Source organism: Pseudorca crassidens, chromosome 1 (genome assembly GCF_039906515.1).
Source record: "Pseudorca crassidens isolate mPseCra1 chromosome 1, mPseCra1.hap1, whole genome shotgun sequence".
NCBI classification, from domain to species: Eukaryota; Metazoa; Chordata; class Mammalia; order Artiodactyla; family Delphinidae; genus Pseudorca; species Pseudorca crassidens.
The window spans coordinates 197,561,825-197,706,003 of NC_090296.1; the positions used below are offsets into that span (position 1 = coordinate 197,561,825).

At 42.4% G+C, this 144,179-nt stretch overlaps 1 protein-coding gene and 1 long non-coding RNA gene across 7 annotated transcripts; both read right to left on the reverse strand.

The window, feature by feature from the left end:
- Nucleotides 1-11,155: 11,155 nt before the first annotated feature.
- Nucleotides 11,156-95,316, reverse strand: WAC (WW domain containing adaptor with coiled-coil). 6 transcript variants are annotated; one of them, XM_067705651.1, is made up of 14 exons: nt 95,183-95,316; nt 94,346-94,382; nt 92,616-92,811; nt 47,222-47,328; nt 41,105-41,220; nt 40,342-40,454; nt 36,050-36,358; nt 23,134-23,379; nt 21,625-21,747; nt 20,608-20,756; nt 17,433-17,551; nt 15,787-15,988; nt 14,173-14,300; nt 11,156-12,598 (listed from the first exon to the last, which is right to left on the reverse strand). In XM_067705651.1, the coding sequence occupies exons 3-14, from the start codon at nt 92,752-92,754 to the stop codon at nt 12,529-12,531; spliced, it is 1,821 nt and encodes a 606-aa protein (XP_067561752.1). In that variant the 5' UTR covers nt 92,755-92,811; nt 94,346-94,382; nt 95,183-95,316; the 3' UTR covers nt 11,156-12,528. The 6 variants fall into 6 exon arrangements, with proteins under 6 accessions (XP_067561752.1, XP_067561743.1, XP_067561733.1 ...); XM_067705642.1 differs by lacking the exon at nt 95,183-95,316 and adding an exon at nt 94,632-94,738 and having other exon boundaries at nt 15,787-15,970; XM_067705632.1 differs by lacking the exon at nt 95,183-95,316 and adding an exon at nt 94,632-94,738 and having other exon boundaries at nt 15,787-15,973.
- On the reverse strand, nt 19,877-20,595 carry LOC137206689 (uncharacterized). Its single transcript, XR_010934801.1, has 2 exons — nt 20,367-20,595; nt 19,877-20,330 (listed from the first exon to the last, which is right to left on the reverse strand). It is a non-coding gene; the product is annotated as an uncharacterized lncRNA (long non-coding RNA).
- Nucleotides 95,317-144,179: the final 48,863 nt, after the last annotated feature.

A 144,179-nucleotide genomic window follows, 5' to 3' on the forward strand; every position in this document is an offset into this window, starting at 1 on the left:
TGCCTCCAGGGCCCCACGTGATCTGGACCCTCCACCCATCCAAGCTCATCTCCTGCCGGTGCCCCTGCCGATCGCTCCGCCCGCCCCACGCCAGGCCTGCTCTAGCCGGTGGGCCTTTGCCCCAAGTCTTGGCTCCGTGTCACCGCTCGACCATGCTGAACCCCCAACACGCTATTTAAAGTGGCAACGTGGGGCTCCCCAGCAGTCCAGTGGTTAGCACTCTGCGCTCCCACTGCTGGGGGCACGGGTTCGATCCCTGGTCGGGGAGCTCGGATCCCGCGTGCCGTGGGGTGCAGCCAAAAAAATCAAAAGACAAAATAATTTAAAAAGTGAAATAAAACGGGTCTGTTCCCGCACCACTCACGCGTCTGGATTTTCTCACCCTGCGCTTCTTGTGCTGTATTCATATCACCTATCACCTTCTAACTCACCACGTAATTTACTTAAGTGTGATGTTCACCATTTGCTGTCTGTTTTCCCGTGGAAGCGTGCGCGTTCCAGCGGGCAGGGGGGTTGCTGTTCAGTGATGTGGCCCAAGCACTGGGGAAATTTCCTGGCGCACGAGAAGGCGCTCAATTAATGTTTGCCGCGTGAATGGGCAAAAAGAATGTCACCCTTTACCAACAGACGTTGCAGCTCGTACTGGGCCCTGAAGCTGCCCTGCCAGTGCTGCCGGGACCCCCGGAGCCCATGGTGCGAACCCCGCTTCCTGCTAGCTCATAGGTGTGTCTGCGCCTCGGCGGTGACTGCACAACTGGGATTAAACCGGCATCACCGGTTTAAGCCAGATACGGAAGAAAATACAGTAAGTCCCCTACATCCTAGCGAGTTCCATTCCAAGAGCGCATTTGTAAGTCTGATTTGTTTGTAAGTCCAACAAAGTTAGCCTAGGTATCCAACTAACACAGTCGGCTATATACCACTGCTTTCACGCTCGCTTCCGGACATCCTGGGCTTGAAATAAAGATGCTGCACTACTGTGGTCTACACAGTCCTGTAAAGTACACAAAAGCACGACCACTTGCAGAGGATGCACGCACGTGACAACGTACGCCAGACACGTGAACTAACTCACATGACTGGGCACACGAACGCACGTTCGCATCTTTGAGAGCTCGCGACTTGAAGGTTCGTATGCAGGGTCCGTACTGCACGAGAAAGGGCAGGAGAGCCCCCCCGCCGTGCAGCTCCCTGTCAGAGAAGCAGAGGGTGGGGAGGTGGCTTGGTCCGGTTCACAGACCTGGCCTAACTCCCAGCCACTCCACCGCTACCTGGGCGGGTAGAGGACAAGCGCCCCGCAGGGTCGTTACAGCGGCTACGGAGATGATCTTGTGCGACAACCCAATCTGTAGTAGGGACTTGATCGATGACTGAACGCAGTGGCTGCCTTTGTAGCCCAAGCAGCGTGGCTGCGTTTGCCTCGCACATCGGTCCGGTATCTCTGAGGCTCATCACTGCTGTCCGGGCACCACCGGCTCGGCTGGTAGCTACCCCACAAAAGTAACAAACATCCTGGCTTCGTACATGCACTGGCCTGGGATGGAAAGCTGAAAGATCAGAGAAGTGCAGTGCATGGAGCAGTCACTACACAAAAGCAACCAAGTAGTTCAATTTGCTAAAAATCCCCTTCATGGCTTCTCACCACAGGGCAGTATAACTGAAGGCCCGATGGAGGGTGAAGCAAATACACACGTTCCTGGTTAAAATGAAACATCCACAGGTGGTAACTGCTACATCAAAGTTATATTCTCTTCTCCTTCGGGAAGATTTTTCCACTTCCTTCCTCTTCAGGTAGAGAAAGTCCCAAGCTCTGTTTCTAGAGCCACCACGGTACTGCTCACAGGTCCGCAGATACTGGACCCCGTCCCTCCCTGGCCTCTCTCTTTGGGAAAGAGAGGAATCTGTTTCATTCTGTAGGTTTGGCTTCTCCTGGCTGGGTTCTGCTTCCTTCTGTTCCCCCTGGGATCTGAGCAGAAAAGCAAAGATCAGATCGAAGCCGGTCTAACCCATCACCCGCCTACTGAGGTAACTTCCCCCCCTTTTACTTTTTTATTTCCCCCCCTTTTAAATTCTTGCCAACTCCTAAGAGATACAAAGCCCACTAACAATAATGCCTGCTTTCCCCCAAATTAGATAGACAATAAGTACCATCGATTCAGCACCTTCCGTTACATCCATCGTCTCTCATTTAATTGTCACAATCACCCTTCAAAGCAGGTCACACAATCCCCGTGTTACCCGCGAGGAAGATCACACTTCCCAGAGCTGGTTTTCACAAGGTCTTGGAGCTAGAAATCCGCAGGGTTGAGATGTGAACTCAGGTCTATCTGAATTCCTTTGCACTGACTGTCCTGGCTGACCATTCGGTGTTCCCAGCGGAGATTAATCGCATCTCACCCTGGGCTGTAAACCTAGCAGGTAAGGAAAGCCAGGTACCCAGGTGCCAGCTGACTCTCAGCTTGTCCCTGATATCATCCCCTGGCTGGACTCCTGACCCGCCCCATCCACCTGCCGGCGCTCTCATCAAATGGCCCACTTCCCTGTCTCCTGTTTCCAACTAGCCCGGTTTGTTCCTCCTCCAGTCCAGTGGCCAGCACGGCGGTCCTGGCACATCTGGCACTCAAGCCCACTCGCGTGATGAGAGTGGGTGGTGAGTAGAACCCCGCCAGCCAAAGCCTTTGGATTTTTCAGGGTGGATAGAAGAGGGTAGGCAGATGGCTTCCTGCAACAGCCCAGCACGTCCTTCCTGCAGGTTCTGTGTTGCTCAGATGACTTCCTCCTGGGTTCCTTCCCTCTGTCCCAGGCACTGCCCTAGACTGCTCACCTCCACATGGACAACTAAGTGTCTTGTCCATAGGGACATCAGAATACTGCCCTCGAGGATGTTTTCCAGCTCGAAAACTCCATGATTTAAACACCAAACAGTAAACCTACAGCCAAAGAAACAGCCAAAAACAACCAAGGAACTGCTGTGCCCAAGGCAGGCATCTCATCGGATGCAAACCTGAGCTACTCTCGTGGGCACTGCTTACCATCCCGACAGCTCCAGAACCAACAGGTCCGACGCGACGGTGAGAGTTCGGATGAAGGGGGAGAGAACTTAGCAGAGGGTGTGAATGCCTCCAGGTAAGGGGTAGGGGGTTTACTCATTCAACAGACCTTTATTAAGCACTTACGTGCCAGGCCCTATTCTATTCTAGGCGCTGGGGACGCTGCCGGAAACAAACGAGACACATACAGGCCCTGCCTTTGTGGGGTTTGCTCCTCAAGTGGCGGGAGAGAAGCCACAAATCTATAACGACTAAACCTCATGAGGATGTGCAGTCCTGCTCGGAACACGAGGCTGCTGTCCACCTCCCTAACCTGAAGCGGAGTCCACTGTCCGCCCGACACACAGGGAGCTCTGGAAAACAGGTGGGCTAGAGCAGAGGCAGCGAGGTTTTCAGGAGGATAAAACCAACAGGGACTCGATGTTGGGGGGCAATGAATGACCACGGCCGCAGGGCGCGGCTCGGGCTTTGTGTCGGGCACGCGCTAAGGACTTTCCCAGCATCGCCACGTTTGTCCCGCGCAGCAGGTCCTACACACGCTCAGCAACAGAGAGCCTCCTTGAGTCTATGGCAGAGCCTGGACTTGACTTCAGTAGGTCAGACTCGGAGACGGTGCTGACTCAATATCCCCGCAAAAGAAGCGTGTTCATTAAAATAAGTTCTCCGTCATTTCCCCCTTCCTGTCTCTTCAGGGTCTGCTTGCAGTTCTAGCAGCTTCTCTGAAAGCGTCCCCGTCCTCCTCTCCCGCCCCAGCCCTAAAGAGTCGGGGGGACCTTCCTTCCTGAAAGCAGCCCAACACCGCCACCTAGTGTCACCAGCGGGATGGCCCAGCCCGCCCCGTGCTGAGATCTGCGGGTCCTGATGCCGCTTCAAACCCTTTGTTTTTCTCCTGACTGCAAAAGAAGATGCTTATTGTAAAACTTTCAGGTATGCTTGTAGAGAACGACTCTACAAGCCAAGTTACACAGTGGAAAGCCAAAGCAGCCCTGATTTGACCTCCATATGGGTGTTTCTCTAATTTTCCTTAACTCCCAAACCCCACCAAATGGTATCTGTTCTTGTGATAGTGTTATTGGTTATGTGAGGTGCTATCCTTACCTGTGGGAGAGTCACGCTGGAGTGTGGAGGGTAAGTGCTACAATGTCTACAACTGACTTCCAGATGGTCTGGGGGGAAGGGAGGGAACGGGGCTATGACAATGTGACCGATTCCGGATGGTAGCACACAGGTGTCCGTTGGCCAGTTCTCTTCACGCCTCATATGTCTGACATTTTGCAAAATAAAAAGTCACAAGCGTCACTGGGACAGGCGAGGAGAGAGGCCAAGCATGTTCCCAATGTCAGTATCCAGATTCGGGAATGGGGACCGTGTGTGCCCTTGCGTGGGGCTCCTCGGGGCCTGTGTGCTGCTTATGGGCAAATCGGACCCTGGCGGACTGGATTCCAGCCAACAGCCTCAAGGGCAGCCTCGCACCTTCTTAGAGATCAGTGGCTTTGCCTGCTTGATAAGCTCGGTGGAGCCAACCAAACAAAACATGGTCAACCCTGCACGGCATTAGACAGAAGATGATGGACATGACTGACTGACTGGAAGCAGAGAGGTTGCAGGGAGAGGGTCTCCCGCTGGCCTGCAGCACAGGCGCTGGCTTGAGTTGGCTCGTCTTTTTTTTTAAGATTTATTATTTATTTATATTTGGCTGCGCTGGGTCTCAGTTGCAGCGCTCAGGGTCTTCGTGGAGGCACACGGGCTTCTCTCCAGCTGTGGCGTGCCAGTTTTCTCTCCTCTAGTTGTGGCGCGTGGGCTCTGTAGTTTGCCGCACGCAGGCTCTCTAGTTGAGGCGCGTGAGCTCAGTAGTTGAGGCGCGTGAGCTCAGTAGTTGTGGCATGCGGGCTTAGTTGACCCGCGGCATGTGGGATCCTAGTTCCCTGACCGGGGACTGAACCCGCTTCCCCCGCACTGGAAGGCGGATTCTTTACCACTGGGCCACCAGGGAGGTCTCAGACTTGACTATCGCTTGAGCTCAGTTTCTCTCTCTCCCGGTTGGTACACAGGCGCCACTCCATCCCCTCTCAATCCTGGACAGTTTTCCTTGTAGATGCTCACTTTCCGTTCTTGATCAGCTGACATTCCTTTTCTATTTCTACACCAAAGCAGGAGAGGAGTCAGAAACAAAATGGCAAGTGACAATAGTTGAAGGGACTCGGGGAAGGGCCCCGAAGGGTAGGCTGGCCCTTCTCCGGTGGGGTTTGGGGCAGAGGACACAGCGTGTGTGGGAGAGGAGAACCCTGCAGGCTCCCGACGGGACCACGTGAGCCAGAGGTAAGTTAACCGCACCCGTCACCCAAACACTCTTGCTGTGGACAAACCCCGAGCTGAAGTAAAGCGTTAAAAAAGTGTGCCACTTCTTCATATAATTGGAAGCACCGTCGAGGGGGGACACAGGCAGGGAGAAGGCCCTTTGCAAGCGAGCTTCATGCCCGGATCCCCATCCTTTCCCTCCAGGCCTGCGGCGCACGGTTCCCTAACTGAGGTCATGGACGGAGCCCGTGAAAGTGCTAACTGACAGGGCGCAGGGGGCCGGTCCTGGCCGAGAGAGGGTCTGGCCCAGCGGCCTGCCCACTGCCTTTCCTTCTAGTCGCGCCCGGGGCAGGGGAGACTGGTCTGGGGACTTGTCCACGTTTTTATTAACTAGAGATTTGGTAGGGCGATAATGCTAGTCAGATATGCAGAAGTGTGCTGGTGAATACTTAACAACAGGCCCGGGGGGTGGGGTAAAGCCTGGTTTGAGGGTTAGTCCATTTCCATGGTGTCCATATTACCACCGTGGCCAATTTCGAGCTGCCAACGTGCAGTCATTAAACACAGAATTGGGAATTACACGCGCACAGTTGCACAGCCAGCGCCCTTGAGCTTGGCTTCCTCGCACCACTGAAAACCACAGTAGTGTTTCCCGAAGAGTATTGGAAGTAACAGAGGTGATAAGAGCGTGTATCTGTTCACGCGGTTGTCCGGGACAGCTTCCCGTGCCGCGCCGCTGAGCCCCACGTGACGTGGAGCTTGACATGCTGCCTCTGCTCCCTCCTCGGGGCTCAGCCCCAAGGTCACGTCTTAGGCGAGGCCTTTCCAGGCTCCCTCCCTTGTGGGTCTCTAATTTATTGCCGTGTTTTGTTTTCTCCACAGCAGCTATTTCTGTATTAGGCATTTTGTATTGAATGCTGAACTTTTTGTGCATTTATGTTTTCAGATTATGATTGTTTTGCCCTGGCTGGAGCAAGCGCTTGACCTGCCCATACAGAGATCTTTCTATTGATCAGCTCCTGTCTTCTCCCTGCTGAGAAGCCAATGACTGCACCTGAATCTCCTCCCATTTCCTTATCCCAACGTTGCCGCGCTTTCCTACATCACGAGCCTCGAGCCCCGTCTTCCGGGGTTGCAGGGCTAGGTTGCTTCCACGTCGCCAATGGTGCTTCACTACCTTCTCCCTTCATCTCTTGGTTAGATTTTGTCAGTTTTGCTTTCTTCAAGGTCTCTGACCCTTTTATGTTTGGGAGTGTCTGCTGTCTTTATATTTGAACAACTTCCTAACTGTAACATCTGGGTCACAATACAGTTTCTCAGACATCTGTTAGAACTTCGCAGACGGTGCTGCATCACGTCCTGCCAGGAAGCGTTGCTGAAACCGGCACTTTCTCTCGTCCCTTGTTCTGCTCGAGCCGGTTATCTGCTTGCTCGCTCAGGTCCGTTTTCCTCCCGTTTCTTCCCGTCTCAGGGCTGCAGAGCACGTGCCGGGCTCTCTTGCCGTCCTGCTTCTGGGTAAGCTCTGCCGAAGTGGGCCGAAGCAGAGGTGGGGAGGTGGGCCTTCGCCCTCTCTGCGCAGCTGGCATCTTCCTCAGTGGGCTCGCCTTTGCCTTGGACCCGGCTCCCCGGGCGGGGCTGCCCCTCTGTCTGCCCTCCAGGTCGCTCGCTGCCCCGCTGTTCCCTCCAGTCAGGCCTGCCTTGGTTTACCCTCCGCCAGCTTCAATTTCCCTCCTTTGGAAATACCCAGGGTGACTTCTACCTTCTGGCTGGGCCCTAAGTCAGGGGTGACTGGATGTGCTAAACTCCACCAAAATTTTCTATCCGCTTTTCTCTAACCAGCTGCCACCTTTCACAGATTATAGGACAGGTTTGTACTTTTTTCATTGTGTTGAGGTTTGTGGAGGAATATTCTGGCTCTTCAAATGCTATTGTTTTGTTAAGCGTTGGGGGATATTTCATCAGCTATCTTATGCTGTAATTCCATCATCAGTATTTTACATAATATCTTTGCAACCCTTGTGCTTGTCAAACAGGTAAAGAGAGATGGAGCCTGAGATTCTGCATTGGCATTTTAAAAATCAGAGTTTCTCCAACCATGGAACTATCTTCTGCTTATCACTTTTAACAGTTTTAGCTCAAAAAGATGATAAAATGTCAAGGTATCAGAATGGAAAAAAAAAAGTGAAATTTAAAGAAGTGGCCTGTTGATATTTCACAATGACTCCGTTCAAGCTCTCCTCTTTAATCATGAATTTTAATAAAAATGTTTGAATGTATTACATTTAAATATTAAATACAAATTTGACCAATCCTACAAAGCACATAGCTAAAATGTTTACTTCACTCATTCATGCAAAAATACCTGAGCATGCACTAGGTGCTGACTTTTCTAGGTGATGGGAATACACAATACAGTAAAGAAACAAACATCATTGTCCTTGCAGTCTGCCTTTTTCATCCGAGGGAATAACCCTGGGACTACCTCAACAGGATGAGAAAACGTGAGGCCACAACACACCCGCACAAGCTGGTCAAACTGGGCAATTAAACAGTAGGCACACACAAAAAAGAAAGAGACACCTGTTGATGCAGTGCACCCAGTCGCAAAAGCAGGGAATTCTCCCACCCCAGCTGTTCTCCTCTAGGGTGGATGTGTGTAATAAAGACGCCCCTCCACCAGTGACACGTCTCAGAGCGCAGTGTGTGCTTTCTGCCTAGAACACCCGTCCTGAAAGCAGCATCTGGTTGGATGTCAAGGCATCATCTGAACCGAAGACATGGGCCTAGCAAACCTTCCCTCCCTGTGATGCTGGACCCAGTCTCCAACCCCCCTCACCCGGCCATGCCCAGGCTTCTCCCATCAGAAGTAGCACCTTGCTTCTCAGTGGCTTATTGAATCTTAAAATGTGTTCAAGCTGACTAACCTTGCCTGAGAGAGAGAGAGAGGGCACATTTCACAATGCTAGCAATTAAAATGGGTTTGGAGTTCGGTTTTGGTAACCAACTGTCATTTCTTAAAAGGAAAACATACAAAACTAGCTGCTGTTCCGTTCCTATCTCCCAAGGTGAGAGGACCAAAATTACAACTTGAAGAAAAAGCTCCGTAATCTTTGTCAATCAATCCTCTTAAATTGATTCTGTCCGTAGCCCTTTAACACTCATCATTCATTCAGTAACTATCTTCTGAAGAATACCAGCATGCAGGTGTAGAGAGCGGTGCTCTGATCTGGATGGGAGGTCGGGGAAGGCCTCTGGGAAGAGACTGAATGGGCGGCCAGCTATAGCTGTGCAGGCCTCTGGGAACAGGGCTTTCCACGCAAGAGAACGGAGGACCCTGGGGGCTCACTGCAGCAAGCAAGGGAGGAACCAGACATGAGACAGCGCTGACGTTCGGGCCTTGAACACAAAAGCCACGGGGGAGCTCTGGGTTTTGTTCTGAGTGTGACAACACGGAGAGCAGGCTGTGCACGTGCGTGGGCGCGGACAGGAAGGCAGGAGGCCTTCAAGAGGACCGAGGACTGGGCTGGAGGGGCAAACGTGGGCAGGGGCTCTCAGGCCCAAAGCACATTGTGAAGGCAGAGCACGTGTGAGAACAAAAACGTCTGGGTCTTGAGCAACTGGGGGAACCGCGGTGTCGGCCCCTGAAGACGGGGAACAGGGGAGGATAAAAGTCTTAAGCGCAAGAGCTCCTCTTTTTCTTAAGAGAATTTGCCATGCGTGGTAAGGCAAGTGTTAAACTAACTTGTGGGGAGCTCAAGGAAGAGACCAGGGCTGCAGATAACCTGGGTGAAACCGACCTAAGAGTGGGATTCTTAAAGCCAAGGGCCTGGACGCGCTCACCTCGGCAGGATGCACTTTTGGGCACTCCCACGGCTCGGCATCGGGGGCAAAGGGTACAGCAGGTCATAACGGCATCTAAAGAATCCCAACGCCAAGCTTTTCACTCAAACAGTGCAGTTAAGACATTATATGAAACATGACTGGAACACCACTCTTCAAAAATTCTGTAGTAACCTGCTATCTTAAGTTTTCTTCTTCAAACGCATAAAATTATGCACTCTTTCAAAACAGACTTCTGAAATAACTGCACAATGTAGTCAAAACGTATTTATTACTTTCCAGTGTCATTTTGTACACTCCAGTACAAATACAAGAATATAGCCATATTTACAGGTATTGAAAAGAAATCCGTATATTCAAACCCCACATCTAAACACAGTAGCTTTAAGTCCTGAACTACAACAGTTCTGGTTTGCAGTGAATTACTTCACGCCCTGCCCCCTCCCCCCGTTGAAATAATCCCTCGAAGTTAAGGTTGTGTTTAAAGACAACAATAGATTGTTTCTGAAATGGGTTCACAATTAATTCTTTGAAAACTTTTAAGCACCTCCTTTCCAAGATTTTACAACTGTGAAGCAGATACATAAAGTCTGGAAGATAAAACCACTCATTTGGGCTATTAAAAGCAGCACAATGTCTTTAAAAAGGGCTGACAGAGTTTTCAGTGTGCTTAAAATCTGGAGATATAGCCCAAGTTTTAAAATGAAAAGTTAGTCAAACTAGTTAAACAGAAAACAAAGGGGAAAAGGTAGGGAGGCTGGCTCCTCGGGGATAAGACTCTAACAGACCCACCTTCACAAAATACATTTTACTACAAGATCAGTTTTTAAGGTTTGAATGTACCGCCACTCAGGTCCCTTTTAAAACAGAAAAATAAAAACCCTGAGGTTTCCCAGGGGCTATTTGTATTTCTATTCGCAAACTATCTGAACCAAGGTGTCCACCAAAATGAGATACATGCTCAAAGCCATGGCAACAGGACAACTAGATAGAGAATATTCTGGGATACTATGCCTATTTTAATATATATTCCCTGGTTACCTCAAGAAGGTTAGTAGCTGGACACCATGTGTGTATTAAAGTGCAGTATTTGAAGTAATTCACTACAGAATAAGTGAATCAAATATTATAAAAATATTTCCACAAAATTTTTAATTGTTTAAAAATTCACCGGGAAAATTTCAAATTAGGCATCACATATGTGTATGTGAGCAGTTCCTTTAGGGATATAAACATTTTTAAAAGTCAAAACAATAAGGTGACATAGATCAATAGACAACTGGCAAATCAAGTTCAAAGTTAGCTTAAATCACAAGTTGCCATCTGACTGGGAAACATCTGCCTACTACATCATCTCTCCAGAAAAGGTACAGGCCTACATCAGTAAGGGTTCTAACTTAACACAGTTCTCCCGAGTTTCATTTACATGCACTAATCAAGTCCAGCAAATCAACAATCTCACAGGTATTAACACTTTATGGCGATATAATTTATAACATTTGTTTTTTCTTACATTTTAAAAGTATCCTCAAGTTACAATAAAAAAAAAATCAGTTTCCAGTATGACTTTAATTCTTAATTACACTGGAACGTTTTTGCATTTTAGAAAGTATCATCCATACTATTGCTTAGAGTTTACCGCTCTGAAATTTACTGAGAACGCCGAGCACTACCTTCCATGCTTTAAATATGCTTAAAGCGCAGGAGCAACGTGGAATTGCGGCATCCCAGAATGCAGTGACAATGGCTAACATCACAAAAGAAGCCCTTGGTGCTGGCGGTTCTGAGAGCACGTGAACACATCTGCCCAAGAGGAAAAAAAGGCCTCTAAATTGGGTAAGTTAAGATTTTGAAATTAGGAGGATTTTCAGCATAAAGAAACCCTTGTGATCTGATTTAATACTGGCAGTGTCTTGCTAAGGCCATGTGACCAATATTTTAGCAAAGAAAAAAAAAAGCCAAGGTAATTTTATAGTAGCAATAGTTTCTTTTTTTATTTTAATATACTTTAGGAAACAATATACAAAGCTGAGCCTTCCCGCCATTCCCAGGTAACAGCAGGAAGCTCTGATTACACAAATGTAGCGTGTTGTGATGCTGAGAACAGCAGTCAGCACCAGACCGGAACAGTGAGCTACAGCACAGACACCCTCCAAATGAAACGGCATCAACAGCAAGACAGGTAAACCAGGGGTTAACAAATGACAACCGCTTGGGAAGTGACTTCATCATTCTTGTTGAATTTCATATTTCATTAAATATTCTTATACACAATTTCCTGTTAATCGCTTTAAACAAAACCTCCCTTAAGGAATTACTTCAATTAAGTATAAATGTTCAACAAGAATAGTTCTGACAAAGAATCCCCAGGTAGTTCAAATTCTAATATGCATTGACCGAAGGTAAAGAAAAATAACAATTTGTGTTTGTTTTAACATGTTTATTATAACAGATACAATTCACATCTGACTAGCTGTTTCCTCTTCCCCCACGACCATGTTCATTGGGCCATTTCCTTATATTTGAGCCATCAGTGTACTTTCAGCACACATGCCCAGCAGTACTTTTAAGTCCATTCTTACAGGGTGCAAATGGATTTAATAATTTACACAAACAAGTGGGTTATGCTCAATCACTGCAGTTTTACGCTACTGTACACAGGAATGCAAAGGGTACAGAAAAGTGCCATGGCAACAGTGCCTTAAGAAAGGAGAGGAAGAGGAGCCTTAAAAAGTGGATAAAATCAGGTGAAGGATTCCAGAGGGAGATGGAGCACACGGGAAATGAAAACATTTCTCTGCAAAACAAACGGCGAAGCACTGCTCTTGATCAGGGGCAAGTGTGGAAACCGCTGCTTCATGGTATTTTGTACTCTGCCCATATGGTTCAAAATTGTATCCTCAGACACAGATCGCCTGGCGCTTGCACTGAATCTTTTGAAAATGCAAGATTTCTGAATGATAAATTAACCCCCCAAATTTTTCTTTAAAAAAGCTAATTTTGCAGACAGGTTTACATGTAAAAGGCTAGGTATTCAGCCACCTCAGCACTGATTAGTTTTGGATGTCTAAGCTCTGTTACACATGGCTTCCCATGGCTTCACTCTACAAAACATATTTACAACGTGAAGAATACATCTACAAGAAATCTACATTTCAAGGGTTTTACAAATCCATCTTGTATCTTTCCCCTGAATTGAATCTCACAGACCCCCACCCCTTGTCATCTCCTTTGCCCAGCTTAACGGTCCAAAGTCTACTTAAATGCAGCTCAAAAGTGTTAAGACTGGGTAACAGATTTACAGTCCTGTTCTCAACACCACGTGCAATTATTCACATCTTCACACCATGAAGGAATTCTGATTTTTTAGCTTTTCGAGTTCCTTAATTTGTTGTCTCAAAAATAGTATCCTGAAAAATAAGAGAGGGCGTTAGAACCCACGTGGTCACTATAAACGCTACAGAAAAACCAGGCTTTCAACTATAAAGATAGCTTTACAAAGAAAATGAGTAACTACTAGTTAAGATGAAGTAATTTAAAACTGGTTAGTCTAGTTAGGACAAAATCACCATTTGAAAACATTACATATATTAAAGTATCAGGATGACAAAAGTTAGAAGGTTTCCTAGTTTTCTAAAACCCGTTCTCAATAATTAGTTTGAATATAATGACTGACTTAAAAGGTAACTGTTCACTGTATCATCACCAGACACAAAAGGCAGCAGATAACATGAGATAAACTTACACTGCATGTTTTCTGGACCACAATATAGTAAGCCTAGAATTAACGAGCGGCAAGAGGCTAATTGTTTCTGAAGAACAATTCTCAACATAAATGTAGGTTCATAAAAATGGAGCAAAGTCCAACTGACATGCATATCTAAAACAAAAACTAAAACACAAATTCCACAGCTGACTCGATTTCCATGAACTTTGTTAACACTGTTCCTCTCTGACCCCTTTCTTCTGTGAACTATGACGGTTACTGCTTTGATATAGCATGGTATCTGTGTACAGTCAAACATGATACATGACACGTGACTGATACGATACCTGACTGCTTCAGTAAGCTGCTCTAACGAGTATCGCCTGCCTAGCAAGCCAAAATAAAGTTAAGTTTTATGTACGTCAGAACTACTTTCAGAGCAATCCTAGAGTAGAAAATTCCCAACTGATATTCAACAAGTACCTCCAGACATTTCAGTAGTTGAAAGGTTAGATAAAAACTCACTTTTCCAAGTTTACTATAAATCCCAACTTGGCATTTATTAAATTTTTGTGATTTCATGACAAGATTAACTCTACTTATTGACCCAGTCACTCAATATAGACAGGAAGTGAAGCCAATGAAAGTTAAGTCCTCGATTTTGTAATAGGCATTAAAAAAAATATCTATACTATTTAACACGATATAGAAATCCTACTTGAGTAAGATACTAGATTAAGAAATATGAGACAGAGTTTAAGTGAAAACAATTAAAGAAAGCAGATATATATCATTAAACTTCCTGGACAACTAAATTCTTAATGTAATTGCCAAGGGATCTATCGATGCTGCGAGGACAATGTCAACAGCGATTTGAATTTCAACTGAAGTATGTACCCTCAGCAAGAGAGCGCTGCCCTCAGTCGAACAGGGGGCTCCTGGTAACTCGCTGCTGTCAACACCCCGCTTTTCAAATGAAACATTACTGGTACCGTATACTGTCATAACGCAAGAGAAAAAGTCCAATAATGAAGCATTTACCATGGATGAAGAGAAATAAAATCTAGATGCCACTACCATTCGCCAGGAATACTATTAAATTATGAAAACACAGTTTACAGTATCATGGAATGTGATGTATCAAAGAACTTTAAATTTCAGAAATGAAATTCGACTTACGTTCTTTAGTCCAATTTAAGATCTAATTATTTTAAGATATATAATTTTTAGCATTACCTAAAAAAAACAGAAAAAAATTCATTTCAGTGAAAGGCTTACCTTTGCTCTCGCAAAGTTGCTTGAATTTCACATACTCGGACTAAAGATCTTAAATTTTTTAATTCAGTACAGATTTCCGACATATGAACGCTTCCCATGTTATGGGCTTCCTCTCGCAATCTCGATGCCTATAATTAAAGAAATGAAAATCTCATGAAATATAAGTCATATTCACATACAAAAAATAAAACATTAAATTTGAGTTTAACTTTATACCAAGATTACAAAATAAATCTTTTCCTTTAAATCCACAAAAATGCTCATGAATCTAAGGGGGAAAACGATTCTGTTTTAAAGAACTGTCTCTAATGGTGGAAGGTGTTCATTTTAAGATTTCCCCTTCAGGTTTCCTTGGGAGGATAGTATTTCCCATCTCACAGTAGTTCAGTGCTGGGACAGAAGGACTCATGATTTGTGGTTAAATAAAGATGCTGGATCAGCCAAAGTGAAGTTCAGGTATTAACACTGATAAAAGGGCCTACTGTATCCCTGTATCAAGAGATACACAATGCATTTCCGTGAACTTACAGAACATTTCAGATGGTTAGTCATGTGATAAAAGGGAAAAGCCAACGGCAGTGACTGCAATGTCCTAAGGTCCCTCATCCCAAAGCAGAAGTGTTTCCTAACTCCAGTAGCTAGTCTGGAGGGACAGACAGCTGAACCTTGAGCAACAGATCTGAACTGTGCAGGTCCACTTACACGTGGACTTTCTTCAATAAACACCACGGTACTACACGATCCACGCTTGTCTGAACCTGCGGATGACGGACTCCGGATATGGAGGGCTGACTATAAACCATACTCGGATTTTCGACTACGTGGAGGGCTGGCCTCCCAGCCCCTGAGTTGTTCAAGGGTCAACTGCACTAACAGGTTCTAAAACTATCAGAGTAGCCGGCTGAGTAGAAAAAGCACAACGGCTCTGAGTCATAACACTGCAGTAACTGCGTGACCCTAGTATAAATCTACTTGGTCTTAAAGGCCTCATTAGTAAAATGGAAAACTCATTATCTGCACTGCTTAGTAGTTTTAGAAAGTGGAGAAAACAAACATAAAGCACTTAGCACAGAGCTAAATGCTGAGCACTTGATAATGGGGGCTATACTGATAATTAAAATATTTTATGTGAAAGCACAAAAAGTTACCTCACAAACATCCACATCAAATATTTTATAGAGGGACCACAGACCATCTAACTGGAACATTTTTTTTTTTTTTTTTTTTTGCAGTACACAGGCCTCTCACTGTTGTGGCCTCTCCCGTTGCGGAGTACAGGCTCCGGACGCGCAGGCCCAGCGGCCATGACTCAGGGGCCCAGCCGCTCCGCGGCATGTGGGATCTTCCCGGACCGGGGCACAAACCCGTGTCCCCTGCATCGGCAGGCGGACTCTCAACCACTGCGCCACCAGGGAAGCCCTAACTGGAACATTTTATAGAGGGACCACAGACCAGCTAACTGGAACATTTTATAGAGGGACCACAGACCATCTAACTGGAAATTCGTTGCTTTAAATACAGCTTGAATCCACTGGTCCAGATTGGATTTTCTCCAGGTAGAATTAAGCTGCCAGTCACCCGCAGGTGAAACACCTGCTGGATCACGTGACATACCTGCTTCTCAGCATGATCTGCAGGCCATCCTTGAACATGTTTGATGAGACTTTCATTGAAGTGTGCTGCTAGCGTAGGTGTTAATGAACACGCAGGACGGGCAGATGAATTCTGTGGTACAGCTGTTGCATTTGATGCGTTACTACTAGAAGTATGATTTGGACCAGGTGACGGACTTCTCTGGCTACTAGAAGAGAAAACACTGTTGAATGTGTAGTATGTTTACAAGTGGTCTCTGGGTATCCTAGACACTGTCTGTCAATACCTTTCATTAATTTAAAGGTACACAAATTCCTAACAAAAATTTATTATTTTAACATCAAATAAATAGAACTTAAAATCCGACGTATACTTATATCGTGTATTCCTAATACACTTTTGGGGGGTTAAAAGAGCCCCTTTAACATTAACGTCAGAGTTATCAGTACTCTCCCAAATTTGACAGCAGAACCTGTTGACTTTGTATACTACAAACACTAACGAGAATGTAACTAAGCAATGGTCACATCTGAACAGTTGTAGATATAAGGCACATTATTCTATCTTAAGTACATGAAGATATGGAGGGGGAAAAAGTACACTGCCTCTGACTGTTTAATATCAGAATAAAGTGCTGAATCAGAGGGTGAAATAATGTGAAACAAAAAACTTTTAATTGCAAAACAATGAATGAGTTTAGTGGCAAAATAAGACCAAAAAAAGCAACACTCTGAGGTTGCTTATCTTCTTCTGAAACTATATGGCTTGGGCTAGGATTCGGGGATATAAATAATCACCCAAGTTGATTTCCTACCTGCTTCACATCAGTTATTTCCAAAAACTAAGTCTCCCAAAGGATGAAGCGTTTTCACCACTGAGGATATTTACAATTATACTGCAGCCTCTAATGCCAATTTAAAAAAAGAATTTCCCCCAAATGTTCTGAGCAATGGCAACACTGCTGCAGTAGATAGCTTCCCAAAGTGATCATTTTGAAGGGAACAACTCTCATGTGGATGTATATGCTCTGAAATGCTTGTTTAGAAAACAACAATAAAAACAACAGTTGAATTATGTTGCCACCTCATAACAAGAAATAAAAATAGGAAAATCAATCAAATTAAAATCATTTAAAGTTAATTAACAAAGAAAACCGACAACACAATACAGCTCTGTATCTGACAAGCAATCCGTACAGGGTCAGAGTTGAGGCTATTATTAGGAAAGACACACACACCAGTTGTAAAATACTGGCCCAACTTTTAGATGTGAGATATTTGGCTTTATCAATACATTCAAATCTAAAACTGCTATCAGGAGGTTAAAAATGGTATCATTTCCAACTAATGAAGTAGTATAAAATCACGTGCCCTCTGCAAGTATCACATATTACTACCCCCCCATCACAGTTCACCAAGTAAAATTCTAAAGAAAGAGCCACTTTCTTCAAATTAACCCAGGATTCATTACTAGAGACAATCTACTTATTGTAGTAAGATTTGCCTTTGTAAATTTTGTAATCCACAAAACTATGGTTAAGCTATTCACGGATTCTTCCAAGATCAAGTTCTACTACATATATATATATAAAATAATATCCAAACAGTATGGCAATGTGCCACATTAAGGAAAAAACAACGTGGCCTCAACACGCCGCAGCAACTTACTGTGAGCGCTGAAGACTTCGAGGAGAGGCAGGTTCATGACCCTGCTGCTTGTCAGCAGGCACAGGCTGCTGCGTGGCTGATTGGGAAACTGGTCCTTGCTTAACTACCGGCGTACTAACCTGAAACATCAAACTCTGGTGAGACAAGGCTTTGCCACAGAGACAAAAAGCATGAAAACTAGATAAGAACGAAAAGTTCTACCAATGAAATTATTTCTATTATTATTCTATTATCTTCCCAATTATTTCTATTCAGTGATTTTTAAGGTAACAAGAGTAGTCCTAACTGTCCTTACCTAATAAGATTAGTATTAGAAGTCCTTACCTAATAAGATCAGTATAAGTGATACAGCCACATTCAATTGTGTTAAACTATTGTCATTTAGGGCCGAAATCCACATACTCCTCTAAGTCTAGTTAGTAATCTTAAACACTTTATATAATCTAGAGGTTTAAAGAAGTAGAATCAAATGAGTTTCCAAAGGTCATGTAGTTAGAAGAAAGTCAAGTTCTGAGACTTAGATCTAATTTCATAAAACAGCCCTGGGCCAAAAAATTACTTAGCAAACCAGCATAAGAAACTAGTTCTCCTGATTTTGAGCCCAGTTTTCTTTCCAGTACACTATAATACCTCTTTTGATTTACTGTTATTCCTGTATCAATAAAAATAAATATGTTACCACATCATACAAATACAGCTGCTCAAATTTCAACCACATACGAAGAGAATGTACACACCGGTCTATCAGAGAATGAGCTACGGCCCATACACAATTCAACTGGAGTGGGCTTCAAAGAGATGTCACCCTATACAGGCAGACCAAGAGGTCCATGACTACAGTGGGGACACATATATTAGGGTGGCCAAAAAGTTCATTTGGGTTTTTCTGTAAGATGTTATGAAAAACCCGAACGAACCCTTTGGCCAACCTAGTATGATTCACATTCAGATACGACAGGGAGAAAACAAGGAGTCAAAAATGGAAGCCCGAAATTAAGGCACGAAGGCAGACGGAGGCACCTGTGATTAAGTCACACCGTTCAGCAGCAGAGGCTGTTATGGGGGGGGATAATTAATATCGCCCCAAACAACTCTGGTTAGCACTGCTACTTCTGAATATAGAAGAGTATGTTCTTTTATAAAGAATTTTTTTGTGAGATCAAATGTCCACTTACTTTTAAAAACAACTTGTAAGTTTTTAATGCAAAAACTCAGAGCCACCTGCTTAAAAGGATTTGAAGTGACAATGTTAGGACCGACGGTAAACCCAACACTGCCACTCATGTCACGTACTCCTAGAACACCACCGCAAGATGAGCTGTAAGCTCTAAGAATAAGGTCTCTTTTGCTAAAACTCACCTTTTAATTCTTCTCCCATCAAAATACAGGCAAACAAGAACTGCACAAAAAACTAACAACTGTAACTCAAAATTTAAAAACTTAATCTAGACTGACTCCAAAACACACACAGACAAATGGCTGATGTAGGGAATGTAGGGAAGATGAGCCAATAGAATAGAAGACCTGAGAGCCGGCCCACCATCGATTTCAAGCTGTTTCAGTACATTTTTATTTTCAAGCTTCTGCTTATGATTTTATTTTTTTGCGGTACGCGGGCCTCTCACTGTTGTGGCCTCTCCCACTGCGGAGCACAGGCTCCGGACGCGCAGGCTCAGCGGCCATGGCTCATGGGCCCAGCCGCTCCGCGGCATGTGGGATCTTCCCAGACCGGGCACAAAGCCGTGTCGCCTGCATCGGCAGGCGGACTCTCAACCACTGCACTGCCAGGGAAGCCCTTATGATTTTATTTGAATAAAGAGTTCTTTGGCATGCAAGTTTCAAACAGCCCACTGTTTTACAACTAAAAAGAATTTCCTCCTATAGTTACCAGTAAGAGTTAATAAAAAAAAAAAATTAAACCTGTACATTCCAACTTCCAAACAGCTCAAGTTTTACTGGTGGTATGCTACAAAGCAAAGAATGAGTGTGACTGGGAACCGCTTATGAATTTGTGCGTAAGACTCAAAGGATGTAATATAAAATTGGCAGTAGCATGGTAAGGTCCTGTTCACAGTCCAGTAAGAATAGAAACCAGCAACTTTCTAACCGTGCTCTGAGGAGCCAGCCATACGCGATTTCGCTGGGAAAACCAGGCAGTGTAGCTTAGTATTAATGAAATGGGTTCTGTGCTCAGAAAGGCCTAGGTCTCAAAATCTGACTTGACCACAAACATCAGACTTAACGGAAGATTTCATTTTCTATTAAATGAAGCAAATAGTAGCTGATGTGAAAATTAATAAAATATATATAAAGCTCTCAGCACAGAAACTGACTCATTTCTATAATTTGTAGACAGATGGATGCACCTAGAGTCTGTCATACAGAGTGAAGTCAGTCAGAAAGAGAAAGACAAATACCATATGCTAATGCATATATACGTAATCTAAAAAAAAAAAAAATGGTTCTCAAAAACCTAGGGGCAGGACAGGAATAAAGACACAGACGTAGAGAATGGACTTGAGGACACGGCGAGGGGGAAGGGTAAGCTGGGATGAAGTGAGAGTGGCATGGACGTATATACACTACCAAATGTAAAATAGATAGCTAGTGGGAAGCAGCTGCATAGCACAGGGAGATCAGCTCGGTGCTTTGTGACCCCCTAGAGGGGTGGGATAGGGAGGGTGGGAGGGAGACGCAAGAGGGAGGGGATATGGGGATATATGTGTACATAAAGCTGATTCACTTTGTTATAAAGTAGAAACTAACACACCACTGTGAAGCAATTACACTCCCATAAAGATGTTAAAAAAAAAAAAAAGTATGGAGAAAATCACTGGAAAACATGTTCTGATATCTCAGTCTAAAACTTCTACAAGTATTAAGACTCAATTAGTATACCTTCTTTGGTATAATATTAAGACTCAATTAGGATACCTTCTTTATCCACAAAGCCAATGAAGAGAAGAGAACCAGTGTATATAAGTGGCCCGATGCAATTCCCTCCTCCAAGCCATCAACTGAGAGTCTAACCTGAACCTATTCTCACTCACCTGTCATTCATCCCACCACTACCTCATTCCCAAAAGAGAGCTTTTTCTCCAATATTCTAAAACATTATGAAACTTGCTTTAACCAGAAGCGGTGTCTTTCCCAGTTTCCCTCAAGGGCGACATACCTTGGGCTGTGATGAAACAGGAGGAGTACTAGCCAAAGGCTTGACAGGGACTGCGTTCGTCTGAGGTGTGCTTATTCTCGGAGACACATAGGATCTCGGGGATGACGCGTCAGACGTCAAAGACATCGGAGACTGATTAGACGGCTGGGCTGTGAAGGGTGAAGTAAACCAAAAGCCGCTGTAGTGCATGTGCAGGAGATCTGCACGTCTCTCCACGCGCCCCACAGCCCCAGAGAGAACAGCTATCTGAAGAAGTCAGCATCTAAGCACTCGCTGGGGTCACACTGACCAAATGAGCTGCTGAGCGAGACCGGCACACCCAGTGCGGCCCCCACTGCGTCTGAGAACGCACTCACCAGAAGGCCTCACCTCGCCCTCGCTGCCTCCTCCTCACCCTACGAGGAGGCCTGGCCGTCCCCTCAGGCCCCCGCCCCTCGAGGCCGCCCAAGGGCTGGTGGCCCTCATGCGCTGCGCCAGTAGGCCAGACACTCCTGCTGCTTCGGCGGCTTTCGGCACCGGGGCTGGGGGCAAGCCAGGCAACCCTTCCATTCCCCACGTGCTCCTTCGTGCCCCGTCCCCGCTGGGCTCCTGCACGGGGAAGAGGGCTGGCTAACTCAAGGCAGGGCTTGCGCGTTTCTGCATCCTCTGGTCAAAACCCATCTAACACCAACTTGAAGCAAACTTCAACTCTTAAAACAGATCCAGCGATTCGCAAAGATTGAGGCTATATCATAGTTTACTTTAGCTTTGGAGTAAAATATCTCACTAACGACTTAAATGCTGAATTAAATATAGATTATATTGCAGATATGATGGCAACAGTGCAAGATATATGTCAAAAGCTTGTTTCATCTAGAAAGGTAAAGAAAAATACTACTTGTATACAGCAGTGTTAAAAAATCAAAATAAAATCAATATCATAGCTACGCTCTCTTCAAAGACTAAAGAAAAATCTGCTACGAATCCCACCTGCCCCCACCAAGACACAATTCTAGAGGCATCTAAGAGTATAAGTACCTTGTGTAGAGAGCTGAGCAGCTTGAGAGATCAGAGAAGTCATGTTGAAAGCAGATGGTCCAGCAGTGAGAAACTTATGAATGATAGACTGCAATGAGGCTTGGGTCACAGCTGCTGTAAGAACTATAAACATATTACATCTTAAATTCAAATAAAAACACAGTGGCATACGTGGTATTAGTTACAACTTGAAAACTCAAAAGGAACCCAGAAAAAATCTGGAGTGTTTCCATACTAGAATTCCCAAAATAAAAGTCTAGAAGATAGGAGTAATACAATGAGCCTAGAGATGTGAAATGATCTGAGGCAAAGGCAAAGAAGTTTAGTGGGTTTACATAATAAAACAGTAGAGTTTCCTTTACAGTAAAGTTTAGGTGTCCAGTTAAAGGAAACTCCTCTACGAGACTTTTAAAACAGCAAAGAGTATTCACCGGAACTTCTGATTATACCAGAAACCTATCCGTACACAGGCAACGTACTTAGTACATTACTTGGAATTAACTAGGTAAACAGCAGTTATTTCATCCGAATGCATCCTTACACCAGCTGAGCACTCAAACCCTACATCAACACCCACCCACAACAAGCTTTCAAAATGGATATTAAAAGCTGGGTACTTTGGAATACCATGTATTTCTGAAGCATAAGATCTTTTATTATTGACATTTGCTTAGGCTATCATTTCTTCAAAATGTTTAAAAGCCCCACTTTGCCCAGTAAAATGTTTACCTATCAAACAACAAATACAGAAATGCTGAAGAGAATAAGAATGGAAGATTAATGACCAACTAGCCTAAGATAGCTCCACTTTTAGGGTAAAGGAAGAACTTAACCACTTATGTGGAAGTGTACACACACAGAAAATTTTATAATGTCCATAAGGCTTAATGTTTCAATCTGAATGGTTTACGGATTAAAAACTACATCCACTTTTATTCAGACTTCTTTGAGGTGGCTGCCCAAATACTTTAGTGGTACACTGAAAAGCCAAGTTGGAATTAACAATGCAATTAACTAGGAAAAATAGCATAATGTTATCCATTACTTCCCTTCTCAAAAGTGTGTAAGTAGTTTAAGAACTACCTGAATTCCTATTCTTAGTAATTAGCATATTTTAAATATTCCAAATAATCATTTACCGATGTACATGAGATTGCTTGAACTATGTTAGAAACCAGGTGTTTCCATATCAGTTTTAGCAAATATTCTTTTTTCTGTTTTCACTTAAAAAGAAAAAAAACATTCGCCATATATATTAAGCTGATGGAACAGTTATCTCCAGTAACTACCAGGTACGCAGCAAGTCTTGAAAAATACACAGAAAATCCAAGTATTGCTAATTCAATTATAGTAACAAATTAAGCTATGGGGGATATAAACTCCAAAGCATGAAGTTCAAATGTGAATTTCAAAACAAAACAAGACCATTCCTATACTGGGGATTTTACTAATTACATAATTTTGCACAACGCAGCGAACTTTGTAGAAATTATCACAATGAGAATTTACCTTCATTTATCTTGGATATGTCCACATTAGAATTATTGAGTTGCAGCGTGGCTTGCAAAGCAGGAAGCAACTGTCTGAGCAGATTTGGGTCCTGCAGTAATGGAGGTATTGGTGACTGTGGGACAGGAGAGACAGGCATTGCTGAAGCAGAGGCTGGAGGGGCAGGCGTGGGGTTCAGTCCAGAGGCAGAAGACGTGGAAGGAGTTGTGCAAGAGTGTGACACCGATTTGTCTCCTGATGTAGATTCTAAATAAAAAGGAGATAATAAAGCTGAAAAACATTACTTCAATAGAGGAAACTGGAACCAACATCAAACAAGCAACACCCACGTGGCAGGCACCTAACTCAAGTAAGCTCATTTAGTATTTACAAGGTAGCACAGAGGGGGCTCAGTAAATATCTAGCTGACTAGATATGAGGCAGACATTTCATAGATGAGAAAACTGAAAAAGATTACATAACTTGCTTGAAGTCACAAAACCTGGCAAGGCAGTGACCCTACCATACCCATGTCTGAGTCTCACAGTACCACACTCTATTAGTAACGCTGTCTCAAACACATGCACAAGCACACCTTCTTGTACTGCATTCTGCCTTTATTGCATTTTGCAGTTGCTGCCTTTTTCTTCCCCCCCCACCCCCGCCCCGGCCAACAAATTGAAGGTGCTGCAGCAACCCTGTATTGGGCAAGTCTCTCCGTGCCATTTTTCCAACAGCATTCTTTTTAAATTAAGGTATACTTTGTTTTTTAGATATAATGCTATGGCACACTTAACAGACTACAGTATAGTGTAAATACAACTTTTATATTACACTGGGAAACCAAAAAAATTGTTTGACTTGTTTTATTGTGAGACCTGCTTCACTGTGGTGGTCTGGAACTGAACCCACAATATCTCCATGGTATTGTCCTGTATTAACTACACTTTCAAATAAGCTTCCATTAGGATATAAAGGGACAATACAATTCTCCAAGACTTAATTTCTATGCATCATAAAATAAGGTGAAAATGCTTATGGGCACAAAAACAGTCTACTTAAACGTGACAACAGCCTTAATATCAATCAGGATAGTCACGGTGGTGAGCAACCCCAGAATGGACTAAGGATGTGATGCCTAAGAGGAGACTCCTACTTTGAACTTTCGTCCTTACAACTGAGTTTTAGAATTACGTACTTTTAAATCTTTCGGATTTAAAAATATAAAGTAATGAACTACCTCTATTTGTATCACTTAATGATTATTAGCACTAAAAAAGATACTTTTAAAAGCAAGAAACTCCCACAAGACCCCCTCAGTGTTTAAAAAGTATTAAACATGCATAAAAAATTATCCTTCGAAAGCCATCCTTGCAAATTACTTACATAGATTCAACGTAACTGAAATTAAAAGCCCAACAGCATTTTGGTAGCATTTGACAAGCCAATTCTATAACGTATTTTGAAGACGTATGGGCTAGTAAGAGCCACAAAATTCTTTAAAGAAAGAACACAGCAGGCTTCCCTGGTGGCGCACTGGTTGAGAGTCCGCCTGCCAATGAGGGGACGTGGGTTCGTGCCCCGGTCCGGGAGGATCCCACATGCCGCGGAGCGGCTGGGCCCGTGAGCCATGGCCGCTGAGCCTGCGCGTCTGGAGCCTGTGCTCCGCAACGGGAGAGGCCACAGCAGTGAGAGGCCCGCATACCGCAAAAAAAAAAAAGAACACAGCTACTAACATGCCTTGCCAGACATAAAAACTTTAACATTTAAAACAAAACCAATTTAAGGCAGGTTAGACTTCTGTATATATATTTAAGTCTTTAGAACTAGTAGATGAAAACACAGGAAAATAACTTTGATGTGAGGATGCAGAAAATAACAAAGAGCAAAACAATTACACCCAAAGTACTGGTGACCAAACTACTTTAAGGAACTCCTATAAATCAAAGCAGACAGACTAAACAACAGAAAGGTGAACAGAAGACAAGGAGACAATTCACAGAAGAATCGTGAATGGCTTAAAAAAGACAAAGGATGCTCAACTTCATTGATAATCAGAAAAACGCAAATTAAAAAGCAACAGAATATTCTTTTACGTTCATCAGACTGACAAAAATGTCCAAAGTCTAACAATACCGAATGTTCTCAAGTAGTAATGGAAACACCTAACATCTCAGGTGGAGACTAAACTCATGTAACCACACTGGAAAACAACCTGACATTATCTAGAAAAACTGGAGCTACATGCACTTCACGACCCAGTAATTCCCCTTAGGTATACACCCTTAGAGAAACTCTAACGTACATCAACTTGGAGAAATATTCAACAATTCTCATAACAGTGTTATGCTTCTCTTTTTATTTTAGCACAAAACTAGAAACAAAACACATGTCCACCAACAGGAAGAAGAACATAAACTGGTATTTTTATACCGTGAAATTTTACTAATACAGTCACTGTAATGGAGGAAACAATTAGAAACCAAGGTCCCATAGGTAACGACATTAAGACTGGAGTATTCAAGATATTCATACAGTCTCTTAAAATCTTGGCTGAAAGGCTCTTGAATTTCCCATATATACCCATTTCTTGGAGATTTTCAAGCTCATATATACATTATATAACTGAATTAAGACTGCTACTATGATGTATAGAAGTTTCAGGAACACTACATTTGAATATTACATTGCTACCTAACAAGTATAAATCTTCACTCCCAATTTAGGAACTAAACATTAATTAATCATCATGGCCCCAAAGAAGCCAGGAATTACTACTGAATAGCAAGTTTACTGCCAAAAAAAAAAGAAAAAGAAAAAAAAAACCTCCTCTACGGCCTTTTTACACTACTGTAATGGTCAAAACACCCATAGGGACAATAGCTGCTTTCAGTAGATTTCACAGATGTGTTGATCTCGCATGATCCACTCAGAAGGTCTAAGACATATTCATTTTTGTAAGGCAGATATTTTCATTTTAAAAGGCACACATTTTAAAGGAGGTAGTCTCTAAGTCTAGCAGATTGCCTACCGTGTTCAGCTTTGCTGTTTTGGAATCATAAACAAGTATAAAGAAACTTGAAGGTAGGCATCCCTGGTGGTGCAGTGGTTGAGAGTCCGCCTGCCGATGCAGGGGACACAGGTTCGTACCCCGGTCCGGGAAGATCCCACATGCCACGGAGCGGCTGGGCCCGTGAGCCATGGCCGCTGAGCCTGCGTGTCCGGAGACTGTGCTCCGCAGTGGGAGAGGCCACACCAGTGAGAGGCCCGGGTACCACCAAAAAAAAAAAAAAGAAAGAAAGAAAGAAAGAAAGAAAAAAAAAAGAAACGAAGGAAATAAGATCTTCCTTGTGAAAAGTTTATTACTTCCTTGTGTCAGTTACTACATTTTATGAGGCAATTATAGACTATAGCAGCAGTTCTCTCCAGATCATATACCTTAAGGTTCAGCTTAAGGAATAAACAGTTTAGGGGCATCTTAATGATGTTTAGAATGAAACAAGTTCTCTGTTTTTACTTCCTGCATGAACAATTAAATTAGTACTTATATCCCTCTGAAATGACCCTTTTGTTACGTTTACTATGGTTTTCCTCTGCCTTTAATGATAGGAGTTGGAGAAGGTGTAAGTTGTTTCCAAATTTGTTTCAATGCTGCTAAATCTACCCACAGATTTGAAAAATTAACAAAGGCTTGAAAATTCTTCCGTGTTGCCATTCAGTCCAGGAAAAGGAAAACACTCCAAAACAGAAGATACATATCACTACAAAGAAATAAGGCAACAATGTAAATACGTATATGTATCCTGAGGAGGAATTTCGTTTGCAGTTTTGTGAGAGATTATTAATGAACAGTATGGAAACCAGTTACTACTACTCAATACTTACGGGAACCTTGAGCAAGCAACATCTCTGAAGGCCAGAATTTCTCTTTTTAGAAGGTCTGACTTTGATAGGACTTATCCAAGTTTAAAAACAAAAAACAGACACCAGGGCTCCACCCCAGCTCTAACGAACGGGGCGGGGCTGAGGTGTCCGAGCATATGGTGAACTTCCAGTTCCATGGGTGATTCTGGCACACCTTGTTGGTTATGAAAAAAGAGAGAACTTCCCAGATTCCTTTTAACTTTAAAAAACAAAAGGAAACAAAACCAAAACAAAATTTTTAAAAATCTAGCACAAACACAGAGAACTAGTGGAGAAAGGGCAAGATCAAAGACAGCAAAGCGAAACTGCTTTTCCAGGTAGGTCTTCACCATGCTATTTGCACACCAGTTATTTATTTTTAAAAGCAGCTCCACTCACCCCCTCTTCCTAAAGGACACCCACAAATGCCTCCGGAAGTGTCACACCTTAAACATTTTTAATACTACTTGCCTCCATCTAGAAGTATAATTGAGAAAAATAATTGTGATAAAAATATAAAATGCCACCCTGAAAGGCAGTCTTGGTTTCATCATGAAAATATAAACGAAAGGCGTTTCCCTGGTGGCGCAGTGCTTGCGAGTCCGCCTGCCGATGCAGGGGACACGGGTTCGTGCCCTGGTCCGGCAGGATCCCACATGCCGCGGAGCGGCTGGGCCCGTGAGCCATGGCCGCTGAGCCTGCGCGTCCGGAGCCTGTGCTCCGCAACGGGAGAGGCCACAGCAGTGAGAGGCCCGCGTACCGCAAAAAAAAAAAAAAAAAATATATATATATATATACACACATATATAAACGAAAGCTATTGGTTGGGTGCCACTCCTCTGTGTTCAGAGCGCCCTACCACAGACATTACCCAGCATCTCCTATTATACAGCTTATGATCTCTCTCTCTTGTATCAGAAAATGAACTCTTTCAGGAGAAGAATTTTGTTGTATTTATCTCTGTAGCTCTGGTGCAAAATGGGGTCTGGCACCAAGATGGCCTCAGCACGTACTTGTTAACTGGACGCCTGATTAGGCAAGAAAGGCTCAGGTGCCTGTGTCTGTGCTGTTCTTCTTAAGCTCTACGTTCAAAACTTATAATGGGGAGGAAAAGCCTAAGGTCTCCAAAAATAATTCATTGAGCAGGCAATGAACAGCTCACTTTATGCTATTTTTTCAGAAAGCTAAGTAATACTACATAGTCTTAGAGACAAACAACTTATTTAGATTTATTTTAATAATCATAAAATCCTCAACCCCCTTCTTCTTTTTTTAAACACTCAAAGGCAACAAGCAACTATTCAGAACAAATACACAGTCACTAAGTGTGCTTTTTCTACACAGATATTTAATTTTAATTAACATTTCTATTTGTCTTTTTAATCCGGAATCTGTTACAATGTTAGGTTAACATACTTCATGTTTAAACAGTTTTGTATCAAACTAAAATTAAAAATCTGGATCTTTGAAAATAAAGACAAATAATGAACTTAAGAAAATTAATGTAGTGTTTTACATTACAAAGCCATTTCAAAAGGCTCTTCTGCTTTTTAACATCAGCCTCTAGTCTCATTCTTTAAATGCAAACTTTTCCAAGTATTAAAGAAACTTAGGTTGCTTTAAGCCTATTTTTTCAGCTTTTGGCAAAACAACGGTATCCAATTTTAGCTCTACCATGTTTATTTTTTTATTTTGTGTGTGTGCGTGTGTATGTGTGTGTGTGTGTGTGTGCACGCGTGTGCCTATGATTTTTTTAAGGATATGTGGTGATGTTGTCCTATGGTATTTTAAACTTAAAATGAGCTTTAAGGTCACTTTCCTACCTGATGTTTTTCTATCATTTGTAGATCTCTAACCAATTCTTATCGTAAGCCATGAAATAAATGTTACTCTTTGATTTTAATTTAAATTGTGTATATAAACTTTGATAAAACCTTTTTCTCTCCCTTTATGCTTGTAATTACGAATTATTCATTTATACTTCCAATTTTTACCAGTAGGGGGAGTAACCTACCAAAGACTAGACTTCACAGAGAAATGTACTATAACCTAACTTTTTAAGGCTTAAGGTAATAACCACTCACCTCTTCTAATTATAGGCACCCTTTCAAAATACCCAAGACAACACAGACCAAAGTCAAAATTTTCTGACCTACATTTTTCTGGTACGCTAAATAGCTCCTCCTCAATCTGCAGTAAGGTCTAAGGAGATACTGCACGTAAAGAGTAAAAGGTACTGACTGCACTTCTAAACATTAATTTCCCACAATGCTCTGACAGTTGCCGTCATAATACTAAACAGGATACGGCTGTAAAGCTCAAACTACTGATGCAACAGGGCAGCCTGCTTGTTCCATTGTGTAGTAATGGTGTTACAACATGGAGGAATCATAAGGGAAAACAAAGTATACAAGTGTAGCAGAAAAAACCGCAAAATAACTAGGTGACAACACCGGGTATATAATCTGTGACTTTCATTTTAATTTATTTTTTACTCTATAATTCATAATTTTAAATGTGTCTGTCCAGAACTTTTCTATGCATTTAAAATGTACATAAAAATAAGTATGGCATTAATTGATGTTTTATAACAATTATGTTTTTGCAACTTGCTTTTATTCAACCGAGAAAATCTTTATGCTAATACATACAAAGGATAAGCCTATTTTAAAACTTTTAACAGATTTTACTTAAGTGACCTCCATAATAACCACCTTCTACACTCCTACCAGTTTTGTTTCCCTACATTCAACTGTTAATTGTCACCAACTTTAAGAGTGAAAAATCTCATTTTAATTTCCAATATTGTATTGGTAATCTTTCTCTTGAATTCTTTTATGCTGGTAAAATATACAACATACAATTTACCATTTTAACCATTTCTGGTTTACAATTCATTAGCATTAAGTACATTCACACTGTCATGCAACCATCACCACAATTCACCTCCAGAACTTTTTCATCTTTCCAAACAGAAACTTTCTACCCAATTAAACCACAGCTCCCCATCTCACAAGACCAAAGTTGAGCACTATTCTAGTTTGTCTCTCTATGAATTTGCCCATTCGAGGTACCCCAGAAGTGGAATCACACAATACTTGTCCTTTTGTGTCACGTAGCATAAGGTTTTCACAGTTCATCCATGTTGCAGCGTTTATCGTAATTTCACTCCTTTCTAAGGCTAATACTGCATGTGTGTATATATATATGTGTGTGTGTGTGTCTATACACACACACACACACACACATATATATATCACATTTTGTTTATCCTTTATCTGCTGGTGGACACTAGGGTTGCTTCCACCATTTGGCTGCTGTGAATAGTGCTCCTGCGAACACTCACGTATAAATACCCGTTTGATTCCTTGGTTTTCAATTCTTTTGGTTACATACGTAGGCATGGAATCACTGGATCCTATGGTAATTTTATGTTTCACTTTTTGAGGAACCGCCAAACTGTATTCCACAGCAGCTGTGTTATTTTACGTTCCAACCAGCAATACACAAGGGTTTCAATCTCCACGGCCTCAAAAACACTTGTTGTCTTCTACTGTTTTTTTAATATATATACAGTAGTCATCCTAATGGGTGTGAAGTGATATTTCACTGTGGTTTGATTTTCTGTCCCTGTTGACCAATGATGCCGAACACCTTTTTATGTGCTTACTGGCCATTAGACTATGTTCTTTGGAAAAATGTCGCATCAACTCCGCTGCCCATTTTTGGACTGAGCTGTTTCATTTTACTGTTGAGTTCCAGGACTTTGTATTCATATATTCTGGCTATTAATCCCTTATCAGACATGACTTATAAATATTTCCTCCCATTCCATGGGTTCAGTCTTTTCACTCTAGAGTGTCCTTTGATGCACAAAAGTTTTTCATTTTGATGAGGTCCAATGTATCTATTTTTTTCTTCTGTTGCCAACGCTTTTGGTGTCATATCCAAGAAATCACTACCCAATCCTGTGTCATAAAGGTTTTCCCTCGCTTTCTTACAGTTTTATAGTTTTTAGCTCCTAAGTTAAGGTCCTTGTTCCGTTTTGAGCTAATTTTTCTAACTGTTGTAGAGCAAGACTGGCCATTTAAACTTCCTCTCCTGTAACTGCCTGTTCAGATACTTTGCTCATCTTTCCATTGGATTGTTGGTTTTCATACTGCTTTGATGAATTCTTAATGTAGCCTTAATGTACCGTTATTCATATTTGTTGCAAATATTGTCTCCCAATTTTGTATTTTTTTTCAACCTTTGTTTATTGTATCTCTGTCACAGAGAAGTTTTAAATGTCTTATGTAGCCAAATTTACCAACTTTTTAAGGCAAATGTGTTTTGGGTCCTCATTTAAAAGGTCTTCCTTGCCCCTCAAGTTAAAAACAGTATTTTCTAACATTCTTTCATCACAGGTATTCCCCTGCCCCACTGCTCAAAATGCCATCTTTATTACATAATGTAACTTTAGTGAAACTTACTGACTAAATCAGACTAACACCAATCCCCCCCCACCCCCCGCCCCTGGTTAACGTCCTCAGTTATTCAACAAATACTTAAGTACTTCTATGGCCAATTGGTCTAATTTTACATGAACATTTAGTAATCCTAAAAGTAGTCTGAAAAGTAGTTTAAAGCAAAGCAAGGAAGAGCTAAATGTGTCCCACTTTCAGCCAGCTATGACCTCCTATGTGGGCTATAAAAGATTACTGCTGTTAACACACTGGGAAAAGTCTTCAGGTTCATTTTAACTTCACCCAGTCTACAAATATCATCAAAACACAAAAAGGAAGTTTATTCCAAGTGACTAACTCACATCTCACATTAAAGAACGACTAATCCCCTTCCATTAGATTCCGACTACAGAACAGCATGTAACTACGTGACTCTTTGGACAGGCTGATTTTCTGAGAGCTGCCTTGAGGTCACTGAATAGGTCTGCTTCTGTGGCTGCTCTGTTTACTTTTCAAACTTATCTCTGTTAATAAACTGTAACTCTAAATTATTAAATAAGAAACTTAAAAGTCATTAAACTCTTCTGACCCTGGCACTTATTTGGCGAAATCAAAAAACAAGGACCCACGTCTCCTGCCTATTTTGTCATTTCACAAATCTGCAAGAGGCTGCGGTCAGGACCAGTTTAGAATGGTCAATGGGTTGCAAGCCTATAAAATTCGGTTTTAGACTTTTTTTTTTTTTAAGCACATCAGAGTTTCTCTGTACTTTGTTATATGGCTGTCCAATAAAGGAGTCTTGCCAAGAGATGTTCAAATGTTACCATAAGAAACAGATATAAATCTAAAAGGAGGTACCTGATGCCCTTGTCTTACCCTACCTAACACTAGGATTATTCTCTGCAGAACTGAAGAGCTTCACAGCTCCTCCACACTTCTGTCCCTCAAGCAAGCACAGACTGATTTATCTAAGATTCTTTTTATCGAAAGACACACCGGCATTAAACAGATCTAAATCTATTTCTTTAATTAGACGCACAACACATATAACATTCTTCTTTTTCTCCAAATACATTTTTTAAACCATGACCAATGTAGGTGCTTCCCCAACTCTCAACACATGCATTACCATTCTTTCAGTTATTTATCCATATACCACAAATACTGAACTGACTGCCTATTACCTGTCAAGTACTAAGGATACAGCAGTGGTTAGGACAAAGTTCCTGCTCTTCTGTTATTTATTAGAGCATTCTATTGCTGTCATCCTTAAATACAGTTTAGCTATACTAGTAGCACTTAAGACCAAGAGACCTATCTTATTTGAACCATCAACCTCTTAATATAAATTATTTGTTAAGGAAAATCCAAACAAGGAAATCACTATGTTGATGACAACAGTCAATAGGAAGCTTAACTTAAATAACATGGATGTCTCCACTGAGGAAAAAAATATACCGCAAATTAATGGACCTTTCACAAACTTAGACTAACTGGAAAACAATCTGAAAAGATCCAAATTGTTATACAATTTATTTAAGGAAACAGTACTGTCTTCAATTCACATGCAAGGGGAAATACTTGGTAAGACGGTACTATCTTCCCTATACACCACACCTAGGCAATTCCAAGATAATCAAGTTTCTTCCTGTAATTTTAAAATAAGTTCGTGATCAGCAAACACACTTTGTAGAATTTAAACATGAATCACCTAAGATTTGTGAGGAGTTTTGAATTACTGGAGTCCAAACTAATATAGACTGGTGATGTCTTTCATTACGCACAGTTTTATGGAAAGAACGTGGACTTTGGAGAAGCACCTCTTACACCGTATGTTTCAACTTCAGCAATGTGCAGGCTCTTCATATCTAAGAAGACAATTCTTTCCCTCACAATGTTGTTTTAAGGAATAACCTAAAATATGTACAAAACATTTAGCACCAAACCTGGTACACAGTTAATCTTTAATTACGTTAAGTTTGTCAGGAATGGTGCTTGAAGCTTCGAGGGAGAGGTTAGGGGGTGAAAAAAGTACAAAATGCAATAAATCATAACGTCTGACCCTACACAGGACAGTCTAATTGAAGGAACTATAAAATCGTAAAGTGGTGACTGCAGTAATAGACAGAAAAACAAAGTGTTTGAGAGGTTAACTGACACTGAGAACCCAAGGACACCACCGCTGGCCCTTAGAGAAGGAACTGAGTCCAACAGAACAGAAATGGAGGCAAGAATACGTCCTTTTCAGCAAAGGATCAAAACATGAAAGAGCATAACACGATCTAAAAAACTGTACACGTTTGCAGCAGATGAATTATACAGGGAATGTTTAAGAGTGAAATACTGGAGATCAAGCTAGTAAGACAGGCTGCAACCAGACTGTCAAGGACTTGCTATCATCTTACTGAGAAGTATGGACTTCTCCTTTGGATAAAACCATTAGAAAATTTTAAGCAAGGAAATAACACAATCCAATCTAAATTTTATAATGATGTCACTGTAAGTGGATAGAGTGGGTAGAAGGAAGCACAGCAGTTATCAGAAGGTTACTTCAAGAGCAATGACCTGAGGCTCAATAATGGCAGTGGCAATAACAAGAGAGAGAAACAATACACACCAGTAAGACACAGGAGGAAGAATCCAAGATTTGCTGATGGATGAATGGGCAAGAATGTTGAAGAACATGGAATGGCTGGGAGGATAGTGTTGTCACTGAGAACCTAGAAACTGTGGGAAAAGGGAGGAATTTAGGACACACTATATTCTGGGGAGATGTTAACAAATACCAACTGCTTGGAGAAGGAAGCAGACGTGTGTGAGTTAGAAATAAAGATTTGGGAGTCACTTATGTAGACAAGGTAGTCACGAGAATTGCTACCCAGCAAAAGAGGACATGTTGGGCAGGAAAAAAGAACAAGGGCTTCCCTGGTGGCGCAGTGGCTGGGACTCCGCCTGCCGATGCAGGGGACGCGGGTTTGTGCCCAGGTCCGGGAAGATCCCACATGCTGTGGAGCGGCTGGGCCCGTGAGCCATGGCTGCTGAGCCTGCGCTCCGCAACGGGAGAGGCCACAGCAGTGAGAGGTCTGCGTACCGCAAAAAAAAAAAAAAAAAAAAAAAGAACAAACCACAGTGAAGACTGGGCTCTGATGCTATTTCAGGAGCAAGAAGAGGAGAGGGCAGGAAGCTGAGGAGCGCAGCGTCCCAGAAGTCAGGGAAGAAAAACTCTCCAAAGAGGAGGTGACAGCTAACAACAGGTAAAGTGGGAGAAAGACCAAAGACCTTTCTGAAGGCCAAAGGTCGTTTTTTCAAACTGAGAAATGTTTTTTAAATAAACTTTTTCTGTAACCAAACTAAAAGCGGCAAAACTGAAAAACCCAAACACCCTTTAGAAAGTATTACCACACTAACAATTAATGCGTTAATTCAGACTTTCTCTCTCAGGAATTCTCTCTTGTAAATTTAATTCTGCATCAGGGCAAATATGATTTGTACATATGAATTTTGGTACAAGCCATCTTTGGGGAATCTGACAACATTTGGAATAACCTGTTTATGTATGATGCACTCCATGATGAAAGTATGTTTCGTAATGTGTAACAACTGCTACAGGGGAAATTCAAACTACATACATAAAAGGAGAGCAAACTAGAAGCAAAAGAAACCCAATTACTTAAATCCTTTGTCAACACATCAAATCAGTGTGAAATAATGAGTCTGACAATAGAGTAAAAGCTTAAAGACTCATTAGGTCCACACAGCATCTTCTAAACCCAAAGGACATAAAAATTCCTCAACGTTTACTGATGCTAATCTGCTAATTCATCTGCTACGGGGTCTACCCAAGGTGATTTATTTACTTAATGCTTTTCAAATTTCCTTAGTTCCTTAAACCTGGGTTAAGTCTGGGACTGTGGCTGGTCTACGAAATAGGCTTATCCCATCACCCTGCTTCTTCCGTTATGCATCACCCCCCAAGTGGTGGTTGCCACAGTTTTTCTGAACCTTCTATGGTTACTAGCACCGAGTCAGATAAACACAATTTGGGTTGTAAAGTTCAACTTCTACTCTTCAGACTTAACTCATAATTCAGACATTAAGACTCCTTATCTTATGGCCCACAACTCAGTTTTCTAATTCACAAACTGAAACCAATAGTTGCATGTATGTGGAAATGACAAGTTTTTAAATGTCTCTCTTCATATTAAATTTTAATAGAAAATTGAGACAATTTCTAAACTATATCATGAAGACAATTATCACAAAAACCAAAAATTACTTTATACAAGTATGATGGGACAGTCATTTTAGCTGTGAAAAGTTATTTTATCCATTACTAACTGTTATAAATTAAGCACTTGACTTCAAAGTGTCAGAGGCAAAAAACAGTTCTGAGGCTTCATAATTAAAAAGAAAAAGAAAAAAGCTAAATATGGCTAACTCTAGATCTAAATCTATGCAGTAACATTCTAGAAGACTTTTTAAAAGAATTCATAACTAAGCGTCTTATTTAGCTAACGGAAATAATGTAATATAATCAGAAACTCCAGAAACTCCAGTTCAACGTGCAGCATCTAGTAGTAACGGCATACCTTTTCTCTCTGCTTTCTGTGCAGGGACAGAAGATGTGGGTGTAGGCAGTTTTGATAAAGTGGATGCTCCATTAGCATCAAATGATTTCTTTGGCTGGTGATCGGACTGTAGCGTAAATGGACTAGAAGGAACAGTGCTTGGGGCAGCAGTTGGATGAACCACTGGTTTGATGGGGTGCTGTACTGGCGTAGAACTACTGTGAGTCTCTGCTCTTGGCAGTCTGTAGTCTCTGTCATTGTGTCTGCTTGTCTGAGACAAAATATTCTGTGGGAGCAAACTACTGGCATCACTGGAATGCTTGTCTTCCACTTTAGTTCAGAGTTCGGAAAAAGAGATGTTGGAAATGACAGAAGGGGAAGAAAAAAGATTACGTTAGAATCCTGTCTTTAACATCAGCTAATTTAGCAACATACCTGTATTTAACATCTTTCTATAAAACTGCGAGCCCAGTTAGCGTTTGCAGTTTTACCACTAGCATATAGATATTCAAATGCTGGAAGAGGAATTTTAGCTCAACTGTAAGTGCTTCATCTACGCTGAGATTTCAAGCGGCTGCTAGTTTGGGGACTCTTTAGAGCCACACCATAAGCTCAAACAAAACATGAGCTGTTTTGTTTAAAACATCAAAACATTGATGTTTTAAAAGATCAAAATGTATGGAGAGGTATAACATTTTTTACTCAAATAAAAAAAATATTTTTAAAATAGAAAAGGTAAACGGTCCATTCTTTTAAAATACGGACCTTGGTTCTAATAACTGACTGACTTATCCACAGGGGTTCAACTACAGAGGAATACTACTTTGCTGTTAGCCTGATTTTTCTCAATACTGACGCGGCTGATTAGTGGGCTCTAAAGCAGCTGGTACTAGGGCTTAGACGACCTCATTTTGGGATGGCTGAATTTTATAAAGAACTCTGCATTCGGTAAGTAAATCAATTCATATTTTTAATGATGCTAACAAATACCAGAGTTAGTTATAAAATCAAGTTACAGATAATGCTATCTGACAACAGGAGCCCTACATCTGCAGCAAAGTCAGAAAAATATACTTGGTATTATCCGTCATGTTAAGAACAGATCCTCTTCCAATTTAAAGCCACAAAAATATTTTAAACTCAAAAGTACTTCTGCTTCCGCAAAAAGAGTACAAAAGAAGGAAAATTTCAACAATCACGGCAACAAAATTTGTATTTGTCAAAAAAAACCTCCAGCCTAAATTACAAGTCTCATCAGTAACTGAAGGATTAAAGCAACTTCCAAGGAGAAAAACACCTTAAGACTCAAGCACATGATATGTAATGATACTACCAAAGGATGCCCTCCCTGTTGAATACTGTATCGTTTTTTCCAGTTCATGGTTCCTCCAAGTCTAGAGAGCATGACAGCACAAAGAAGGAAGTAGGCTTAAACCGCAAAGCAGTTTTCAAGTTGTCAACGCACACCTGCAGCAGAGACACTGCAGAGCATTACAGCACACGTGGGCGCTATGGCGCCAACAGCTTTCTCCTGCTCACGGCTCGAGACGTGACGCCGTTCAGCAGAGACTCCATCCATCCGCACAGCCCCACGACAGGAACACTCAGCAAACATCTGCAGACACTTCTGGGTGCCACCACTGGGCGAGGAGAGGTGTGCTACTGGGGCTGGCACGGAGAGGCCAGGTGTAACGCTCTACATCCTACAACACAGGACAGAATCCATACGCATTCCCTGACCCCAAGCGCCATCCGTGCCACTGCTGAAGAACCCAAGTTAAAGTTTCTCTAACCACAGAGCCATCAGTCTGTGAGGCACCGATTAAAGGTAATAAAAATAATCAACAATACAACTACACCAGTACAATTACAGCAGCAGTAATACCAAATTTAAAATTCTACCCCTACAACTTCACTGTCAAACTGTGGGTATTATTTGCTACATTGCCAAAACTCCCGAAACACAAAAACACTCTTGAAGCATCTTTTTTCCTACCTTTACCTCTTTACGTGGGAAACGTTCCCAACCCCCCCTGTCCCCTCCACCACACGCACACCTCTTTAGCTGGCTGTTGGGGACAACAGCGCTTTAGGCCCTACCCTACATGAACACCAACGTACCAGACATATGGGACACTCTGCCAGCATTTTTTGGATAGACAAAGTTAAGCACTTCAGTGCCTAGGAACCATTATTACCATCACGCCAAGTACAGTCAGTTGACCAATTAAAAAAAAAGTAGCAGCAATACAGCTGCAGCCCTTTCTCAAACATTACTTAAAACTCAAGAAGTGTGATAAAGGAGTCCATTTCAGCACACAGACCCACCGACTCCTCATCTGCACTTCTAGGAATTTAGCTAAGGAAGTAATCAGGGAAGTGGGCAGAAATACGAACAACAGCATTGTTTACTGCAGGAAGAAGCTGAAAACCACGCGGGTATCCACGGAGAGAGGATTATTTATGAATGGGGGCACGTCCAAAACCGGAACACCATGCAGTTAACATACGTTGAACTATAAAATGACAAAAGGAAACAAATCCTTGGAAAACATTTTTTTCTTAATTTTTTTTTGGCCGCGCCGCGCGGCACGCGGGATCTTAGTTCCTCAACCAGGGATCGAACCCGCGCTCCGTGCAGTAGAAGCACAAGAGTCTTAACCACTGGATCGCCAGGGAAGTTCCATATCCTTGAAACATTATTGAACAGAAGAAACAGGTTAAGAACAGTAACATACAGTCCTATTTTTGGTGTAAAATACATGCATATGTAGTTTTTATATACTTTCACATGCAGCGAGAAAAAAGTGTATGTCTCCAAGCGTTCCTGAGTCGTGAGATTAAAATACTTTCCCTCTCTCTACTTTTAATAACAAACATGCCTAACTTCTGAAATCTTAAAGTAGAAAAAACTGATTTCCCTTTTGAAAGAAAAAGATGCACACAGATAATTTGAAACCACAATTCTGATTTTATTTCCTTAAAGATTTTTATCAAGCAGCCAAAAGTACTATTTTCACTTCCACCAACTTTTCTGTCAGACCTCTAATTACCCCAAGAGAGGACGAGTGACTAGGTAATTTTGGAAAGAACAAACATACTAGGCTGTGATCTTTTCTTCTCTGGGAACCAGCAGCCACTACGTGGAGAAGCCTGGCCCAGTAACTAAAAAACGTTATTTTTACACTCATCTAGCGAGTCTTCCTGGACGCCCACAATTTGTTCAGGAGGACCACAAGCTGGGCACTATATTTTTTTTAGCCTGGAAAAAAGGAAAACCTCTCATTTTTAGTTATTTGCCGGAAAGTCACAGTTACTTAAGATATTAAGTGAAATGGGATTACAACCCAGGTCTTCTGTCTCAATATACAATATTCTTAAATTCCCTAACTTCAGTGCTTTAAACCATTGTTATTTTCTAAGAATTAAGTACAATTTCACTAATATAAAAAGTTAAATGTTCCAGGGAACATACTTTAAACATCAGCCCTACAGAACTGTATTATTTGTTTCATCTTAAGTAATTTCTCCCATCAAAAATTCAATATCCCCCACTGGGACCAAATATAACCCTACTTTTTGTCTTGAGTTACAGAAGGAGAATGCAAACGCTTAAGTCTAAGAATTCCCAAAACACATCTAAAAATTCTCAGAACTTCAAAATTCGATGAAGAGCCTAAGAATTCTATGTGGCATTTAAATTTTATTCTGGGCAAGACCAGCCACTGGGAATAGAATATATTTAGTGAAATCTTCAAATTCAAATTTTACTTGAACTTAAAAATAAATGTATGTTACCCATACTGGCCAACTCGGACAAAATCTGACCTCAAAAGAACCTGAAGGTGCCCATAGTATGGAGACGGCACACAGATCTACAATCGTGGTGAAACCCATTTCCATATACAAGGATGAACAAGCGTCTCGCTGATAACACAGACGAAGACAGTCACTTCACGTCACTCTCTGTGTGCAGCTATCGTTCAGTTACTGGACTGAAACCCAGCGGCTCTCTCAGTGACCAGTGTAAACGGGGGTGGGGTCTCTTGTCAATCCACAGCATGAAAGCTTACTTCTTCACCAACTCAACGGCATTAGAGCCATCACGGGTAGTGATGGACACCTCCACGTGCACCGTTTCAAGAACAAAATGATGCCCGTTACGAGGACAGACCCAACACAGAAAACCTTTTATGTATCTGTTTCTTTTAGTTTACCTATATAAACGGCTATGCACATAAATCTGTAAAGTAAACAAACTACAGGAATGAATCAAACATTCTATTGGTTCCAAGAAAGAACTTAATACTTACTTCCACCGGCAAACCCACTAGTGGCTGTTGCTTGCATCACCTCTCTTCTGTAATCCCTATCTTTTGGGAAGCTATTAACTGCCATCTTGTTTGCTTCCTTTTGTCTCTGTTCTCTAAAAATAAAAGACACACCCACAAAATTACAAGACATACAATGAATCTACATTTCACACTTCTGGTCAAATGCTCAACGAAACTGTACGTGGAACGTAAAAGAACAAGGCAGTAATATCATTCAACTGGTGTGGGACATGGGATATAGCAAACAACATTAATGTTTCTCACTGATGGCAATATTATACCAATTATTCACATGCCATTAACCCTACAACCAAAACTCTGTAATGATAACTCTCCATATATGAAGGAAACATATTATTGTCCTACAAGAATGATAAAGTTTTCTAATACAAATTACAGGGAAGATGTATGATAGATAACAGATTAATATAAATTTTTAAATTACATAAATACACTGACTGTTCACAAGGCCCTTGTGGACAGCTGCTCATCTGTCCTAGTTTTTTTGGTTTTGCTTTTTAAGGTAAGGAGAAATTATGGAAAACACAGACGATGCGCCAACCACTGCAGTTAAGGAGTGACGAGCATCACACTAAGAAACCTAAGCTCAGAACGATTAGCACCTAAGACGTTCGCCGGCAGGATCAGCAGTGAGAAATACTGTTCAGAACGATTAGCACCCTAAGACGTTAGCCGGTAGGATCAACAATGAGAGATACTGTTCACTTAAATGAGCAAATACCTTTCAAGCCACTCCTTTGGTTTCTCCCACTGTGAAACTTCTGTTCGACAGTTGTAGTAGTATTTTTTCCCAGAGGAGCTAATATGCTCAGACCAGTCATCGGCAGAATCATAAGGCTTAAAAACACATTTTAGAAAATTAGCACACGTTAATACAATTTAATCACTTGGTATGAAATATCAAGAATGTCAATGGTTTTCAAGGCATACATATGGAAAAAGACTTGAGATAAAAGTCCCCTGCTCTAAGACGTCTAAGATGTAATTATCTGCATATATATCTTAGGAGACCCTAGACTATGAAAACCTTCAAGGGGAACAATGGAAAACTCTATAAAATATCAAATTAAACAGATCAGCAGGTTCATCAGGCACAGGAAGAATGACACGAAACTAACATCATAGTGACTTCAGAAAAGCATTACAAAGCCCCCCATTACCACAGTTTTAATTGCTGAAATCTAGTCACATGGAGAAGCCACTCTCAACTGACTGATCTGATGGCATGAGAGTACATCGGTTCTACACACTCTAAGGCACGAAGTAATCACAGCCTGCCTGTATTCACTGTTACTCAGTGGGAAGAAAGCACACACACACACTTCAATGTGAACACAGAGCTAATTAAAAGCTATGGATTTGTTTCAACTTCAAAACCCATGAGATGGGTCAAGTATTAACTAAACCTTGTCTCACACAGTATACAGGGTCGGCGGCGTTGCTCATTTTCCCATAACTAAAACTGGTCTGTCTTCCGAAAGTTCTCAGATACAGTCTCTTGCTAGTAATTTCACAGGCACTGTAAAATTATAATGACGTTAGAAATATCTGAAAGGCCCAGTTCTCATGGAATGAATCTCAACAAAAGTAATGTTTAAGTGCCTGCAGCAGCTCCAGGAAATCTGGTAGAACCCCAAGTACACTTGTACGTGAATTTAACTGTTTTCAAAGGAGCTTTGAGGCTAAAATGAAATAAGGTTATACTCTGGCAGCCCATCCTTCTTCTGGGCTCACCACAGTGCAGAGGAACACAATTTTAAAGCTTAAGGAAAGGGACTCTTATGTACTGCCTACCCAGCTTTCTTTAATCTACCACACAGGAACAAGCTGAAAGAACTTACAAGTTGTCCACAGGTCACAAAAGTAATCAGTGGCAGAAGAAAGGATCAAAACTCAGGTTTCTGGACATCTATTATTTCCACTAAGTCAATACCAATTTTGGAAATGTCGTAAGAATTCTGAGGACAGTTGAAGAAACGATGCAGATTATGCTCTCAGGCTGGTGTTCAAAATCATGAAGCTGCTGGAAATCAGCCCTGTGCTTCCAAACCTCTAAAGACCAGTGGAGAGTGAACTCTCAAGCCCCCTAGCTCCCAGGAGGCTTTGCCAGGCTGCAGGAAACCCAACCACAGAAGGCGGAATTCAAAAGGCTCTTTTCCACCACCTACCACTCCCTACACCTACATTAGTATATGCCAGCTGAGCCCCTCTACGGAGGTATCTGCAAGATTTGGTTTGCTGGGCAAGTGGCCACGTGGGGTTACTAGTTTGGTCTGGAGAGGCAGAAGGAGATTTGAGGCAGGGGAACAGAGGCCACCAGAGTGGAGCAGAGGGTCTAAGCCCACGCCCCTCACAGCGGTGCCTGTGCCGGCTGTGGCCTGTCTGGAGAGAAGAGGAGCCCGCGGCACAGCGCACGCTGACACACTGCTTCCCGAGCCAAAGGCCCACTTCCGGGACAGACGCTGCCACCGCTCAACTAGGCAGTGCGTTTGACGGCAGTCAATCTGCACTCTGGCACAGCCTCCAGGACGGTTCAAAGTTCACAGACCAGAACCTTGAAGAGCATGGGTTCACCAAACCCTAGGCTGGTACGAGTTAATGTCTTACTTAACAGAACGTGCTCCAGGTACAGCACTGCAATCACATACTAGTAACTTAAGCTCATCTTCTCCACCCTACTTCTATCCTCAAAAAAAGGTTAAGGAAAAAACCTTTAAGTAACAGGGTTTCTAATGTTTTTAAATGCTGATATGCAACAGGAGGTGTTAAATTCCCCACCCCCCTCGTTGTATTTTTTTCAGCCTTACTAAGGTATAACTGACAAATAAAATTGTAAGACATTTAAAGCTCACACAGTAACGACTGGACGCCCACGTTCACTGGGAAGGGTTTGCTCGTCTAGTTAACTACCACGTCTGTCTCGTCATCTCACTCACAGGTGCTTCTTCTGGTTAGAACACTGACGCTCTACTCTCTTAGCAAATTTCCATGACACAATACAGCATCACCAACTATAGTCATCACGTTATATATTAGATTCTCAAGTTCCTTGATTAAAAAAAGGTATCTAAAATTAAGAATTAAACAAAAGTTTTGCAAACATTTCAAGTTTTCTAAATTAGGCTTGCTGTAGTTGCCAAGTGCTGCCCAGGAACCCTTGAGGAACCCTGAGATCATTCACAAAATCACAACTATTTTCATAAATAATACTCAGATAATTTTGTCTTTTTCCTCCTCATTCTATCACAAGAACACAGGGGAGTTTTCTCAGAGGCTTTATGGGAGATCTGATATCACAAAAGACTGAAGGTAGAACAACTATGAAATTCTATGTTTCTTCTCCCTACTCAGGCATTTAAAGAGATGCTCAATGTCTATTTTTCAAAAAACTAGAAAGTTATTTTTCAAAAAAATATATTAAATGTGTTGACATGTAATAGCTTTACAATTTTTAAATTATCTTTCAAATTTATCAATTTTAATTTTTAATATGGTTACTCACGACGGAGTCCACATAAACAGAAGCTCTCAATTTTCATGAATATAGAGGCCCTGAGACTATGAAGCATGAATGGCTGCTCTCTAAGAATGGCACTCAATAGTTCCTGTAGCACCCGTCTACTCTTCAGTTCAAAATGACTTTTAGAACTTATATCAACGCTGCTTTTCTCTTCTTAAATAAAAAAGCATCTCCCTATTTACTCTCTCCAAAATAGAGTTCCACCACTTCTCCTCAAAGTTAAACTATGGAAAATAAAGTGTTAATCTCAGAATTTAATTATGCACTGTTAATAAAGAACAGTTCATTAAATAACATCAAAGATGGCACTCACTGTAACAAAGAATTTCATGGAGTCCTAAGAGTTCTATGGTTAAGTAGAATATCTTCAGTCAAGACTGGTTACAGAGAATACATGTGAAGAAGAACCTCCAACTTAAAACCTCCAGAAGATATTTAATTGATAACAGAAGATATTTAATTCATAACAAGGGGAGCTGGAGTATAAATGCAAAGTAACCTAGGACTGAATTTAAAGCACTTCCAGCAAATCAAAATTGGTAAACGATACTTAAGGGAAGATTCCAATTATAATGTCTTTAAAGGGAAATAAATTTCTCTTCCTAAATAAACAGATTTTCTGAATAAAGAGATCTCTTTAAAAAAATCAGGAATATGCATAACATAATCTAAGGCAGCCTACATGATGTCTGTAAATCCTACCATGATTTACATTAGGAAGCAGGAGGCGTTCAACAGGCTACATATTTAAATTCAACGAGGCCTACCTGTGAATATCTTCATACTAAAAAACAAGGTAACTGCAACTCGACTTCCAACAGTTAACTTGATAAATATAAATCACCCATACAAACACGTATCTGCGTGCATAACTCCAAATAATACTGCTACTGATTTTCAAAGACATATTTAAAGCTCAGAAAGCACAAAATAAAAACCCACTTTAAAAAAAAGCTATTCCGTATTTTAACCTGGGTTAAAATAATGTGTTGACCTGGGTTACCTGATACTCTTCTGTTCATCTCTTCTTTCATTATGAAAGTATTAATGAAAGGCGACCTTATGTTTTACTTTACTACTCAAAAACCTTCCACTGGAAGTGATTTTAGGACAAAGTCAGTTTACAAGTAACCTTCAGAGATGTTCAAAACCCAGGCTCTCAGGTAACATTAAATTATAGTTTGCAAAAATGTCATCCCCCCGGGTACATTATGGTGAAAAGACCACTACTTGAGGTTAATTATATACCCAGAGTTGAAATCTACAGAAAGGGGAACCCTGACTCTGAAAACACATGACATTTAATCTGTCTTCAGTTTCCATTCACACAGCGCAGTCCCCTGACACCCTTTAGAATTTGGATCTTTCAAACTTATCTGATGCCCATTATTTATTCTTTCTGATTTCATTATGTCAATCCATTTCTCGAAAATCAAAATAATCAGAAACTGTTTTCCCTGAATAAGGAATTTTTTCCACCAAAACGATGTCCACATGGCCCGCCTCTGTCCTAATAGCAAATACCAAATCTAAACTGTCAGTAATAAAGGAAACATTAGGTTAGTGCTAGCCTGTTAATTTAACGGGGCCATTTTTCACAAAAATAGAGACACGCATTGCAAAATGCTGAGTATATGTCTTAGTGAAAGTGATTCAGCACAAGCAGTGTGATGACAACACCTGTGAAGGTTCATCAAGCTGTCGTCTCAGTCTCGATACCACCCTTTCTCTATTCTGTGATGCTAAGGCTGGGATAACGCCAATTACATTCCGTTTAGCCAGCTGGCTTCCTCTTAGATTCTGCCAACACCAGGCATTAGAGGAGGGATGAAAGGCAGGAGGAAGAAGCCTTGCAGTGCAGCGGGTTCCATTTTCCAGCTCTCAACCCAGAATCAGAACCAGCTTCGTCGTACCTCGCAGAGGTACCATCACCAACTGTGCAAGGCTCTTCCTCTGAGCAACTGGGTTCTGATAACCCCAACCTCTTCCTTTTGCTCCCAGCCGTCAGGGGTAATCACTATATGTTCCTTTTCCTTTCCTGTATTTGAAATTCTCTATGCTAAAATAACCGGTATGAGTCCTGTTTTCCTAATTGGACCCTAAAAACTACTCTAAAATTTTTATGAAAATCGCTGATGTCTCAATTTTCTATGGAAATGTACTATCTACACTGATTCAACAAGAGACAAATAATAATAAACCCCAAGGGTTTTCAGTACCGATTCAGGTATGATGATCACCTGAGTAACAAAGGCAATGTCTGCCGGATTCAGCCTACACTTCTACAGCCTTCTAGTTGTTCTTCCTTCCTATAATGTATTTTCCTATCATGTTTTTAAAATTGCAAACATGGTACTTCACTGATTATACCCTTTAGTAGCTCTCCACTGCCTTTACATATAGTTCATATTCCCTGGAAAGGCAGAGAATGCTTTGTAATCCGGCCCCATTTCTCTCTGTAACCTGAGCCCCTGCCATTCCTCCACACCATCGAAATCCGTGTTCTGCAAACATGTGGTGTTATTTCATACTTCTACGTCTTTGTAGGTGCTGTTCCTTTTCATGCTACACAAATTCCAACCTCTTCCACTGCGTGGGTTACAGTCAGTCTGTTGGCCAGCACACCTTCCTCTTCCAGGCTGCAGCCCCCCTCTTGAGGGCTCCCCAGCAACATTAACATGCATCATTTTAATGGTTTACTTTTCAGTCTCCACCATAGGTCCAAAAGTTCCTTTAAGATGGGCTACATTTTCTCAGTTCTATACATCAACAACCTAGCATATGCCTGGGAAATTGAAACCTTATTTTTGAATGAATGTATTAAAACTTTTGTTTGAACCTTGACTCTAAAAAGTTCAACCTGAGTAATAGTTAACTTCATTAACAATTACTTCATTTTTAGAAATACCTACAATTCCTCACTGGGTTTCATGCCTTTCAGGAGAGGGACCTCTATGTCACTAGTGTCTTGTAGAGTATGTAATACAAGTAGACACTCAATAAATTTATAGAATTTTTTTTTAACAGAAGTTTATAGATTATGAAAAGAAGCAGCTCAAGTTAAGCCACAAGTTTCACAATCTAGAGTTCTGTGTATCTCAAGTATCACAATGGTAAATTCTGCTCCACAGAGGAAGGCAAACAATATTATTTCTTGGTGAAACAGTACCAAGACGGCATATTTGGACCACGCTCAGTTCGAATAATAAGGCCAGCTCATTAGTTCAAGTGCGTTAAGAAAAGATCAACTTTGATTTAAAAACAATTTTTTTGCAATGAATTCCAAGAACACAAAACTGGGCATGTTTATATACTTACTGCATCTGAAGTTTTGCTTGGATTACTGCTTGGATTAGAAGAATGTGAATTTGAACTATGAAGAGCACTGTGGTTGTGTGAATTTTCTTGGGGAGAGTAACTGGTCCCTTAAAAAATAAAAAGCAAAGTGAATTATAAGTCATATTTGATGTTTGCACTGGTTTCTATCATACTACAGATCACTGTATATCACTAACTCATCATTGCAAAACCTCATTTTTATCATTTCTAGCAACTTGTAGCTTTTTATAAAATAAAAGTTCTAATAAAGACACAGCGTACATAGAGAAAAGGCAAAAAAGTTCAACTGACAGAGAACTAGAAGTCACAATTATCCAGTACGTTTTTGCAATTATTTTTCAACTTCTTAAACAGTTTCCACACTTGCTCTTTTAAGTTTTGCCAAATTTCAACTAAAACAGTATGAAGTTTTCAAAAAGTTAAGTTTCAGGAAAGGTGCCTGCTTTCAAGATGATGAAGATGGCATCATATCTCCTCACTACAGGACCAACTCTTCCTAAAAACTGCTTAAAAGTAATTCATGAGTTTTATGAATAATCTACACATCTCAGAGACCATCAGGGATGATGGTTTCTATTGTCTTAAGAAAAACCAAGATATAAATACCCACACTTGATTCATGATACAAAAAGGTCCACTACAAAAATCTAACTGTTAGTACTTCAATTTCATTCCATGTCTTTATTTTTCAGCATCAAGGTAACATAATTCAACTCCCCACACCCAAAAATGAGCTAGCAAGTGGTATGGAGGCTACAAGACAATGAACAAAAAACTGCAAGTGGGAAGAGCAATTTAGATGGTCCAGTGGTCCTGGAAATTAATTAGCAGTCAGAACCAGAGCTGTTATGAGAAGAAATGAGTAAGAATTAACCATTTCAATCAACAGGAACAACTACAGGCCTACCTCTGTTTTACTGGGCTTTGCTTTATTGCGCTTCAGTTACTGGGTTTCTTACAAATCGAAGGTCTGCGGCAATCTTACATCTATCAGCGCCATTTTTCCAACAGCACTGGCTCACCCCGCGTCTCTGTGTCGCAGTTTGGTAATTCTCGCGGTATTCCCAACTTGTTCGTGTTACTCTATTTGTTATAGCGATCCGTGGTGAGTGACCTTTGAGTTGCTACTGTAACTGTTCTGAAGCACCACCAACCACCTCCACTGCCCCGCCTCGGGCCACGCTCTTCCCTGAGACACAGCAATGCTGAAATGAGGCCAGTTAATAACCCTGCAATGGCCTCTCAGTGCTCAGTGACACAAAGAGTCACACGTCTCTCACTCCGAGTGAAAAGCCAGACATGGTGAAGCTCAGTGAGGAAGGCTGGTCGAAAGCCAAGACGGGAAGCAAGCTGGGCCTCTTGCACCAAACAGTTAGCCAAGCTGTGAATGCGAGAGAAAAGTTCTAGAAGGAGAATCTGAAGTGCTGCTCCAGTGAACACAAGGAAGAAAGAGCAACAGCCTTAACTGCTCCTGTGGAGAAAGTTTTACTGAGCTGGACAGAAGATCAAACCAGCCACAACATTCCCCTAGGCCAAAGCCTAGTCCAGAGCAAGGCCCCAACTCTCTTCAATTCTACGAAGGCTGAGAGAGGTGAGGAAGCTAGCAGAGGTTGGCTCATGAGGCTGAAGGAAAGAAACGGTCTCCGTAACATCGAAGTGCAAGGTGAAGCCACAAGTGCTGATGTAGAAGCTGCAGCAAGTCACCCAGGAGATCTAGCTAAGATCATTCATGAAGGTACCTACACTCAACAGATCTCCAATGTGGATGAAAGAGCCTTCTGTTTCATAGAGAGAAGTCAATGGCTGGCATCAAAGCTTCAAAGGACAGGCTGACTCTCTCAGGGGCTAAGGCAGCTGGTGACTTGAAGTTGAAGCCAATGCTCATCTACCATCTGAAAATCCCAGGGCCCTTAAGAACTCTGTGCTAAATCTATCTACTCTGCCTGTGCTCTGTAAAAGGAACAGCAAAGCCTGGATGACAGCCCATCAGTTTATAACATGGTTTACTGAATATGTTCAGCCCACTGCTGAGACCTACTGCTAAGAAAAAAAGATTCCTCCCAAAATATTACAGCTCACTGACAAGGCATCTGGTCACCCAAGAACTCTGATGGAGATGGACAAGATTCGTGTTGTTTCCAGGCCTGTTAACACAACATCTATTCTGCAGCCCATGGATCAAGGCTCACTTCAACTTCCTGTTCTTTTTTGAGAAATACATTTCATAAGGCTATAGTTGCCACAGACAGTGAGTCTTCTGACTGATCTAGGTAAAGTGAATTGAAAACCCTCTGGGAAGGATTCACCATTGTAGATGCCGTTAAGAACATTCATGATTCACGGTAAGAGGTCAAAATATCAACATTCACAGAAGTTTGGAAGAAGCTGATTCCAACCCTCACGGATGACTTTGAGGGGTTCAAGACTTCGGTGGAGGAAGGAACTGCAGACATGGTGGAAACAGCAAGAGAACTAGAAGTGGAGCTGAAGATGTGACTGAATTACTGCAATCTCATGATAAAACCTGAATGGATGAGGAACTGCTTCTCATGGATAAGCGAAAAAAGTGGTTTCTTGAGATGGAATCTACTCCTCGTGAAGATGCTGTGAAGACTGTTTGAAATGACAACAAAGGATTTAGAATACTCAGTAAACTTAGTTGATAAAGCAGCAGCAGGGTTTGAGATCATGGATTCCAATTTTCAGAAACAGGGTTTTTTTTTTTTTGTTTTAACATCTTTATGGGAGTATAATTGCTCTACAATGGTGTGTTAGTTTCTGCTTTATAACAAAGTGAATCAGTTATACATATACATATGTTCCCATATCTCTTCCCTCTTGTGTCTCCCTCCCACCCTCCCTATCCCACCCCTCTAGGTGGTCACAAAGCACCGAGCTGATCTCGCTGTGCTATGTAGCTGCTTCCCACTAGCTATCTATTTTACATTTGGTAGTGTATGTATGTCCATGCCACTCTCTCACTTCGTCCCAGCTTACCCTTCCCGCTCCCTGTGTCCTCAAGTCCATTCTCTACGTCTGCATCTTTATTCCTGTCCTGCCCCTAGGTCCTTCAGAACTATGTTTTTTTTTTTTTTTTTTAAGATTCCATATATATGTGTTAGCATACAGAATTTTTCTCTTTCTTACTTCACTCTGTATGACAGACTCTAGGTCCACCCACCTCACTACAAACAACTCAGTTTCATTTCTTTTCATGGCTGAGTAATAGTCCACTGTATATATGTGCCACATCTTCCTTATCCATTCATCTGTCGATGGACACTTAGGTTGCTTCCATGTCCTGGCTATTGTAAATAGTGCTGCAGTGAACACTGTGGTACATCACTCTTTTGGAATTACGGTTTTCTCAGGGTATATGCCCAGTAGTGGGATTGCTGGGTCGTAGGGTAGTTCTATTTTTAGTTTTTTAAGGAACCTCCCTACTGTTCTCCATAGTGGCTGTACCAATTTACATTCCCACCAGCAGTGCAGGAGGGTTCCCTTTTCTCCACACCCTCTCCAGCATTTATTGTTTGCAGATTTTTTGATGATGGCCATTCTGACAGGTGTGAGGGGATACCTCACTGTAGTTTTGACTTGCATTTCTCTAATGATTAGTGATGTTGAGCATCCTTTCATGTGTTTGTGGGCAGTCTGTATATCTTCTTTGGAGAAATGTCTATTTAGGTCTTCTGCCAGGGGCTTTTTGAATAGGGACTAGATTTCACATTCTATGAAACAGATTTATCTAGAACACTTAGCAAAACTAACAACTGTAACTTAAAAAAAAAGAAATGAGGAGGAAAAGGAATTTAGAAGTGGATCAAGAAGTCTCTTCCATTAAAAAGATGGGGACTTCCCTGGTGGAGCCGTGGTTAAGAATCCGCCTGCCAATGCAGGGGACACGGGTTCGATCCCTGCTCCGGGAGGATCCCACATGCTGCGGAGCAACTAAGCCCATGTGCCACAACTACTGAGCCCGCGTGCCGCAGCTACCGAAGCCTATGCACCTAGAGCCCGTGCTCCGCAATGAGAAGCCCACGCACGGCAACAAAGAGTAGGCCCTGCTCTCCGCCAACTAGAGAAAGCCTGCGCGCAGTGACAAGGATCCAACACAGCCAAAAATAAATAAATTAAATTTTTTTAAAAAGATGAAAGTTAGGGGACGCACATAGAATATAATGAACAAGCACTATGAGCTCAGAATGAAGTAACGGCATGGCGAGAGAAAAGGCAATGACCAAGATTTAATCCTGGATAGGACCCAAGTTACTGGGGAAACTAGAAGCAGCTTCAGATCCAAAAAAGCGAGTGATATGACTAAAGACAAAAGGGGGTTAAGTGCCCAGCAAAATGTAGCTGATACAAGAGAGGAAATTTCCCAGCAAGACCGCTGCTTGAGATGCCCGACAGTTTCTTCATCATCTACTTACTTTTAAATTTGTCTTGCTGGATGGTATGTATTTATGTAAAACACCCTAAACTTTTTTTTAATACAGTAGTCAATGAATTCTTCAATAAACACTGTAAGAATGAACACGACTGAAAGAAGAAATCAGTCAAGAATAAGCTCACGCATACAGGAAGGTTAGCACGGAAACTGAGACTGCGGTCCTCAGAAAAGCCTGCTTGCAGAGTTGGTCCCTGGCTGGCACAGTGACTCTTCAGGAGGAAGAGCTGCCACAACAGTAACTGCCAAGAGTGGCTGACTGTGGCTAAGCTGTTGTGCAGACGATATGGTTTATGCTGAACACCTGCTTTCCTACTGAGAATCCAGACTTCTGGTGAAAACTATGCAGAGATGCCTACCTAAGAACCCAAATCCAATAGAAACCTTGGGTACTAAATCTCTAATAAGCTTTCCTGGTGGACAACATTTCACCAGTGTTGTCACAATTCGTTGCTGGAGGAATGAAGCGTCTGCTTGTGTGACTCCACTGGGGCAAGATTCTTAGAAGCTTTTTGCACCTGGTGTCTTCCAGGTTTTGCCCCAGATGCCTTTTCCCTTTGCCGACTACATTTTGTATTCTTTCATGGTTCGTAAGTCATAGCCATGTTATCAAGGTCCTATGACTCCTCTTAAGAGGATCATCAAACCTGGGGGGTGGTATGAGGACCCCATCACATTCAAAGAAAACTCAATACTCCAAATTAGACTTTAAAGAAAATCTCTGCTCTATGGCAAAATTTGCACTTTTCAGCTGTAACTGATGAATTTCTTTTTTTTTAAAATCAAGCTTTACAGCTGCATGCAAATAAAAAAGAAACAGTAACATGGACTACTACAACACCATACTTATATACACGACGAGTTGAGATTTCCACGGAAATTTCCATAAATATGTTGGCAATGTTGAAGAAAAGGCCGGTGTTACTGACTGAAATGATCCCCAGAGTAGTTCACCGAGAAGCCTGAGTTAGATGCCCTGACATTTATTTGCATACGTTCTTGAGCAAGATGTAAGTCTATGAGATTAAAGTGCCACACAAAAGGTTTCTTAGAAGACATGATAGGGATAGTACTCTATAAGCCTAAGATTGATTAGAAATGAAATCTATTGCTCTCTCATGAGGTTAAGATACAGGAATTCACTTTAGTGTTAGTCTTCATATCCATGGAAATTCAAAAAATTGACAAGCACCCAATTAAGCTCTTAACCTCTGAAGAAGTGACCTGTCTTCCACCAGCCTGACAGACGTTATGGGACAGTTCTCAGGTCTACTCTCAGTGCTTTCAGAGGGCATGACGTAACAAGTAGAAACCATAAGCACCAAGGCACACCAGCATAAGACTTCATAATCGAGAGAAAAACGGCATCAGCTGTTGAGAGGAAAGTCATTTGCAGAAACAGGAGCTTTCTGAATGGGGACTAGACTCCACATTCTACGAAACAGATTTATCTAGAACACTTCGCAGAACTAACAACTGTTAACTTAAGAAAGAAGTGAGGAGGACTTCCTTCCCTGGCGGTCCAGTCGTTAGGACTCGGTGCCTTCACTGCTGAAGGCGCGGGTTCTATCCCTGGTCGGGGAACTGAGATCCCAGAAGCCACGAGGTGTGGCCAAAACAAAAGGAAAAGAAAAAAGAAGAAAGAAGTGAGGGGCAAGAGTGAGATACAGATATTTTACTGCAAGACTAGGGATAAACTCACATTCCTAAGGAACCAAACTAAGTGAAAGGTGTTACAGGAAGCATGATAGAGCCGGCAACAGAGCTGTGGATCAGCGCCAGAAGCAGGCACTTAGAACTGATGGCAGGGCAGCTCTGCCTCTGAGGATCAGGACCAGGATAAGCTGAACAAAGGTAACTCTCCATTTAAAAAGCTACAGTTGATATTATCTTCCAAAGCACTGGGGGGGAAGGGAGGCATTAAAAGCACTGAGGCTTTTAATTTCTCCATGTAGTTCTTCCCAACATGAAGTAACATGCAAGCAGGAAAACAAGGTCAGAGCAATGATTACGGTTATGGTTTCCTACAGCCGTACCTTAAAGTGCTACAGAACAGTGTTTCTTTGAAAACTCCTATTTTATCTTAAAAACTCACACAAACTGTTATATCCTATCCCATGATGGATGGATTTGTATGTTTCAGGATAAGAACAGAAGGGTTTTTTTTAAGTAGTAGTAGTAGTAGTAGTCGTAGTAGAATGTAGAGTCTAAAGCCGAGAGAAAGAATAAGTGACTTGAGGACGGTAACACACCCAAAGAAAAGCAGAGCCACGCATAAAACCTGAGCTCAGATTTTCAATGCTAAATCCAGAGACTTACATACATGCATGCTGGTGAGAGATCATTTCATAGATGCTGTTTGGCCCAACAAAGTAATGGAAGCAAAAACTGTATGTCTGGTGCCCTAAAAAAAATTATGCTTTCTTTACATTACCAAGAAAAAGGCTTGCTACTTGAAAGAAACAGAAATTATCTCCTTGAGAAAAGTAGAAGTTGTGGCTAAGTGGGATAAAATTGGTTTTAAGCAATACACATTTAAACCAACCTTAAAAAATTAAAGTTAAGACTGATAAAGCAAGTATTCAAGACTTCTAAGAAAGGGATACTACTGAGAATTACTTGGGGTCTTGCTTTTGGGAGGGGGCAAAAGGCGGGGCGGGGGGGCGTTTTATGTTTATCCTTGCAACTTGATCGACCTACAGGAGTGGGCAAAGTTCTCCTGTCCCGAGCTCCAACCCAAGGCAGACATGAAAAGGAGAGGTGGCAACATGACTGGATGCTGGTATCACACGAGAACACAAGGATCCAACCTGCTGGGTGTGTGGTGCAGCCACAGCCACTTAAGTACTGTCTACGGCTACTTTTGCTCTTTTCACTGTGGCAATGACTATGTGGACTGGAAGACTAGAATTTTTACTATCCAGCCCTTTAAGAAAGAGTTTGCTCACGTGAAAGAACGCTCACTTCACTAATCATCAGAGAAATGCAAATCAAAACTACAATGAGATATCATCTCACACCAGTCAGAATAGCCATCATCAAAAAATCTAGAAACAATAAATGCTGGAGAGGGTGTGGAGAAAAGGGAACCCTCTTGCACTGCTGGTGGGAATGTGAATTGGTACAGCCACTATGGAGAACAGTAGGGAGGTTCCTTAAAAAACTACAAATAGAACTACCATGTGACCCAGCAATCCCACTACTGGGCATATACCCTGAGAAAACCATAATTCAAAAAGAGTCATGTACCAAAATGTTCATTGCAGCTCTATTTACAATAGCCTGGAGATGGAAACAACCTAAGTGTCCATCATCGGATGAATGGATAAAGAAGATGTGGCACATATATACAATGGAATATTACTCAGCCATAAAAGGAAACGAAATTGAGCTATTTGTAATGAGGTGGATAGACCTAGAGTCTGTCATACAGAGTGAAGTAGGTCAGAAAGAGAAAGACAAATACCGTATGCTAACACATATATATGGAATTTAAGAAAAAAAACGTCATGAAGAACATAGGGGTAAGACAGGAATAAAGACACAGACCTACTAGAGAATGGATTTGAGGATATGGGGAGGCCGAAGGGTAAGCTGGGACAAAGTGAGAGAGTGGCATGGACATATATACACTACCAAACGTAAGGTAGATAGCTAGTGGGAAGCAGCCGCATAGCACAGGGAGATCAGCTCGGTGCTTTGTGACCACCTGGAGGGGTGGGATAGGGAGGGTGGGATAGGGAGGGTGGGAGGGAGGGAGACGCAAGAGGGAAGAGATATGGGAACATATGTATATGTATAACTGATTCACTTTGTTATAAAGCAGAAACTAACAAAAAATAAATAAATAAATAAAAATAAAAAAAGTTTGCTGACTCCTGGACTGGACAATATTCATCTAAGACAGATAGTTAACATAACAATGTAAGATGCTGACTTCTTCCCTGACAGAATTTTCACTATTTAAAAGGCAGAATAATCCCTCCTACTTGTCACTCTCTAAACTTCAGAAGGTAGATCTTAAGGGTGAGAAGGATATAACCTACAGTCTGAGAAAGATGGAGCCCTAAGAGAGTACTATGGGAAATGGACCCCAAAAATGTAGCAGAACTCACCTAACTCAGCAAGAAATGGGTGTTAAGCAATTAGACTGCCCTCGCATTTAGAAAAAGGGCAGTTGGATATTAGGTGGCAAGTGGGAAGTATACACAATTCTATATAAACAAACAAGGCTGGGAAATGCAAGCAGCTTTTTTAAAGGTGAAACTAGTTTCCACTCTACTCAGGGGCAAAACACTATGGCATTTGTGTCCTTATTCAGAACAAGACAACCACTGGAATTCCCTACTACATCCTCAGACTTAGAAATTAAGTCTTAATGCCTTCTCCAAGAAACTGGAAAGAACACGTAAGGTACACCTATAATGATAATGGAAGATTTCAAGTACATCCACCACCCCGAACTGCTATTCAAACTAACACAAGCAGGTAGCAGGCATGACTAAGGTTCAGTAGTGGACCTCGAACTTCAGTCTATTAAAAAATGTCGAATTCAAAGTTGAATTTCACAGAGATTGTGATTCACACTATAAGAGACGGGACCTCAAGACCTGAATTATTAATAGGCACTCCCTCTGTCAAAATGGTTTTGGTGGTCCGTATGCAGACTGCACTTTATTCCAAGTGTCCTCCTCTCATCACTTCAAACCAGAGACCATATTTAAAATAAAGGGATTTCACAAAGGATGTCATGTATCTGTAATGGGTATTTCTGCCATAACATAATAAATGTTTTCCTGAAAAACCTTAAACTCTGCAAAATTGCACACTAAAAGTTTTACGGGAAAAATAGGGTAGAAGCAAATCACTCGAAACTATGCAACTTTACCGCAACCAGAGCACTAACAAAAACCTGAACAGCACAGGCAAGCAGCTCAGCATGGTTGCAGGCTGCTTCAGGGGATATTAAATTGCTGGGGTTGAGAACATGGAAATGAAATTCTGAGCATTGAGGCTACAATCCAAATAGAGAAGAAAAGTGCAACTTGCCACAGAGAGGGAGCCATGCAAGACGAGGGGAGCAGACTTGAAATGTTCTTTAGGGGTCCTGCCTGTACAGCTAGTTGAGGGCTTTTTCTTTCTATTTGAAGGTTATAACCTTAACTCCTACTATTTTGATTTGCACTGCCTAGAAAAAACAAAATTTCATGTATGAACCAACACACAACTTCAGTTTACACTGATGCCATTCACCAACTGCATATGAGCTAACTGGTGGTGAAAAGCAGAAGTTGTAGCTAACCAGACTTTCTCCTGGGGAGAGGGGAAACAGGTAAGATGACGTGTCAACCATGGGCTGGCAACCTGACAGTCCCCGGTAGGTGAGTTACTCCCCACAGACCTGCACCATCCAAATGACAGCCACTGGCCGACACACAGCTAGTGAGCACATGACGTGCAGCTCCTCTAAACTGAGATTTGCCGTTATGTGTAAATACACAATGGATTCAGAGACTTAGTACCAAAAAAGTGCAAAATAGCACATTAATACTTTTATATTACGTAATATATTGGGTTAAATAGTGTATTAGTGAAATTAATTCCAGACATTGGCTACTAGAAAATTTAAAATTGCATGCGTGGCTTGCTGGACAGCACTGCTCTAGACGAAGATGCCCACTGACACTTAGTGAGAGGCGGCCAGGGATGACTACCGTGCACAGGACATTTCTCAAAGAACTGTTGCATATCTGAAAAATCAGTTTCTAATCAGCTGAGCCCAGAGCCTGATTCTGCTTAATACAACCTGCTGAATTTTGTAGGAATGTAACTGTTGCACAAATTGTATTATACTTAGTTTTGTTTTGAACTTTTACCAAAATGTTCACCACTCAGAAAAATTTCATCACCAATAATGCCATACAATACACCTGCACTTGTACTTATTACAAAGAAATGGTATCAAGAAGACACCCTTGTTAAGAGCGTTAGGACCAAAAATAATTAAACTAGTAGAGATAAATGAAAGATAACAGCTCTCAATGACTTTCATTAATAAAGACTATGTTAAAAATAGTACTGCTGGGCTTCCCTGGTGGCGCAGTGGTTAAGAATCCACCTGCCAACGCAGGGGACACGGGTTCGAGCCGTGGTCCAGGAAGATCCCACATGCCGTGGAGCAACTAAGCCCGTGCGCCACAACTACTGAGCCCACCTGCCTAGAGCCCGTGCTCCACAACAAGAGAAGCCGCCTCAATGAGAAGCCCACGCACTGCAACGAGGAGTAGCCCCCGCTCACCGCAGCTAGAGAAAGCCCGCGCGCAGCAACGAAGACCCAACGCAGCCAAAGATAAATAAAATAAATAAATTTATTTAAAAAAACAGTACTGCTATCCTGTATGTTTATCCCAAATGAACATGCTAAATATATCCTGTATGTTCATCCCAAATGAACATGCTAAATATATCCTGTATGTTCATCCCAAATGAACATGCTAAATATTTTCAGCAAGGTGATACAAACTACTTTGTGAAAATCACATTTAACATTATCTCCTTTGAAGCTGCCCATATCTTTCCTGTTCTTACATGTGCAGGTAGCACGTATTATTCATGCTTGTCTACAGGCTAGAAACGGGACATTTACAAAATACTTGAGAAGGTGCACATGCAACAAAGAACACTGAGTTGGCTCCCTTCCTCACATCATACACAAATATTCAAAATGAATCACAGAAATTAATGTAAGAGCAAAAACTGTAAAACTCTTAAAATACAGGTGTAAAATACTGCCAAAAAAACAAGCGAAAAGAAAAACAAATTAGACTTTGTCAAAATTAACAACTCTGTGCTTCAAACTCTGTGTCAATAAGAAGACAATCCACAGAATGGGAGAACACACTTGCAAATCTTATGCAAAGGGCTTTTATCTGGTTCTACCAGTAGGAACTCTCACAACTCAATAAAAAAGAAAAACCAGACTTCAGAAGAGTGAAACAGGCTTTCTTGGTGGTCCAGTGGGTAAGACCTCGCGCTTCCACACGCAGGTGGCGCAGGTTCAATCCCTGGTCAGGGGAGTTCCACATGCCACGTGGTGCAGCCAAAAAAAAAAGAGTGAAACATCCCAACTTTCCCCAAAGACGCACAAATGGCCAAAAGGCACATGAAAAAATGCTCAACAACATTAGCCGTTGGGGAAATGCAAATTAAACCTGCAATGAGATACAACTTCACATCCATCAGGATAGCGACCATCAAAAAGACAGACTTGGGCTTCCCTGGTGACGCAGTGGTTGAGAGTCCGCCTGCCGATGCAGGGGACGCGGGTTCATGCCCTGGTCCGGGAGAATCCCACGTGCCGCGGATAGGCTGGGCCCGTGAGCCGTGGCCGCTGAGCCTGAGCGTCCAGAGCCTGTGCTCCGCAATGGGAGAGGCCGCAGCAGTGAGAGGCCCGCATCCCCAAAAAAAAAAAAAAAAAAAAAAAAAAACAGAAACAGACAGGCTTAACAAGTGTTGATGAGGATGTAGAGAAACTGGAACCCTCCTACACACTGCTGCTGTGAATCTAAGCACTCAGCTGCTTTGGAAAACAGTCTGGCAGTTCCTGAAAAGGTTATACATAGAGTTATCATATAACCCAGCAATTCTACCTCTAGGTACATGTCTAACAGAAATGAAAGCATGTGTCCACAAATGTTCATTGCACGCTATTCGAAACAGCCAAGACACGGAAACAAACCAGATGTCCCACAAATGATTAACAAATGAATAAAACATGGTATATCTATACTATGGAGTATTATTCAACAAAAAGGAACAAGTACTGCTGCATGTTATAACATGATGAACCTTGAAAATAGTATGCTAAGTGAAATAAGCCAGTAACAAGACTACAACAAGACGCCTGAGCGTCCAGAGCCTGTGCTCCGCAACGGGAGAGGCCACAACAGTGAGAGGCCCGCATACCGCCAAAAAAAAAAAAAATAGGCCAACTACAGAGACAGAAGGGAGATGAATGGTTGCCTAGGGCCGCGGGCACGTGGGAGACGGGAACAGTAAGAGCCACAGGGTTTCTGTTTGGATGACAAAAACATTCTAAAACTGGCTGTGGTGGTGGCTGCACAACTGAACTCCCGTACAGTTCACTGTAAATGGGCCAACTGTACGGGACGTGAATTACACACCAATAAAAATGTTACCCAAAAAAAAAGTCTGCCATATCTTACATGTGACTTCTACTTGTCTAGCTTATACAGAAGTCCGTCATCATTTCTCAAATTCTAATCCTATGAGATGTTTTCAATAAACAATCTTGCATGGTCACGCGAACCTGGAAAAAGCTGTATATGGTACTGTTTTACGGAAAACTAAAATGTGCTTTAAAGGCTCTGAGAATTACCGTTAGTGAATAAACTTTAACCTGGGGGAGGGGGGAGGGAATTAAGTACATGATACAACGTGAACAAACCTCAAAAACACCATGCTAGGCGAAAAAAGCCAATCACAGAAGACCGCACAGAATCCATTTCTATGAAATGTCCATAACAGGACAATCTATCAAGACAGAAAGTAGACGAGTGGTCTGGGCGCGGGCAGGGAGGGGAAGAAAATGGAGAATGGCCACTAACAGGTACAGGAGGTTTTTTCTGGGGGGGAGGAGTGGCAGGGATTAACTGCATGGCATGTGAATTGTATTTAATTTTTAAAACTAGCGTTTAACATATTTTGCTCTTTTACAGGATGGGGGTTGGGTCTAGCCAAGTTGAGAACCACTCACCTCGTGAGGGCACTCAATCAGGCCGCCATCAGGCAGCCTGGGCTTCAGTCGGGGTTTTGCCTCTACTTTACTAAAAACTGAAGAGGTCATCGAACCTCTACAGCTACCTCCACTTGTCCAATAAGGTCCTGGTTTACAGTGTGCAGGGCTGCAAAAAAGTCACAGCTAAATCTGAAATGCCATACTTAGCAACGTTAGCAACCTCTTTTGACCTCTGCCATCTGACTTCTCACTATGGGATTAATGAAGATTTTAGAGTAAGATTTTTATCCTCCTTTCTGTTAGCTCTTCAGGAGGGCTGTATTAACAAAGTAACAATAAAAGTCTACAGCCTTCCAACTGCCTATGCCCTTAAGATTCAGCGCCTTATACTTCTACTTGCCTAAAAAAATTATCAACTCTCAACTCTTCAGCGATCTCAGGCACTTGGTTTGCTAACACACACAGCACACAGGCAGTGAGCACCACAGGGCTATGCAGACTTAATCCTGGACTAGCGATCTCCTCCTCTTTACTGACTCCAGCAGAAAGTCGCTGGGCTCACCATAATATTCTAACTGCTCTCCCACTATCATTCTTATCTCCATTTCAAAACACTCTCTACAGAATAGTCAAAGTAATCTTTTAAACATGTGCCTCAGATCATGACATGTGTTGTGAATTTTAATGAGTACAGAAGGAAGCCATTCGCTACACTTTGGCTACACTGGCCTCTTTCAGTTCTCTGAATATATGCCCAGTTCTTTCCTACCCTAGATCCTTCATACATTCTACCCCCTCACCGCTTACCTCCCACTCCGCCTGCCTATTTCTTCAGGTCATCCTTAGGTTTCATCTTAAATGCCAAATCCTTAGAAAAGCCCTCCCTGATCCCTCAATCTAAAAACAAGCCCCCATCACAGCACACACTGTCCTTAACAGCTATTCTTATGCAGTGTAATCAAGACTACATCTCACATTGCTCCCTATGTTTTCTCATTTTTTAATTAGCTGACTGGCTAGCCTAAGGACAGAATGCATTCCTTTGAGAGAAAAACATAAGTTAGTATGGAAAACAACGAGCACTTTTAGTTAATTTATGAAATTATCCTAAGATTCTAAAAGGGAGAGTAGGAAACTGCAACTGAAAAACTAAGCATCCTCCCAAGCTGATGCCTTTACAGACAGAAAGAGGCGCAGGTGCTGGCATGCCTCAAGGTCTCTCTCCAAGTATTTTCACCTCCTGACTAATCAACTGAGCAAGAAGTGGCAGAGTTCAACCTTGGAAACCTCATGGTCATGGTAACCCCTCACTCCATCTATGAAAGGATGAAAAATGACCAAAGGAATCTTCAAGTATGTGCCATGTCCTAAATGTTTCATACACTTAAAACTCTCAGTTACACTAAGATAGTGAGAAACTACACAGCTCTAAGAGATTTAACTGGGTACAATGAAATGGAGAATAAACTTCAGTCACGGAAAACAATAGGAGCAACTGGCATAAAAAGAGGTAAACACAGAATGGCAAGGGTTCAGAGGGCAATGAGTAAAACTAGTTTGACAGGAACATGCGGTTCCCAAATGAGATAAAAGGGAATAAAGCTAACTTAAGCTAAAGACATTAAGGGCCTTGGAAATCAAACTAAGGGAAAAAAAAAAAGAAAACAAACAGATTTTTATCTTCTGGACAAAGGACTGTCAAAATAAATAATTAAAAACCTATTTTTTGCTTTTGAGGTTCTTTTTTTTTTGGGTGCTTTTGAACAGTACTGGGTGCATCATGAAAAAAGCAGATTAAAAGTAGGCATCTCTAAGGGTAACATAAAAGACTAAAAAAGAGGTTTAAGAGGATTCTTTCTAGAGAAATGGTTACCTAATATTCTCCCCCCAACTTCAAGCCACAAAATTTCTTGCTTACATGGCTGGCTGCTCATCCTTCAGGTGTCAATTCACAAGCTGCCCCTAAAAAAGCCCTTCCCTGACCACCTCCTACACCTGCCTCCCTCTCTCCTGACATTACCATTTTCAAATCGTAATTCATTTCCTTTACAGCACACATCTCAGTATGAGATCATCCTGTTCATCTACCTTAGATCATGTCTCTTCCCCTAGGAGGGAAGCTCCCTGAGCACAGGGAACCTTGCCTGTCATGCCACGCTATAAACCCTGCATGTAGTTACAACGGTGCTTGAGTTTCTCAACAGACTCTAAAATAGACACATGAATGGAAGCCCAATACCACAACAGGAGCTGCTCTTCCTGCAATGGTGGTAGTGGGGGATTAAGGACAATAATTAGCCCAGTCACATTCTTGGAACCTCTGGGCTCCATACAGTATCATTTAAAAAGAAATAACAGGGCTTCCCTGGTGGCGCAGGGGTTGAGAGTCCGCCTGCTGATGCAGGGGACACGGGTTCGTGCCCCGGTCTGGGAAGATCCCACATGCCGCGGAGCAGCTAAGCCCGTGTGCCACAGCTACTGAGCCTGCGCTCTAGAGCCCACGAGCCACAACTACTGAGCCCGTGAGCCACAACTACTGAAGCCCACGTGCCTAGAGCCCATGTTCCGCAACAAGAGGAGCCACCGCAACGAGAAGCCCGCGCCCCGCAACGAGGAGTAGCCCCCGCTCACCACAACTAGAGAAAGCACAGCAACGAAGACTCAATGCAGCCAAAAAAATAAACTAAGATCACTGAAACAGAGCCTTAGGCTTAAAAAAAAAAAAAAAAACTTACCCTCCATTCTATTACCTGTACAACATAATATAAACTGGAAAAGCGCTTTTCCCAAAATTTTAAGGTATATGAAAGAAAAAAGGCAGCATATTCCAGCAGAGTTACCTCAAGGAAAACAGTAAGTTTCCTCTTACAGATAAGACACTTTGAATACTGCTCTTGTGTGTCCCTTAACAGAGACATATGCAAACAAACAGCATTTACTCCATCTGTTTTTGCTGGGTAGTCATCCTGCTTTGGATCAAGACAGGCCTGCAGTTTGGGATAAGGTACTGGTGAACGAACACTGGACACTGTGTACCTAGGTGTGCTCCAACTGTGAAATGGTGTCTGTTAAAGGGGAGAGTCAACACTGCCATACCACCTAAACCAGTTTTATAAACATTTAAGTGACATATGCAAAACACTATGAAGTATTTTAAAAATAAAAACAGAAGCTCAGAATAAGGGGGAAGAGAAGCTGCAACAGATAGATGACATTTGCTGATAATGTTTAACCTACATACTGATTTGATGACAACACGCTTTGCACAAAGAATATTATTTCATTATCTCTTCGCTCTCCCTTCAGTCCCAATCTTCCGGTTCCTCACCCCCCTCCCTGTCCAATCACAGCTCTAGCCAGACTTAGATTATATAGATTTATTGAGGAGCTGTTTCAAACTTTCAAGGAAAAAGTATATAATCTGTTCCAGAATCAGACTCAATCATAAAATTAACCAACTGGAAAATCCTGGCAAACATTAACAAGAATTGCAGAGCAATAGCAGAGCAACAGTTGAATATTCAAAGTCTTGCATGAATATACACATTGAATGTTAACTTCTTAAAATATGCTGTCAACAGATAATGAAGAGCATTTGATAAATTTCAAAGCATTAAACAACTAACTGTAGAAATAGCTGGATGTCTCCTTAATATGAAAAAGTGTCTAATGAGGAATGATCTTTACATAATGATCATCTTATCACCAGGCAATACCTTTTTAATACCAAGAACCACACCCGCGATTGAGTCTTTTACTGTTTTTTAATTGCAATAACTATTATTTGATTTTCTAAAATAAAGAACAGGTATTAATATTATAATTGAAAGCTACAGAAAAACATGAGGAAGGATAACTGTATCCTCACAGGCTTTTTTTCTGCACATACATCTAATACCCAAAGACAGAATCACACTACTTTACATGTGTATTTTTCTACTTAAATGGCAGACAGAAGAGGGGGGAGAGAGGGTCACTCGGCCCAACTGAGTAGAGAACTACCTGAATCAGAGGAGAGCCCTGCCACTCTAAAACCCTGCCTGGATCCACAGACGTTGACTCTTGGAAAGAGAATTAAAGACAGTGGAAGTTCAGGGCTTCCCTGGTGGCGCAGTGGTTAAGAATCCACTGAGCCCTGGTCCGGGAAGATCCCAAGGCCGCAGAGCAACTAAGCCCATGCGCTACAACTACCGAGCCTGCACTCTAGAGCTCGCATGCCACAACTACTGAGCCCATGTGCCACAACTACTGAGCCCACGTGCCACAACTACTGAGCCCGCGTGCCACAACTACTGAAGCCCACATGCCTAGAGCCTGTGCTCCACAACAAGAGAAGCCACCACAATGAGAAGCCCGCACACCGTAACGAAGAGTAGCCCCCGCTCGCCGCAACTAGAGAAAGCCCACGCACAGCAACGAAGACCCAACACAGCCAAAAATCAAATCCATCAACCAATAAAATTATTTATTTATTTTTAAAAAAAGGCAGAAGTTCGGAGAAAACAGTATGAACTGCTACTTTCCCACATGATCACTCTCCTCCTAAAAGACACCTCCCTCACCTTCTTCCCTTTATCTGGACTCATTTTAGGAACCACCAACTTCTAAGGCTACAATTAAGACAGTGTCCAGAAGAGTAAGAAACAAAGAGAATCTAATCACACTTTACCTATATATATTTAAAACCCAACAGAATGACTTCACTCAAGTACACAGAAACCATTCCACACAGAGCCTGTGCAGAGACCAAAGTGGCAGTATATAATAACCTAAACAGAAGAATACTTCAAAAGAAATCTCAGGAAACCAGTAACTTCTTAAAACAAATTCTCTTTTATCTCAAGAAATAAAGAGAACATGAATTCTACGAAACAAAGCAAGAGATAAAAGGATACAAAGGAGGGGGGTGGAATAAATAAGAGGAGGAACTCAGTGAAAAGATGAAATCCAAGAAACAAAAACCACCTTAGAAGTAATGAAAGAATCAATACTGCTGCAAGCAATGTCAACCACAAGGAACACAGACCTGAGAAATATCACAAAATACATGGGACAGAAGGACAGAGATGACAGCATTTAGAGGTAAGATGCCAGATGTGAAGGATGAAGCCAACATATCTAGAACTGGAGGTCCTGAAAAGGAGGAGAGAAAACAGGGAGGGCACCCAAGAGAAAAGAAAGCTTCCCTGAAATAAAGGAAGATCTCCATCTGGAGACTGAAGGGGCTCACCATGTAGCAGGGAAAAGTAACAGAGAACCAATAAAAACTGACACATATCCTCACATTCTGGTGAAGCTGCTGAATTGTAAGCATAAAGACAGAATTCTTAAAGCATCCAGGCAGCAGAAGCATGTCACTTATGAAACAAAGAAGGGTTCACCGCAGACCTCTCCACAGAAAACACTAAATGCCAAAAGACAATGAAGTAATGTCTTCTGCTAAGAGAAAAAAAATGGATGTGACCCAGAGAATTATTTTTCCAACTAGGATGTCATTCATGAGTAACAACAGAAAGAGGACATTCTCAAATATTCAAGAACTCAAAACTTAAAGTACTCATATTTTGGGAGGTGATGGGGTTAGTAGATAATCCTAAGAAAAATCAAACCAGCCATTCGCCAGTGGAGAAGCTGTGCTTTCAGGACAGGCAGCATGCACTGAATGAAGCTAAACGCATCTCCTTAACAGCTGGGTTCAACAGCCACGCACTATTACCAAGCATGTATTCTGATACCTGCCTTGTGCCAAACGACTGACATTATACAGCAAATCATTGTCAAAATATACTCTTTAAACTTTTCCTTTGTTACAATTTTATAAAAGCCGTCAATGACATTACACACACACACACACACACACACACACAGAGCACTCATTTAACAAATGTTTCATTTTCTGAATATTTTACTATATGCCAAAGACAATGCAAGACACTAAGAGAAAAGGACCGAAGCCATTCCTCCCTGAAGCTTAGCATAGCTTCCCAAACTTAACTACGTATTGAAAGAAACTGAGGTGCTTTTTAAACAGTTAAAATTCCTCGTCCCCTTCACCACTTTTCATAATTTGAGGATTTTTAGGTTTGTTTGAACTTCTTGGGTGACTCTGATAGCCAGGTTGAGGAGCTACAGGTCTGCCACAGTTACAACATATACAGTTGACCCTTGAACAAGGCGGGTTTGAACTGCACAGGTCCACTTATGCTCAGGTATTTTTCAGTAGTCAATACTACGGTCCTACAGGGTCTGTGTTCGGTTGAGTCCAAGGACTTGGAGGAACCGAGGCTACGGAGGGACACCTCTAAGTCACACTTAACCCCCGTGCTGTTCAAGGATCAAATGTACTGCGACCTCTCCAGGTCTCCTGAATCTTCAAAGGCAGATTAAATAACATCCAGTAATCTTACTGTTGACAGTATTTTATTCTAAGTTTTTTGACAACAGCAGTACAGTCATGATATACTTTGCTATAAATGTCAGAGTCTAGATTGTGTCACTGCTTCTTGAACAGTTTTTAAATGTCTTAAAAACAGTGACAGCAAAACTGACTTCTGTGAAAATATGTAACAGCTCAAGAGTTTGATAAGTTAAAAATAAATTACCTTAAATACATACTGAAGTATAAATAAACACAATATAAACAAATTAAATGTGAACAAAGTATATTTGTTTCACAGAACACACTGACCAAATATCAAAGTACAGGTTATCCAGAAGAGTTGCCTATAGTATGACCTGAGCAAAATGAAAAGCAAATCTGGTACACTTACTATCACTCCGTGTTAGATACAAATATTAAACATTAATTAGCACCTTTCCTTTAAAAAAAATCAGCTATTTGTGTAATGACTTACAGAAGAATGTGATTAGAGAGACGACAACAGATGAAGATTAAATTCTGGCAACAGTAACAGTTTGATAATTGATGACAATGAGTGAAGATTTTCCTACTTGCAACTGTGACTAAACAGTTAAGCAGCAATTATACTCCGGCATTCGTAACAGAGAGATGAAAAGTTACTTCACACAAAAATCTGTACGTGAGGGCTTCCCTGGTGGCGCAGTGGTTGAGAATCCGCCTGCTAATGCAGGGGACACGGGTTCGAGCCCTGGTCCGGGAAGATCCCACATGCCGCGGAGCAACTAGGCCCGTGAGCCACAACTACTGAGCCTGCGTGTCTGGAGCCTGTGCTCCACAACAAGAGAGGCTGCGATAGTGAGAGGCCCGCGCACCGCGATGAAGAGTGGCCCCTGCTTGCCACAACTAGAGAAAGCCCTCGCACAGAAATGAAGACGCAACACAGCAAAAATAAATTAATTCATTAATAAACTCCTACCCACAAAAAAAAAAAAAAAAAATCTGTACGTGAATGCACAGCTATATCGGTAATAGCCAAAAACTGGCAACAACCTAAATGTCCTTCAACAGTGAGTGGTTAAACAAACTGAAGTACATTATACCACAGAACACTACTCAGTAATAAAAGAGAAACACGCCATTGACACACAGTCCCTTGGTTCTCAAAGGGAATCATGCCGAGTGAAAAAGAACTCAATCCCAAGAGTTACCTACTGTGATTCCATTTATATAACATTCTTGAAATGACAAAACTATACAGATTGAGAACAGATTAGTGGTTGCTGGGGCTTAGGGAAGCATGGAAGCAAGGAGGTAACTGTGGCTACAAAAAGAATAGCACAAGAAACGGTGCTGAACTGTTCTATAATCCAGACCTGGGCGGGAGTCACGTTAATCTACTCATGTGATACAACTGCATGAAATATGCACACACATGCATGCGCGCGCGCACACACACACACACACACACACAGCGCGTGTAAAACTGGTAAAATCTCAACAGTTAGTGACGGTGTCCACATCAGTTTCCTGGCTATGACAGTATACGACAGTTATGCAAAGTTTTGTGTTTTTTTAGTAGCCACAGCCAAAGCCAAACAGCTGGGGTGCGAACCCAAGTGTGAAGGCTCCTATTCTCCTGCCTGCTAACAAGTACAGGTGCTGTGGTTCTGCTCTCATCGCCCGGAATAAGAGTCATTCTTGTTTTGTTTGTTTTTTTAAATTTATTTTTTGTTTTTGCAGTACGCAGGCCTCTCACTGTTGCGGTCTCTCCCGTTGCGGAGCACAAGCTCCAGACGCGCAGGCCTAGCGGCCATGGCTCACAGGCCCAGCCGCTCCACAGCATGTGGGATCTTCCCGGACCGGGGCACGAACCCGCTTCCCCTGCATCGGCAGGCGGACTCTCAACCACTGCGCCACCAGGGAAGCCCAAGAGTCATTCTTGCTGGAGGTGCCCTTCCATCACTGCTCTGCACTCTCCCCACTGGACTCCCTAACCTCCACCAACACGTGTTTAATCACTCCCGTTCGCTCATCTAACCTCCATGGCTTTTCTCTCATTTCACTGCCATGGAATCCATGCACATCAAAACATCCTCCGGATACATCACTCGCCTTCTAGAGAAGCCCCAGTTTCAGCCAATCATGTCAATGAACTCCACACAACACTTTCCCACTGTTCTTGTTCCTTAATTTTTCTGTCAAGTTTTCTCTTTTTAAACACTTCTAGATTTGATGCCATTTCAGAAAGAAAATCTCTATTCAAATAATGTTTTACTATAATTCTCCTTAAAAATACAAGTCTTGGGCTTCCCTGGTGGCGCAGTGATTGAGAGTCCGCCTGCTGATGCAGAGGACACGGGTTCGTGCCCCGGTCCGGGAAGATCCCACATGCCGCGGAGAGGCTGGGCCCGTGAGCCATGGCCACTAAGCCTGCGCGTCCGGAGCCTGTGCTCTGCAGCAGGAGACGCCACAACAGCGAGAGGCCCACATACCGCAAAACAAAATAAAACAAGTCTTGTGTTGCTATCATTAAATTGCCATAGGTCTGAAAAATTCCCAAACCTGTTTAGTGCTATAAAATACAGCACTTTAAGAAACACTTTCAATAAAAGAAGAAGTGTCACCCTTCGCCCTTCCTTCAACTCCAAAATCTCACTTGTCCTATCTCCTAGAGCACAATCACTATGGTTTGGCTATAAGCCAAAATGAAGGAACGTCAGAAATATTAGGCATTACTAAACATCCTACATAGGGCAGAAGAATCGGATTACTTGAAAAGAGTAATGCTGAAAGAATATGGTTCTTTGTGCCTAAACAGTATCATAAAACAGAAAAACAAAAAACAAAGTAACATTTTTTGATTACCATTTTTTGTAGGAATTGTTACAGATTTCAAGCATATTATTCTATTTAATCCTCAAGCAAATCTTTGAGAGGATAGTAAAAATGCCTGTGTTACAATTCAAAAAAGAGAGAAGTTTTAAACAATGAGCCCCAGGCTACAGAGTTACTGCATGGAAGACAAACAGACCCCTGGCCCTGATGCTCCTTTTACAGTATTTTCTTCGCAGTGCCGCCCATGCTCCACTATCTACAGAAGTGACAGCTGGTACAGGAGAGCCGATACTAAATTAGTTTAACCACTTCAAATAAGGGATAGAATGAAATGCCCAAATGCTGTTAATTTTATTAATTTTTCTCACCTTTCTGATCTCCTAAAAGTATATTCTTAAATTATATTCAAATTCAGAAACAACTATTAACCATAACTATCTGCTCATTAAATCACCAATATCATTCAGCAACTACTGTGTTCAAGGAGAACATGTAACAGACCAAAAAGCACGCTGGAAATGGTCAGATCACTCTATTTGCATCAGATTTTCAATTAATGTCACTGCCCTTAAGGAATTGGGGGAAAAAACATTTAGAAAACCTATGAGAAAACAGAATTCATCTGAAATGTCTGCAGCGTATCATGTATCGCAGTCAGTTCCCAGCTCCCGGTTTTCTGCCCTCCTACCCTCTCACCCCTAACGCCCACCCTTACTCCACTGAAACCATAATATCTCACCCACCATCCCGCCTAATGAAAAACCTTTAAAAGTTCTGTGATCCCTGTTCCCCCCCTTAGGGTCAAAGCCCATTAAAACACACACACGTCCACATACCCTAATGTAAACTGTTTTAAACTATTCTTTTTAAAAACACCAGTTAAAAGTGAACTTCTCTGGTAGTTTCTGTCAAAGGAAAATCTACAAAGGTGACTTTAAGAACTACCATATGACCCAGCAATCCCACTCCTGGGCATATACCCAGAGAAAACCATAGTTCAAAAAAACACATGCACCCCAATGTTCATTGCAGCTCTATTTACAACAGCCAGGACATGGAAGCAACTTAAATGTCCATCCACAGAGGAATGGATACAGAAGATGTAGCACATATCTACAATGGAATATCAGCCATAAAAGGAACAAAACTGGGTCATTTGTACAGACATGGATGGACCTAAAGACTGTCATACAGAGTGAAGTCAGTCAGAAAGAGAAAAGCAAATATCGTATATTAACGCATATATGTGGAATCTAGAAAAATGGTACAGATGAACTGGTTTACAAGGCAGAAACAGAGACAAAGATGTAGAGAACAAACGTATGGACACCAGCGGGGGGAAAGCAGGGTGCAGGGGGGTGTGGTGGGGGATGATGAATTGGGCAATTGGGATTGACATGTAGACACTAATATGTATAAAATAGATCACTAATAAGAACCTGCTGTATAAAAATAAATAAAAATTCAAAAAAATTAAATTTTATTTATTCAAATAAAAATTAAATTAAAATCAAAGCAAAACAGTCAAATTCATGGGAATAACAAACATCAAAATGAGGACAATTATATGAAACTAATCCTTCCCATGTTTAACTTAAAAAATGGTACCGCAGTGCTCTCTCCAGCTATAATTAAGTAACTGGTAAATAATAATCTGTATACATTAGAGTAGTATGTATACATACACCCCTACTCACTACCAATGGACTGTTAATGCCCAACCTAAGGCCACCCTCTACTTTGCACTCCAAGTGATCCCGCTTCTCTTATTCGCATGGACTACGCGACTCCACGTCCTCCAATGGCTCTTCACCTTATTCAGGGCACAAGCCGACATGCCCCCTCCATTCCCATCTCCTGCCACCTCCCACTCTCATCCGCTGGCAGTTCTCGTTTTTCCAACACATCAAACGTGCTCTCACCACAAGGCCTTGACACTTACCCTTCTAGAATGTACTTCCTTCATCCTATATTCATATGCCCGCCGCCCCTACTTCCAACATTTCCATCGAGCAGCCCCACCTTCCCAAGATTATTTTATTTCCTCTTATCCGGCTCTATTTCTCTGCACGGCAGCGCTTTTCTCTAACTCATATACTACCAGTTTATTCTCTCTCTCTCCCAAGAGAGCGTGAGCTTCATGAGGGCAGACTTAGCTACCTGCAATATGCACAGTGCCTGGCACACAGGAGGCGCTCATATAATTTCCGTGTACTCTACCAGTGTCTCAGGGAAATACCATGCTCCCCCAACCGTTTTCTACCTTACACATTCCACCTGTTATATCAATAAATTCACCTTGGTGGATTTGTACTACTATACATTCTTCACTCTACAGTTTTCTGCTATCTTCTCACCTTTCACTTGTAATCAACCTTTGACTTCTAGGTGCCTGCCTATTATATCCACTAAAAAGCCTACAGTGTATGAAAATTACGTTCTACTCTTTGAAGAGTGTCTTTATTCCCCAGGACAGCCCCACCGTGGGATTCCCTGAACTCCCTGAGTGCACCAGACTTTACTGATTCTGAAGCAAGCTCATTTACTTGCCTTCACTAATTATCAGCAACTGCAGTCCTTGACACAGTAAAGTGCAGTAACATGAGCCAAGAAAAATGAAAAACTGTGAACTTACCTAGGCTGGTTCACTTACATAAAACTTCTTACAATTTATATTTATAGGGACTTCCCTGGTGGTCCAGTGGCTAAGGCTCTGCACTCCCAATGCAGGGGGCCCGGGTTTGAACCCTGGTCAGGGAACTAGATCCCACACGCATGCTGCAACTAAGAGTCTGCATGCCACAACTAAAGACCCCGTGTGCAGCAATGAAGATCCCACGTGCCGCAACTAAGATCCGACACAGCCAAATAAATAAATATTTATCAAGGTAGTTTGTTGTGCGTAACACTGGAGAACAAAGTAAGTGGCAGCAGGAAAAATAATTTCACAGAAGTAAAGTTTCATCTCTAAAAACCTGAGCTTGCTAAATCTCATATCCTTAATACAGGTAATGATAATGACAACATTAATACAGTTTTATAATACTGTTGTTACACTGCCTCAATATGTGATGTTTACTGGCACTGAAAATGCATTAAATTATGCCTCAGAGCGGGGTCCCCAACCCCCAGGCCATGGGCCGGTACCGGTCTGTGGGCTGCTGCTAGGAACCGGGCCGCACAGCAGGAGGTGGGCGGCTGGTGAGGGAGCACAGCCTCATCTGCCCTCCCCATCACCCCACTCCCCTGCCCCGTGGAAAAACTGTCTTCCGTGAAACCAGTCCCTGTGCCACAAAGGTTGAGGACCGCTACCCAACAGTTTATTAACTGATAACACAGGTACTCAAGTTAATTTCTGAACACCTCAGGGTATAGATAACCACCTGTTTTTATTAGAAATAGACTGTTTCAAGTTAAATAATCTTGACTTATGCAATTACCAGTCTCACATGTTTAGGACAATCTCCATCTTACAACTGTTACACATTTAATGACAAAAATGCAAAGTTTTCATTCAAGGAATCTACTGCTGGCATGCAGGAAACACAGTCTTCTACAATCCGAAATAACCCACTCACATGCAGGCCGAAGCTGAGTGCTAGTGTCAAACAGCCCACAAGTACTGCAACAAATACCTGAAGTTTTCTGATGCAACGAAAGCACTAAGATAGGAGACGTTTGCCTAGAAAGCAGAGGTTTATAAAAATCTTTACACACTGTACGTATGACTCAAACACACTGTTTGAATCACAGGTTATTCCAAAGTTCTCTAGTGTGAGCACTAGAGACAAAATGTCATTAAGAATTAGAAGGCGTGTGAGTGCTGACGACTCCAACGGGATCCTATTCAGCCCCAAAGTTTGTCACACTTGCTTCCAGGAGAAAATGAAAGATACTTCCGCAGACTTAAAGGGCTCATGTTCGCTTAGTATCAGAGTTTCAACTTATAGTTCTTTAAAGTTTTAAATATATTTAAATTAAAACATTTTTAAGTACTCAAAGATTTCACGTTAAGGCTTCTCCCAGACTTCTGCCACTAGCATGCCGTGGGATTCACCATCGGGCTTCATCATTCACACAGCACAGAGCAGTGGCTGTCCAACTTTTATGTGCACCAACCTGCAGGTTAAATTTGCTGACATTCAGGTCTCAGCACCCAGAGGTTCTGACTCAGGTGGAACTGAGTGGCATTTTAAACACCCCAAGTGATTCTGGGGCAAATGGTCCCTGGACCACACTCTGAAAAACAATGGTACATGTTTCTGACCATGGAAGAAAAAAAAGAAAAAACAAAAACGCTTCTCTAAAATATGATAAACATAAATTTCTCTGAAACATACTGAAGTATATTCTGAAGAACACAGAAAAACTGACAAGACTTAAAATTACTGGCAGTATATTTCATAGTATATGTTCACTTTTTGTTCAAAAAATCCTCTGTACACCTAAATAAATGCACTGGATTTAGTCTAAGATTAGATATTTAGTCCTCTGAGGGGAGAAGATTCCTGAGAAATCAAGCATTTGAACAGTCTGTTGCTGCCCTGGGTGAGAACCACAGATGTCACTGTCATCCTTTCGACTATCCCATTTCAATTCACTCAATGTTATTACTCCTTAGCAATTATTCTGAACGGCACATTTTTAGATATCATTTTCAAACTAGCTAAGTGGTTGAGTGAAGCTATCCGAGACACCCAGTAGGAAGGCAGACAGACCGTGAGGCAGGAAGGTACCTAACATGCTCGAGGAGAGTCAAGGAAGTCAGTGCTGTAAGCTCAGCAAGTCGAGAGGAGGATCTAGAGACAGAATGTCAGAGAGGTTAACAATGCTGCAGTCACAAATCACACACGGGACCTGCGGGCCATTGTCAAGGACATTCGAGAGGGTCTGCTGCCCTGAGAATAAACTGGAGTCAGAAGGTAGGAAAGCAGAAAAACCGGTTCGGAGGCTCAAGATTATTGGTCTGAGCAACTGAGAGGCTATAGTTTCTGCTTATCAAAATGCGGACGACTGGGGAAAGCAGGTTTGAGGGGGGAAAATGAGCAGCTCAGTGTTGGACACTAATAAATAAAGTGCTTCCTGGGGTAACAGACGTGCTAACTAACCTAGACTGGAGATTGGGAGGTTAGAGAAGCGACCTCTAAATTGAAGCCTGAAAAACAGGAAGGAATTAATGAGGCAAAGGGGAGTGGAGGAGAGACAGTATTCTAGAAAGAAACAGCACGTGTAAGTTACCCATGTGTGACAGAGCTCAATTAGCTTCAGAGAACTACAAGAGGGCTAGACACAGAGAGATGCAGCAAGGTGTTCACTGAAACATCTGTGCTTTACCTGGAGGGCACTGGGGAGACAAAAGATTTTTTCATAAAGAATGAGCAAATGTGCTTTTCTTAGAAGGCGATTCTGGCTGCAGTGTGGATAATAAACTGGGGAGAGGAGGGGACAGTAGACCACTGCTCTGATTTAGGCAAGAGGGGATCACGACCCCAGCTAGAAAAAAATGAGTAAGAAAGGGAGGATAACAGCATTAAGAAAGTCAAGAGCGAAGCAAAGGAAAGGAAACCAAGATGCAGCTAAATGGACAAGCAGGATATTGCACCCACACCTCAATGCTTATTGCATTACACAGTTAACCTAACACAGCATTACAAAAACATACTTACCCGTGCTAGATTATTTTCCTTTTGAAAAATTCATTTTCACCAAACACAAATCGCCAAATTTAGGTATTAACATGTACACTCTACCTACATACTTTAAACTTAAAAGACCAGTAATGACTCTTCCCTTAACCTTAAATGGCCCTCTATATAATTTCATGACACCTTTGTTTTATAACTTTGTAAGTATCTCATCTGTTAAGTAAAAACCAGAAAAGGCTGTATGTTCAAAAGAACCTACACTAGAATACATAGAACAAAAAATACAAAGAATAAAGAATACACAAGAATTTCTGAAATATGAAATTAGGATTTCTTCCCTTTTTAAAAGTAAATCCACCAGAAAATGGTATTTGACCAACAGAGTAAGTTTAAAATATTTAATACTCGGCATCTTGAGTCAAAATGATTACTTCCCGACAAAGCAAAAAAAATGAATACTGTATTTAGTGGGCAACTTAAGACTTAAATTGGAAGCTGTATTGACACGGTCACAAACTAAATCACTTTTTTACATAAACAAAAATGATTTTTGAAGTATATACCATACAGCGAAAACTTCAGGGCTTCTGTTTATAAGAGTCTTGAAAAGTCTCAGCCTTATTTCTCAACTTAAACTTAATGAAGGCAGAGGAAACTACCATGCTGTTCTATCCTTCTCTATATACAGTGATGAAAATACTACATGAACACTGGAGAGAAATATTCCAAAGGTCCCCACACAAACAAAAGAAGCCATACATACTACACTTCTGGCAGGGACAGAGTTTTGGTTACCATGCAATGGTAGACAGACACCCAGCAAATATCTGAAAGCACCAAGCTAACAATGCTCTCTCTCTTAACAGCATGCCATCCTAAAAGATACGTATATCCAAACACAAAAAAGGAACTTCTTACAACTAGAATCCAGTCAATATTCAGAGAGCTCTGGCTTCTATGATTCAACATTTTCTTTTTTTTAGGTTTCAAATTTTACTTGGTAGTAGTTCTTTAACACGATGCTTTGACATGTGGATTAAAAACCCAAATGCCACCCAATAAGCGTCTTCTGAAATAACACTGCAGAACACAACACAGAAGGTCCCCATATGCTTCCTGGCCTTCCTCCACTGACAGCGGTCTTAGTGATACTGAAAGGTTACAGAGAGGGAATATCTAGTATGTCCAAGAAGAGACGGCTAACAAACCCAACTTAGGCACCACTCTGACCAACAAGCCTGATTTTCTCCACCTGACAGAGGAGAAAGCATGATGATACACTATTCCAACATCACAAAAATAAATTAGTGCTTTTAAGCCAGAAGACAGCTTTTTAAAAACCACACATATCCTTAAGAATAAACATTGAGAGAAAAATTGGAAAGGTGATAAATTATGTGATGATCTTTAAAAAGATAACATTAGAATACACACATACAGAAAAGTAGATAGGAATCTTTAAAGCATTCACCTTAAGGAGTCTCCAATGATGAAAACTCTTACACACACTTAAGTACTCCTCCATTGAGAGTCTAGAGTATATTCACTCAAATATCTGAGGCCAATTCTTTAATCACTGAAGATGTGTTTGACTATTAAAAATAACTAATAATTCAGTGAAAATACTGGTAACTGAGGTAGGAGAAAAGTTGGCTAATATTGTTTGGTTAATATTGTTTCAGATCAAAAACAAAATGGGACTTAAGAGAAATTAAGATCGATCTGTTACTATGGCTCTTGATTTTCAACAAGATGTGAATTCAACCCCAGAAGATTTCAACTGAGCCACTGCTGGACTGAAATAGTCTATGTTCTTTAAATGAGTTTACTTTTTTTTTTTTTTTTTTGCGGTACACGGGCCTCTCACTGCTGTGGCCTCTTCCGTTGCGGAGCACAGGCTCCGGACATGCAGGTTCAGCGGCCATGACTCACGGGCCCAGCTGCTCCGCGGCATGTGGGGTCTTCCCAGACCAGGGCACGAACCCGTGTCCCCTGCATCGGCAGGCGGACTCTCAACCACTGCGCCACCAGGGAAGCCCTAAGTAGCTCTTTTTTTTTTTAAAAATGAATTTACTTTTAAAAGTCATAATTTTACTGTCAAAATTTTACTGTCAAGAGCCAAAGTATGCCACGTTATAGTTGTATTCTTTTTTTTGCTGATGAAAAATGATCTTCAGTTAACATTTTAGTCACTTTTAGGAATAAAATCACAACACAATGAATCACTAATTAAAAATAATTAGAGCAGTAATTCTCAAGGGTGAAAGAAATGGAGCACCACATGTGAGAATTTCTGGGAAATTCTTAATTTCAGTAAGCTTGAAAAACCTTATTGAATATTCAAATATAAGGAAATTTGGGGAAAAAAAGACCAACAACCAAAAAAAAAAGCCCTACAAAACAACAAAAACTCACCTTATTGTCCTGCCTAAATATATCATAGAAAGTACAACTGTAAGATCTCCTTAAATAGTGGGTGGTGCATGAATTTAAAAGGATTTGAGAAACAATTTACAAAAGGAACAGTAAAAAAATTAGTAAAGAGTCTGAAGTTTTAAATGTCATTATTCAAATTAAATATAGTATATTATAGTTTATCATATGGCAACTGATAGCAGTCTAACTATCAAGGTGACTTAAAAGAACTGGTAGGGCTTCCCTGGTGGTGCAGTGGTTGAGAGTCTGCCTGCCAATGCAGGGGATGCAGGTTCGTGCCCCGGTCCAGGAAGATCCCACATGCCACGGAGCGGCTGGGCCCGTTGAGCCATGGCCACTGAGCCGGCGCATCCAGAGCCTGTGCTCTGTAACGGGAGAGGCCACAACAGTGAGAGGCCCACGTACCGCAAAAAAAAAAAGAACTGGTAATAATGTGTTGGAATTAACATACCAATTACTATACACAATTTTTTTAAAAAGTTTATTTAGATAGTTTCCTGAAAATGTGAATAACTGCTTGCTTCCTTCACAAACAGTAAAAAAGCAACTTCAATCCAACCTAAGAATTCTAGAATAGTAAATGCACATGAAAACAAACTCTCTGAGGTTCACTACCACTCACCCGTTTCTCACATGTACTAGATATGTAAAGTGGCATTAAGTTTAACAGTACTGAGCACCTACATTTATATGCCAGGCCCTGATACAATTAAAATTAAAACACAGCCTCTGCCTTCTAGGAGCTTAGAGTAAGCAAACCACATATGTGAACAATTACAATTCACTGGACAGGAACTGTAAGAGAAATAGGTTCAAGGAAGGCTTCATACAATAAAAGAACTGGGATCCTGAAGGATTAAGAGGTTTGCCAAGAAAAACAAGGTGGGGTACGGGTAGTGAGAAGACAGTTTTGGTTGTGAAAAACACATACAAGGGGGACAAAAGTATCTAATGTTCTAGGACCGGGCAAGTAGTTTCTACGTGACTGTGTAGAGAGAAAAGAGGGGGGAGCTGAGAAAAGTTTGGACTCTTGGCCACGGTGACTCAGAAGATTTTCAATTCTTCAAATTTTCTAGCTTTGGTGTTTTTTTTGGTTTGTTTTTGCGGTACGCGGGCCTCTCACTGCTGTGGCCTCTCCCGTTGCAGAGCACAGGCTCCGGACGCGCAGGCTCAGCGGCCATGGCTCACGGGCCCAGCCGCTCCGCGGCATGTGGGATCCTCCCGGACTGGGGCACGAACCCACGTCCCCCGCATCGGCAGGCGGTCTCTCAACCACTGCACCACCAGGGAAGCCTTCTAGCTATGTTCTGAGATGCCAACTTTCCACCGTGAACATAACAGCAGTTTCTTTTCACCTCAGTGTCCCCTACGTATACCAGGCAGGAAGACCACCCAGGTAGGCATATGAGGAAGCAGGGAGGAAAACTCCCACATCTGCACAGTCATGTTGCTCGTATGTGATGTGCTTAGATTTAGAGCCTCCACAAGGTCTAGGATTCCTCCTAAACACAGGAGGAAAGGAAAGGAAAAGGAATCAAGGATAACTGCCCAAGTATTAACCAAGACAGAGAATACTCAAGTTAGGAACGTCACATGAAACATGCCTAATGAGCAAAAAGGTATGCAAACCTAGAAATCCAAGGAGAGGGTGCACAGCAAGGACAGAACGACGCAGAAAACACTAACATGTCAGTACAGATAAATGAGACTCAGAGCTCAGGAAGAGTTTGTAACAGCAGCATGGAAAGGAAAGACAGCATAATGAAAAAATCAAAAAACTACCAATAAGGAAGGAGAAATCACTTCAAAGGACTCAAGTAAAAGAATGACTGGAAGGTTTTCAGTGGACTTGGCAACCAAGAGATTATTAGCAACCGCGAAAACAGAAATCTCAATATTACAGAAAGAAGACGCCATAACAGCAATGGGCTAAATTTAAGTTTTTAGTTTTTTGTGTTTTTTTTTGCGGTACGTGGGCCTCTCACTGCTGTGGCCTCTCCCGTTGCGGAGCACAGGCTCCGGACGCGCAGGCTCAGCAGCCATGGCTCACGGGCCCAGCCGCTCCGCGGCATGTGGGATCTTCCCGGACCGGGGCACGAACCCACATCCCCTGCCTCGGAAGGCGGACTCTCAACCACTGAGCCACCAGGGAAGCCCTAAATTTAAATTTTAAAACACTAAAACTTCTTAGTTGCATTAGCCACATTTCAAGTATTCAATAGGCACATGTGGCTAGTGGCTACCATACTGGAGAGCTCAGATACTGAACCTTTTCAACTACACAAACGTTCTTTTGGACAGTGGCTAACTAACCTACTCTCTTTCCCAAATATGAACGGACAACTTCAAACAGCAAACGTATGAGGAAACCAGTAACATGGAAGAGATAAACCAAATCCAGACAGAAAACTTTCTGAGGACACATATTTGACACAGGAAAAACTAGAATATAAAATCTCAAGTGTATTTCTACTGAATCAGTCATCAAATTACAATAAGTTATTTAAAAATTAAATCATCCAAAATAAAACTTTCAACAGGTGGACAAAATGAACACAGCTTTCACTATAATTCTGGCACCAGGAGAACCTGCCATGGGATTCCTCTCCCCAGAGTACAATGTACACACATTCAAAAAGTATCCAAACACCTTTTTACTAAGCAAGAGATACGAACAGAACCAAAACACATCTAACACAAACCCCAAAAGGAGAAGAGTCAGAAACAATTTTTAAAAAAGAGGGGGAGGGCTTCCCTGGTGGCGCAGTGGTTGAGAGTCTGCCTGCCGATGCAGGGGACACGGGTTCGTGCCCCGGTCCGGGAAGATCCCACATGCCGCGGAGCGGCTGGGCCCGCGAGCCATGGTCGCTAAGCCTGCGCATCCAGAGCCGCAATGGGAGAGGCCACAACAGTGAGAGGCCCGCGTACCGCCAAAAAAAAAAAAAAGGGGGGGGGGAGGGTGGCAGGAGGAGGAGAGAGCGAATGACCCTTTCTAAGGGTTATCCTCCGGCTAAAACAGCCCTAAGCAGAAGTACAAAAAAAAAAAAGGACCACACTTAAGGAGAGACTGGTGAAGGAGAAATCCTAAAGACTCTCAAGCTGGGGGTGGGAGAGTAGAGGAAAGTGAGACCTACGCATCGTAGTGGGTTAAGCTACCTACAAAAAAGAATTAGGTTTGACGTGGACTTCTCATTTGCAACTACAAATAGTAATCAATTTAGAAGTAGCTTCAAAAAAATTAAATAAAATTTTAAAAGATTCAAGGAAAAATGATTTTAATCTAGCCAAAAGATCATTCTCCATGTACAGAAACAAAATGAAGACATGTTTGGGCATAGCAAAGCCTCAGATTACCACCCATTAAAAAATAATAGTTATGAATCTTTATGTAAACATAAAAGTAGAACACATAAAAGAAAAAATGCTTTTAAAAAATAAGAAGTGAAATCAACTATCATACTGGAAAACTTTCTCACCTGTCAGAAAACAGATCAAGTAAACATTAAGAATAAAAGGATTTCTATTACACAGTAATGTACGACAGAATTAAAGAACTTGATCTAAACAGTTCTTTGTATCGAAGAGAAAAATACATTATTTTCAAACACCTCAAAAATATCTGCTGTAATTAAAGTATTCTGAGATAACGAGAAAAAAATCTTAATTCCAAAAGGCCAATAAAATGAGAATAACTAAAAGCCAAATAATAATTTTTAAAATACCTATTTACAACATTCATTTAGAAATTTGAAGGCACACTTCTAAATACTCCTGGACTTACAAAAAAAAAAAGGAAAAATCAAAACTGAAATCACCTTTAGGCCTGAACCAAAATGAAATCACTCTATAACTCTACATTAAAATCTATGTAATATGAACAAAGCAGCAAAGTTCAGAAAATTTACATGTCAACCCGTTCTACATTATCAAAGTAGGAACCAGAAGTTTCTCTATTAGTGAAATTTTGATACGGTTCCCAAACAAGATTGTAAGAGCAACAAAGAGGTCACCCAATGCAAATACATGTCCAAACCTCTAGACTTGACACCAGAAATCAGTTTTTCCCTCAAAATACGCATATCAACTGCAATCCTCTTAAATTCTACTTCTACCATCTGAATCCAAACCCTCACCACCTCAAATCTACAGCACAACAAGCAGCGCTAACGATACACGGCTTTATATAATCAAAGGCTGGCTAACGTGCCCACATCAGCACACAGAGAGACAACCTGAAAGCCTAACTGTACAGTGTGCCCATGTGCAAGGACCCAAGGGGAAGTCCTGAAGAGCGTGTCATCCCCTGGGCTAATCACGACATGGTGCTGACAAAAGTCCGGTTCAACGGCGAGCAGGAAGCCCACCGGTAGTTCTGCTCTAAGAAGACCTTACTTAGTGAACGCGAAAATCAACTGAGACATACACTAAACAGTAATTCCCTATCTCTGCACTAAAAATAAGTTTGACATTTAAATACTAAAATGAGTGCTATATTTTAAAACCTGTTCTTCCCAAGAATCAAGAACACCCCTAAATTATGAGAGTCAGCATCAGGGACTCACCCAACTCCTTGTCAAGGTAATAATAAATAAATCTAGCCCAAATCAAACTGACAAGGAAATCTGGAGGCCCAAGTGCCTTGGGTCGACGTTTGCAAAATGACCAACACTGACATGTAAGTTCCACGACAAAGGAGCCACCATAACTGCACGAGACACAAAACTGAGGTTGGCCTGTGCTTTAGACAGCACAGCCTGTGACCTAACCCTTCAGAATATTCTTTATAACTTAAATGCCCCATGGTAAACGAGACTCAGCTCTATGCACAGAGTATTACATATGGATACTTTAAAACCCTGATAAGGAGCCAACAGGCAGCAGGAACACGTCATCACAGAAAAGGCTGTGGGATCGTAGACACCACCACTTCTAACAGCCTATCTTACTGTGTTCCAACTCCCATGTTTTCCCCAGGGCTTCAATTTTCATAAGCCACCAGCACATACTTTTATGAAGTTGGAAGAGTCTGGAAACTTATTCTTCACAAATGCATTATTAAATGCAGAAATATTTACCATGATCTTCTCACCTGAGCCAAAATATTCCAAAATAACATCTTTTTCTCGTATTGCTTTTTAGCTACCACAAAGGACTAGTTTTATGGGTACAGTACAGGTCAAAACCCTTCAGAAGATGCCAACACGATGCCATGCTCTTCGGGCGCACCGTCATACAATTCAGAAGTAATCAGAGATTAAACCAAAAGACTAGCACTATCTAAATACATCAAACACGCTCATCCTAAGTTTCCTTCAAAATGCAATTACAGTTGACCCTTGACCAACACAGGTTTGAATTGCATTGGTCCACTTACAGGCAGATTTCTTCCCCAATATACACATTTCACAGCACTACACGAGCTGAAGTTAGTTGAATCTGAAGCGCAGAACGGCGGGTAAGGACGCTGGACTGTAAAGTCATACATAGAACGGCTACGGGGGAGGGGGCTGGCTGGCACCCTAACCCCACATCGTTCGACGGCCCGCTCTACTCCTCAGGACCAACTGCAGGAAGACGGTCTGCTAGCACCTGAGGTCGGCCTGAGCACGCCAACTCGGGTCAAGGCTCTGTGTTCCAGAGAAACAAAAACCAGATGAAGCTTAGCACCGGGCTGTCTCAGGAAAGCCTGACTGCACGGGGGTGTGTGTGCCAGAAACACTCGATCTAAGTAAGAGCGGCAGCTTCAGATACAACCCAAACATATCCTGCAGGCCTGGCCAGCTGCTAATACTGGTTAAAAACTCCTCTGCTTCCCAGCATTAGTTCTACTCCGGAGCAATGGCCATTACATTAAATGCCACAGGATGCTAACTGAGCTATTTAATGCGTAACTGTATACAAATTATACTATTATCTGTGCATCAGAAAAGAAGGTGACAGAGAACAAAGTTCTCTGAAACTCAAGAAAGCACACAGTATGATCTGGCAAACAACCACTCTGACTTCTAGACTCCTAACGAGAAAATTCACATTCCTTCATGTCCATCTCAGCGTTCCTCCTCTTGTGCGCACTCTGCCTAGGTCTACAGTCTGCATGTATCTAAATTAAACCAGTGTTTATTTAAAAATTCAGTTTTCTAGTCTCCCCTCCGCACCCGCCCCCCAATGCTCTGATTGATGATAATTCAGATGGAGTCAGGAACTTGTAGCTCTAAAAGCTTCCTAGGTGATTTGAATAGACAGCCAAATTTGGGGTAATTACCCTAAATTTGTGTTTTGGTTTACCCTTCCAACAATCCTAAACATCTCTCAACTGCAGAGCTCTGGATGAGCAGGTAACAAGCTAGCATGGCCCTGTAGCCCCTTCACGTACGTAACTCTCACCGATCAGACCCCTCACCTGGCAAGTGAAAATAATACCCAGGATGGTCCTTCCTAAGGAAGAAGGAAGAAGGAAGAAGGAAGCGGTAGCTTGAGACTGGGGCTGCTGGTCTGACACCAACTCCTCCTCAGTCACAGGAATAAGAACAAACATCATAATGTACTATGTCACAGTCTGAGCACTTGGCTAGATGCTTCACAAGTGTTGCAAGGTTTGTCATTTTCATTCAACCCCGCCGCAATCCTAGGGAGTGGACACAAAAACACAGAGCGAGTGACATGCCTGAAGTCGCCCAGCTACACGTTATCAGCAACTGGACTAAAACACAAATCTAACTGAAAGATGGCTCCACCCATTGGTTAAGGGTAAGAGAGAAGTGCTCACATTCTCTGAGCACTAACTAAAAGTATGTGTGGTCAGTCCTCTCACACTGATACTGCTGACACCAAATGTCTACTGAATCACTATGAAAATACACTGAAGACGAGCCAAATAACCCCATAATACGAAACCATTTTTAATAAAATCTGCAAAGGCTATGTATAGGATCCTTCTCATATGTTACGGCACAAGAATGAGTCCTATGAAAACTACCGACAGGATCTGAGGCGATTTCATTTTCCCCCTTCTCTGCATTTTCTAGTTTTTCTATAATAAATTCATCCTAACAAACAGAAATTGTAGTACAAGCAGCACTATACAGTTCAAGGGCCCATTAACTCCAACCCTGCCTGGCATAAAGATGCTGTTTCAGAAGTCAAGCGGATAAAAAATTTCTTTAGAAAAATAGGAAAACGTGTTAAGCTAAATAGGTCAACAGGGTGATCATATTCTCCAGAACTGTGCTGTCCAATTCAGCAGCCACTAACCACATGTGGCAAGTAGGCACAGGAAATGTGGCCAGTCCCAACTGAAATATGCTGCAAGCGTAAAATACCAGATTTCAAAGACTTTGCACAAAAAAAGGATTACAAAAAAAATCTTAATAGTTTTTAAAACATTCAGTGCATGCCGAAGTGAGAATATTCTGGATGCGCCAGGTTATATAAAACACACTAAAGCTCACTTCGCCTTCAACGGCGCCACGAGAAAACCCGCCTCTGTGGCTCCCTTTGCTTCTGCTGGGCAGTGCTGCTCTACGACCTTGTCACTCACGTGCAGCCAACAACATGGCAACATCTGGGATCTTGTTAAAAAGGCAGACCCTTGGGCCCTACCCCAGAACTGCTGAGCTAGAAAATGCATTTTAGCAAGATCCCCAGATGTTCAGCATACACACGCATGTCTGAGAAACACTATTCCAGAAAACCAGTTTCATTTCCCTTTCAATCCTGACAATCCCAATAGTCTTTCATCTACCCATTTACTAAAACCTGCCAAGGTGTTAGGCACTGTTCTCGGCAACAGGGATACAAGGGGATAAAATCATCAACAAATTTACTCCCTGTTCTGGTGGAGTATATTCCAGAGGACAAGCAAAACTGTCAGTCCCGCTATAACACTTTGCGAAAAATGCAAATTTGTTTGAGCACTACTGATTTACCAGGAAACTACCTGAGCATGACACAGATTTCCCCACTTACCTACAAGCAATTTCACCCGGGAGAAACACGAGCTGCACCCAGCTGGACCAAGCTACACGGGGATTCATGGCACAGAGACATACGCCTCTAATACCTGCCAGCTACCCCAGCTCAGCGTCCGAGTTACGGGTCACATCCATCCACAGTCGGTGACAATTTTCAAAGGGTTATTTCAGATAACCCTCCTTCCATCACTTGACAGTAACTCACAAACTGCAGCCCTTCCACAAGCTACTAACTTCAGGCCTTCGTCAAGGTAAAATGCCGCATCTACTGTGTCGTTAGTGTACTCCTTGACCGTTTAACAAAGTTGTGCAAGCTCTTCGCAAGGCCGCCCCCTTCCTAACATGCCGCCAACAGTGTTCTTGGAGTCCTGTGCCCCACCCACGTCCCCCCCATAAACCCTGGGGTGCACTGTGCACGGCAACTTCCAGGAACACGTGCTGTAACACAATGACAAGAAAGCGGTAACATCAGGTCACCTAAGTACAAAGAAGGAACAAAGCACTGGGAAGGACAGGCGATGACAGGACGGCTGAGTGCCTGCAACGGCAGGTAAGGCCTCTGGGAGAGGGTGGTACTTCAGCGGACACCCTACTGGAGAGACGGCACCAGGGGGACATACAGAAAGATGAACAAACCTGCTGCGGGGCCAGTGCGGACAGAGCGGCACCAACAAGGGGAATAGGCCACAGAAGTACCCAGACAGCAGGTTACACAGGGCTCATTACAGGCCTCGGTAAGTAACACAGTCAAAGGAGGGTCTCGAGCATGACAGCGATGTAAGCTGTCATTTTAACTGGACTACTCTGGCTACGTGCTGTGTGAAGCATAAAAGATGTGGGACACCATTCAAGAGGCTCCTGCAGAGTCCAGGCAAGAGGAGGAGGGGACAACAGTTTTACTTTAAGTACACACGGTCCCAGACTTACCACGGTTCGACTTAGGATTTGTTGACCTTACAATGATGTGGAAGCCAACAGGCAGGCGGTGGGAACCATACTTGTAATTTTGAATTCTGCTCTTCTCCCAGGCGAGCGATATGCGGTAGGATACGCCCTCAGGATCGGAGCTCCCAGTCAACCACGTGACCAGAAGGCGAACCACCCCTACACTTACAGCCATTCTGCTTTTCACCCTCAGTACAGCAGTCAGTAAGTTACACGCGACGTTCAACACTTTACTGTAAAGCAGGCTTTGTGTTAGATGATTTTACCCAAAATGCTTTTGCTCGTGTAAGTGTTCTGAGCACATTTAAGGTAGGTTACATGTATTAAATGCATTTCCCACTTACGATATTTTCAACTTTTGATGGGTTTATCGAGAAGTAACCCCACTGTAAGTCCAGGAAGATGTGTACTAAGTGGTTACAGCTGGAATACAACTTTAAGGTAGAGATAAGGTTTTATGTGTAGCAAAAAGACTTGCTTTCTACTTTCAACAATAGTAGGCTAAATAATTAGATTATATGTTCATCAGTAAAACAGGAATAATCCTGATCAGCCTAATTCAATGGGTTATGGGACCAGGTGAAAAACAATGTAAAAGGGCTTTCGAGATTATGAAGCATCATATAAATCATAAAAAGGAGAGTCTTCATAGGATATATTTTCAAGCCCTAAATAACTGGTTTTGAAATGACTGACGAACAGTATCTCCAGTTCTTAGCACAGGGTCGCAGAAGCAGAGTCCAGGTACAGATGTGGTCCCAGGTACAGAATCTCTACCAAGATACCCCAGCTCACTGCTAGCTCCACTCTTTCCAGCATCAACAAAATGGTTCCCTACATAAATCAAAACCATTCTGCACAACAAAATAAGACAAACAGAGCCTCACCAGGAAGACAACCTCGAATATATAAATTTTCTGTGAATTATGGACCAGAAATCCTAAGTATGTTACACCAAGAACTTTAAATACATCTTGCACAACTAAAACAGTTCAACTGAGACTGCCTTAAACCATTCCAAAATATTTTTGACTGTGAAATTGAAATCCATTGTATCATAAATACATAATAACCACCTTTTTAAGAATAACAAATAGGTTAAAATGTGATGACTACAAGACAAATGACATGGTATGTGTTCAAACACACGCACAAATCTTTAGAGCAAGTATTTCCTAAAATTAAGGAATACTGAAGAGTTGAAAAATTAAAACTGTTTATCCACCAACCTTATTCTGTTCCTCTTGAAATGGAATACCTATTTCCTATGGAAACCCAATGCAAACCTATCTGCCTAGTTTATTACCTTACTATATATACACTGGACCAATAAAAATAGGTAATACTTATCTATTTTCACTAGACAAGAAAACACTTAATTCAAGTATCAGTGAATTTTAGATTCTGTATGAAATTTCCAAGTTGCTTTGAAAACAAGCCTCTGTATACGAGGGCTTAACTTGAGAAAAATGGCTTCTTCCTAGTAAAATTGGCAAGCTTTCCCATTAAAACTTATTTTTAAAAGTACACTAACATGATCATCTGGTCTAGAACTACACACACACACCACACAACCACAACCACACACACACACACACACACACACACGCACACCTACTATAATTCATTAAGATGTATCCGGAGCATTAAGATACAAATCAAGTCATCTTTATACTAATTTGTAATATAGTAAACACCCACCAAATAAAGTTCAAATATGCCTGAATGTTTCATCTCCAACAGTGTACACAAGTTACCAGAGTAGAGAGGACTAATTTCTAGACTAATCTGTCACTATGGGTTCCTTTCATAAAAGTAAATATTCCCTCATCTATAAACTGTAATACAGGGATACCATGTGTACTATCTACCTTCCAAGGTCAATGAGGATCAAATGAGACTGTTCATTTTTATAGTACTTTCTAACATTACAGATGCACAGCATATTTCGTTTTATTCCAAATGTAAAGTTATATGAATAACCGTAAGACCATACTGTGCAATTATCAGTCTATTATTTAATGTGAAAATACTAAAACATTACTAAATCATACTTTAAAAACTGTAAGAACACCAATTATCCCCAAATACTCCCTACTGAACAATTCCTTCAAATGTTACAGTAACTGTCATTTGACAACTGTATTAAATACATTTCCAGATTTCTCCAGATATAGCTAAACGACAAAAAAATAAGCGCTTTCGTTATGCAGCTACAAACTTTAACATCTTTAGAAATGTAACCACTAAGGGCAATTTTTCCTTTGTACTCAAAGGTATATGAATGCTAACTCAAAAGCTATGCAAAATCACTGTTAAGTCCCACCAATCAGGGAGCCGATACAGAATATTTTTCAATTAACCAATGGAGCTATCTCCCCCCAAAAGATGTTTCTAACAAGTATGTTTCTGACAGTTAATTCTTAGAAGGATGATGAGAAAAATGGGACAACCCCCAAGAGGCTGAAGTTCTGTGGGACAGCTTTACAGAACCCTTGTAAAGACATCCCTCGTTCCTCAACTCATTTGTACTATCAACATTCTTAAAGTTACTTGGTAACATTATCCTCAGGACTAGTTTCGTTAAAGAAAAACATACTTTAACGAAATGGAAAGAGTTTTACAATTCCACAGAAGTACAAGTTCAACCAGTACTGTGCTGTCGTACTTCTGAAGTGGGGGGATGCAAGCTGCACCTTTAAAAACATGTCTACGCTGCAAAACCAAATCCAGTGTACCTTAAGATTCTTGTTTTTGGTTATTTTTAAACAAAAGATATTTTGCAGACAGATCAGGAAATATATAAAAATAACTTATTCCACCAAGTTAAACAACCTTCTAGGTAAGCTGTAATGTCACATAATTTCCCTTAATTACGACAGATAATCTACATTCCCTTTCATAAATCCTACAGGATAAAAACCTCCAATTCTTTTAACTGCACATACAGAGCTGGAATAAATCCTTTTTAGCTGCAGATTTCTGCGAGTGACGATCCTCCTCAATCCCTGCTTTCTGACTTACGATATACCTTAAAGTCATTTTATATATTACTCTGAATTGGCACTTTTCAAGGAAATCCAAGGTGCCATGGAAGAAATCTAGTGAATTACTGAAAAAAAATATGCTGTGATGTGGACAGATGCCAGTAAAGCCCCATTTGGCGCGGGGGGGGGGGGTGTACACACATCCTTAAATTAGGTACTTATTAAAATTATGAGATTTTTTTTAAATCCTAAAATAAATATCAATTTGAAATTAGTTCAAAAAATACAGTAACCTGTTCTTACATTAAATTGTTACTTACAAATGCTGAGTGCACAGATAATCCAATTCACTTGCACTTCACTTTGGATAATGGTTTTGACTGTTATGTGGACATTTATCTAAAATATGTATATATATATTTTTTCTTTGTTTTTTTTTGCGATACGGGGGCCTCTCACTGTTGTGGCCTCTCCCACTGCGGAGCACAGGCTCCGGACGCGCAGGCTCAGTGGCCATGGCTCACGGCCCAGCCGCTCCGCGGCACGAACCCGCGTCCCCTGCATCGGCAGGCGGACTCTTAACCACTGCGCCACCAGGGAAGCCCTGAATTCATATTTATTTAAAGATAAAAATCTCAGGGAATAAAAATGCCTGTAATAAAGTTACATATTCCCTTTAAATCTGTTTCAAACTCTCATTAGCAAGGAAAAAACAAAAAAACACCTGGAGTCAAAGTATAATGACTAAATATATCAGTATTAACTGAGGGAAGAATCACCACTTCACATCTTTAAAACACAGAATTAACATCAAAGATGCACTCTGAGCTCAAGAATGTAGATTTGATTTTATGGTATTCATTATTATTCCTACCTAGTGTAAAGTAATATGGTAGCCAGGTATATGAGAGACGATACAGTCAGGGATGAAGTTAGTATTAGTTAAAAGGCTCCAGAGAAAGAAAAGCAAACAGCTAAAAAAGCAAATCAGAAAGTGGGGTTTTAACTGAGCAAGGGACTAGATCAGAAAAATAAGTTTCTTTACAAATGGAGCTAAAGAACCATCAGCAAGCAGATGCAAATAAAAAGGAAACTAAAAGCAAACAAGAAATATCTGGACTACACATAGAAAGGAAAACTAAAATCAAAATGAAGAAAGAAAAAGTACAGAAAAAGCAAGCAGCTCGACCACCACCAGAGTGGTGGTGACTCTCCAGAGTCAGCGCCTTTAAGAATAGCTTCAAGGCCAGGATCACATCTTAGCATTACTTCCAGGAATACCACACAACTGCTGACACATAGCAGATGCCCAATGTTTGCTGAATGAATGAGCAACAAAATGTTCTTGGGATTATTTCACCTGTAAAAGAATTTACCAGGCGTGATTCACTGTAAATGTATGAAAGCATTTACAGAAGTTTCCTAGAGTACTTAAAATGACCTCCTTCCTGGATTTGGGGATCCATGATAGATTAACCAGATCAGAATCACTAAAAGAGAACCTGGGATACTTATCCATAAGGAGGTGAGGTGCCACATCCTATTTAGTCACAGTCACCAAAATTTTAAAGATAAAGCAAAATACAGTGCAAACAATACTGCCTTCTAAGAGCTAACATTTGAAATGAAATCCACTACAGAAGAGTGGTTGGTAATAGAATCATCTTGACTACACATACACTATGAAAACTTACCTACAAAATTAAAAACGTTAATAGTTTAAGTAATTCTGTCCAAGAACTTGTAACGCTAAATAACCAAACCCATCTGCTGTTACTTACAAACAAATATACAGATTATCTGTGTAAGTAGCACAAAACTATACTATATTTAATGGAGAACTATATTCCCCTCCCATTCAATAACCATCCAAATGTTCCATCTCAATGCAATCTTCTGATTATTATTAATTTCCTCAACCCAGTAATTATATACAGAGGAGACCGATGTTTCTCAATATCTCATCATACTGAGTATAGCTGACTTCTACCCTAGGAGGCAAAAAAGAGAACCAGAAGATGCAGGATTTTTTTTTTTTTTTTGAAGTAAAAGCAAAATATTGAGAAGCTAGTTGAAAATCAGACAGAAAGCCATGTGAGACTACCGAGTTTCCTTAGAAGTTTATAAAGGCACAATCAATAGGGTATATTTATTTCGAACACGTTATCTATTAAGCAATTTAAGATCTTATAACAGGGAAAAATAGAGATTAATTGCCTCAGGGAAATTGGTTTATCCCTCAATGCATTCTTTAGACATGAAATCTGATTATTTTGGTAAATTTTGGCCACATTAAGTCTGAAACAGTTAAGAGTTTAACTTTTTTTCTTGGCCTTCCACCTACCACAAAGAACTTGAGGCAAAGGAACAGCTGAAGTTACCCTTATACCACTGAGGCTTTTAACAAGGTGAATATGTGAAGAAATATACGAGTTACATTAATAAGATCCTAGGGAACAGGAAAAATCTCATTTAAATGTTCACAGCAAAAAGTTAAGAAAAATTTTCTGAATCACAAATGATTTTTTTAACCTGTGAACTGTCTCAAAATACCTACTAAATTTTTAAATTCGCACTTCACCATTAGGAGACACGGCTGAACTCCTTAAAAAAAAAAAATTCAAGCAGAAACAAGGATCTCAAAATAAACCAAGCCAAATAAACTGAAATCTTTACTTGAAGAGGTGAAAGTTCCTTTCTTGGAAAAACGTCCTGCATTTTTCCCTCACCATTAATAAAGTACTGGTAGGCTACATTCATAAATGCATTCTCTATCAGCTACTGGAGTCCAGTTTTGCATCCTCAGGTCAGCATCTGTTATCTCTACATCACTTGTTTGGGAATCACATAAATAAAAATAAAATATTCTGATGACATAACCATACAGTAACGTCTGCAAGCTGGAAACATGACTGACACCTTTTGTTTTATACAGAATTATCATGAAAAACCAACATGTGAAAGTTTCAACCAAAAAGCTACTCACCACCATCCCTCTCTCTAACTCTGTGAATATGCACATTTTTGGCCTTACTGTGACCTGTGCTGTCACTATATTTGTTTTCAGGACTATCAGATCTCCGCAACATTTTATTTGGTGGTGAAGGATCTGCGGCGTCTCGCATTTTTTCATGTCTGTGATCACCGCTACTGGGGTGACTCTTCGATGAATACTTAAGTGCCTGTAAAACATCACCCCCCCAAAAATAAGAGAATTAAAACATTGAACTCAACTTTCTGGGTTAGTTCTACTGTAAAACTTGGCATATTAACTTCATTCAGTTTTATGAATTTGTATCAAGAAAATTAAAATTTCCTTTTCCAAGTCTGTCTTTAAGTTATTCAAACAAGACCTAAATGACTAAGAGTTACTGTAAGGCTCCTCATACAAATCAAAATACCACATTCAAAAAAAAAAAGATCCACTCCACTAATTATCTTGTAAATACAAGAAATCAGACACTTTGGTAAATTAACTCCTCAATAAATTTTTCTGGGAATTAGAAAGTTTAATCTAAAGGAGAGTACTACCGTCATCCCGTTTTTGCTCTGCAACTGCTACGCTAGACACAAGATATAAGCAAGCATGCACAGGTTTCTGCAATCCAACAACACAAAAGCGTCACTTTCTCCAATGCTTGGACTCACCCATGTAAAGCATTTGGGACCTGACTTCACTGCTCTTGCAGGTGCGGGAAATAATTTTAAGAGGCAGAAAGAAACGCTGGCTGATACTTCTGACCTATCACGGCGGAACTTAATGGAACTCCCTCGCAATAACGTATCTGAGACAACCACGACATGGCAGTCTTTCAAACCGCATCATCAATTATGCTTTGGAGGGCCCGGCTCAACAGGGTTTGACCTCTGACTTATGCAAACTAATGAACACTGTTTTGCACATCAGGGGGCCTAGGGTTTTTAACTTGGGCTTTTAACAAATCATGCTGGCCAGTAACACTACCGTCAGCTTAGAAACCTGCTCTCCTACCCGGTAAGGGATCAGACGCAGAAAGTATTTCCTTCTAGTGTCATCTGAGCGCTGCCAACCATGTCTGAGACCCGCCCCACCGCCGGAACCAGGGGCCACTTCTACCAGGACTTTTTTTTTTTTTTTAAATTACAGGTTTACGTGCAGCCGCCGCAGGCACACAGTAGAAGCACCTTCCTTACTTAGAGCGGCTGCCCCAGCACCCAAAGACCTCAACTCCGGCAGGAACAAAAGCGCCATCTTCCACTAGCAATGCACTTAGCCGCCCCGAAAACAAACTGCGAAGGGAGAGCGCTCCACCGCGCGCCCAGGAGTCGCAAACCCGTCGGCAGCCTCGCCCCAGCCTCGCGTCTACTCTGGACACCTTTCCGGCAACTTCTCGTCGCCCCGCTACAAAGGAGCGTGGCTCCAGAGGCCCCCGCGCCTCGCCCCACCGAGTCCCTCCCGCCCAGAGGCCCGAGTCCGGCCCCGCCCGGCCGAGATGGGCTCCGCTCGCCACGCGGAGCTGCGCTTCCTCCAGTCACCTGTCAAGATGAGCGCCCACACCTCGACGGCGAGCGCCGCGGGGGCCGAGCGCAGGCTGCGGGCGCCGCGGAGCCGTGGCCCCGAAGGGCCTGCAGCGGCTCGCGAAGCCTGCGCTCGAGTAGCGGCTCCTCCCTCCCCGCCGGCCCCGCCGCCCCGCCGGCCCCGCCGGCCCCTCCGGCCCGCGCCCGGCCCGCGGGTACCTGGTAAGGCTGCGCGTCCCCCCGCCGGTCGTGACAGCTGGAAAACAGGAAGAGAAGCGGCCTGAGGCCGGGGGCCCCGGCGCCCCCCCCCGCGGAGCCCCCGGAGCCCGCCCGCGCGCACACGCACACTCGCGCCCGCCGCCGCCCGCCGCCCGCGCGGCCGCTCCCCCTCCCGGCTGCTCCGGATCAGGGTTAACAACAAAAATGGCGGCGAGGCCGGCCCAGATAAGGAGCAGCCGCCCCCCCGCCGCCCGCCCCGCTGCCCCAAAACGAAAAGACGATTTACCCATCACTGAGTCTCTGCTGTTTCCTCGCATACATTACCATCAATGCCCGGCCTGTGAGCGTGTGTCGGGGACGGGGAGCGGCCGCGGACCGGGCGGCGGGCGGGCGCGCAGGCGGCGGGCGGCGCAGGGCCCGGCGCGCCCTCGGCGACGCTCAGCACCTCCCCGTCACTGGCGCCGGCGCTCCCGGGCCATCCCCTCCGTCCGCACCACGCTCACGCTCAGCTCGGATCGGCTCAGGCCGGGCAGCGGCGAACCGGGGGAGGGGGCACCAAGATGCGTCCGGCTCGGCCCCGCGCGCAGCGACTGCCTCCTCCGCCTTTGCCTCCTCCCGCTCCGCCGCCGCTACCCCTCCTCCCCCCGCCGCCGGGTCCTCCTCCTCCGCCGCCGCCGCCGCCTCCTCCTGCCGCCGCCGCCGCTGGTGCCGCCGCTGCCGCTCCACCAACTACATCCGGGCAACTCGGCCGCTGCGGCCTTCGGAAACCCTCGGCACTTTCCGCCGCGCTCCTCCTCTCCCACCCTCGCGCGCTCCGGAACGCCGCCTTCGGCAAACCTCGGCTCGCCGCGGCCCTCCTCTTCCTCCGCGGCCTGGCTCGCCTCCTCGCGACCCGTCCGCTCTTTCCGGTCGCCGCTGCGGGCTCGCACACGCGCGTCCGGCCGCCGCCCTTCCACTTTAGGGGTAGTCCGGCTCGGGGAGCCGCCCGAGGCTGGTCCCGGGGGCCCCGGGGCGCGCGGGGCGGGCGGCGCCTTCGGGAGGAGGCCGGTGGGGCGCGCGAGGAGCCATCGCGGACTTAAGGGCGGCTGCGCTGCTGCGCGTGCGCCCGGCGGCGCGGGGCGGGGAGGCGTCCCGCAGGAGCGCGCGGGCCGCCGCCCCCGCCCCTGCGGGCTCCGACCGGGAAGCCCCTGGTTGGGCGGCGGGCGGACGCTGGCCCAGGCGCCCGCTCCGCGCGCGGGGACGCGAGCTGCCCCGGAGGCCCGCGCGGCGGCCTGGGGTGGGCAGGGCGCGCCCCTGGGCCGTCGGCGTCTTAGAAGTAAGTCACCGCCGGAAGCGCGGGGCGAGGGCGGCGTGCGTTCCGGGTCACTGCGCGGAGCGCCGGGAGCCCGTGGGCCTGCGCCCCCCGGGTGGGGGGGGGGGTCCGTGGGGGAAGAGCGAGCGCCACCTGGGCCGCTGATTGGAAACGCGCGATGCGCCTGCACGCGTGGGGGAGGGGGGACCTTGGAAAAAGTGTTGTTTACTGTTTTCCACCCCTAGCCGCGCCCTCCCCTCCGTCTCCTTTCTTCGTTTCCCATTTTTCTCTCTTCTGGTTCCTCTTTGCTCACGTGCGGTCGTTTGGAGGTTCTGCATGTGAATGGAGGCCTGGGGAGTGCTAAGGAAATTGCTGTCAAGGGAATTTGTTAGCGCGCTCCAGGCACAGTAGCGGCGTTGGCACGTTGGGAGGGAGAAAATCAACTCTGTCACCCCAGCTAGGCTTTCCTGGACGGCGGTGGTATCCAGGTGGTTTTATTTCTCCTTCTGTTCTAAACATCTTGTAAGGCAACACTGAATGAAGTGTAATAAACATACACTAAACATACAACAGATTACATGGAAGAAAGAGGTGAGGTAGGAAACAAATCAGAAGAAACAAGGTCCTTCCGAAGAACTGATTTAATTGGTATCCAACCAGTTAATTATGGCTGACCTAATGAAGAGGTGGAATGATGCGGGGAAGAAGGCCCAGAAATCACAGCTGATGGAAAAAGAAAAAAAAAATAATTACGTAGCCTTATTTGTCACATCTACCTGCCAAAAGCCAAGATTATTGCTGTTTGGGAGGACTAGTAAAGTCCACTTAAGGCCCACCGAAGGTGTCAGTAACTAAGAACAAAACTGCCAGTGACTGAAATGAGGAAAAAAAGAAAAGAAAAACCGGAGTCTTTTAAGTGTGGTTTCTAAACACTTTTGTGACAACTGCTCTGAAGACGAAAGACGTCAGATTGGAAGAGTACAGAAAGTAATACATAAATCTCATGCAGAAACTTTTTGAAAGCTGGCAGCAAAATTTATTACTAATTTCTTGTTTGATGATTAGACGTCTGCTGAACTTGTTATATACCGTTTGATCAAAAGCAGCAAACCGGGCTGAGACACGCAGCAAACAGCTCTAGGCAGTGTACAGTCGGTTCTCGTTATTCGCACATTCCATGTCTGCGAATTCACCTGCTCACTGCAATGTATTTGTAATCCCCGAATCAGTATCCAAGGGTTCGTGGACGTGCACAGTGAAAAATGTGACTTGCCTGACAGGCACTACTGAGGTTAAAGGAGACGACACTCAGCCTTGTTACATCAGCTCTTGCGCTGTAAACAGATGTGCTTTTCACAGTACATACGGTGTCATGTTTTTAGCAAATTTTTTGTGCTTTTTACTGGTGGCTTTCGTGTTTTAAGTGCCTCCACACCCCCACCCCAGGCGTAGTGCTGAGCTGCTATCTAGTATTTGTGGAGAAAACGTGTGTCCTGCATCCTGTTCGTTTAGGGTTATCATTAGTGCTCTTGGCCGTGATGAGGTCAGTGCTGGTAAATCAACAGTACATTAAATAAGATGTCTAAACAGGAACTCACATAAACAAAGTTAGGTACTGGTCAGTTGACGAAATGTGACCGCAGGATCTTAGGAACCTAACCCTTTGCTCCTCCAGGAGAAGTTTAGCGTTCCCGGTGACTTTATAGAACACAGCTCTCTCAGATAATGAGAATCGACTGTTACTAAAGAACACGTCCAAATGTTACCCGCATTTTTAAAAATCTCATCTCGTCGCCTACTTTAGATTCCATTATCTGTTGTTGTGAGTCGTCCTTTGGAAATACCTTCCATCCTTGCCTTCTCCCTCCACTTTACATATCTAACCCACAGCCCTGCTCAATTCCCTGCATGCGTGAGGAAAACATAACACCTTACTAACTCTGAAAAGAGCTCCCTGGGTTCCTCACCCCCCTCCCACTAACTTCCCTGATCTGTCTACCCTGCCCTCTTCAACAGCTGTTTCACCTCTTCTAAACCTGACGGTACATCCCCAGTCCTTGCTGTGTTGCTTCTTGAGATGATAGATGGAATCAGAAATCTGTAACAGCTTTGGCCCACGCCCACCTTGCATCTACCAGCCTTCCTCCATCTGAATACACTGCTAGCCTCCATAACTGGATGGATGGTCCAAATTCCTGTCCAAGACCCAAACTGCCACTTTTGCATTGAGTTCCATTTTACTCTTGGAATTGTCCTCTTTCCTTAGCAGATTTTCCCCACTCAACTTGATTGTTTTTGTCAACTTGTAAAGATTTTAATAGCTAAAATCTTGATCATATCTCCCTGCAAATACTACCCCATTGCTCTGACCTGGTCTCCTATACAGAAGGACTTCATTTGCACATCTGCTACTCTCTCTCGAACCCATAAGTCAGACTTGACCCCCAGACTCCACTGAAACTAAGGCTCCGGATCCTGGGAGCCTCCACCCTCTCAAATCCCACTTTCGTTTCTCAGTCTTCATGTCACTCCACCTGTCAGCAGCATTTGACACAGCTGATGACTTACTCTCTTCCTCCTGAAGCCCCTTTGCTTGCCTGCCAGAATTCCATTCTGTATTTCTCTCTTGCTTCCTAAATGACTGTTACTTAGTCCCCTTGCTGGTTGCCCTCTTTTTCCAGCCTCTAAATGCTGGAGTAGCCCAGGATTAAGATCTCACAACTTGGACTGCTTCTCCTCTCTGTTCTTTCTCCCTCAGCAGCCCCATCCAGATCTCTGGCCAAATGAAACCCACGTTTGAATCTCCAGCCCACGCCTTTCCCCTAAACACTAGACTCGCACTTAACTGCCTACTTTACAGCACTGCTTGAATGTCTGATAGGTGTGGTAGACTTAATATAGTCTAAACCAGACTGTTAACCCCCCTCCCACCCCACCAAAGAACTGTGATTTAGTGTTCCCTATTTCATGAAATGGCAACTCCATTCTTCCAGACTAAAAACTTTGGAGTCATCCTTGATTCTTCCACACCTCACATCCACTCCATCAGCAAATCCCACCAGCGCTATCTCAAAAATATACCCAGAATCTGATCTCAGCTCACCACCTCCATCACAGGCACTCTGATCCAAGCCGCCGTCTTCTTACACCTGGACAATAGCAAAGGCCACCGGGCTGGTCTCCCACTTCTACACTTGCTTCCACGTCATCTACTCACTCACGGCAGCTGTCAGTGTGATCCCTTTGAAAGTCAACAACATTCCTATCTTAAAGCCCACTGATGGCTTCCCATCTCACTCAGAACAAAAGCCGTGGTCTTCCATTCTTACCGTGGTCTGCAGGGCCCTGCGTAAACTGCTCCCGCCCACATTACCTCTGGTTTCACATCCAGTATGACATTTCTGCGTGCTCAGTCTTTTCCCACCACTCCATCCTCCACTTTCCTCCACTATACCGAGCATGTCTGTCTCAGGGCCTCTGCACTAGTATCCTCCTGCCTGAGTGCTCTTCTCCTTGGTACCCACTTGCTCACACTGTCACTTCTTCAGGTCTCTGCTCAAATCTCTCATCAGAAAGGGCTGAACTCTGAGAACTATGTAAGCAGCACCCCACCACCATCTCTCTCCCTTACCTTGCTCTGTTTTTCCTGTGCCTCTTGCCACGTAATATGTTATGTATTTTGTTTATTGGTTGTCTCCCACTAGAATGAAGGTTCTGTGTGACATAATCAGATAAATATTTGGTGAGTGAAAGAATATTTACCTACAAAAATATATACAAAGAAAACAGCAAAATATTATAATTCTCACGAAGAAAAAGATAACATGGGTTTATTTCTGCTTGCTTTCTTAAAGAACAGAATTATAAATTGAGTCCTGCTGTCACAAATTAAATGGGAGTAAAGCTGGATTATTCCTAATACTCATAAAATATTGTAAAAGGTAACATTTGAAAATTTATATGAATTTGCATATGTAGCAAATCTTATGCAGACCACTTGCGTTTCTGTTGAATGAGAGATCTCAAATTTGTGAATGAGAGATCTCAAGTTTGTGAATGAGCAGAGATCCATATTTCAGCCAATAAATGAACACATATCAACCATTATGGGGGAGATCTATCAGCCAAAAGGCCATGGGTGACCCTGACGTTAGTGTGGCCCTATTGGTGGAGGAAGAATCAGAAAGTCACGTCATCAGGCCTCTAGTTGTAAAAGAGACTTTAAAAGGTTTGCTCAAATTTTTAAAGGGTCACAAAATAAGGATACATCCTCTGAAATTTTTACCAAGCACTTTTCCTTTCTATCTTTTTTTTCTGTCCTTGCCCTTCTCTCAACTTGGCACAGTTTAGTGTTTAAGAGCATGGGTTTTGGAATCAGAGTGACATAATGTGGAGCTCTGGCTACATTATTGACGGACGAGCAGTGTAACCTTGGGCAAATTGCCAGAGTCCCAGAGGTTATGCTTCCTTATCCCTAAAATTGACTTGATAGGGTATAGGGCTGTTTGTAAAAAGTTAATGAACTTCCGTAAATAATTTAGCAGCACGTGGCACATACATAACTCCACTGCTGGTGGATATCATTCATTCATTCAAAAAAAAGCGTTACTGAGTTTCTGTGTATCACGTCTTGGGAACATAGTATTAAGCAAATTCACTTGGTCTCTGCTCCTATGGAGTTTATGTTTTAACTAAGTGCAGTACATAACTAAGAGGAGACCCTTTGTGTTCTCAGGTTTGTGATGTGAGGCTTTCATTCAACTATGTTGAAAATTAGCAAAAACGCAACAAAAATTATGATTTAGAAAAGGGGAGTAAAAACTTCCAGGACAGCATCATATCAGTATATGGTATATCCTTCTAAGCTGGGGTAATAGTGTAAATAATGGAATCAGCAGGTCCTGGGATTCCCACCCTCCCCACACACCCCCAGGATCCTTGTTGACTCATGTATTCACAGTTGAGCTAAGTTCTGGATTTACAACTTGCCGGTTTTTTAAAGTTTCTCCCAGTGATAGATAACAAAGTGCAGCCAAGATTGAGAACTATACCTACACCCTTTGCCTCTGGGAAAACTTCAGCCTCGATTAACCCAACTGTTCACTTTCTCAGTACCTGAAAGCAGTTGCATGCTGCTGAAGGCTGTTGAGTGAACTTCTGAATAGACTGATTCCTCTAAAGTCTCATGATCACCAAATAGACGGACCCTCAGTACAGCCAGGCAGTCTTAGACATTTCTCTCTTCAACCCCCTCATCTACTCCAAAAAGTTCCTCTAACTTCCACTCTCCTCTCACTGTGCTGCCTCCCCTTCACTTTCAGAAGATAGCACCTCCTTCCTCCTAAACCAAAGCCCCCAAATGGAAATTTCTTCCTGCCTCAAAATAGCCAAATTTACCTACACGCATCTTATCCTTCCTTCTACTTACTCAACAATTTACTGAGAACCCACTAGTGCTGGGAATACATCAATGAACAATACAGACAAAAATCTCTACTCTCCTGGGGCTTATATTCGAGTGGGAAAAAACAAACATAAATAACTGATATGGTAATTTGGATAATAGTAAGTGCTATGGAGAAGAGTGGAGAATGATAGGGAGAACTAGATTAGGAATAATATTTTAAACAGAGTGGTCATTGAGGTGACATTTAAGCAAAGACTTAAAGGTGATGAGAGAGAGGAGTGTTCCTGGAAAAGGGAACGGTGTGAGCAAATGTCCTGAGGCAGGAGTGTGTCTGGCGTGTTCAAGAGAAATAAGGAAGGTTGTGTAGGTAAAACGTATTGACGGAGGGGGAAAGTATGAGGAAATGAGGTCAAATAGTTTAAAGGAAGGGATGGGGGAGTAGGTGATGAAGGATCAAAAAGCCATTATAAGAAGGCTGGCTTTTATTCTGAGACAGATGAGAAGCCATTGGGGAGTTGAGCAGAGAAGTGACACTGGCTACTGTGTTGAGAATAGTCTTTATGACAAGGAAGTATGCAGAGAAACTAGTTAGGATGCTACTGCATTGTCCAAAGGACACTGTTTCAAAACAGGAGTTAAGCCTCATCTCTAAGGCCATTTCCTTCACATATGCTTTCCAGCCTTCCACTTTAAGGAACTAGAACAAGAAGAGAAAAGTAAATCCAGTGATAGCAGAAGGAAGGAAACAATGAAGGTTAGAGGAGAGAGAAATTATATAGACAATAGAAAATAGTACAATCAATGAAACCAGAAGTTGGTTCTTTGAAAAGATCAGTAAAATTAACAAACCTTTAAACAGAATGACCAAGAAAAAAAGATCCAAATTACTAAAATTAGGGGAAAATGGGGATATTATTACCAACCATATAGAAATAAAAAGAATTACAAGAAAATACTATTAACATTTGTATGCCAACCAATTTGATGACCTAGATGAAGTGTACAGATTCCCAGAAACAAAGTACCAAAACTGACTCAAGAAGAAATAGAACAGACTTAACGTTACAAGTAAGAATATTGATTGAGTAATCAAAAAACTTCCAACAAAGAAAAGCCCAGAATCATACGGCTTCACTGGTGACGTCTATCAAACATTTGAAAAAACACCACCAGTCCTCAAACTCTTACAAAAAATAGAGGAAGAGAGAACCTCTTCCTCTAGACCAGCATTACCCTGATAACAAAGCCAGATGAAGACATCACAAGAAAATAAAACTACCAACATAGTCCCTAATGAATATAGATACAAAGTGTCCCTAATAAATATAAATACAAAAATCCTCAACAAAAGTAACCCAGCAGCATGTTTAAATGATTACATACCATGACTGACTGGAATCCACAAAATTATTAGTGCTAATAAATTTAGCAAAGTCACAAGGTACAGGATCAACAAAAACCAGTTTTCTTTCTATACACTTGCAATGAACATTCCAAAAAATAAGAACACAATTCCATTTACAATAGCATCGAATAAAATACTATGAAATAAGTTTAAATGAGACATAAACTACATTGAAAGCTACATAACATTGAAAACTATTTACAAAATACTAAAGAGCTAATTAATGGAAAGACATTCCCTGTTCATATTTTGGAAGACTTAATATTGTTTGGATGGCAAACTGATCTATAGATTCATTGCAGTCCCTATCAAAATTCCAACTATGTTTTTTTGCAGAAATTGACAAGTTGATCCTAAAATTTGTATAGAGTTACAAGGGACCCCAAAACAATCTTCAAAAAGAAGAAAGTTGGAGGACTCATACTTTCTGATTTCAAAGCTTACTACAAAGCTACAGTCATCAGCATAGTGTGGTATTGGCGGAAGGTTAGATTGATAAGTCAGTATAATAGAATTGAGAGCCCAGAACTAAACCAATACATGTATGTTAAATTGATATTTGACAAAGATATCAAAACATCACTGGTGGAAGACTAGTATTTTCAGTAAATGCTGCTAAGAAAATTGTATATCCACATGCAAATTAATTCGTTTGAACCCTTACCGCACACCATATAAAAACACTAACTCAAAATGTAAGAGGGCAACTATACAACTCTTAATATATTGGGGGTAAATCTACATGACTTTGGATTTGGCAATGTTATTCTTAGATATGACATCAGAAGCACGAATAACAAAATGAAAAGTAGATAAATGGATTTCATCAAAATTTAAAACTTCTGTGCATCAAATGACACTATCAAGAAAAAGCCCACTGAGTGGGAGAAATATTTGCAAGTCATACACGTGATGAGAGTCTGTTATCCTAAATATATAAATAACTCTCATAAATTCATCAATAAAAAACAACCCAACTTTAAAATGGTCAAAGCACTTGAATAGACATTTCTCCAAGGAAGATATTTTAATGGCCAACAGTACATGAAAAGATGCTCAATATCATGCCATTAAGGAAATATTAATACAAATCAAAACCACAATGAGGCCTTCCCTGGTGGCACAGTGGTTGAGAATCTGCCTGCTAATGCAGGGGACACGGGTTCGAGCCCTGGTCTGGGAAGATCCCACATGCCGCGGAGCAACTAGGCCCATGAGCCACAACTACTGAGCCTGCACGTCTGGAGCCTGTGCTCCGCAACAAGAGAGGCCGCGATAGTGAGAGGCCCGCGCACCGCGATGAAGAGTGGCCCCCACTTGCCACAACTAGAGAAAGCCCTCGCACAGAAACGAAGACCCAACACAGCCCTAAATAAATAATTAATTTTAAAAAAAACCACAATGAGATACCACATCACACCCACTAGAATGACTGTAATTAAAAATCAAACCGGTGTTGACAAGGATGTGGAGAAATTGGAACCCTCATAAATTGCTAGCGGGAAAGTAAAATGGTGCAGCCACTATGGAAAACTGTTTGGTGGTTCTTCAGAAGTTTAAACATAGGATTACTTTATGACTCAGCAGTTTCTACTCGTAAATATATACTCCAGAGAAATGAAAACAGGTATTCAAACAAAAGCTTGTACCTGAATGTAGCCAAATAATGACCAAAAGCGGAAACATCCAAACTGTCCACAACATATGAATGGATACATTGTGGTATATACACACAATGGAATATTATTCAGCCATAAGTAGGAGTGATGTACTGATACAGGGTACAACATGGATCAACCCTGAAAAACCTGCCAAGTGAAAGAAGCCAGACACACACAAAAAAACACATAAGATTCTGATTCCATTGGTGTGAAATGTCTAGAATAAGCAAATCCATGGAGATAGATGAGTGGTCGCCAGGGACTAGGGAGACATAGGTCTGGGGAGTGACTGCTTGATGTGGAGTTTCTTTGTTGAGTGATGAAATGTCCAAATTTAGACAGTGCTGATGGTTTCAGATGTGAATGTGCTGGAAGCCACTGAATTGTACGTTACAATGGTGAACTTTGTGTTGTAAATTTTACCTCAATTTACAAGAAAAAAGCAAATCATCAGTGCCTCCCCTCTCTATTTGCTTCCAAGCACCCTGTCTACTCCCATGGCCTCTGTGTATAGTTACCACCTATACACAGATGGCTCAGTAATTTGTATCTCTAGCTCAGACCTTTTTTCTAAGTTCCAGGCCTGAATATCCAACTACTTACTTACCTAACACCGCCACATGAAAGCTTCAAATGCATCTTTGAAATGTAGAAAACCGAGATCATTCCCTGGCCTTTCAAACTGGGTCATCTTTGAATGTTCCCTATCAGTAAAGGTTAAAAATAGCTCACACTCATTGAGGGTTCACCTCGTGTTAGGGCTGAAATAAGTGCTTTACATCCATCAGTTCATTCAGACCTCATAAGAACCTCATATATTATCTGCTTTTCGCACAGAGAAAATTGAGAGGTCAAATAACTTGCGGATATAACACACCATGCAAGTAAAGCTAACTTTGAGCAAAGGCATCCTGACTTCTCTTTTTCTTTTTTTAATTAACTAATTTTTTTTGCTGTGTTGGGTCTTCACTGCTGCATGCGGCCTTTCTCTAGTTGTGGCGAGCGGGGGCTATTTTTCGTTGTGGTGCACGGGCTTCTCATTGCGGTGGCTTCTCGTCATGGAGCTCGGGCTCTAGGCACTCGGGCTTCAGTAGTTGTGGCTCGCAGGCTCTAGAGCATAGGCTCAGTAGCTGTGGCGCACAAGCTTAGTTACTCTGTGGCATGTGGGATCTTCCAGGACCGGGGATTGAACCTGTGTCCCCTGCATTGGCAGGCGGATTCTTAACCACTACTCCACCAGGGAAGTCCCATCCTGGCTTCTCAAAGTCTATGTTCTTAATATTGCTGGACCATCATCTACCTTTTTATAGAAACCTAAAAGTCATCCTTGTCATTTCTCTCCTTTACACGCCATAGCCAATTCATCATTAGGTCCTATTGACTTGATTGCCTAAATATCTCTCACTCTATCCAGTTCCTTTTATCTCTACTACCACCAGCCTCATCCAAACCACTATCTTTTGTCTATACAGTGGCTTCCTAATTGACCACTCCATGTCTAGTGAGAACAACCTAATGAAAAATAATTATAATTTTGTATCTTCGAAGTAGGGAATTCATATTGTCTTATGCCCATGGAGCATTTACAAATATTAATCAAATTTGGCCACATAGAAATCCTTACTGAATTTCAAAAGCTAGTAATCTTAAAAGCTACTCTTAAGATCTCAGTGCAGTAAAACTTGAAGTCAACAAAGTTTACCTTTATTTCTTGATATTTTTTTTAGATTTTTTTTTTGACATGGACCTTCGTTTTTTTTAAGCCTTTATTGAATTTGTTACAACATTGCTTCTGTTTTATGTTTTGGTTTTGGTTTTTTGGCCACAAGGTATGTGGGATCTTAGTTCCCCGACCAGGGATCGAACCCTCACCCCCTGCACTGGAAGGCAAAGTCTTAACCACTGGACCGCAAGGGAAGTCCCCTATTTCTTGATTTTTAACTTCTGGTTCATCATCAGTATCTCCAACACTCCCGCCTTCCTTGTTGGTGATTTTAGTATGCATATCAATGCTCTGATACCTTGGCTCCCATCTGCTTGAACAGCTCTCCTTTTCACTCTGCCTGAGTCATTCCCTTGATCACTCTCTAGTTGGAGCTTCTTCTAGCAGTAACTGCAAGCCCTCCATGTTCTCCATTTCATGCATCCCCTTCTCTGACCAGCCTCCTGTTTTCCAGCGCACCCCTCTAGGTATCTGGTCTCGACAATTCTTCAAAGTCGCTGAGAATTCCAGTTATTGATCCTATCAGTGTTTCACTGCCCCTTACCCTTAGTTCCCTCTTTACCCTGTTTAAATTCCATAGTCAATCATTGATCACTCCCTTAGATATGCCCTTGATTTCTTCTCTTGATTCCTCATACTCTCCTGTCAAAACCATAACTCATACCTGGCTCCCAGGTAACTGAACATGACTGGAAGAAAAATGAAAGCATGGTAAGAGGTCTCACTTTAAATTTATGAACACAAACCTCAACTGATCTCAAAGTGCTGCCAGGCAATCCCTCTCCCCTTTTCTTACACAACTATTTGATACAGTTCTTCAAATATTTACTGCTTTCTACTCCCAGTCTTACCCTCAGTGATAACTTTTCATACTTCCTGGAGAAAACTGAAACAATCAGAAGAGGGCTCCTGCCACTATATCTATCTGCCTATCAGCATTGAACTGATGGACTCTGCGTTCCAGCCCATTACCGTATGAAAACCATCCCTGTTCTCCATGTTCTTACCTAAAATCAGCATCTCTGCTTGGGTACTAGATCAGGGATCAGCAAACTGCAGCCTGTAGGCCAAACACTGGTCTTTGTTTTTATACAGCCCATGAAGCAAGAATGGTTTTTACATTTTTTGATGGTTGGGGGGAAAAAAGACTATACAACAGAGACCATGAGTGGCCCTAAATTATTTACTGTCTAGCTCTTTACAGAAAAAGTTTTCTGATTCCTATACTAAATCCCATCCTCACTCACCTACCCAATGATCTTGATTCAACAATTCTCCCTTTTCTCCCTTACATTAACAAGTTTTTGCCTCCATACTGGATTATTTCCACCATCGTTCAAGCATTCTGTTATTCCTCTCATTTAAAAAAAGTACAAAACTTGATCTCCCTTCCCTCACTTGTTACTGTCCCATTTCTTTGCTCCCCTCTGCAACACAGCATCTTGCAATAACAGTCTGTAACTTGTCTCACGTTTCTCCCTTCTGATTCTCACTCGAATCTACTCCCAACTAGGCTTTCACTATCACCAAAACTGCTCCTGTCAAGGTCACTAATACCCGCCATATGCTAATTCCAATGGTTAATCTTCAATCCTAGTATTAGTTGACCTAACAGCAACATCTGACAAAGTGGTTCACTCCCTCCTGCTTGATACACTTTCTTTGCTTGATTCCCAGAACACCATGCTCTGCTTTCTCCCTACAGTACTGGTGTCTCCTTTACTGGTCTGGTGCTTCTCCCTGGTCTCACATTAGAGGGACTGAGGGCTCAGTCCATTCTCCATCTGTACATCTCGTTTCGTGGCTTTCACAACCACCTATTTGCTGGCAACTCCCAAATTTAAAACTAGCCTTGACTTCTGAAATCTAGTTTCCTGTATCTAACTGCCTACTCAACATCTCCATTTGCAAGTCAAATGAACATCTAAAACTTAACATGCAGAACCAATGGCCTGATCTTCAACCCTAAACCTATTTAGTAGTCATCCTCGTTTCACTGATGCTAAATTCTATCCTTCATGTTTTTGAGGCTAAAAACTTGAGAGTCATTCTTGATTTCCCTGTTTTACACCACACATCCATTCCATCAGGAAATTCTGTTGGCTTTGCCTTTGGGCTAGAACCAGAGTCTAATTCCTTCTCTGTTCCTCCACTGCCACCACCCTGATCCAAGCTGCTGTCGTCCCTCGCTGGGTCACTGCTCAGCTGCCTACTCCATGGTCTCTCTGTTTCTACCCTTGCTCCGCATAGTTTGTGCACCATGTAACAGCCAGTGATGCCTTAAAAATATAAATCTTATTGTGTCACTCATCTGCTCAGGATTCTGCCATAGTTCCTCATTTCATGAATACTGAGACCTAAAGTCGAAACAATGGCCTCCGAAGGCCCTACGTAAACTGGCCCCTCTTGCCTCTCTGACCTCATCCCCAGTTCTCTGCCCTTACCTGCTCCAGTGGCCTCCTTAGTCTTCAAGTACTCTGGAGTCCTGCTGCGTAAGGGCTTTTGCACAAGCTGCTTGCATCCTTCTGCGGTATGTGCACTTGGGTAACTCCTTTGCCTCCTTTAAGTTCTTGCTCTAATTTTGCCTTCTCAAAGAGGCCTAATTTGATCAACATATTTGAAATTGCAGCCCCCTTCCTGCCCTTATGATTCACCTTGCTCTCCTCTGTTTTTTTCACCTGTAGCGTCTACCATGCCCTAGCATGCTGTATAATTTACTTACTATGTTTATTGTTTATTGCCTACCTCCTGCCCACTAATGTAACCTCCGGAGTCTTTGTCTCTGTTGCTCACTGATGTGTCCCAAGCATATAGCTCATAGTTGATGCTCAATAAACATTCGATGAATAAATGAACAAACAAAGTTTTAAAAAAACTTAACTGGGCTTCCCTGGTGGCGCAGTGGTTGAGAGTCCACCTGCCGATGCAGGGGACACGGGTTCGTGCCCCGGTCTGGGAAGATCCCACATGCCGCGGAGCAGCTGGGCCCGTGAGCCATGGCCGCTGTGCCTGCGCGTCCGGAGCCTGTGCTCTGCAACGGGAGAGGCCACAACAGTGAGAGGCCCGCGTACCGCAAAAAAAAAAAAAAAAAAAAAACTTACTAACTTTCCAAACAATCTACTACACAATTACTAAATCATAGCTGCGATTACAAATCTTATACAAATGGAAAAACTAGAACAGTTTATATGAAAATACATGAGATATGAATAAAACTTAAACGCAGAGGAAAAAATCGTAGCTTTAAAGGAATATAATGCCAAACATACAAATTCTTACTGTGATCAGAGATCCGACTTGGGCTGTCTACCATCACCTGTTATATCCATCTCAGCCTAGCTACTGGACTTTCTCTCCCAAGGTTACTGCATTAGAACAGCGGTTCTCAAAGCGCAATCATTGGGCCAAAGCACCAGCACCACTGGGAACTTGTCAGAAGGCAGATTCTGTTCTAATAAGCCTCCAGGTGATTCTGATGCACATGACTGAGGTTCAATATATTAGAATCAGGGAATTTATTTCTTACTGGCTTGTCTCCTTCCAAGGTCCAGGAAGAGGAATAGAGTCTACTTTTGATTCAAATACTTTGTCTTGCATAGGGAGACAGATTTAATGGATCAGCTAAGTTTATCATCTATGTTAACCAATACAAAATATCTTCAATTCTTCATGCATGTAAACTTTGAGTACCTTCTGTTTGTTAAGATGAGGCAAGATAAAAATATTGTACAGAAGAAGATTCACAATCATAGGCTTACATCTGTCTTAGAGGTTATTATCCTGATTGAGGTTGGTAATCACAGTCAGATCCTCATAGAATATCCTGTTTATTTAGTACCTAAGAATAAGTTTAAAGGAAGTACCAAGACCTATATTGAGAACATCTTAAGGATTTACAGAAGGATGTAAAACAATCTGAGTAAATTGAAAGCCATTTAATTTCCTAGGTGGGATAACTTAATATTGCATAGGTGGACAGTGCTTCCAAATAAATGCATAGATGTAATGCAGTTCCAATCACAATCACAACTTGGGGGAAGTGAATGTTGTTTTGGCAAATTCATACCAAAATTTATCTTGAGAAATGAACTCATTAAAAATTCAAAATTAGGAGAAAGGAGAATGACGAGGGGGAGCTTTTCATACCATACATTAAAATTGACTATAAAGCAAAAGTAATTTAGATTGCATATTATGGATACTGGAAGAGACAAATACAAACGGAATGAAATGGCCAAAAATAGATCCATGTGGTTATAACAAATCACTGTATTATAAAGGAGAAATTGGAAGTCAGTTGTAAAGTGATGGACTATTCAAGAAATGTTGAGACGATTAGTTACCCATTCTGAAAGAAAGAAAATTAGCTCCTCTCTTGGTATCATGCTCCAAAATGAATTCTTAGTGTATTACATCTCTAAATATTAAAAATTAAAGTACAGGGACTTCCCTGGTGGCACAGTGGTTAAGAATCCGCCTGCCAATGCAGGGGACACGAGTTTGAGCCCTGGTCCAGGGAGATCCCACATGCCACGGAGCAACTAAGTCCGTGCGCCACAACTACCGAGCCTGCGCTCTAGAGCCCGTGAGCCACAACTACTGAGCCTGTGAGCCACAACTACTGAAGCCCGCATGCCTAGAGCCCGTGCTCCACAACAACAGAAGCCACCACAGTGAGAAGCCCGCACACTGCAACGAAGAGTAGCCCCCGTTCACTGCAACTAGAGAAAGCCCACGTGCAGCAATGAAGACCCAATGCAACCAAAAATAAATAAAATAAATAAATTTATTTTAAAAAAAGAAAGAAAGAAATCTAGGGCAAATAGTTGGCTAAAGTCACAGAGATAATAAAAGCAGGAGGACTGTGGCATTTGGGCCCTAGAAAATACCCTCTCATCCACTACACCATGCCACCTCTAAATGAATGAAAGCATAATTTTCAAGTGTGAGCTGGGGGTAGTCAAGGCCCTTTCGAAAGGTCTCTGAAGTCAAAACTTTTCATACTAATAAAGCATTATTTGACGTTTTCACTCTCTTTTCTGAGGGTACAGTACAGTTTTCCTGAGGCTACATGACAAGTCTTATTGCAAAAGACTGCGTGCAGAGCAGATGTGAGAATACAGCCGAGTTCCACGAAGGCAGATATTAATGAGACTCACAAAGATGTAGACAAAGCCACTCTGTGTTTTGAAAAATACAGTTATTTTCCTAAAAATATTTATGTTAACATGTAGTTTATTATTTTAAATGAATTAATAAACATTTTAGAATGTTCTTAGTTTTAATTTCTAACCTGGTAAATATCAGTAGATAAAACCCACATAAACGAAAGTTCTTTGGAGTCCTCAATAATTTTTAAGGATGTAAAGGAGTCCTGAGACCACAAAGTTTGAGAACTACCAAATTAAAGAATTACTTTCAGGGACTTCCCTGGTGGCACAGTGGTTAAGAACCCGTCTGCCAATGCAGGGGACACAGGTTCAAGCCCTGGTCTGGGAAGATCCCACATGCCACAGAGCAACTAAGCCCACGAGCCACAACTACTGAGCCCACATGCCACAACTACTGAAACCCGCATGCCTAGAGCTCGTGCTCCACAGCAAGAGAAGCCACCACAATGAGAAGCCTGCACACTGCAACGAAGAGTAGCCCCCGCTCGCCACAACTAGAGAAAGCCCACGTGCAGCAACAAAGACCCAACACAGCCAAAAATTAAATAGATAAATAAAAATTAATTAATTAAAAAGAATTACTTTCAGACAAGAGACAGTCATGTCACTTGGGCCTCCATCCCCCTTTCTGTGTTCCTCACTTAAACAGAAGAGATTCCATGGGGGAATCTGTGGCTTCTCCCTCAAGACTAAAATCTTGAGAACTCTTTTCTAGACTAGAGCAGTGTTTTCCGAAATGTACGCATAGAAAGTTACTTGAGATGCTACTATCCCACCATCAGCCCATTTCTACTCCCTGGGCACGAGTCTGTGTACAGCCCCCTCTGTTCAATAAATAGCCCCCCAGGGTGCCAGCAGATGTGAAGGGGCTCCCTGTAGGCAGAGCGCATGCTTCTCTAGGGCCCATGCGCCATCAGGGCAAGTCCAGGATGACAAGGGAGTAACTGATGTTTGTAATCTGCTGTGGCCAGAAGGGCACCTGATTCTGGTTTTCCATATACAATACTGATTTTTAACGTTTCCTTTTGAGATCAATTTAAGTTTAAAAACTGAGTTGATTTAAAGAAAAGTGTTAGGAAAAAATGTTATATATTATGTGAATATGACAGTAAAGAAAAATTAGATATTCTGTGAATATGGCAAAATTTGTTAAGTGAGGGAAGTTTGAGAAGCGCTGCTCTAAAACGAATCACTGATCTGTCTGGAGTGGGTCTTTAGATGGTTGTTGGGATCTGAGAAAAATAGGGCAAGACTTGAGGTACCTTCACACCCGCACTCTAGGGGAGATACAGAAGGAGGAGAGCTCTGCGCTAAGAGTGAAAGATCAAAGCCCTTTACTTTGGCGTTTGTGGGGGATTTCTAGCCTCTAGTTATTCCTTCCCCCAACGACACCTGCTTATCAGTATGTTTCTTTCACTTACACAAAGCTTGTGTTCCTCCCCTGAGTCTACGCTACTCAGCCATGGTGCAGACTTAATTACCCCTTAAAGCACCACGTGATATCATATCTGATAAGGATTGATATCCAGAATATATAGGGAGTTTTCTACAACTCAACAGCAAAGAAATCTGATTTTAAAATGGATTAAGGACTTGAAGGAAATACACACACTGCCAATAAGCACATGAAAAGGTACGCAGCATGACTAAGCATTAGGAAATGCAAGTCAAAACAACAGCAAGATACTATCTCACACCCTGCAGGATGTCTATTATTAAAAAATTATAAAAAAACAAAAAAGCAGAAAATAAAAAGCATTGATGAGGATATGGAGAAACTGGAGCCCTTATGCCCTGCTTGTGGGAATGTAAAATCGTGCAGCCACTATGGAGATTCTGCAAAAAATTAAAAATAGAATTACCATATGATCCAGCAGTTCCACTTCTGGGTTTATGCCCCAACGAAAGCAGGAACTCAGACAGATATTTGTTCACCAATATTCACAGAAACAATGTCTGCAAAGGCAAAAGATGGAAGCAACCCAGTGTCTATTCATATATATGGATTTTTAAAAACTACACACACACACAGGAAGGCACTTAAAAAGGAAGGCACTTCTGACACACTACAACATGGATGGACCTTGAAGACATTATGCTAAGAGAAATAAGGCAGTCACAAAAGGACAAATGTTGTATGATTCCAGTTAGATGAGACAGCTATTGTAGTCAAATTCATAGTGGCAGAAAGTAGAATAGAGGATACCTGTGGCTGAGGAGAGGGGGTAAGGGAGAGCTGTGTTTTTATGGGTACCGACTTTCAGTAGGGGACGATGAAAAACTTCTGGAGGTGGATGGTGGTGCTGCTTGTGCAACAACGTGAATTTACTTAATGCCACAGAATTGTACACTTTAAAATGGTTTGAACGATAAAATTTATGCTATGCTTATTTCACCACAATCTTTAAAAAACACAATGTGAGGAATTATTACCCACAGAACTTAAAGTACAATCTGAATCATAATACTATACATCTCATGTGAAATGGATAATCAGACATATGGCACAGGTGACCCCCAAGATACCAACCGATCCCTGCTCACAAAACCACAATATTCAATGTAATTTGCATGGCATCGTCTACTCATATGTAAGCCCATTTACTCACAGACTAAAGTTGTAGTCTGACGGAACATTGCTTCTGGGTTCACATTTTAGACTTTACTTTTCTTCCGCAGCCCTGGTAAGATTACAGTAAAGCAGGCTGGATCCAAAAAGGAAGCACTCCTTACCGGGGAGTTACCCCAACACGGAAGCAAACAGTTAGTTATCCAACCAGTATATGCGGCAACACCTCTTGGTGAGGGAGTGAAAGTACGGTGGTGACAGTGCTCAGGCCTTACCTGTTCAGATCCCTGGTTTATCCAGATCGTTTTGCAGTGCAAACTTCGCCAGCTTCTTTTTGCAAAACAGTATAAAACCTTAAGAGAGAGCTGATTCATATTTTGAAAAATGTTCATCATTTTATCTACTTTTTACCAATTACTCTTTTCTTATGAACAAATGGTATTTATTTTTAATTTTTTTTTAAATGTTAGGAACTACATAAACTAGCAACATTTCTCCAAAAAAAGAGAGCTTATCACTGCCCCTAAGGCTTCTGTTTTGCCCTTCAGTTATTATCTGCCTTTGAAACAAAGCAGAGGGAAAGTCTGAAAGTGGTTTCTTGGGGCCCTTTTAGTCTCTTAAATTTTAGAGAGATGACACCATTTCGGGGTCTTTAGTAAAGCAAGATTTGCTTATAAGACTGGTGAACTCTAGAGGCCTCTGATAGATTTTGCAATGATTTCTTGTTAAAGTAGCGTTTCTCCAGATCCTGCAGCTAGTAAGCACCACCCCGTCAACACTCTCCCGACAGCACATCACTTCTGCAAAACCTTCCAAATATGCATATACAGGTATTTTGTTCAGAATTTGAATTCCTGGGATATTGCTAGATTAAGGGAGTCACAGGCATACAGTGTAATCCAATTTAGGATAGAGTTAACATGGTACCCAGCTTTTCATGCAGTGTTTAAGGAAATGTTATGATGATATCACTCATGTCAATGTCCAGTATTTCCTAATGAATCAAGCTTCATTTCAAGGCTGTATGACTTCTGTAGGAATATCCTTTTAAGCTCACCGTGGACCTGTGTTATGTGCCTTTAGGCCGCCGCAGTAAACACACGGCAGCAGGGAGCACCCTTGGCACACACGAGCGGGTCTCTGTCCTTGCAGCCCAGCCCGGGAGGGACATATGACTCCATCAGCACGGCTCCAAACTTGTATCAGTGTTGACTGCTTGCCAGGTGGTATGGCACCAAATTCTCTCCTTTTAGAGTGTTGTCTTCCCATCTGGCTTTCATCCTTTCTTGCATCACAAAAGTATACTTCTAGAAAAAGGAATATTCATCAGCTATATCAAAAAAGACAGGCCGCCTTAAATCAACATCTATAAAGATTAAATTTTGTTTGCAAAATTCTAAGACAGATTTTGGATGTTTTCTACATGAAAGCTACTTTCCTGTTCGAAGGAATATTGACCTGTTTCTATAGTGAATAGATTTACCTATGGAACCCTACAAATACAATAGCCCTCTGTGGCAAAGAGGCTTTCTGCCAGTATCTTTTCTCCTTTTCTTTCTTAGTAGAACCCTTGGTTTGTAGTGGGACCCATCTCTGTCCAGGAGACGATTTCCTCACTTCCCTGTAGCTTGATGTGGTCATGTGACCAACGTCTGTCCAATAGGAAATAAGCAGAAGCCGTGCAAGGAACTTACCGGAAGTCCTTAAACAGAGGCGGCTCTTCTCCCTCTCTCCTTCCTCGGGCACAACATGAGTGTGGTGGCCGGAGCTTGAATAGCCCTCTTGAACTATGAAGTGGAAGCCACGTGCTAAGGACGACAGAGCAAAAGGCAGCAGCCTGGTTTTCTGGCACCGTGGACAGGCATGTCAGCCCAGGAGAGACTACCGCCGGATTTCCACACGTGAGAGAACGTACTCTGCTATTTTGGTAAGCCACTGTAATTTTGGGTTCCTTGTTGCTCATAGCTACGTCTAACTCAGCTCTCGAATATGGAAAGAAATGATCTTCTTTTGAGAATATAGCATCATGTGCTCTAAGTTGTTTAATTGAGGCTGATGGCGGCGTCTCCATTTAATGAAGGAATTCAAATCTGAATGATGTCCCCGTAGTAAAAAAAATGAATAACAATACAAGCTCACTTTGATTTCTCTCTCTGAGGGTGTCAGTACCTTCACTGTGATGTTCACTTCCTTTGAAAGAATAACATGTTCTGACAAGTGGAAGTTGGTTATCTAAAGCAAATACCTTGCTACTTTAAATCTGCTAAAAAACAAACTGTATTCGTTTTCAATTCCTGTGTCTAAAGCAATTGTGGAAAATGTATGTTCCAATGAATTCAAAAGATTAATGTTAAATTAATAGTAAGTGCATTCTGCACTGAGGATGGTTGCCTCTAGAGTGCTGCTAACTTATTTCTCGACCTAGATGGTGGCTGCTTACATATTTGCTTTATATTTGTCCATTAAACTGTACCTATGTTTATGTACTGTTCTTTGTTATATATTTCATAATAATAAAGGATTAAAGACGTGAATTTTGTGATTCCTTTTAAAAATGCACCTTTCACTTGTTTTGAAGCAAGTGTTTTGTTTAATATTTGTTTTGGCCACACCGGGTCTTAGTTGTGGCACACGGGATCTTTTTAGTTGTCGCATAAGAACTGTTGGTTGCAGCCTGCATGTGGGATCTAGTTCCCTGACCAGGGATTGAACCTGGGGCCCCTGCATTGGAAGCGCAGAGTCTTAGCCACTGGGCCACCAGGGAAGTCCCACAAATACTTTGTTTTTGACGAAAAAATGTAAAATATAAAATTCATATTATTGTCAGCAAATTTCCCAATAAAAATGTATTGCTTTGATTAACAATTTTTATCAAATATGTGTGGTATCTTCATTGAAACCGTCCAGTAGTTTAACTAAGGATAATCCCAGAAAATTATCAGACTTTCTCTATATAAATCCACTTTAGCCAAACCCTTTAATAAATGGGATGTAGTTGAAAGATAACCACCTCACGTCTTCAGTAGAACAAACCTAGAACGAATGAACGGCTAGATTAGATTTGTAAAGTTCCAGGAGCGTTCTCAGACATATTTCTGTAAAAATAGATAGCATAGTAAAAGAGCATTGGTCTCCACTAGTGTGTTTGGACAAGGCACTTAAGTTTTTGAGTGTTAGTTCGCTCTATCTATAAAAGAGATATGATAATCCCTGCCCTCCTAGATGTGTGAAAGACTGTTCAACAAGCGTTTTATAAGCCTGTTATTATTAATATACAGATCTGATTTAACATGGTTATGGTCCAGATTGATCCAAGTTCTCTGAGGCTTCATGTGCCAGCAGAGGGGATGTGTCAGTTGAGTTAAGCCATACTAGCTGCCTTCGCAGGCACTGTGGCCTCTCAGGGAATTAGCACAACACAGAGGTACTCCTCCATCACCCTAATCCAGTGCGAGTCAGGAGGGTCTCTTTGGTGGCTCTCCTACAATTCTGGGACGTGGGGTGCTTACATTTCACAACTCTGCCGCCTTAAAGTCCTTTACTTCCAGCTCTACTGATGGGAAAGAGAAGACGGAGAACTCACACCTGCCCATAACGGTTCTGGACTGAAAGAGTCATGTGTCCTCCCCCCAGAGTCCTCGGCCAGCACTGTTTCTGTAGCCCCATCCCAGCTGCAGGGGAACACAGGTACTTACAACACTGTCTCACAACAAGCAACTTACAAGGAAGCTACTTGATTTAAAGCCAGGATTCTTAATATCAAGTCCATGGAATGGCTTTCAGGGGTCTGAGAGTCCCATTAGATTTTACACAAAAATCTGGACTTGTGTTGTGATGTTTATTTTCCTAGGAAGAGGATCCATCTCTTTCTTTGGTCTCAAAGGGGTGCTCAAAAAAAAGTAAAGAATTACTGATTTAAGGCAATAGGTAAGGGGAGAAAACTGTGGAATTGGCTGCTATCCTTTCTTTTAAATTTAATACTGCCTACAGTTTACTGCCTACTTAGGGTGGAAGACACATGGACAGTAGAGGCTCCACGCACAGTGGATGGCTCGTTGTCACACCAGGCAGTTTTCATATGCTACCTTTAATCTTCACATTCACCTCGAAGGCAGATATTCTCATCCCCTTTGTGCAAATAGGGAAACTGAAGCTGAGCGGGGCCCTGTGAGGTTCCCAGGCACCGAGGCCCTATGCCCCCCGTTTCTTGTAGGCAAGACTCCAGCCTCCATGACCTCCCCTGAGTTCCAAAGGGCAGATTATGGAACAGTTGCTAATCAGGGGGGAGCAGCCAGGAAACCACCTGAGGCAAGACTGAAGGGGCCAGAGAAGCCCGTCCACCTGAGATGAGGTCAAGGGAGCGCACGCCCTGCACACCTCCCACCCTGAGTCATGGTTACAAAGACCCTCATCAAATCCTGGCAAAGTAATAAAACTGTCCTTTTCTGCTTCACCCCAAACCCTGTCTCCGAGATTTGATTCTGCACCCGTGTGCAGAGAGGCTGAGCTTTCAGTAGCAAAACTAAGAAGCATAAGGATCACATAATATGCCTCAGATCACACAGCTAGTAAATACAAGGCATGTGTGTGAACCCAGGACTGTTTAGCTTCAAAGTCCTCATATCACACTGGGCCATTTAGGTGTTTATTATCCATTGTGAATGAGACGTAAAAGACAATATGGCCTGAATGTATTCATAACTTTATTTTCCTGCAAACTGAACAAACCAGACAAAATACCAGTCTTTAGCAGAAATGTCATAGAAATTTCTGTGGTTGAATGACAAGACTCCAACATTGATGAAGATCTGTTGTGTACACAACTGACTGCAGATAGAGAAAGGCCAAATAGCAAAGAAGAAAAGTGAAAGAATTTCTACCTGATTCATATTTAAATAGATGGATAGATAAATAGAAGTTATGTGCTTAATGCTTTTCTGATTTTTAGATAACTTTTATTATTTTTTTAAATTTATTTATTTATTTAGCTGTGCTGGGTCTTAGTGGCAGCACGCGGAATCTTTTAGTTGTGGCATTCAGACTCTTAGTTGCGGCATGTGGGATCTAGTTTCCTGACCAGGGATCAAACCCTGGCCCCCTGCATTGGGAGCGCAGAGTCTTAGCCACTGGACCACCAAGGAAGTCCCTGATTTTGCGATAACTTTGCAAATAATTTTCAGTAGTTTCATTTAGCTGGTGAGAGCTTTTTTTATTCTTTCTAAATTTTTTTCTGAATTTTCTAAATTTTCACTTTAAATATAGAAAGTCATTTAGAAATATTAAACATGTCCCTGAAGTGTCCAGAGTGACTCATGATCCACTCAGCCACTTCAGAGAGCACGGTGGAGTTGGTACCCTGGAGCATTTTTGGCAAGAGAATCTGGATTTTTTTTTTCTTGCAAACAACAAAAACCAGCTCTGGCAAAATGGAATTTATTGGAAGAGCTTAGAGAATTCCTGGAAAGCTGGGTCCCCCAACTTGGACAAAGAATAGGAACCAAGTTGATCTCCAGGGTCAGGAAGCAAGTTGCTCTCCATGGTCGGGAAGCACGTTGTTACTGCTGCGAAGGTCTTGCAGCAGTAACATTTTGTCAACTTGTAGCTGTTCTCATACCCATGCTTCACTGATTCAAAGTCTCAAAGAGGTCTGAATATCCAATCCTCCATCACAGGCTCAATACCCCTCTCCGTGCTATTTCCCCACCCCTGCAGCCTTTTGTTCCTATAAGGGAAAGAAGCCACTTCCTCCAAAAATGACACACGATAAAGGATTCTCAAAAAAGAGATTGGGGTGCCAAATAGGACAGCCAGACAGTAACTAACTGCCCCCACTACAGCCAGCCATCCCCAGCTCACTGACACAAGGCTCTTTGTGTACAAATTTTAGAAAAGGAAATTAAAAAGTGAAATGTCGTAGTCAAATTTCTTAGTTACCTATGCTAAATGAAAACATAATAAATGTATTCTATAAAATAATATATTAATTTGGAAATACCACTCATCTCTTAATCACTGCTGTTTCTTTCCCAATACTTATCAGAGGAACAAAAGCTGAGTACAGATAGGCCTTTTAAAAGAATAGTATAGGAATTCCCTGGTGGTCCAGCGGTTAGGACTCGGTGCTTCCACTGCTGTGGCCCTGGTCTGGGGATTAAGACCCTGCAAGCCACGCAGCATGGCCAAAAAAAAAAAAGAATAGGATTGATTATACCAAAGGGAATACAATAAGGAAAAGAACTTGTGAATAGTTAATAACAAAAGTAAGAGGTAGATAGAAATAAGGGATGAAGAGACAGACCCTGCAGAGGAAGAGAGAGGGAGGCTGTAGAGAGAAACATGGGTGTAAGTCTTCAGCAACCTCTTCCTGCAGCCTCGCTCCTTCCGCTAACGTGTATTCCTCATCACCCTTCCCTTCCTGTCACCATGACTTGCATCAGTCCCGGTGAGTTCCCTGCACCTAGAGACAAACATACGCCCCACAGAGATTTGGAGCTCATTCAGATTCCTACCAAGAGCAGCGTCCTTGCACTATCGGAACAGGAGCTCAGAAAGCCGCAGTGCTGGCCACAGCAGCCCTGGGGTCTCCGGCAGAAGCCTGGCAGACAGAGATGACAACAGCCATCAGAACGCGTTCCTCCTTTTTCTTCTTTAGAGCCCTTCCGAACAAAGCTCTTCCAAAAGAAGGGAGAACCCTTCACTAGCGGAGCCCAGTGACGCAAACCAGGGCTAACCCACCCCTCTGGCCTTCACCCAAAAGGAAATTCACCCAAGCGCTAGCTTTCACATTCTCCCTCAAAGTCAGCTAAAAAAGAATCTTAGGTTTACCTCTTTGGTTTTCAAGTTTTTCTTCCACGAGCTTAAGTAAAAGGGACTGTTACAGAACCCAACTCGGGCCCACTCACCCACAGGCAGTAAAGAGAATCTACTGACGCCGGGTCGTGGTGAAGGAAAGCGCAGCAATCTACTGACGCCAGGTCGTGGTAAAGGAGAGCGCGGCACTTTTCGCAAGGCGCCCAGTGTTGGGCCAAGCAAGGAGCCCGGGAAGCTCATGCTCAAAGGGCCCAAGCTCCCCAATGGCTTTCAGGGAAAGGTTTTTAAGGACAGAGTGAAGGAGAGGGCTTTGGGGTGTGTGGCCATCTCACGGACACTCTTCTGATTGGTTGGTGGTGAGGTAATTGGGAGTCAACATCATCAGCCTTCTGGTTCCAACCGGTCTGGGGTCTCCGTGTGGGTGGGCAGCATGCAGGTAACACACAGTGGCTCAAGGACATGGCTCAGAATAGTATCTACAGCCCTTGAGGAGGAACTAAATGTCCTTGACTTTGTTTAATGGCTAAACTATTATTATCTTGTCTTGCTTGACTGTTTTTCTTGTTTCTGCATTTTCTCACTTCTCTGATTAAATGTCTTCTTTGGAACTCAGGGAAGGCCTAGGAGGCTAACGCTTTTCATAAACAAGAGGCAGGCGGAGGACATGGGGTGGGGTGGGGTTCCAGGACTGCTCTTGACCAGAAACTTACAGCGACATGATCACTGGTTACAGAAGTCCTGGAAAGTCCTCACAGCCCCTAAATTATAATCTACTTTGAAAATGAATAGCTGTATTAGACAAATACAAAAAGTCTAAGAGTGGGATACTCCTAGATGTTTGTCTAAAGTAGGAAGAGGTAGAGAGAAAAAAATAGATTGTGATAAAATCTTTCCACTCTGTTTTCTCAAAAGAGGATTTTTCTTGTTCCTTTCTTTGGGAGTTACCCTATTAACTCCCTTTCCATATTAACAGTGTGTCTCAACTGCAGCCAAGTTTTGCTATATTTTGTAAATCAACTTTTTTTTTCCTATCAAAAATAGCAAGCACAGAAACTTTTAAAGAGGAATGACTGTATCAGGACTAAGGCTCGAGGAAGAAGAAAAACAGGTCAACTTAGGCTTCACTTTACTGTATATGCTTTTTATAATATGTATGTTTCTTAAATTTAGCATATGTTTTTGTTACAGAACAGCAAAAATGTAGAGGAGGCTCTATATTTGGAAAACTGTTTGATAAACATTTTGGCATTTATTAGGAAGAGTCAAAATCTTAAAAAGGAGAGCTGTAGGCTGCAAATTCTATTGGGAAATGAATACAGATTTGGTAACATATCCTGATAACTGGGTGGTAGGCACATGACAATATTGAATGCAGAAGACAACGGTTTCTAAGAGAACCAGAATATTAGCCTTGTGTCACTGAGATGGGCTGGTGAACATGGAGAAGAATCATTTAGGAGAGGTAAACCTGGCTCTGTATTCCCAGAAAAATGGAACTGGAGTTAAGAACATTTTGTACGATTCAGTGTTAAGCTGGGTAGGGGTGAATTTGGCTATCAAGAGAGCATTTTTTTACTTGGGCTGGAGGCCAGGCCTCAGGCTCAGATGAAAAGGAGTGTGCTTCCCTAATACCCAGGGGAACTGAGAAGAAAGAAACTGAGCAGCTGCTTTAAATCCTCTTAGCAGCAGTCAGGGTATGTATCTCAACTAACTAACTAACTAAATGGCTCTGGTCTTGGCCTGGTCATGGAAAGACGTGGACTAGAATGAAAACTGGAAACAGTTTAAGTGGCAACTCTGCATGGGAACATGAGTTAAATGGCTTTCAGCAACACCTATGCTTATTCACCTCTTTTGGACGTAATTTGTGACTAACGATGTGCCCGGACTAGAGTAAACTAGTTTATACACCCTAAATGGCTGATGGCGAAGTGGGTCTGGAGCGAGAGCACATGCAACACGACCCCAAGGACATCCCAGACCATCTCGTGGACTCTCACTTCTTTCTGGCATAACTGTATGTCTCTTTGCAACGTGACTTTGCTGTACCTCCCATCAGGAGACAGTCCTTAAATCTGGCCTTGACCATGGGACTCCTGTGTGCAAGGCCTTGCCCTCTCTTGCTGTTGGGGACTCTGCCTGTTACCGAGTCTATGCTCATACTGTTCGACGCACGACAGGCCAGTCAATCGAGAGACAAGTTGTTGGGGCAAGGTATAGAGGTTTTATTCCGGAAGCCAGCCGACTGAAAATATGGTGGACTCATGTCCCAAAGACCCATCTTGCCCAGGTTTGGATGCTAGTTTCTTTTATGGAACAAAGAGGGGAAGGTGAGGAGGTAAAGTAAAAAAAGGCAGTAGGTTGTTGCAAACATTTCCTGGTTCCAGCCAGCCTCCAGAGGGGAGGTGTTAATTTCTTCTTTCCTGCAGCCATTCATAGGTGGACCTTGTCAGGATGTTTCCTGGGAGCTGAACAAAGGTATTTTTAACTTAACACTCAGGCAGGGGAGGCAGGGTTTCTGGAAATGGGCAACATCCTTTTAATGATTAACTTGTAAAAAAAAGCAATAGAATACAAAGGTTAAAGGACAAGAAACAGATCCAATATGGAGTCAGATTTGTTCTTCCCTATTACCTGCCTGCTCCTCTTCTGAAAAAGTCCAGGCTAGTCTCATAGAGGACAAAAGAGTGTGTGGAGAGAGGACCCGGCCTTGCCAGCCAACTCAGCCTCTCCAGGTGAGACCTATACACAGACAGGGAACTGCCCCTGCATGGAGCAAAAACAAACCCCAATTGCTGACCCACAGAACTGTGAGCAAATAATGGGACTCTGCTTTAAGTTACTACATTTGGGGGATGACTGGCTACACAGTAAAAGTTAACACCATTACTAATAAGTCAATACCAATTATTATTATTTTTCAAACAGAAGATGTTGTTACAAGGCTTCAGCAAACATACATGATATGGGGATAATTTTTTAAGACTAAAATAAATCTAATATATCTTTATTTGTATACTAATTTATTATATATTTTAAAGAATAATAGAATTTAAAGCAGAAGTTAAAGAAGTACAACACAGCTACAATAAAGTAATTCACTGGAATTCAAATATCTGCAATCATTTAATCCAGGGGCTAGCAAACTACAGCCTTCAGGCCAAATCTGGACCCTGAACTCTTTTGTAAATAAAGTTTTACTGGCACACAGCTATGCTCATTCAATTACGTATTGTCCATAGCTTCTTCAATACTATGACTGCAGAATTGAGTGATTGAGACAAAGACCATGTGGCTTACAAAGTCTAAAATATGTACTGTCTGGTGCTTTACAGAAAAAGCTTGCTGACTCCTAGTGCTTGTAATTCAATAAATGTTAGCTGTCATCATCATTGTTATCATACATTGTCATCATCCCTATTCTTGTCGCCAATGGGATGCAAGTGGAAAGTAATTTTCCCTTGATAAAAGAGCAGACACCTAAACCTATAAAATTACTATTCCTAACCTTTACATGAACACTGTCATTGGCAGGTGAAGAGAAACATACACTCTTCTCCTTATCTGAGTAAGTATCAATACTAACAGAGACACTTGCCTTGTATTAGAATGCATTTATTTGCCATCCAAGTCCACACGTATATTTTTTACATAATTGCAAAGATATGATACATTTAAAAATCTTTTTAGATAACCATTAACCAAAATCAGCTTAAAATAAAATATGGACAAGAAACAAAAATTAGGCTTGATTTATTATGTGAAATTAATTGTTAGTGGTGTTTAGGAATCATATTAGCTGTTACTAAAAAGCTTAAATCTGTATTTCTACAGAGGAGTACAGTATTCTGGGGTCCTCAGAAAAAAAGGATAATCCAAGAGAGGAAGGTGTCTGTTTTTGCCTCCTTTCATTTTAATTTCTTCTTGACTTTCTTGGATATGATGATTTGAGTCTTTCTTGAATTCTGAGAAATTCTTAACCATTATATGCTTAAGGATTTCCTTGCCCCGTTCTCTTTCTTACTTCCTTCTGGGACTGGGATTATAGGTGCAATACTCCATGTGTATGTCTTTTAACTCCCTTTCACAGTTTCCATTCCCATTCTCTCTCTTGAACAGTGTCTATTGAATAGCCAATCCACTGTATCTCTAATTTTATTAAAATTTTAATTTTTAGAAGCTGTGTATAATACGTTTTTAATGCCAGGTTATTTTTTAGTCATTGATCTGATTACCTTTTTGATTTATTTCTGCAAATTAAGCTTACTTAGTTTACATTCCAAATCCAAAAAGTTAAACACTGTTAGTCTTTCAAGTCTGATTCTATTATTTATTATTTCTGCTGACTCTCACTCATGGTGGCTTATTTCCTCATATGTTTTGTGTCTTTTGATTGTGCATTAATATTTGTTGTAAATTTATCTCCTGTAATTCTTTGAAATCTGTGTTTTAAGTTGGGTTCCTTCAGAATGGACTTATATTTGCTTCTTCCAGGTACCTAGGGACACACAGGTAGCATGAATTTGTGCCTTAAAACTGTAAGAGGACCTGGTGGTGTTGGAAATTTTCAGTGAAACTTTACCTAACCACCTGCTTCCAGCCAGAGCCAAGGCTGCTAGGTAAGTTCCATTAGTATCTTACGTGAGGGCTTGGGTTACCAGATTTAGCCAATAAAAATACAGGATGCTTGGGGGCTTCCCTGGTGGCGCAGTGGTTGAGAGTCTGCCTGCCGATGCAGGGGACATGGGTTCGTGCCCCAGTCCGCGAGGATCCCATATGCCGCGAAGCGGCTGGGCCCGTGAGCCATGGCCGCTAAGCCTGCGCGTCCGGAGCCTGTGCTCCGCAACGGGAGAGGCCACAACAGTGAGAGGCCCGCGTACCGCAAAAAAAAAAAAAAATACAGGATGCTGGTTAAAAGTGAATTTCAGAAAAACAACAAATTTTTTAGTGTAAGTATATCCTTTTTCAAGAAATGGATCATTTTGTAATTCATCCAGCATAGTGCTTCCTTTCAGGGTATTCACTTTATGTGGTGGTCTCTGCCCTGACTTTCCACCTTGCATGGGCCCTTAGACTATAGCTGATGTACCCCTCCAGTCTAGAGAAATCAGCAAAGGCCTTCAGGATAGCTTCTGCCATAGTATATGCTTTTCTGGATTCATGCTTTCTTATCCTTTTTTTCTTTTGTTTTCCATTTTTCTTCCTTCCTTCTCTCCCCTCCTTCCTTCTTTCTCCCGGAGGATTTCTTTTGCTTTACTGTTATTGAGCTTTGCTTTAAATATTAGTGGGAGAAAAGTTACTTAAGACATCATATGCTTGCCACTGTTGTATCCTGAGCTTTGTGTGTTCAGTAAAGCCTAGGGGAAAAGTCCATAATTATCACAAAGTGAGCCTGTAGGTCTTCTTTATCTTGCCAGTTTGGAATGGTTTATACCAATATAAAGAATAAATGTTAAAGCAATATATCCAAATTCCATTCAATCAGAGTTTTTGGAAATGAAGAAAAATGCATGATTTTACAATATTCAATACCAAGCTCCTTGTTTTAATGTGTATGTTTCTATGTTTAAAGAATGTTCTTGGCCAGAAAGTTAATAAGTTTAAAAGTCATTCCAATTTTTCAGTTGAGAGAATATACATATGAGAAAATACAGGTGGTTTTATGGGTGACAAGATTTGAGAAGATAGACCCAAGAACTAAAATATGTGTGACGAGGAGTATGATAAAAATTGGAAAATTTTAAAATATGGAAACATGGGTCCTGTGCCTTATAACCCATTGTTCGTTTGGTTTTGTTTTTCTTTATGTCAGAAAGCTTCTAAGAGTTCTTTGTCATTCTTCTAAAATTTCAGGAGGATGTGGCTAAGTATCAGTCTGTTAAAATGTATCAATATTAGATGGGGAGATTTTCTCTGTTATTGCTTTCATTACTATCTCTGTTCTCTTCCTGGAATTGTATTCATCCTCATGGATGGATCCTACATCTCTCTCAATCTGTCATTCATATTTTCTTTCACTTTTTTATCTGTCTGGAAGTTTATGTTGACTTAGCTTCTTAATTCATGAATATGATCTAAATAAAAAGAAATCAGCTTCAGATATATTTAAATTCTCACTGAATGTTTTCTATTTCTCTTGTCACAGTTAAGATATAATAACTGAAATAGAGAATCATTAATAAATGTTTAATAATTTTCCTAAATTTTATAAAAAGTTTACTTATCAAAAAACCCAATGATCTAAAGAGGTTGGCTAATAATGGATACTCATTTCATAAATGACTAATAAATAACAAAAGTAACTAGTGGCAGAGTAGGGTTAACATATATTGACTCTGAATTGGGTCTAAATGAGTCCACAGTGGGTAAGTAGTCTTATCAGCCTACTCCAAAATGAAAATATCCACTTCTAACAAATATGTCTTACTTCCCTTTACAATAGTAGCAGTTAATGAATCTTTTAATTACACTTATACATTATTCTCATCAGCCCAGCTCCCAATGGAAATATCAACTTTTAACAAATACCTGTCTTACTAATAAAGGGTAACTTAAATATATAGGCAGACACTTAAAACTGAAAGATACCTAGTCCAACCTCTTCATTTTTTTTTGGATATTTTTATTTATTTATATTTTAAATTTTTTATTTATTTTTGGCCGCGTTGGGTCTTCGTTGCTGTGCGCAGGCTTTCTCTAGTTGCGGTGAGCGGGGGCTACTCTTCGTTGCAGTGCACAGGCTTCTCACTGTGGTGGCTTCCCTTGTTGTGGAGCATGGGCTCTAGGTGCACGGGCTTCAGCAGTTGTGGCTCATGGGCTCAGAAGTTGTGGCTCGCGGGCTCTAGAGCACAGGCTCACGAGCTGTGGCGCACGGGCTTAGTTGCTCCGAGGCATGTGGGATCTTCCCAGACCAGGGCTCGAACCCGTGTCCCCTTGATTAGCAGGTGGATTCTTAACCACTGTGCCACCAGGGACGCCCCCTCTTCGTTTTAACAGTGAGGAATCTGAATCACAAGGATTAAATGATTTGTCTAAGATAACAGTGAGAAACACGGTTTCTTGATTCCTACCTCATTCATAAACAATCCATCGTCTGAACCATCAGCATGACTGGTCTTGGTGACAGTGAGATGTGCCTTGGGAACAAGCCAGACTTATCAGAAAAGAAAATGCTGTGCACAGAGCTGCTTCTGGGGAAACGACACCAAAATAACCATCGGAACTCTGCAGAGCCCAGGCTACTAGAGGCGCTAGGCGCCAAACTCGTGAAGTAGTAAATCAGAGAAAGGGATGTAACATAGTGAGCTGTTACTGAAACGGACTCTAGGCACTCTCAGACACACGTAAATAAAATCAATCTATAACGTGGCCCTACAATCTCCGTGCCAAGCCCACACCTACTTTTCTGTTACTCACTTCTCTCTCAAGGCCTCTTTCTCTTCTCTGTCTCCTTTCCCCCATCACCACTCCCTCAAAATCTAATTTTTTTAAATATTTATTCATTTATTTGGCTGCACCTGGGCCTTAGTTGCAGCAGGTGGGATCCTCGTTGCCGCGTGCAAGACCTTTGCTGCGGCATGCAGGCTCTTAGTTGCAGCATGCATGTGGGATCTAGTTCCCTGACCGGGGATGGAACCCGGCCCCCTGCATTAGGAGCACGGAGTCTTATCCACTGTGCCACCAGGGAAGTCCCTCGAAATCTAATTTTAACTAGATTATATTTCCATCAGTATTTTTTTTTTACGTGGCAGGGGAGAGGGTAAAAAGTATACAACACATAGGCAGCGTAATTTCCCCTAAGTCCTGAATTCCTTAAACTTGATCTTAGCTATGTAATTTAGGCATTTTCCCTATAGATTTAATTTAAGGGTAAAATTTAAAGCTTTAAAAATAAGGCTGTATTTTTTCCCTTTAAAAGAATTATAAGGTTGCTGCATTATGCACCGCGTGATCCATATTTTGGAAAAGAATTTTGAAGAAAAATAAAGATTATTAAACTTACCATACATTTATATGACTGGAAGTATCTCTTTCTATGAATCTTGCTAATTAGAGGATTAAGTACCTTTAAAGAAATATTCTTTAAAGAAGTGCGTCTACTGTGAAATTTATCAGACGGCAGATAAAAGCCAGCTCCTGTAAAGGAAGAGGAAGAGAGCAGAAGCCCACTCTCTAATTCTTTCTTCTTCTTCTAACACGTACTTTCCTCTAAATCTGTAATGTTCTGCCTTGATGGAGCATTAACTTAGCGCTTGGACTGTGCCGGCGGTGGCAACTGACACGTCAACGATATGGAAGGACTGTTTACTCTCATCACATTGTCGAAAGGTAATGAAAACAGAATTTCTCAGTGGTTTTCATGGCACGTGAGCACAGGCCAATTTACAGTTATTCCATGATCCTATTTTAGTCCCCTGTTGATAATGGAGTCCCCGCTGTGTTGTTTCTTTTAAAAATCTCATACTTTTGAGTAAGTTGACATTCGATGTGTGCTATGTCTATTTCTAGATGTAGTGTTATTAAAGAAATTATCATCTGAGCGTGTGAACACACAACATTGTACCTCTAGCTTCTTGAGGGTATGGTCTTCTGAACCTTAGAAGTTTGCTTCCAGGGCGGCTTAGCCCCTTTCTGCAAAGCAGGAAAGTTCCAGCTCAGACTCTGGAATAATTCAGATCCTCTGTAAGTGGTAGACAAAGGACCCTAAGTCCACACATCACCAGCCCAACATCGGATCAGACTCTAACTACTGATAGTGTCTGACCATTTACCCCAGTGTTTCTAGGAGATCGCTTCCTCATTTACAGCTCGCCTTCTTCTTTGAAGGTGGGAAACTTCATTGCTGCTTTTCTCCTTGTGCTTCACTGCCTCACCCCCTGCACACTGGGTACTCCCCCATCCCCATCGCATCCAGCCGAGTGAATGGTTCGCGCCTCTGAACGTCAGTGTTCAGTGACTAGTATCCCTAGGCCTCCTCTTCCTTTTGGAGCTTTTCCAACGGCCTGGGATTTGGGCACCCACCTGCCTCACTGACCGCAGCCTGGCAGAGCTAAGGTTCATCACCTCCAAGGACTGTGCTTGTCTGCACTGGATCCGACCACTATCTATCCTGACATCTTTACAGCATTCCCCAAATGAGAGATCTGGCAGCGGGGGCTCTGCAGAGAAGCCCTCCTAAGAACACAGGCTTCCGAACCGTCACCATATGGGCAAAAGCCAGCTCCCTAGTCCAGTGGTGGCAGAGGTCCCAAGACGCGTGGGGCATGGGGGCAAGGATGGCCCATCAGAAGGTGACCTTCTCATGCAGCAGCAAAGGCCAACTTGAAGCGCTCTCAGCCTATAAACCAGTCTATAAAAATAATTAAATAAGCCTTCAGAGCAACAGCCATTCGCTCTGGAGAGCCAAACAGGCATCCAACACCCAACATCCTGAATCGGTGTCTTTCCGAGGCAGAAGGGAAGTGATGCCCCTACTGCATTTTGAAATGAAAGCAGAAGTTACTCTGTGGCCGGGCTAAAGCTTAACGTTTTCAGCAAGACGTGGATCCTTTATTTGCTCTCCACTAAACGACGCTCTGACTGCAAGTCCTGTTCACAGCGAAGGGGAACTGAGACCAGGGTGCAGAAACTAAGCCCCCAACTTGCCTTGGGTCGAGCCGCTGTTTCAGGTAAAATCGGGGGTTGCCCTGCCTAAATAATGCAAAGTATTGTGTGTGGCGGCCATTAGAATGAGCCTCGCAGACCGCCTAGTGCAGGAGGTATAACCGGCCTCCAGCCCCGGCCCCTGGCATGCTGGCAGCCAGGCCAAGCTTCCCAAGGGCTGCTCTGGGCGGTGCCCGGGCACGGCAGGGATGCCAAGGGGGCCCACAACTGGGAGGCAGGGCCTCCTCCCATGGGTGACTCTGGCTCAAAGACCCTTTCAACCTTGCGGGATTTTCTTAGAACCGCACAGCAGTCTACAGCTCGCCTCCACACCTTTACTCCCCGTCCTTTCCTCCCACGCCGTCCGCTTCCCCTCCATCCCTCCTCCCCGCCCCCCTTCATGGGTGTCAGACCTGCATCAAGTCTGCTGGCTCCTCCCACTCCTTCTGCTGCCTCCCCACCCTCCCTCACAGGTGTTTGCGCCAGTGCACCTCTTTTGAATACATCTAATCCCTTCTTGGCGTCTGCTTCTCAGAGGACCTAAATAGCTAAGTCACTATTTAGCTATTTTGTTTTGCATGTGCAATTTGGAACCAAACATACTTTCTGAATTCTTAGTAATGAAAGAATGTGAATTACATATATTGACCAATTAACTCTGTTGACCTAAACGCGTAGAAAGCATTTCAGTTCTGAGTAACTTAAAATGTCTAGAGCAAGGCGCTCTAGACTTGAAGAGCTATCATAGGAGCCGCAAGGAAAGAGGTGAGGCCAGGCAGTCTCCCCGTCCTACGTGCACTGGAATGAACTTGTAGAGGAGGTGCTGTAACAACTGAGAAAGCACAGACTGCCCCAAGGCTTGGCTGGGGGTGGACAGGGCTCTGAGGGACACACTGTCCCTCATTACCCAGTCACTCATCCACACAACAAAGTCCACTCAGCACCCGCTCCACAACGAGCTTGCCTTCAAGGATGGTAGAGGCAGGCCTTTCCAACTCATCACTTTGCCATTTCCCTTTTGCTGGTGTAAAAAAAATCAATAATCAGAAACCTCAATTAAACAGAGTTAGGAGACCAGCAGGGGGCACTCTCACGCACTGTGATGGCAGCAGAAGCCAGCAGGAAGAAGATAAACTCCCCCTCTTTCCTGGCGAGGACTCAGCCAACAACAAGCCCTGGACTCTGTTTACTTCGGCCCTAGTAAATCTTCCCTTCCCCTCTATAAAAGTGGTCTCCTCCCCTTGCTGTGCAGGGCCTTGCATGTGGTTCCCCATGGTTACAGATCTCGAATTGCAATTCTCTGCTGATCTCAAATAAACCCATCTTTGCGGGAGAAATATGTGGTCAATACTAGGAACACAGGTGTCCATCCATGTGTCTACCTTCTGAATGCCTGGGTTTTCAGACAGTATCCAGGAATCTACTTGACCTTTATCTGTTGTTAAAGTTTCTTTGTAAAAAGTAAGTATATGGGATTTGGTTACAGTTTGCTTTATATTTTTCTGTTTGTTTGAAATTTGTCACATTAAAATTAGGTAAAAGTGAAAAGTGATCTCATAGACTGAAAAAATGTTTTCCCTTTTTTATGTGGAAATAATTTCACACTTAGAGAAAAGTTGAAAGAATAATACTTTCTGATCTTTTGTTGTTAGTGTATAGGAATGCAAGAGATTTCTGTGCATTAATTTTGTATCCTGCTACTTTACCAAATTTTTTGATTAGGTCTAGTAGTTTCCTGGTGGCATCTTTAGGATTTTCTATGTATAGTATCATGTCATCTTCAAACAGTGACAGTTTTACTTCTTCTTTTCCAATTTGTATTCCTTTTATTTCTTTCTCTTCTCTGATTGCCATGGCTAGGACTTCCAAAACTGTGTTGAATAAGAGTGGTGAGAGTGGACATCCTTGTCTTGTTCCTGATCTTAGTGGCACAGCCAAAGCAATCTTGAGAAAGAAAAATGGAGTTGGAGGAATCAGGTTCCCCAACTCCAAACTATACCACAAAGCTACAGTAATCAAGATGGTATGGTACTGGCACAAAAACAGAAATATAGATCAATGGTACAGGATAGAAAGCCCAGAGATAAACCCACACACCTATGGTCACCTTATCTTTGATAAAGGAGGCAAGAAAGTACAATGGAGAAAAGACAGCCTCTTCAATAAGTGGTGCTGGGAAAACTGGACAGCTACATGTAAAAGAATGAAATTAGAACACTCCCTAACACCATACACAGAAATAAGCTCAAAATGGATTAAAGACCTAAATGTAAGGCCAGACACTATAAAACTCTTAGAGGAAAACATAGGCAGAACATTCTATGACATACACCACAGCAAGATCTTTTTGACGCACCTCCTAGAGCAATGGAAATAAAAACAAAAATAAACAAATGGGACTTAATTAAACTTAAAAGCTTTTGCACAGCAAAGAAAACCATAAACAAGACAAAAAGACAACCCTCAGAATGGGAGAAAATATTTGCAAATGAAACAAAAGACAAAGGATTAATCTCCAAAATATACAAAAGCTCATGGAGCTCAATATCAAAAACACAAACAATCCAGTTAAAACATGAGCAGAAGACCTAAATAGACATTTCACCAAGGAAGACATACCAATGGCCAAGAGGCACATGAAAAGATGCTCAACATCACTAATTATTAGAGAAATACACATCAAAACTACAATGAGGTATCACCTCACGCTGGTCAGAATGGCCATTATCAAAAAATCTAGAAACGATAAATTCTGGAGAGGATGTGGAGAAAAGGGAACCTTCTTGCACTGTTGGTGGGAATGTAAATTGATACAGCCACAATTGAGAACAGTATGGCGGTTCCTTAAAAAACTAAAACTAGAACTACCATATGACCCAGCAATCCCACTCCTGGGCATATACCCTGAGAAAACCATAATTCAAAAAGTCGTGTACCACAATGTTCATTGCAGCTCTATTTAGAATAGCCAGGACGTGGAAACAACCTAAGTGTCCGTCGACAGATGAATGGATAAAGAAGATGTGGCACATATATACAATGGAATATTACTCAGCCATAAAAAGAAATGAAATTGAGTTATTTGTAGTGAGGTGGATGGACCTAGAGTCTGTCATACAAAGTGAAGTAAGTCAGAAAGAGAAAAACACCGTATGAGAACGCATATATATGGAATCTAAAACATATATATATATACGGTACTGATGAATCTAGTAGGGCAGGAATAAAGAGGCAGACATAAAGAATGGACTTGAGGACGTGGGGTGGGAGGGGGAAGCTGGGACGAAGTGAGAGAGTGGCATGGACATATACACACTACCAAATGTAAAATAGTTGGCTGGTGGGAAGCAGCCACATAGCACAGGGAGATCGGCTCGGAGCTTTTCGACCACCTAGAGGGGTGGGGTAGGGAGGGTGGGAGGGAGGCTAAAGAGGGAGGGGATATGGGGACGTGTGTATGCATATGGCTGATGCACGTTGTTGTACAACAGAAAGTAACACAGTGTTGTGAAGCAATTATACTCCAATAAAGATCTATTAAAAAAGAAAAAGTATATATAGTACCAAGAACATCCACATTGTTCCCCTATTATTAACACTTTACCTCATTCACTTTATCATTTGCTCTATCTCTTCCAAATATTTTTTCCTGAATGAGATGAGAGTAAGTTGCATACATTAAGGCTCTTTATCTCCATATACTTCACTGTTTATTTCCTAACAATTGCACAGTTACTAACTTCAGTAAACTTAACACCATGCAATGCTTTTACCTAATCTAATCTATCATCGGTAACAGTATTCCAGTTTTGTCATTTAAATCAATAATGTCCCTTATAGAAATTTTTTTCCCTCCAGTACACAATTTAATTTAGTTGTCATGTCTCTTTCAGTCTCTTTTATTTATTTATTTATTTTGCGATACACAGGCCTCTCACTGCTGTGGCTTCTCCCATTGCGGAGCACAGGCTCCGGACGCGCAGGCTCAGCGGCCATGGCTCATGGGCCCAGCCGCTCCGCGGCATGTGGGATCTTCCCGGACCGGGGCACGAACCCGCTTCCCCTGCATCGGCAGGCGGACCCTCAACCACTGTGCCACCAGGGAAGCCCCCAGTCTCCTTTTAATCTAGAACATTGCTATAGCTTTCCTTGAAATGTTTGAAAAATACAGCTCCCCACCCCCTTTTTAAAATAGAATATTCCTCACTTTGCGTTTGCCTAGTTTCCTCATGATGAGATGCAGGTATACATTCTTGACCAAAATACTACACAGGTAATATACCCTTCTCAGGACCACTTCTGGAGGCACGTGGTAGTCCTCTGTTCCTCCCTGGTGATGTTGATTTAGATCATATAATTTGCTGTTTTCTTCCCTCTTACAACCAATAAGTAGTCTCGGGGGAGACGCCAAGCCCCTCATCAAAGTACCTGGATTGAGCATCTTGATGACTCTCGCCTGATCCAGGCTTTGCTGTGAGTGTCCATCTCCAGCACACCCTTCACGCTGGTCAGTGAGCCCTCATCGAGAGTCTTCTCTCATCCCCAGATGCCTACCACTCATTATTGGTTATCATTATTACTATTATTATGGACTTGTGGATTACTACCTTCCCAATGGCTTATAATGTACTAACACAATTACTGGGGTGCCACATTGTCCTAGGACAATAGCTGGGGAGACCCAGATTCGAAACGCGCTTGAATTGTATTCCTCTGGACTACAAAATGGGGGGGGCTTATAAAGGCAGAAACTGCAAAATCACATAAGTTGTTTGTCCAGAATTAGGACTGGAGCTGGAAGAAGGAAGGGTGCTTGCCAAGCAAGGATTGGCTGGGGTCTGAAATGGTTGTGCAGTTACCGGGGGAGACCCTGAGACCATAGGATTGCAGCTGGCAGCTGCCAGCAGATACTGGCTTGAGAACAGCTGGTGGTGTCCTTGAGTCTGACACAGTTCAGAAAACTCAAGTTCCCAGGGATGCGGGAAGGTGTCTGAAACCACATCCTCAGCGGCCACCGGCTCCATTTCTAATGCCGGAACCACAGTTACTCCATTTTGATTCTCCAATGCATTCTTTCCTCTAACGGTTAAAGTAGGTACACAAAGCATGTTTAACAGGCCAGACTGACTTCCCCACACCTCAGTATGTGAACACGTCTCCCATCACTACTGTCATGACGTTGTGTGGCACTAAGAATGCAGTGCCCTGGGCTTGGAAGGAGATGCCTAGTTCAATTTTCTTTTTTTCTGTTTTTAACCTCTATTTATCATGGAACCTTGCCCAAGTGATTCAATCTGGCTGAGCCTTGCTTTCTCTACCTGAAAATAGGGCTAATAATACCTACCCTGCAGGGTTGTTGTGATTAGTAAATAAAATGACAACACAAATTCATAATCTAGTCCCAGCCACATAGCAGCTACTCAATATACCTGAGCTCCCTGCTTTCAGGTCTCTTCGAATGACAGTCTTCGATACAGCGGATCCATCCTAGTTCTACTTTTGTAGCGGGATTCTCATCCGAGAGTATTTGTTGACCCCGTGGGTCGTGTTGGAGGAGATGCCGGAGCCTGGCCCACTCTGCCTCTCTGAATGAGCTTCACTCCACAGACCAGCCAGGTGGAGACCACGTGTCCCACTGTGTGTGCAGCTCGGGTCCCACACACACCCACCCTGCTTCCACCCAGCAGCTGCGCACATGCCATTTGTGGAAGCGGGGTACAGAGGACGAGGCAGGAACAGCAGAGGGCTGGGCTGAAGGCGCCGCCTCGCAGTGGGGTCACAGCAGAAGCCCTGCGCTCTCAGAGCTCACCCAGGGCTCTCCAGATTCACACAGTAACTGAGAAGGCAGTTCCTCCCTGGGGGCCAGTTCTGCGGTGTTGGTCTTGGGGTTAGTTCTGAAAGTTCCACCAGGGTCTTCTCATCCAGCCTTTGCAGTGATTTTTGTCGACCCAGTTCCCTGTGGAATCCCTTTCTGCTTGAATGTGCTGGAGTCATTACCACTTAAGGCCGAAACTGGCTCAGACACGTGCTCAGAGCTAAAAGTCACGTGGTACATGAGGCTATAAGCTCTGTGGGATTTATCCCCTAATGTTTCCTCTCTGCTCACTGTGGTCTCCCCATTGCCCAGAACAGCCCAGCACAACTGCCCAGGAAATATTTGTGAAACTGTTGAACAAACTGGTAACATTTCCCCTTTATTAGTTATGGGTCCTGTATTAGTTATCTGTTGCTGCATAACAAATTACCCCACATTTTTTTTTTTTTTTTTTTTTTTTTTTTTGCGGTACACGGGCCTCTCACTGTTGTGGCCTCTCCCGTTGCAGAGCACGGGCTCCGGACGCACAGGCTCAGCGGCCATGGCTCACGGGCCCAGCTGCTCCGCAGCATGTGGGATCTTCCTGGACCGGGGCAAGAACCCATGTCCCCTGCATCGGCAGGCGGACTCTCAACCACTGCGCCACCAGGGAAGCCCTACCCCACATTTAATGGCAGAAAACAACAAACATTTGTTGCCTCGCAGTTTCTATGGGTCAGGACTCTGGGATCGGTGTGGCTGGATGCTTCTGGGCTGGGGTCTCCCACAGGCTGCGGCCATCTCAAGGCCTGGAGGAGGGTCTCCTGCAAGCCCCCCGCCCCCCAGGCTGTTGGCAGGAGTCCTCATTCTTCACTGGGCAGGTGGCTCCAGCTGCCAGAGTGTACTCACAGCCAGGCAGCCTGATTCTCCCCCATATCTTCCCTGCAAGAGGGCAGCTGGTTTTCCCCAGTGTGAGTGATTGAAGGGGGGGAGAGACAGAGAAGGAGAACCACACACATCAGAGACCAAAGCCACAATCTTTGAAGAACCTAGTCTTAGAGATGACATCTCATCTCACACCTATTAAGGTGACTATTATCAACAAACAGTAAGCAACAGGCATGGGCGAGGATGTAGAGAAATTGGAACCCTCGTGCACTGCTGGTGGGAATGTAAAATGGTTCAGCTGCCACGTAAGACTGTTTGACAATTCATCCAAAAAATGAAGCTTTGCATTACCATATGATTGAGCGATTCCACTCACAAGTATATAAACCCCAAAGAACTGAAAGTGGGACTTGTACACCCATGTTCATAGCTGCATTATTCATAATAGCCAAAAGTGGAAGCAGCCCAAGGGTTCATCCACAGATGAGTGGATAAACAAGATATGGTATATACACACAATGGAATATTATTCAGCCTTAAAAAGGAAGGAAATTCGGACACACACTACAACATGGACGAACCTTGAGGATATTATGCTAAGTGAAACGAGCCAGTCACAAAAAACAGATACCGTACGATTCCTCTTACAGGAAGTATCTAGGATAACCAAACTCAATAGAGAAAGAAGAATGGTGGCTGCCAGAGGTGGGGCGGGGGAACAGGGAGTTGTTTAACGGGTGCTGAGTGTCAGTCTGGGATGAAGAAACTTCTGGAGGGAGACGGTGGTGATGGCTGTACAACGATGTGAATATCACTGGACCGAACCTTGCACTGAAGACAACCACTCACAGCTCCTTTGGGTCAGGAATCTGGGAACAGCTTAGCTAGGCGGTTCTTGGTCAGGGCCTCTCACAAGGCTGAACTGTACACTGAGCTGTATGAAAATGGTTAAAATGGTCAATTTTATATATATTTTACCACAATTTAAATAAATAAGAAGAAAGGAATGACATCTCATCATTTCTCCCAAATTCTACTGGCTAGAAGTGAAAGACTAGATCTGGCCGACACTCAAGGAGGGAGGAATTAAGTGTCACCTCCTAAGGGAGAAGCAACAAAGAAAGGATTTGTGGGTATATATTTACAACCCCACACTTAGGAAAAGCTTCCATTCCCAAACAGGCGTAACTGGTAAGAAAGCAGAAAGACACACGAGCTCCGTAAAGCCTGCCTCACAAACTACTTCAGGGGGTGGGCTTCATGCACAGACTGGTCTAGACGTCAAGGATAAGTGTTCATCCTTGGCTCGTACTTAGATTATCCCTTCACACGTGTGGGACTTGACATCTAAACTGAGAAGAAAATACTGATTAGGAGATCAGTATCCAAACTCAGTGCGTTAAGATTCTTTTAGAAAGCAAACTCTATAAATCATTTTCTTCTCTATTACGTGCCACCGCTACCTCCCGAGACTGTCAGGCAAACAGGCTAAAGGCCTATTCTGGCTGATGTAATGTTAACACTAAGAAAAGAAACCTTTAACACAGGGAACTATACTCAGTATCTTGTAATAATCTATAATGGAAAAGAATCTATATATATATTTTAGATTTATATAAACTTTATATATATAAAGTTTTACATAAAGATTTATATACATAGGAACTTTTTTTAAACTTTTTATTTCATACTGGAGTATAGTTGATTAACAATGTTGTGTTAGTTTCAGGTGTACAACAAAGTGATTCAGTTATACATAAACATGTATCTATTCTTTTTCAAATTCTTTTTCCAATTAGGTTGTTACACAATATTGAGTAGAGTTCCCTGTGCTATACAGTAGGTACTTGTTGGTTATCTATTTTATATATAGTAGTGTGTACATGTTAGTTCCAAACTCTCCCTCCCCACCCTGGTAACCATAAGTTCTCTTAAGTCTGTGAGTCTGTTTCTGTTTTGTAAATGAGTTCATTTGTATCATTTTTTTTAGATTCCGCATATAAATGATATCATACAATATTTCTTTCTGTTTGACTTCATTCAGTATATAAAAACTTTATATATATAACTGAATCACTTTGTTGTACACCTGAAACTAACACAACATTGTAAATCAACTATATTTCAATTAATTTTTTTAAAAAAGCAACCTTTTAAAAATAAAAAGAAAGAAAGAAAATTCTACCTTTTATGATTTCAAATCAAATGTAATTACCTAAAGGACTGCATTTGAAGTGGTACAATATTTGCAAGGACAACATTCAAAATTTGCAATCTGCGATTTTGTTGAATTGTTAGGAGTATATAAAAACATATTCTAGAGGCTTCTTAATAGATTCCCCCATGATCACCCTGGGCCTCTCAGTCATAGAATGGAATGGGTGTGATCATAGGTCAAGGGGGGGGGGGTGGTCACAGGAGGGGGCGTGGCTGGAGAGAAACACATGCCTCTGCTGATTCCTGTATTAAGGTCTTTAAAATTCTTCTCATGGTAGAAATCAGATGGAGAACACTCACAAGGCAGCATTTCCCACTTCTTCCCAAAGGAATATGCTAACAAATGTGCTTTTAATAAGTCCTCAAGTAGCTTAATTTTTTCTGTATATAATGAGAATTTTATTGTTTTTGTTTCTGATTATTCATCTTTTTCTTCCTACGTTTCTTTTTCCCTTCTGATGAGCTTCCAAACCATCTCCAACTTAAGCTGATACCGCACAGGCTTTTTTGCGATATTGTAGCTGCTTTCCTTCCTCTTCTCTTTTCTTTCCCCAGAGCGTATTACAGAAGGGTTGCAGCTATTTCTTAATTTTAAACAGTTGCTTTCTGGGGAAAAAAATCAGGAAGAGAATAAACTTAAAAAAAAATCAGCCCCGCTCTCTCGCTTCTTATTATTTTATTTGTCACTTGACATGCCCGTGGTTACAGCTCCTTCAGGAGACCACAGATCTTCATCAAAAGAGTTACACATACATTATGGCCATTTTTAACCAAAACGGGGATTTTGATGTGCCAGGGGCTTCCTGCTATGGCCTTTCCCCAGATCCTTTTTTTTTTCTCCGAATCCCTCCCCTCCCTTTCTCCCCATTTCTCCCCCCTCCCTCTCCCTCCCTCCCTTTCTCTCCTGGAGGTAAAGGGGTCCATCCTACTATTTCCATTTTTGGCGCTCACCCAGTCTGCCCCTAAAGGCCACCCCCGCTGCTCAGTAACTACCCAATTTTTATACAAGTGCAGGCGCCTTGGGTCAGGAGGCCTCTTCCTTCTGTCTTTGCTGGGGGGCTTCATTTGGGGGAGATTTGCTGACGCGTATTCTGCACCCCCTAGCTAGTGGAGAAGACAGGGGTTCAACTAAGCAACTGAAAATTTTAAAAGTTACTGGCCATGAACTGGGGCTCATTTGACCAGGGTTGTTTGTTCCCCGACATCACATCTTGCTCTGCATGTGAGCGTCTTGTCCTAGTCAGCTGAACCCCTCAGACTCCAAGGTCGTGTCCCCAGATTACGAAGCCTTCAGTTCTTAAAAGCTGTCATTTTCGAAACAAAACTAAACAATAATTTCCAGTTTCATTGTTTGTCTTCTAACATGAGCTCAATATGAACCCTCAACAATCAGAAGTTGTACCATACCTAAGAGAGTTTTGTACAAAATTCTGAAAGTGTGTGCTATTGTTTTCTGGACGGTGAAACAAACGCCAGTGCTGAGACTTGGGTCCCCAGGAAGCCAACTCCGAGCTGGAGACGAGCGTGCATTAGTGCGGGGTGCTGCCAGCGCCGCACCCGGGGAAGGAAATAGGACTGGGCGGAAGTCGGCCCCTGAGGCCAGGGTGCCCTCGGAGCTGTCCCGTCTCACAGGGAGGCTTGGTCAGCCTGTCGCTGGATGTGGGCCACGCAGGGAACGGTGTGTCACCTTGGGCGAGGCTGCTTCCCACCGGCCGCCGGGGAACAGAGGTCTTCACTCCCGCAGGGGCTAGAAGCGCGCGCCACACCACGAGCCTGAAGGTGGGTTCACCTGGCCCCGTCCTGAGGCGCTCTCTGTGCTGCACGCAGGGGCCGCCGTGCCGCGGGGCTGGTCCCCCGCTGCCAGGCGAGCTCTGGCACGGGCGGCAGGGAGAGAAGGGCAGCGAAGGAAGCTGCGCTCCCCTCCCCCTCCCCCGCGTCTTCTCCATCCTTCCGGTGTCTCCCGTGGCGACTCGGTGACCCTCTGCTGCCGCCCGCCCAGGGCAGGGCAGGACTGGCTTTCCAGCTAGACTAGGGCACACCCGGCCTTGTGCCTGGATCCTCACACCCGCCCAAGTTCCAGCCACACAAATCCTTCGCCTTTCCTGGACCGAAGTCCCATCTGCTGTCCTTTTGTGAAAACCTGAAAACATGGCCCAGGGTGAGGAAGGGGTGCTCTTTCTGGAACGACACGTCCCCTGCTGTGCTCTTCCCTTCTCTGCTGTGTGCAGTTAGCCCCATGCTGGACGCCCTCCCCGCGGGCTGGGGCGCTCAGGCTTCTGGTCCCCGCCCAGCAGGGCCCTTGCGGACGCCCCCGGTGCTGTCATGGGGGAGGGGTGACGGAAAGTACCCACTACTCTCTGATCCTCTGGAGTCGCTTGTGTTAAACTCACACACATCAGTGGAAGAACAAGGCAGAACCTCTTCAAAACCATGAGAAATCACTCTTTTACAGAAAGAGCGTGCATTCCCATTTCCCTTCAAAGTTTTCCTTTGGAGTTGAGCTTGGTAAAGACGTATATCAGAATACATTAGAGGTTCTGTGACGTGTTGATATTTACAGAATAGCATTTTACTTTATATGTTATTTGAAATTCTGGGTTTGGGGTACTGAATAATAATACACCCCTGCCATTTTAGTCTGGCTAGAATCAAATACAGCTTTATGTGTATACAGTCCGCATTCCTCTGTCCTCTACAGCCGGGGGTGGGGGCAGGAGGTCAGGAAGGGTTGGCACTGCTTTTAAGGCTGGGCCTAGGTTTAAATGGCAGATATGACTGAACTGAACCACAACTAGAGTTGAGTAAGATAATCAGAAGTTAAGAAGAATTCGGACTCAACAAAAAATGATGTGGCAGGTTAAATACAGTCCTCCCTCGGTATCTGTGACTCCTGTGGAAACCACAGTCCTCTGGACGCTCAAGTGCTTTGTATAGATGGCGTGGTACACGGTCTGTCCTCTGTATCCGCGGGTCCACGTCAGCGGCTTCAACCAACCTCGGATCCCGTTTGAACAGAATTGATACTGAACTCGCGGATATGGAGGGCCAACTGTAGAAATTGTTTATAGTACTTGTGCATTTTGGATTTAAGAGAAATTTGGTTTCCCGTCATGGTTTAGTGGTAGAGATTTGTCAGCCAGGTAGCAGAGCTAGTTCTGGGTTCTTTCTCTAGGTCAACCACTGACTGACTCATTTTACCTCATTTACTTTTCCCAGGGCATTTAGTTTCCTTTTTTCACCCACAGAATTTTTTTCCTCCCATTTGCACAGATTAAAATGTGGTAAAATTAGTTACGAAGACAGGAGTCGATTTTAGGAAGTCAATATTCTACTAAAGCTCAGATTTGTAGAACTGGAGAATTCTTTTTATAACTTAAAATGAACAGAAGACACTCAGATACACTGGTGCATGAACAAGAAATCGAGGTTTTAGTTTTATTATTCAGAACAACACTAGGTCTTGCTGCAGTGACAAGTAACCTTAAAATCTCCATGACTTACAGTCCTAGCCTACGTGGCACCTCCAGTGAAGGGTGACAGGAGTTTTGCTCCACAGACCATCAGAGACTCAAGCTGACATTGGCTCCATGCTCATCACACTGCATCTCAGCACGTGGCTTCAAGGGCACCACAGCAAAGGCACGCCGTGGAGGACTCAGCTAAACCCTACTCACAGCCCAGAACTGGTCACGTGGCCCCAACCTAACAGTAAGCAACTAGGAAGGAGAGGAGGGCCAGAAGCGGTGCTCTTGTCATCTCTACCACGCTGTGGTTTTCGGATCTGTGCAGAGTGTGTCCGTGTTACCAGCAATCTGGAAACACGATGAATACAATCTTTATTTAAAAGGCATGATAGGAAGGGAGTTACTGTGTTAGTTTACACGGAGTTGAGCTTTGATATAGCATTTAAAATGATATACATTTTAACAAGTACCAGAATCATTAGACAGCTCAATAAAACAGAGATTCTTCATCCCTATCCCTAGAGATTTGTGATCCAGCAAACCTGAGGTGCAGTCCAGGAATTTGGACTTTAACAAAAGCACCCCTGAGTGTTTTTCTGCAGGTGGTCTTCATAGTTTGATGAACACAAGATGATTGGTTTCTGCCTTCTGACATTGATACATCAGGGTTTCAGCAGGCATGAGAGAGAGAGACAGACAGAGATTCTGAGGGTTAGAACACTAGGAAGCAGGTGGCTATTACTTATCTTTGATCTCTACGAGACAAAAGCCTTGGTAGAAATGGATCCCCAAACTTCAGAAGTGTGTGGAAAAAAAAACAGCCCAAAATGAAAGAGAATAAGTAGAAAGTGCATTGTGAGAAGCTGTGGAGGATGCATGGACCATGAGGGGGTGTAAAGGAAGAGAGGAAATGAGGATAGTGCACATCCCTGGTGGACCAATCATGTCGCTCCATGGAGGGATTAGTGTATCTGGGTCAACATATGGTCTGGCGGAAAGAGAAGGTGCCGAGACTGTTCCACAATATGGCAAAGGATTTTTCTGGTGGTTTTATTTAGAACCACTAGACTGCAGAACTGAGACAATGCCAAGAAGGGGCAAAGTACAGCTGAACTTACCATTATTGAAAATGTGATCGATCACTCACTAAAGAAATCACCAGAGACGTGTACACATGTTACGCACATAGTTTTTGCAACATTTTTATAATGATAAACAATTGGAAATCACCTGTTTGCCAGTTGGAAATTAGTTACGAACATTTGGCTTTATCCATGGGGCTGGGATGCTATGTAACCATTAAAATGCTTCTGGGGCGGGACTTCCCTGGTGGCGCAGTGCTTAAGAATCTGCCTGCCGATGCAGGGGACACGGGTTCGAGCCCCGGTCTGGGAAGATCCCACATGCTGCGGAGCAACTAAGCCCGTGCGCCACAACTACTGAGCCCACGTGCCACAACTACTGAAGCCTGCACGCCTAGAGCCTGTACTCCGCAACAAGAGAAGCCACCGTAGCGAGAAGCCCGCGCACCGCAACAGAGAGTAGCCCCTGCTTGCCACAACTAGAGAAAGCCCGTGCACAGCAACGAAGACCCAACACAGCCAAAAACTAAATAAATATAAATAAATAAATAAATAAAATAAAATGCTCTGGGGCAATCAGGAAAGACTGGGTTGTATTAGCAGGCTTACAAAAATCTCCTTCCAATACTGGAATGAATAAAACAAGATACACCAAAGAAAACACCATCCAACAACAAATCTAGGAAAATTTCCCAACCTCATACCACAGA

Excerpts from the sequence above, each read along its gene's own strand:
- WAC (XM_067705622.1), bottom strand. The coding sequence starts at position 94,672 with ATGGTAATGTATGCGAGGAAACAGCAGAGACTCAGTGATGG. Across the intron at positions 47,329-92,615 it reads AGTTAGAGAGAGGGATGGTG|GGACCAGTTACTCTCCCCAA; the intron begins GTGAGTAGCTTT and ends TTATTTTTTAAG. Across the intron at positions 17,552-20,607 it reads CTGTTTCATCACAGCCCAAG|GTTAGTACGCCGGTAGTTAA; the intron begins GTATGTCGCCCT and ends TTGATGTTTCAG.